The sequence below is a fragment of the Sceloporus occidentalis genome, unplaced genomic scaffold (genome assembly GCF_023333645.1).
Source record: "Sceloporus occidentalis isolate IW3139 unplaced genomic scaffold, rSceOcc1.0.p SCAF_52, whole genome shotgun sequence".
Taxonomy (NCBI): Eukaryota; Metazoa; Chordata; class Lepidosauria; order Squamata; family Phrynosomatidae; genus Sceloporus; species Sceloporus occidentalis.
This window is the reverse complement of record NW_028317032.1, coordinates 4,542,942-4,687,120: the sequence shown is the minus strand read 5'-3', so window position 1 is coordinate 4,687,120 and position 144,179 is coordinate 4,542,942. Positions and strand designations below refer to the sequence as shown.

Here is a 144,179-nt window from a genome sequence, read left to right as displayed (position 1 = left end):
AATGAGGCTGCCTGCACCATGCACCAATTGGATTTGTATTCCTTAAATCAGTCGAACGAGGAGCTGCTGATCAGTCACTGACCAAGAGGACCATTGTAAAAAAAAGTCTTAGGTAAAACGATGTTATATTCTAGATCTGTTCTAACTCCACTTGCCTGCAGACCCTGGAAACTGGGTATGGAGGCGATGGTGTATTTCAGGCTTAGCCACCAATCGCAGTTTCCATGATGTAAAATAGTCCCTTACATGCAGCGGCACTTTCTGCTCCAGGGCCTTTACTTACTTGCTAACAATAGTATACCAGTGTGCTGGCGGGCTTAATGCTGAACCTAAGAAAACAAACTCTGGATCTACACACCGATTGCTAGATTTACAAAAATTATCGATAAGCAAAAGCTTGTCACAAATTTTTGTCCTTGAGGACAGAGACTCACAAAGTCCATGGAAGAACACAAGAGAAAATATAGCCAACGCCGCAGCAGAATATGATTACATTCCTTAATGCTGAACCATGTTGCAAGGGGGAAAGCACCAAGATCACCTGAACCCGCTGGCCGCATGCAAGCAAACAAGCACTGAGTGCACGCAGCCAAACTACCAGGCAGCAATTCCAAAAGAAACACGTTTTTTTCCCCTGTAAAATTGACAGTCGTAATGAAGAGATGATAAATGAACCTTTGTGCTGTTCTTAGCAGCTGTGATATTGTTTGTGTGGTTTCTAGGTGGAACAGGCTATTAACACATCTCATATTCATTGCTGGATAGCGGCGAGGCAGACGCTGACCGAGCTACAGCGGAGATCTTTAACAGTAGGGACAGGGAACGTGACTAGAGGGGCCAAACGGGTCTTGGCCACCATCGAATTCGGTCAGTATGTTTTTCTTGCAGTTCCGCATGTAACCACCAGCGACTGGCAGAACTCACACGGTAGCTTGTGCTTTCCTGTGCTTATTATTTCTTTTATTTATATGGCACCAATAATTTACACGCCGCTTCTTACGGGCTCGGCTCGCACGCTTACTTATATGCACCTTATAGTTTACACGTTTTTCTTTTGGCAGACACCGCGTCATTTATTCAGGTCGCTGAAACTCGAGGTCCTTGCTTAAGATGTCCAGTAAATTTGCACAGCTGTTGGCACTTTTAACATACTAGTTATAAATAAACAAGTCAGCAGTTCCAGGAATGACTTTCACCATGCGCAACGGTTGGTCTTTCTCTGTGTCGGAGACAACTAGTTACCACATGTGCTGGGTGAATATGTCATCTATCCAAATATAACCGAGGGCTCCATTTTTTTTATATATATATATTCCTGTAGTATGACCCATTTATATACACAGCATCTTCAAGATCATAAGGTTCTGCAGACCAATCCTCAAGCTTTAACGCTTTCAGTACTGGGGGGAGGGTTCATATCCTGAAGCCCGGAGATTTTTTCTTTTCTTTGTAATTTTACTGTAAGACGCCTTTATACACAGCGCTGAGCACCAGTCAGGGTTGGAATTGCATAGACCAGACAGGTCCTCCTACACAAATAAAATCGCTCACCTGGCTGTCCTGTGAAGGTGTTATATTTTATTATATAATATATATATTTAAAAGGTGTACATAATGCACAAAATCACAAGAAAGGTCTTTAGGAACCAAATTCACAGGAGCGTGTCGGTGCATCAAGCCAGCTATTTGTAGGGGACGGTTTATATTAAAAATTTTGCGATTTTGAGAAACTATCCACTAACCGAAGCACCAATATACTCTTCTGTACAGCTGGACATTATGCAGATCTAAGGCTTGTAACCACTCTGTAATAAAGATATAGCAGAAGGTCTCTGTTTGATGAGAAACAGGAAACAAAAATGGCATCAATTTATACTTGAATTTGGATAAAATATATGTTTTATTACCAGTAATAGAGACTTTGTGTGAAATTATAATTACATAGAACGTAGTGGAACAGTTGTGAGAAGAAAGGAAACAGATGTTCTTTTTTTAAATTAATTTTAATAGAGATTACAAAAACATACATTTGTACAAAGGCTGTATAAAACAAAACATATCACACGCTCTGTGGTCTCCTTCAGCCAACGATCACAACAAAAACAAGAACTCTATGTATGTTAATAGTGCGTTTTACATCCACTATGTACATTAACCATATAATTGCCAACCAGTGCCTATGTATTCACCGATAAAGAAACTTGGGGTGGAGGGGAGCGTTAATTCCATTATTTCACTCTATATTAAGAGAGGGGCCGCGATGTCCTGTATAATGCAAAGGGTCAATTTGTTGTAGGTTAGTAAATACATCCCAAAGCAATAAGACCCATACGCAAATTACAACACATCGAGCTCAAGTCATTTACTAAGTGTTAGTGACCTTCTGGTCATTAAATTAATTAATATCCAGTGCTGTATAGAGTAGCCCAAGTTACAAAAACCTGGTTTTTCGCTCTTTGGCGAAAAAAAAAAAAAAAAAAAAAAGGCTGGTTATTGACCGGGTGGCTCCTTTCAGCACGCCATCGTCATTTATCCTTTCATGATACACAACAGGCCAAGCAAACCAGTAAGAGAAACTAACAGAACCCAAGAAAGCATTCACAGAAGGCTGATGAGGTCCAAAAATACTCCAAATGAAAGCCCGCCGCGTGATTCCCTCAAAGCTGTGCGTCATTCAGCGCACGCAGACATCTATAGACTATTTTACATATATACACAATGCTATTCATGATCAGCTTCACAATTGGGATTCATACCTTCCCAGCAGACAGCAAATTAGATTTCTGCCCATATATACATAACTAAATGTGCATACCATATTAAAATCCAGAGCAACCGACTTATATTAACAGTAATATAGGGCCCGTAGTGCAGTCTTCTGGGTTAACGGGCACCGGACAGAATGGCTGGGAGAGCAAGTAGGTTGATCATCAAAAAAATAGAAGAACCAAAAACTCACAACATGATCAACAGATGAAAACCAATGAATTACTGAGTTCAAGCAGGTTAAGCAGCTTAAAAAAAAAAAAATTGTCCGGTGTTAATAAAAAAAATAAAACACAAAACAAAAACCAAAATGTATCCTGCAACTGGAAAGAAAGTTAGGAGAGTGATAAGCCCGTGGAAACTGTTGGGGAACGCAACATGTCGGAACGGGACCTTAAATTGTTGTGCCACAGGTAACGCCGCTAAAGCCACGTTGCCCAGTTGTCCGCAGCCTCAGCCCGACTTTGTAGCCAATATGCCAAACGTTGTGTCTATACATAGATTGAAGTTTGATGTAAAGTTCTCTTTTCTTGCCTTGATTAGGGACAATAAACTAAGGGGCGCTCTGCATTCTTAAAAAAACAAACACAAAGCTCAGAGGTATTTGGCTGCAATGAATGAAACCAGGAAAGCCCTTCAAGATGTCTTCTGTAACAAGCAGTTCTGTTCCTCCGTCACCCTGCAGAATAAAGGACACGTCTCAGTAACGATATTAATAGTCCGTAATAGAAAAGACATTCTATCCAAACTGCTTATGGAGACTTTTTTTTAGGAAAAATTTCCTTTCACTATAAAAAGTCTGACTTTTTTTTTTTTTTTTTTTATCCATGGGACTTGGCATTAAAAAAAAAAGTTAAAAAAAATATAAAACTCAGTACACAGTAATGTTGGTAGTCACCGACCAAAACCTGGTTTCATCTAAGTTTGTCTCGATAAACTTATTTTATCTGCAGACCTCCGTTGTTGTCAGTCATGTGATATTTTGGGTGCCTTTCCCTCCTCAACCCCACACTGAGCTGATGCTTTAAAGTCCACTCCTCCATAGACTTTTATTAGGCCGAGTAACTAAGACTGATTTATTATTTTATTTACCACAGGTCATACAATAAGGAGTCAGTGTTTGTTATTGAAATATATTAACTGTTTTACAGTTTGGGAACCAGTTTGAATATCGGGCCAACAAGAGGAAAAGATGCAGAGGACATTTTTCGGAGGTCTCTTCAGTTGCCCCATACTCCCGCAGCTTGCGTTCACACGTTTTAAAAATACTACCGTATCCCAGATTCGGGTTACATTGGCCAGCAATAAAAGGATTGTTGGTATCAGACAAATAAACCTATTAAAAGTTACTTACTATTTATTGGTATTTGATCTGTCTATGCCGTGACAGTATTGCTCAGGGGTTCAAAAGATTGCTCCTCGGCGCTTTCCTGCTCCACCTCACACAAATACACGTCTATGGGTCCTTTTGTGCTCTTTATGTGAATTTGTATGCAATTCTATAAAACAAAAGTTTATTCAGATATTTATCCCCAGTGAGCGCTCGTACAGCGCACACCTTTCAACATCTACCAACCTCCTTCCCTCCCGAACCTTGCAATGTCTAAAGGTGAGCCTGTTCTCGCATACAATAGCATCATGTAGGTTATGCGGTCAACTTTTTACGAGACTTGAGGAGTTGGCTATCTGGTTGTAATACATTACAAAAGACAGAAGCCTCGGAACAATCACTGAATGACAGTCAGGCTATGAAGTTAGCTTCAGTCTCATTATCCAAGAGCATGCTTGCAGAATCTTCTCAGATGAGGCCCGGTGGATCAATCTGATGAGCAATTGAATAAAAGCTAGGAAGCGGTGCTATAAAAGGAGTGACAGCCAGGGGCGTAACTAGATGCCTCAGGGCCCGGGTGCGAGAATCTGTTAAGGGCCTAGGTTCCAGCACTTACACATCCATCCAGTAAATGCTGGAACCTAGGCATTATGGGACTGTGATTGCTGTTAGCAATCACACTCCTATCATGCCAAGTCAGCCAGTACATGCTGGTACAGGGTGGCTGTAAGTGCAGACCCCATACTGCTGGCATTATCACTACACAAGGGGGGCAGCTGGCCAGGTTTCAGCATGTACTGGCTGACTTGGCATGATAGGAGTGTGATTGCTAACAGCAATCACAGTCCCATCATGCCTAGGTTCCAGCACTTACACATCCATGCTATCACACACACACACACACACACACACACATTTATTCATATAATCATTAATTCACAGATTCATTCCCTCAATCACACAAACTCATTCAAACACCCTCCCCACCCCCTTACCTGTACTGCAGCTCCCTCGATGCCGCTCACAGACTTCAGCAGGGGGCGCGGCCTCCCTCTGCTAAAGCACAGAGGAAGTAGGAAGTCACGTGAACTCCGCTTCCTCTGTGCTGTCCAGAAGACCCTCCCACAAGTAAGTAGCAGGGCTTGAGGTGCGGCTCGTGTAAGATCGGTTGCCCTGGCTGCCGATCTTACGCGGGCCGCACCTCGAGGTCTCGCGGGCCGCATTTGGCCCACGGGCCGCATGTTGGACGCCCCTGCCTTATTTAAAAAAAAAAAAAAAAAAAAAACGTAAAAAAGATTTCGGGCGGCCCCTTGGCTTGGGCCCCCCTGCCGCCGGGGCCCGGTCGCAGTCGCGACCCCTGCGACCCCGGTAGATCCGCCACTGGTGACAGCGGTAGCCTTCTAGCCCACAATGAGCCCCACACCCGCTAAGTGACTACACGGCCAGGTCAGCCCCAGAACGGTACCTACTTCGTTAGGAGCTGGGACTTCCAACTTGGTTTCTTCTGGAGCTTTGACAGCAATGACAATCTGTTCGTGGTATGCGTCGATGCTGCGAATATCTTTATAAGTCACATAAGCAAACGTTAGCCAATTAAGGAGCGTAAGAAAGCCAGTGGTATACGTTTGTTTAGAGGTATACGATATAGTAACCCACTTTTAGAGAACATGTGATCGGTTACATACTTTAGCTGCACAATAATGTATTTCCTTGAGTTAAAAATAAGCCCTAACGCTGTATTAGTAAAGCTTGATGAATGCTTTCTGAATATAGGACTGGAAACTTCTCGTGTGTTTGAACCATCTGCTAACCGTGAACGGATGGCCAGAAGGTGACCCTTGGAGGTATTTACTAAAGTCTTGGAGTTTGCAGAAGAGTTAAGCCCCCATGCATTCCTTAACCCTCTGAGTGCCAGGAATTCGGACACAATCCCATTGGGAGCCCAGCAGATTTTTTCATATATACATATGAAACCTATGTATGCATGTACAGTATGTACACACACAAATCCAAGTTTAAGGGCAAATTGTAGATTAAATGCATGATATAAAAAACCTTCAAATGAAAAAAGTTAAAATAATTCTACAAACATTCCCACCCTTATTTAATATACACTATATGGACATCTAACCATTACAACAGGGACTTTTATGACATTGCATTCTAACCGCAAGGCTTGCCACAAGATTTTGGAGAGTTTCTGTGGGAATTTTTGCCCATTTATCCAGCAGAGCATTTGGGAGGTCAGGCAATGATATTTGGGAGCCGGGCGTCTCGTCCATTTCCGGTCCAGGTTATCCCAAAGTTCTTCAATGGGGTTGAGGAAAGGGCTCTGTGCGGCCGGTGAAATTCTTCCACACCAAAATCATCCAACCTTGTCTTTATGTACCTTGCTTTATGCGCCGGGGCACAGTGATGCTGGAAGCATCGCATCGTCCAGAATGTCTTAAGATTTATTTTCACTGGAAGGGGCCCAACGAGTTGCTGCTGTTCCTAAACGCCTCTACTTTCTAATAACAACCTTTACAGACGGCCGTGGAATATCTATCAAGGATGAAATTTCACGAACTGACTTATTGCAAAGGTGGCGTCCTATCTCAGTACCTCGAGTGAATACAATGAGCTCTTCGGCACGACATGCAGACGGCACGACATGCAGACGGCACGACATGCAGACGGCACGACATGGTGCCAGATTTATACACCTGTGGCAATGGGTCTGATTGAAACACCTAAATTCAATATTTTGTCCATATAGTGCATACATGCAGATGTAAGTGAACGTACACAACATATTGCAGCATCGCCCACATAAATAGTTAAATATCATAATTACACTAAAGAAACACCATTTATGTGTAGAATACCTTCACAAGTATGGTACTATTTCTGTGCCGCCAGCATTGTTTTTTTTAGGTTGGATGATTTTTTGTCCCCTCACAATGCATAGTGTAAAATTATCTTCCTCGTGACTGCAAGCTCATCATTTAGTGAATAACCTGAGTTGGATCAATAAATCTGTAACTGGAACAGCTACGTATAAATTATGTACACTCATCCGCAAAGTTTTAAAAGGTCCGAACAATAAAGTAAGCTCTGCGCTGGTAACATACCCGACAGGGCGTGATAACAATATTCAACACCCTAATCCCAAAGGATATTTCTTGTTGGACTTGTCTTCTGTTAGGGTAAATAGCTGGTGCGCACAGTCTTTTATCAAGTTGTCCAGCGCTTCCTCCATGGCCGTAAGATCACTTATATCGTTTCGAAGCCGCTGCTGCTGCGGGATCTCTGTGCCCGTATGATTCAGGTCAGTCCCTCTGCAAATGAGCGCATGTTACAGTCTCCATACATACGGAGAAGAAATACTAGGTCGTAGAACCATTTATGAGGCTGAACCCAAACAGAAACAATGGGGCGATCGGCTTGGAAATGCAGCGAATGCGTTCTTCAATGGAACACAGAAATCAAGTTAGGTATGGTGGTGGGGGGGGGGGTGATGGAAAACCCCACCGTTAAGAATTAGGCAATAGCGGGCATTATTAAACACTCGTCAACAGCCACCACACAAGCCACAGAGATCTTGCTGTGCTACCAATGCAAGGGATTCTGGGTAGGTACAGGCAAACGCGGTTAACAATGATCAGATGAGTGTTTAATAATTCCTGCTATAACTTCATTGAATGGAACACAGAATTTAGATAAGAACCATTTGCCAAATCTAGTTTGCTCATTATCCCCGATGTAATGAATCAGACCTTAATTACTCCTTGGTCTTGTCTTCGATGCAGGATAACTGTCTATCCCGTGCACGTTAAAAGTATCTGACTGTGTTAGCCTCGATCGCTTCAGCAGTAAAGTAAAGCTATTCATTCACATTCATTCACTATGAACATGTGACACAGTGCATGGTTTGTATTACTTATTTGAGTGAATTTAACATGGGAGACAAAATATGCTAAGTTGCAGAAACGATCTACAGTTCTGCACTATGCAGCGGCACAAAAAAAATCTGCTTAAAACAGCAGCAATACAAACTACCAGATTGGGAATAAACAGACATTTCAAAACATAACAAACAATGAAAACTCGGTGTAAGAAAGTTGTAAAGGTAAAAAACTGCAATTGATGTATTATTCACTACAGCAGAAACACGATCACATCCTTTACAAGCGGCACGATAGATTATAATATATACACACACACACATTATATATATATATATATATATATATTATATATATATATATATATATATTTTGCAATGCACAATACTTTACACAGAAAGAGTGCATTATATGCAGGAAAGTATACTTACACCCACTGGACTAAATTCTTGGACCTCTTCTGGATGAGCTGGATGCCGTCCAGGACGTTGGTGATATCATAAACCCGTCTCTTCCTCACCCCTAGAAGTTTGGCCACATCATTTAGATCCACAATCCCATCTGGGGCGGCTTTGATGACGTCCATGAACTTGCGGGTCAGGTAGAATAAAGACACGTCGAAGCGAGGCTTTGGCAACCTCATCGACTCTGCAAAATGGAATAGCATACGTTTAATCAAACAGATGGCATGTTATCATAAAATATAAGCATTAAATACACCCAGTTACCACTTTCTACAAGCGAAGACGTTACCGTCCATTTATCTTCCCCCTTGTAGGAGACAAACAAATACATTTTACCGAACAAGTTACGCTTTATTGGGGAACGCGACACAAATCCTACTGTGACCTTCTTGGCCAGAGATGGTGGTCAAGTAACCCCCTCAAACTCTCCGAGTGCAGAAACATATTGTACCCTGCCATTAAAACTTGGCCTGGGGACACGTGCTACATGTTAAAAATTAAACAAAATAGTATACAGACATTAGAACCCCCCTCCATCCCCAATTAACGCCAGTATAGTAAATCTACATCTCTAGCACGTCCGCCATGTACGCAGGACTTACTTCTCATGGTCTTCTGGAATTCATCAGGGATAGCCTTCTTTGGCTGAAAATGGAATATGACATCAGCATAAATAAAGTTAAAAAATGACTCGTAAAACATCATGATGCGATTAAATAAATAAAAACGTGAGCTAACATCCCCCCCCCCCACTGTGATGAAAACGCACCCCTGATAACATAGTACGCTTTGGGGCAAAAACATCTGAGGAGTAATAAACATATAAAGAAAACATGCAAACCCCCAAAAGTATTTGATGAAATTCACTATATGATAGTTGAGCTAGGAACAGAATACACACTCGCTACATCATCACTAACACGCCACTGCTCGGTCCACACGCTTCATACAACCGCCGTCACGGGGAACTAAAAAAACAGCTTTCATGACATCACAATTCCTAAAAGTAATAAAGTAACCCAAAAATGCAAACACTGCCGGTCTGTTATTCCAATATAAAATAGAAGATGCTCCACGCACTCCAGTAATCAGATGATTAACGCCACCCGTATTTACTATGAAGCTCCCCAGATGGAACGTGCCAACCATTCAGGGCTACGCGTCCCTTTAACAACATGCCTGCTTCCAGCTTTCCGTCCCATTCCGTTTGCATATTCACGTTTTACGTATTTTAATATTTTAAGTTAGACCGCTAGTGATGGGAAGTTCGGATCATTAAAGTGAATCGGATCATTTCGATTCGTTCACTGAAATGATCCGATTCATGATCCGGATCTTCGGATCACTCAGTGTGCCTGCACGGAGTTACTGTTGTCCAGTAACTCCGTGCAGGCACACTAACGATTGGCCCCGCCCCTTTCATTATGAATCCTCCCCCCTGCCTCCAGTGATGTCAATGAAGGCAGAGAGTCGTTCAAAGATTCGGATCTTACAGGGATCCGAATCTTACAGTGATCCGGATCACTGTAAGATCCGGATCATTGTAAGATCCGGATCTTTGAACGACTCTCTGCCTTCATTGGCATTCTAATCATTCAGAGAATATCACCATACTGTTATAAATAATACATTAATAATCACTGCCCCCAGGATTTACATTCCCCTTTACCTGCAACTGCACCTTAAGCTAACTTTATTAAATTAATTAAATTAACCCTCACCATTAAATGAACCCTAAACACCCCATCAACCATGACTGCCCCCAAAAATTAACCCTTAACACCCCATCAACCATGACTGCCCCTAAAATTAACCCTTAACACCCCATCAACCATGACTGCCCCAAAAAATTAACCCTTAACACCCCATCAACCATGACTGCCCCTAAAATTAACCCTTAACACCCCATTAACCATAACTGCCCCCAAATTAACCCTAAACACCCCGTTAAGCATAACTGCCCCAAATGAACCCTAAACACCCCATTAAGCATAACTGCCCCCAAATTAACCCTAAACACCCCATTAAGCATAACTGCCCCCAAATTAACCCTAAACACCTCATTAAGCATAAATGCCCCTAAATTAACACTAAAGACCCCATTAAGCATAACTGCCCCAAATTAACCCTAAACACCTCATTAAGCATAACTGCCCCTAAATTAACCCTAAACACCTCATTAAGCATAACTACCCCCAAATTAACCCTAAACACCTCATTAAGCATAACTGCCCCTAAATTAACAATAAAGACCCCATTAAGCATAACTGCCCCTAAATTATCCCTAAACACCCCATTAAGCATAACTGCCCCTAAATTAACACTAAAGACCCCATCAACCATACCAATTTATTAGGTAATTTATCTGGAGTACATGCAATTAATTTAGGGGCAGTTATGGTTAATGAGTATTTAGGGTTAATTTCAGGGGCCGTTATGGTTAATGGGGTCTTTAGGGTTAATTTCAGGGGCCGTTATGGTTGATGGGGTATAAGGGTTAATTTTATGCTGATGACTGAGGGTTAATTTAATTAATTTAATAACTGTAGGTGCAGTTATAGGTAAAGGGGGGCAAACTCAGGGGAATCTAAATCCTGGGGACAGTGTGAACATTATTAATGTATTTATTTATAAAAGTATGGTATCAGTAATATTCTCTGAATGATTCGAATCTCTGTAAGATCCGGATCCCTGTTAAGATTCGGATCATTCGACTCTTCGGATCATTCGACTCTTCGGATCATTCGACTCTTCGGATCATTCGACTCTTCGGATCATTCGACTCTTCGGATCATTCGACTCTTCGGATCATTCGACTCTTCGGATCATTCGACTCTTCGGATCATTCGACTCTTCGGATCATTCGACTCTTCGGATCATTCGACTCTTCGGATCATTCGACTCTTCGGATCATTCGACTCTTCGGATCATTCGACTCTTCGGATCATTCGACTCTTCGGATCATTCGACTCTTCGAACGACTCTCTGACTCTATGAGTCATCGTTCCTGTGTGAATTAATGAGCTGTAACCTGACCCCAGGGTCTGTGTCTGAGTGCTCTGCAGATGACTCACAGCTCTAGGATCAGGTTACAGCTGCATGATTCACAGACTGAACCGCTACAAATGAATCGTTCAGTCTAGTGAACCGATTCATCCGGATCACTAAAAAGAACCGGATCAAATGAACGATTCGTTCATGATCCGGACATCACTATAGACCGCGAGACATCCTTAGTAACGGAGAATCCGCCTTCCGTAATGCAAGTGACATAATAATGCATAATACATGCCCCCGCTGCCAGCCAAACGTGCCCCGGCTAAACGTGGGCCCCCGCTGCCAGCCAAACCTGCCCTGAAGCCAATACTTTTTGCCCCTCTCCCGGAAGGCTGTATACAGCCCTAACCCGCAGCGTAACCCAGAGAGCCGAGCCCCGATGGATCCTCCCCCAGCGTGCGCATCCAAACAAGGCCCCGTGATTCCTTTCAGCCCCGCACCTACCAGGCTCACCAAACGCGCCCCATCATCGCCATCGCGCAGCGTGTACACAACATGGGCATACGACTCCGGATACGACATGTTTCCTGCACGGCCTGGAGGCCCACCAAGAAACCTAGCGGGGAAAAAACACAGGGTCGCGGACACTTCCGGTCCCGCTGCAGGGCCTCTGGCGTCAGCAGGTCACGTGACTCGCGGTCACGTGATACAAAGAGCTGCAGAAATCAGCGGGCGCTTTCACTACTTTCTGAATCCATTACGATTAGTTCAGATCAGGGCACTGGAGACTTATATATAATATATATATAAAATATATAAAATTAATGTAATAAACACATTTGTATATACACATATATACAAATATATAATAAAGATATATGACAGGGGTGGGGGTTATTCGGGAAAATATCACTTCCTTCTAGAATGCAGGTTTCTTTACCATATAGCTGGATAACCGGGGAAGTGGTATTCGGTATTTAGTGTCATAATTCCATTTACGTTCATTTTAACCATCAGATCGCTGAGAGGTGGGCTGTGTACTTACTCATTTGGCACTTAAATGGTTAACATTGCATTAGCTTTATCGCTGATTGGTTTTTATCCAATTACATGATTTTTAGCATTAAAATAGTGCCCGGTTTGGGAAATCTGCTCAGCTTAATACCCGTATGTTTTACACAAGAGTTTCCTAAACAGCTTTTTTCTGTGAGATGTAAATAATAAGTAAATTACTCCACACAGAGGCAGGTGGGATGAATGTATGTGTTTGTATGTATGTATGTATGTGTGTGAGCATGGATGCGTAAGTGGGTGAGATGGAGTGCGTGTTGCAATTAATTTATATATGTGTTTTTAGTGAGTATTAGTAAGTGTGTAATTTTGTGTGTTTACATACGTGTGTACGAGAGTGTATGTTGGAAGGGGGGCAAAGAAGGCACAGACAAGTTGTTTGGGGACAATGATGGCACAGACCAGCTATAAAGTTGGTGGGGCCTCAGGGCAATTTTCGCACCAGGGCCCTGTGGTTTCTAGTTACGCTCCTGATGTAATATACATAGTTACATAGTTCATAAGGTTGAAAAAAGACCTAAGTCCATCAAGTTCAACCCTTCTACCTAACCTTTCTATTCTTGATAGGCAAAAGAAGGCAAAAAAACCCCTAATTAAGCTACTTCGAATTCTGCCATCAGGGGAAAAAATTCCTTCTTGACTCCAAGAGGCAATCGGATTTCTCCTTGGATCAAGAAGCTCTAAAATATTAATGTTATTCTATTTATATCCCTGTATGTCGTGCCTTTCTAAGAAAATATCGAGGCCCCTTTTGAAGGCATCTAATGTATATATATAACGAAGAATAATAAAGTTCTCACGGAGGGTGTGATCCACGGTGAATGTGGGCACATTTTTCTCTTTTTTTGCCCCGGGTATTTTGGGAAAGCAAACAAAATTCAATTTTAAGCAAATTCAGCCAGTAGCGATGTACATGATCACTAAACGTGTTGTGTCCTGATTACTTTATAACATACAGTAATTAGAATTCGTATACATTGAGTGTATAGGACGTAGACTTCACAGATTCTACAGGTACCTCTCCTTAGCCCCCATACTCTATAAATTACAGTTAAAGAGAAAGCGAGAAAGAGACAACATAGGTGAAAAAGGCCACTTCAGAGAACGTTCCCTCCTGATTCCTCCCCGGTACAGGAGCGTCCTCTATCTAAAATGTGACCTTATGAAATGTGGCAGTGTATACCGTATGCCTCACCAGTACACCAATGTCAGTTAACCTTCCCAGGACCCTGGAATCACATTGGGCTTCCTACATTTTCAGCCTTGAGGTCAGAAGATCGTGTGTTTCCATCTCTCATAATTACTACACCCGATCTTACCCAAAATCCTGAGAAGCGATAACACGGCGAAGAGGCAAGTGGAGCACTCGTAGTTGGAGACCTCAGTGGTCAGGATGCTGCGACGCTCTCCTATCCGTCATAATCGCTTATGGTGAAAGCGCTCCAGGCAGAGATTGGGGGGTGTAGAAAGGGCACTGCTGAAGGCAATGTGTCTCCCTAAACCCCTCCAGAACGAGATTCAGACAAGATTCTTCTCTTTTCTGTTATTACCTCTTCCCACTCGCATATTCAGGATCTTACACCTGCTGTACCCCTTCTACCGGTTTCTGTCAGACCCTCTACTACTTACTCTAATTTCAAACACTCATTAAAAACCCACCTATTCCGAGAAGCTCAGAACCTTCCCTCCTAATACTCTTAACCAGCATCCTAAAAAAGCCCCCCACTCTAGCATGTACTGTGGTCAGATGAGAAGATTACTTCATTGCCCCATCCTCTTGGGCAGAATCAACTCAGCCTCACCCAAGCCGTCCTCTCCTACTATCTCACTTCCCCTCATCCACCTAATAGATTGCAAGCTCATAGGAGCAAGGCCCTCTTCTCCTCCTGTACCAGTATGTTTTAACATTGGTGAATGATGTCTACAGTAAATTGTCTTGATTTTCAACGTCCTCTATTGTAACAGCGCTATGGAATCTGCTGGTGCTATATAAGTAAAAGTTATATGTAATGAGGCACGGATGGGGACAGGACTTTATCGAGAGTAAGGCATTTAGTAATATTTTATTTCAAAGGCTAATTTCTAAGCACTCTTTCTACACACATTAGGGTTTTAGAACGCTGCGATAACCTCATACCCAGCAAACATTCTGAGCTCCTAGAGAAGAGGGACTTCACGGAGGAAAGTGGCACAGAGGGATTTGGGTCTTTCACATACCTAACTGTCGCATAGCAAATAGCAATGAGTAGAACTGGGGAAGGGGGCAATTGCCCCCCCAGGCTGGTCCAAAATTCTTCAAACAGGGCCTGCCCAAGCTCACTCACAGAGGCAGGAATGCAGCGGGTCACGCAACTGCGGCTACTCACATGGTTTGTGAGAAGCTAAAAAGAGGGTCTCTGGGCAAGGTAAGGCTGTTTCGTGAAAAGTGTGAGGGAGAGGGGGTGAGAGGTGTGCAGGATGTGTGAGTGTGTATGTGTAAATCTGTGATTGTGTTATCGTGAGTGTGTATGTGTGCTAGTGTGTAAGTTTGTGGGTGTGTTAGCGTGAGTGTCTGAGTGAATATGTATTTCTAAGTGTGGTAGCATGAGAGCGAGTGAGTGTGTTCTAGTGCATATATTAGTTACAGGGGAGGCACTCAGCTTTACCGGCCCCTGGGCCCAGGGCCGGCCCGACAATGGAGCCGAGTGGGGCAACCGCTCCAGGCGGCACTTTTGAAGGGGCGGCACTTCGCCGCCCCAAGCCCTTTTTTTTTTTTTTAAAACGAAAGAGAGAGAAAGGGGTGCCGAGTGGTTTTCGCTTACCAAGCTGTCAGTACCCGCTCAGCGCCCCTCTCTCTCTCCTCTGCGGTGAGTCTTCCTGTTCGGTCTCGGTGCCGGCTTGTAATGCTGAGTGCCGGAAGATTTCCGACAGGGAGACTCGCCGCAGGACTGCTGAAAGGTAAGTACGAGGGGGGGGCGGCAGGGAGAGGAAGGGTAGATAAGGGGGGGGCGGCATTTTAAAATTCGCCCCAGGTGGCATTTTGCCTTGGGCCGGCCCTGCCTGGGCCAAAAGGTGCCAGCCCTCCCCTGGGTAAAACAATGTAACATTCTGCTAAAGGTGTGGATTGTGATCACCTGTTATATGACATTTCACATGTTTACCAGCAGATGGCGCTGCTGCGACTCTCCATACCCAGTCAGGGTTTTGAGTAAGTGGGGTTTTTATTTCTTGTATCTGTTCCTTATTTTCAAGAACCATAGAAGAAAGAAAATGCTTTTCCTTTAATATTTTAAATATAAATCATATATTTTTCACATACAAAAATTTTTGCTAAATTTATTATTATTGATTTATGTAGCACCATCATATTCTGCAGCGCTGTACAATGGGTAAACAGCAACATAACACATAATACTTTGGGCTTACAGAAACAAAAGGTAACGAGGGTGCCTACACGCAACTTTCCTACAGGTTATCAAATTACTGTTATTCTCATCATTTCCATATTCTTACATTATCATATTCTCTATACAAAAAACTTTAATACATTTTGCTGCTTTCAGTAAGGAGACATATAATATTCTTGCATTCACTACTCCTGGATTTTTTTGTTATCGTTTGTTAATTAATATGGGTTTTGTCTGTGGGTGATGAGAGTGATGCTGCTATGCATAATACAACCTTGCAACCTGAAACTGCAACTTTCCTGAAAATTCAGACTTTAGTGAATAAAATCATCATCTAAGTCACGTAGACATCAGTGTAAAATGATTGCCTCCATGGTACAAACACAATGTGTGTTTCTGTTATGTAGATAGATTTTTTAATCCGTGAACACCATTACACGTGTTTATTTATTGTATAGAAGGGTAAAATATAACAAGATTTGTAGAAGTCTGTAAAAGTCCACAGGGATTTATTCAGGGATTAAAAATGTCCCTGTAACTTTAGGGCCAGTGGTCATTATTGGAGACAAGCTGCCACAAACTAATTAGCCAGCACCCGCACACTAATAGGATCTGCTGCATGAGTGGCAGTGAAGGTACGTGTGAGGTGCCATTGTGCACTGGCCCACGGGGCATATGCCTGGTTTACCCGATGGCTAGTCTGGGGTACACTATTGCCCATGCAATGTTATCCAGATGAAATCTGATGAAAGAACAAATTGGCCACTTGGACTATCTTTACCATCAGGCCACCATCATCAGTGTACCCCATCCAGCGATAGACTAGATGTCTCAGATAACGCTCCGCATCTCTTATGAACCTTTAGAACCTGGTCACACAGTTGGGGGCTACATAAAGCAACCATGATCCAGATGAAAAATTGGTCTTATCACTATGGCGGCCAACGAAATGGGCATGGGACCCATCACCGGTGAATGAATTCAGATTTCTGCTCCTTTTACTGAGAATGATATGTCAGCTGTCTAGAATCCATGCATTGGGCTGTCTGTTCTCAGGCCACTTCAGGACGCAGACCCTGGAGTGCTGACCTCGTCCCCTTTCCATGTGAAGCCAGGTGGTCACTTTATACATATCCTCTTTTTTAATGACACCCTCTTGTTGGAGGCCTTTTCCCCCTCCAGCTTTCTAATGGTGGGAATAGCTGTGGTGTCTGGCATTATCCTCTGAGTGCTATTGTCACACAGTGGGATCTGTCAGAGCCTCTGTGACCCCTGCCTGCCAGGTCCCAGCCTGCCCCTGGGGGCCGCCCTGTCCTGGCCTCTTGCTTTATCCCTTTTTACACCTTTCCACCACCAGCCCCCACCCTCCCCTCCTCTCCCCTTGAGAACTACTGAATCTAAAAGCAAACAGGGCTGGTAATTGGGGAAGGGGGGTAGATCCTGAACAGGAGGGGGTGTCTGACAAGGAGCAGTGGGGCAGGGGGAGGGGAAGCAGGCAGCAGGAGCACTGGAGGCAGGCAGGCAGCAGCCAGCATCCAGTTTAGCAGCAGCTCTCATCACATCTGTATGCCAGTTTGGGATACAGACATCTAAAGTTCTCCAGAAGGGATCAGACCAGCTAGGATCACCCAGAGGTAAGTGTCCCCACCATTCATTGATATTATTGATAAATAAACATTAGAAGAGAAGTAGTAATTGCAATAAGGCACTTGGTCAGTAAATGTCTGCCTGCCTCAGCCCCTGTGCTGGAGGCAGCATGTGTTTCCCTTGTGTTTAGTTAAGTGTCACAATGTAGGCACATCCTGCACATGGTGTCTACACACAACTTTCCTACAGGTTATCAAATTACTGTTATTCTCATCATTTCCATATTCTTACATTATTCATATCCTCTATACAAAAAACTTTAATACATTTCACTGATTTCAGCATTTTTTTTGGGGGGGGGGGGGTTGTACTGTTGACTGCAAGCTCTTCTGTCCAGTCCATATTTGACATTAGATAATTAGAGTATTTCAATTATTTTCTCTCTCACCCCCCCAATCAGTCTTATGAATTAACCGCACAGCTTAATAAACTTTTGATGACCCCCCCAAAAAAACAAATCAAAATTCAATTAAAAAAAATACCAACAATTAACAGGAAAATAATTAAATGAACATGTTTTCTTTTCTGTGCAATGCTTAGATTAATTCTCAGGCTCTGTAAAGGATAGATGGAGCACCATGAACACACAAAGGGTTAAATTCCAAAACCTAGAAACTGTAATTTATTCAGACTTTCACATACTGGTGTATTTTGTCTATTGTCACCCAGATAAGGGGAATTTAAACCCAGAGTTATGACCTTCCATAAAGCAGCTTCCCAAAGGCTGTCTGATTGCTGCTCCTTTCTCCCACACGCTAGAAGTCATTCTATTCAAACAGGCAAGAAAACTCTTTTTAAGCTTCAAGGGGTTAATCTTTTTTTTTTTTTTTTTTTATTCAAAACTAATTTTTCTCTTTAGAATATGGCCAGTCCTGAGCACTGGCAAAATATTTAACAATTATCAAATAATGTTACAGATTTGATATTTTGTAACAGAAAACATTGTAACAATATTTTTTGTCACCATTAGAGGAATCGATTGTTATTAGTAAACAAGTTTGGAAAATGCCATTTTTTGATTTCCAACATTCCAAAATGAATTTCCCAGGACTATTTGCTGATCACATCACTACATGACGACTAGATGTTCTAAGCATTGGGCGTTATGTTTCTAGTCCTATCTTCCTTTTTTTTATATCACTTTTTCACTGTATAAATTAGACGAGAATTTCGGAAATATTGTGAAATCACCCGTTCATTGTTCATAAATCAAATGTGCAATTTGGGAACAAAAGTGATTTTGGGGGTTTGCACAGGATTACCTTAAAGCTAATAATCCCCATCATTTTTTCTGCAATGGACTGCCTGGACAGTCCTGATAAGTCAGGGGCTGTTGGCATGTGTGATATCAAGAAAGTAACTTTTAAGTTACAGGGAGGATGCAGATATCAAAATTCTGTTTAGGAACCATGGCTGGATCAGCACCAGACATAATCCTGGGTATTTAATACATACCAGCCCAAAACCGATAGCATGATTTATACAACAGAAAAAAAGTCTAACGCCAGCAGTCCTTCTTAGCCTTTTGTGTCCTATGGCCGGTTCAAGCATGTGGCAAATATTTAGTGAAAAGAAAGACATTATATATATATATTTATATATATATATATATAGCGCCTGCAGATTCTGTAGCGCTGGGCACAGGTAACTGAGTACTGCTGGCTGCCCAGACCTCATACCATCAAACTATTTGCATATTCGTTATAAGCTTATGATTTAACTTTTTTTATATTAATCTGTGAAATCATATAACATCATTCTAGCCCTTCATGGTCATCAAATGTGGCATTAGAATAGAAACATTGCTATTGTATTTTATATAAGATATATATTTTATATTATATTTAATATTTTTTACGCTTTTAGTTTATATAATATGTTTTTTAGTCTCCTATCACACGGGTACAGACCCCTTACACATCTCCCTAGCTAAGCATTCAGAGAGGTGCGTGGTTTATTATGTACCTTCCAGTGGAATTATTCTAAACTTATTGGGCTTACAAAAGGTTTCTCATAAAATAGTGAATGTAAAGTGATCTATTTGCCCTTTTCTGAACTAAATGTGATATCCAGTGATTCACCGCATGTTTTTATTCATGGCTATTAATAATAGTACATTAATAATATTTTTATTCCTGGGAAAACACATGATTTATTTTTTTTTTTAAATGTCAGAGTATCATTTTATTCCTTATTTCTATTCCTATGATGAGTCCTGTGTCGTTTCCACTAACGCCGGCACAATGTCCCTTTAATGTTATGGGTTTTTTTTGCTGGAAAGAAGTTTTTCTAGTATAATATAATTGTGGTGATTATATATTTCAGTTTTTTTTTAAAATATTTAATACTTTTGTCCTGAGAGAAAATGAATATCAAAATAAAAGAGAAATTTGCAGGGAATTTTGGGTGTAAATTAGAATGTCTAATTTTCTCTTTAAATGGACTTTTATTCAGTGATATATTTTTTATCTTTTGTTCCTCATTTTGATTCTGATAACATGATATCAATGAACTATAGGAGTATTAATAGAAGAGCTGAGAGTGATGACATTTAGACCCCCAGCAGCTGAAAAATACAAAGAAGATCGCCAGCTCTCTCCCTCACCATCGATGAACGCTGTTCCACCAGCCACTTTCACTTGTCCAAATAAATCCAGGACCCATGACTTACCGCTTAATTCCAGGATATATGGTATAAGTAGTTGACATTTTGCTCAGAAACAGTTAAACACAATGGAAAATTGTATTAGTCCAGTGGAAAAATGTTTAAAAAAACATATGTATTGGAGCCTTTAATTGGGCTTCCAATTGGGCCACCGCTCAGTGGGCCAGTTGTCTCCCTTGTAACCAGCCCATATGCCCCGCTTCTCCAGCACAGCTCTCTGTCATATATTTTCCTTGTTTTGCATGAACATTTATGAGAGGGCGCTGCAGAGTGTAAGTGTGTAAGCATGTGAGCCGGGCCCTCTATATAATAATAATAATAAATAATTAATTATTTTTTTTTTTTACTATTCTTCTACTTCTTCTTCTTATTATTTTGCCTAGCAGGAATGGACTACAAAGCCAGCGGCTAATAATTCACGGACCTCTACTTGTCTCCCCCAGCTCTGCCTATAGGAAGACTAAGCAGGGCATGGGGAGGCTGGGAGACCTCCTTTATAAATAAAATAAAAGGAAATGGTTAAAACATACATTTTTTTTTTATTACAAAAGCTCAAAATTGTGAAAAAAAAATGAGAAGCTCCCACGTCTTTCTATGCGATGCGTCTTGAGACTGGACCCCGAGTCTAGTGTTGCATCACTAGTTTGACAGCTTCCTGTGGAATGTTGTGTTGCTTCCTGTGGAATGTTGTGTTACGTCCTGTGTGTAGCCTGGGCTGTTCTGGAGCGACACACAGCAGCAGGATTGCCAAGATTACCTTAGGATAATGAGGGATGTTGGTTATGGGAGCTGGTTGCCTTGGTTATAGTGCAGTAGATTACTTGTTCGTTTGGAGAGCCAGAGCAAATAACATTAATTATTACTGTGTATTGTCAGCGATTGTTTAGTGAATGAGTCACTGAGTGATATTTGTTTCATATTCTGCTTCAGAAAGAGAGATTCTAAATGTCTGATCACAGAATTTGACGGCAGATAAGAACCATTGGGCCCATCTAGTCTGCCCATTTTTTTTAAATCAACCGCTATCACTTCTGCTGGGTAGCTGTTCCACTTTTCTACCACCCTCTTAGCCTCTCTAAGCTGCTGACCCTATAGTTCCAGTTGCCCACATCGCTAACATGCCAACATGGCAATTCGGTGGGTACACAAACTATACTTCCACCCAAATATTGTTATAAATAATAATCTTTACTGATTTACCTAGCGCTAGAACGTAACAAATAGTGCGTCATATTACAATCTGCACTCTTACTATCGGAATGACTATTATTTATAAAGCGCCAACGCGGTCCACAATATAGAAGGGGCAGGCGAAAGCGCATGTGCAGACTCTGATGCCCATTTAACCTCTGGACAGAGCTGCTGAGCGCACTTTATCTGTATCGTCACTTAAGGGGGTTCTGTTTTTGTTTGGGCCCCGGTTACCCTTTTTTCCTACATATTGATGGTAAAGAGACAGCTCATTGTTCGTCGCTGCTTTTTAATAAAGTTTCAAATAATAGCTAAATACCGTATTTGCTCGATTATAAGACGAGGTTTTTTCCAGAGCAAATGCTCTGTAAAATACCCCTCGTCTTATAATCAGGGTCGTCTTATAATCAGACCTCAAATAGGTCTGATTATGAGACTAAGATCCAGATCCCCCGCAGCGATGCAGGGGACCTGGATCCTCCTGTGTTATGCCCCCCCTCCAACTTCTGAGTCCCCGGTGCTTAGTCCAGGTAGCGTGTAGAGCTCTACGCGATTCGCGTGGAGCTCTACATGCTGCCCGGACTAAGCACCGTGGACTCAGATGCAGGTGACCTGGATCCTCCTGTGTTATGCGCCCCCCCCTCAGAAGCATTTAAGTTTGGAGGAGGGGGGGGGGAGTGTTAAATGGGAGGTGTAAGGCATTTCTGCAGGCAGAGTGCTCTGTGAAATGCCTTTTAACCCCTTTAATGCCACTCTGCCTCCTGAAATGCCTTTTACCTCCCTATATGCCACTCTGCCCCATAATATGCCTTTTAACCTCCTAAATGCCAGAGTGGCATATAGGGGTATAAGGCATTTCTGGAGGCAGAGTGGCACATAGGGGGTCAAAAGGCATATCATGGGGCACAGTGGCATAAAGAGGGTTAAAAGGCATATCATGGGGCACAGTGGCATTTAGAGGGTTAAAAGGCATATCATGGGGCACAGTGGCATATATGGGGTATAAGGCATTTCTGGGGCAGAGTGGCAAGCCTGGGGGCTGATGTGCATAACTGGGGGGGCAGGTTGAAAAAAAAAAAGGAAATAAAAACAAAATATTTTTCTCAATCATAGCTTTTATTAACAAACAATTGTTCACATAGTTTACATGAATTAACATTTACTGGTAAAACTTTTCCTATAGGGTCGTCTTATATTCAGGCTTTTTCTTTTTTTCATAAGTTAATATTCAGATTTTGGGGGGTCTTCTTATAATCAGGGTCGTCTTATAATCGAGCAAATACGGTAATATAGGAGATCATGTATCCCTCCCAACTGTCAGGGCAGTCCCGATTTTGCCGGGCTCTACCTAGCAGGACAGCTCACAATCCTGCGGCCCTGATTTAACTTTCTTGTGGGACACCGGAGAAGACATCCTGCGGATATACAGAATTGTGCGTGGTAGCGCTGCCCGTTCGAGTGACGCTCTATCTCCTACACTCCGCCTCTGTGGAAGTTGGGAGGAATGATCACGCGAGACGGTGATCTCTGTAAATACGGCACCAGAAGTAACGCTGTCAATGTGCTGCTCCTCCTACTTCCTGATAATTACAAGTAGTACTCAATGAGTATTAAAGTACCTTTGTTACGTGAGGGTTGAGCAATACAACGTGTCACCGTCTCTACAGGTGCCAAGATACGTCGGCTGTCTTTAAAATAAATCATATCGGTGATGCGTGTTGCGTTAATATGTTTATTGCAAGCAAATGCATAGATCAAAGAAAATACGCAAAAGACATAGACAATGAGCTCCATTAATACACCCTTTGGATAATATTCTTATTTAAACGTGCGCGTGATACCAGCTCCGCTACACGGACACAACAATGTCACCACATACGCTCTTTAAACATAGAAACATAGAATCTGACGGCAAATAACCCCTGGGCCATCTAGTCTGCCCATTTCTCCTGATGTAGAGTCTCAGACCTTAATGGTCTTGTCTTGGATTCAGGACTGCTTTATGCCCATCCCATGCATGTTTACATTCTCTCACTGTATGAGCCCCTACCATGTCTGATGGGAGGCTGTGCCACTGATCTACCACCCTCCCAGTAAAGTAATTATTTTATATAGAAGAGGAGGGTTAAAGAAATAAAACACAGTTAAACTCTGTTACAAGAAATAACACTCATATCTAAACCTGTGACCCTCTTGTTTTAGACTATGACCTCTTGTATCTCCTCTGAAATAATAGTACGTTTGACTGTTATATATATTTTTTATTTTATTTGTAATATTTGTAGGCATGCCAGCTGAGATTCCCGGACCTAGCTTAAATGTGTTGCATTTTTTAACGCAAATGAACATGTATGCTTTTTGAGGGTTACCAAGACCTATCTACTTCTTCACCGGCCAGACCGCTTCTGACTTTTGACATGTTTGGTTCTCACCCCGGGCTGGGGCTTTGTCTAAGAGGTTGGAGGTCACGCTATAGAAAACTCAGAATTTCAGATGATTCAGAGAAGAATTATTGCATTTTCCCAACAGATCCATTGTTTTCATCGTCTCTTTTCAAATGCTACGGACATCAAAGTAATGTCCAAGCAGCGCTATCTAAGCATGTCCTTTGCTCTTTGTCATGGAGTAGGCATCTTGGTAGCCAAACCAGGAGGGGGCTATAAAGAAATCAATATCATTAGCATTAAAACTTACACGCTCTATAAGCCTCATTATGCTGATCCTGCCAGTCATATCAGCCATTTTTTCTAGGACAATTCTGATTTATACATGTTGCTGCCCACCACCTATAGTGCTATTCTGCAGTATGTGAGATTCATAAACTCACTGCTAGAAATCAGTTAACCTTTTTTCTACCTAATTATTATTATTAGTATTATTATCATCAGATTCTGTAGCATTATTACAATAGGGAAAATACAAAAGTAACATCGTTAGTAATAATAACATCAGCTCTGACATAAAACATCGTGGTGTAGAAGGAGTAGAGAGCTCCTGCCATTTCACTATGCGGAGGATGAGGAGGAATAAGACAGAAGGTTAGGGACTGCTTGGGTGTGATTAGTGTGAATGTTGGGAAAGTAAAAACTCACGACGGGAAGGCAGTTGGGTTGATGATCGAGCGAGAACTGAGGAATCGTGTTTATATTACGTTACATGATATAACATTACATTCTGTTACATTTCATGTTTATGTTACATTCCAACACATTCTCTGTAGGTCAACAGCATGTACAAAGCAGCCACGTCCTGAAAAAATTACCAGTAGAGCAACCAGCAGCATCTGGGAAGTTGCTATATTAGGTAATGCTTGGGATATTATGATGTCATCAGGTAGGATGATGCCATCAGAAAGTTCCGACATACAACCATATAATCAATAAGACCTATTGTCACTGCTGAATCACATTTTAAATAAATGTATAATTACCTTTTATCTAACAGACATTATTCTTCAGGAAGAGTTCAGGGGCTCATTTAGAACATTAACTATGGCATTTTGTAACCATTACCTATGCATTATGCAGGGCCAACTCCGTTCTTCTTGCAGGAGAAGCTCAGTGTGGTTGAATGAGTAGGTGCTACAGCGTCTTTAAGCACAAAACATACTATTGGTCTACGGTTGGCTGGCGTGGATACATATAAGAGCGTGGCTGTTCCTTTACACGTGTTAATAGAACACGTTTACGGTGTCTGTACTGTATTGATTAATGTGTTTTTAGGTAACAGATCCTAATTGATGTCCATTTTCTGGGAGAAGAGCCGGCGGATGGCTTTTCTTGTGCTCCTCTCGCTAATTAATTGATGGATCAGAGGGCAGTCTGTTAGATGCTATTAGCAGATCGAATCTCCAGGGTATTGTGACATTAGAACATCTAGAGGGTGAGTTGTTTTAATTGTCATGTTAATGATTTTTTTCAGTTTGTTTGCGCTGAAGGCAACAGACCCCTAAGATCACATTTCATTTGGAAGGGATCTATCAGTTAGTTCCCACGTAGCAATTAGAGACCAGCGTCTGCTCCATGTTTCCCAGGGGTCAGGATCAGATTAGGTTAAATCTTTGCCTCCAGGCTCTGTGTTTTCGCAACAAGTGAAGAGACAATGGTCTGTATTTAACATGTTTTGCTATACGAGAGATCGGTCGACCTCCGTGTGTTTTTGTACGTTTGGTGAATTAACATTTATAAAGGGATAGCTGATGAATTGTGGCCATACGTTGGAAAGGCGCAAGGAATTGAAGAAGGTATAAAGCTGCCACAAAGAGTGAATACGGAAATTTAGAAGAAGTGGTTCCGAAAAAGAATGAGACGTCATTTTATATGGACTTAGGACTTCTACCCTTTAGGTATTTACCTCAATGCCCATGAAGAGCTTGACCAGGGCACAGCTATTAATGTCACGGACAGGCACACGGGAAGGGGGTGCAGAGAAGGATGTTGGTGAAACCATAAGGGACCTGGACCAGATAATATCCTCCCTCCAACACAGCAATCCAGATGAAACATACTTGTAGTTTATGCCTTCAGGCGTATCAAGTGGAAACCAATTGCCCCATCTAGTTTGCCCATTTTTTCCCATAGTTGCCAACAGTCCTTTTTTTGGGGGGGTCCTGTGAAATTCTGGTTCTGAGCCTGTGCACTGTACACATGCATCATGAAACTGTCTGAGAGACACACGGCCTAAAAACTGGTAAATGAGTTCCAGACACTCAGTATCTGTAGCCCAATAGGGTGACAGAGCGCTGCTCAACTCCTAATTCAGGCTCCGCTCACTTTTGTCACGGAGCAAATGTTGGCAGGTATGTTTTCCTGACACAGAGACTTAGACCTTAATCAGTCCTTGGTTTTGTGTTGGATTCAGGATAGCATTATGCCTACCCCACACATGGTTAAATTCCCTCACTGTATCAACCTGTGCTGCTTCTACTGCAAGGCTGTTCCATTTATCTACCACCCTTTTTAGAATATGACCTCTTCTTCTAACATTTCTCCTCGAAAAGAAACATTTCCTGTATTAAACCCCTTTAGGTATTTAAATGTTTCTATCACATCTCCCCTCTTTCTTCTTCTCTACAAGCCGTACATATTAAGATCCTTTCATATTTCCTTTTTATCTGGCAAACTATTCACCATATTAGTAGCGTTCCTCTGAATTCTCTCCAATGTGTTAATATCCTTTTGGAGATGGGGTCTCCAGAATTGTACCCCATACTTTAGGTCTAATCGGAGAGATCAGAGATCCAAAAAGTGGCAGAACCTCTCCCCCCTCCCTGCTATTAATACGTCTAGCTTTACAACCCAGCACCCCGCTTGCCTTTTCGGCTTAATTGCTTTGCCTGCTTACCTTTAAGTCATCAGAAACAATTACTCCCAAGTCCCTCTCTTCTCCTGTCACAGACAGAACAGTGTCCCCAATCCTAAACTCTGCCCTGGGATTTCCCAAGAGTTCCCCCTCCAGAAAGTGGTACATCATTTTGTTCATTTTGTTCATTTTTCTCACAAATGCAACTTACTACAAAAATGTCTAACCTGATCAGTACAAACACACGGAATTGTATTTAATATTTTCTTTGCTATGATTTACAAGTTTTCATACTATACACACCGTGGCAGGAAGCACCTATTACTGCTATCCCTGTTGCCAAGTGCGAATGAATTAAGAACCATGCATGTACTTTTATACAAAGCCAGTGCCCATTAAGAAAAAAAATAACAATCTTGTTTGATAGTCCATCAGAATGACATTACTGTAGGGGGTTGACCAAGTGCATCTTGACCTAGCCAAGTACTTCAATGCTTAGCAGACATTAAATCTTCTTATTAAGCAGACGAGGCAGCACATATGCACATTTACACAAAACATTTCTTAAGTTATATTGTGGTGATTGTGTTTTTGTTGTTGTTCTTCTGACTGAATAGAGATAGCTTTGAAAATGTCTCCTGTTCTGCTGAGACGAGAGAACATTTGTGTCATGTCGACCTGGCAGCACAATCTGCTCAACAAGCCGCATTACGTGGTGTAGGCACAGTACCCAGAATAGGAAGCCGAGCAGACGTCCGGCACTAACCATTGGTGCTCACCTATATAGGCGTCACTGATATGTCACTGATTTACAATGGAAACCTTTTTGGTATTATAACATTCTGATTCTATTTATAGTACTAACAGTGTGTGCAGTGCTGTACGCAGTACGGTGAATACAAGGGAGTGTACCAGTCACCAGTCTGAAATTAAGAAAAACATTTATACTTTATATTCTGTGTAACATTTACATTACATTTATTTATACAGCGCCGGCAGATCCCGAAGCCCTGTCACACTAGGGGACAGTGACAATATTTAACAGGCAATCTGAAATGACAATAACATTAACACACAGTAAGACAAACTGGTACCGAAAGAGAAGAGGTTCCTTCTCTTGCGAGATAACAATCTATCAAACTGTAAAGGACATGAATGAAATGGTTTGTCCAATGGGAGCTACAGGGAAGCAGGAGGCAGAATAAAACAGAGTACGAGAGAAGAGTTTTTAAGGGTGATTTTAAGTCTGTGTCTGTATAAACTGATTGTGTCAGTGTATATTATTATTACTATTATTATTATTATATTTTATGTATATAATGCCAATAATGTACGCATAACTTCTTACAGTCCATACATTAAAAAGGTATACTGTTGGAGTGGACAGGAGGGCATTAACCCCTTAATGACAAAGCCCGTACATGTACGGCCTCAAAATGCATTGTTTTCAATGGGTTTAGGGACCTCCCATTGTCCTTAAGGGGTTAAGAGGGCAGCTATAGGAGATGAGAGGTCAATGGAGCAGAAAAATAGAAAATAAAGTAAGACAGGCCAAATAAAACCTGTTCTGGAAAACATACTGGATAGACAGGAGCAAAGGGTTAGAATGACACAGAGTCAGGAAAATACTAATATGCAAAAGGCTAGTAGATGAATATGTAGATCTCCCTGTCCAGTCTGTACACCTGTTTGCAGAGGTGTAGTCGTTGGCTTGGGGTTCGGTTGCCGGGTTTTTTATATAGGGACTGGCTGTTTTTCCGGTTGGTATTACCTTATGGTAAGTTTATTCTGTTAATTAATTATACATCTGTTTATTAGCATTAACGGACTGCATAGAGAAGGTAATTTCAGCAGAAGAATAACACCATGAATGATAAGTGGACGTTAGAGAAGATGATTTTCTAATTGTTATATATTTTAGGAACTTGTTAACTCCAATATATACTAAGTATCTTTTTGGATTTTCACTGTTAACTATTAAACTTGTGCTTGAGTCCCAAATCTATTTGGACACATATTTATGTTTTGTTTTTTGCTCATTAATCCACGGACAACTAATTTTCTTTTCCTGGACTTTTCTTTCAGACGAAACTATTTGTTCCCCAAAAATAGGTCTCATCTCTTGTTCTATGCTCCCTTCCCTCTCCTCCAGTCCTGTCTGTTGCCTTGCACTCTCCCCCTGTCTTGTATCCCCCCCCACCTGCTCACTCATCTCCTCCGTCGTTGTCTCATCTCCTCTGATCTCTCTGTGCAGCTGCAGAGATGATGGTGACTGGAGAGATGGGAAGGGGAGTTGGAGAGAGGAGGGTGTCAGTGTGTGAGAGAGAGAGATAGGAGAGAGGATAAAATGCACAGTGCCTACTAAATTATTATATAATCCTTGCTTGTCTGTAGAGGTAAATTAATGCACAACTTTCCTTATAGGCACTGAAATGGTTAATAGTAATTTACATATTCATTATTCTCTGTTGTAAAAGATGTATTAGTTTCATTACGTTTGTTCCCCTGCCCATAAAGTGTATGTTTAATTCCAATGCCCGGTGCTATGGAAATATGTGTCCACCTAGTGGTAACGTTTCCTTTTTCCTTTATTTGTAGAGAGACATAAAAAGCAAATTCACTGCAGCTAAGGTGGGTTTGATTAAAGGGACACCCACCTTCCCATATAGCCTTTTAAACATATGCAATGATTCAGTGGCATGAGAGTGCTCCCACTGTAATGAGCGGGAGAACTTAATGCGCATGAGGACAGGGGGTCTCATTAGACCCCCGCCAGGACACTCACTGAGCCAGCGCTGGATCTCACTGGCTGTAAGTGTACCATGCATTGGGCCGAACACATTTCCTGCACAGAAATTAGCTAGGGGAGCTAAAAGAAAGAGGCAAAAAAGCATATGAGGGGCTCTGGAGAATCTCACCATGCATTTGCAAGGGGGACATCAAGTAAATTTAAAGGGACCTCTCTGCTATAAGGTGCATATTATGGCCTGAATACATATTTTTTTTATCTTTAGTCGAACAAAAAACTTTAAAGTTAAATTACTGATGAACCTCACTTATTTAAAATAATATTATTTTATATTATTATTATATTATTATTATACCTATTATTTTAAATATATATTATATCTATTATTTTAAATACTGTTAGTCCAATAAAAAAGGTATTACAAGATTCAGGTTTTTTTTGCATTTTTATAATGTCTTTAACACTACAACATTGATAGAGGCTGTTAGAAGATATAACCCCCCCTCTCCCGCGTAATCTGGCTCCCATGACAAAAATATTAGTGTTGGTATCACCTACCTGCATTTATTTGAGATGTCTCAACTTTAATATATTTCCCTATACATGCGTAATATGTCCCGTTTAAAGTCATAATAAAACCTGAATGAGCTTATGAGACTTAACTCTGGTGTATACTAAATATTAATGGTTTGAACTCAATAAAATATTCAACAAAATAAACAATATATATATATATTATTATTATTATTCATTGTTTTATATAGCACCATCATATTCCGTAGTGCTGTACAATGGGGTATATATGTATATTTATATATCATGGTGGAATTGTTATACATGCATGGAGTAGACTTCCGGCAGACGAGATAAGAGTAATCCTATCCCTACTTACATCAAAACATAGTATTATTTTAATAAAAACTAGATCAGATTTCCGATGCTTTTCTATAAGTTTTTAGCTGGAGATGTCTTCATGCAGCCAGCTGCCTTAAGTCCATGTAACTGTTATCCGTCGAGAGATTTATGTTACTTTAGCTGTGTTATCTGATGGTCTGCTGTGATCTAGAGCCATTAAGGTAAATATCTACCTCCCAGGCAGCGTCTCTGATTCATGGTTGACCTGCGTTACTCATTTAAGGAATGTCCTTCAGACAGCCATCGGTGGCATTTGACAAACTATCTGCCTAGTAAAAAAGTCTGTATATCTGCCCGGTGTCCACCAAGGGCTCCATTGGCCCCTATGAGCAGCTACGTCTTGGTGGAAGTTCCCCTTCAGGATTTAAATTCTCGTTATGTATCTGGCTTCGGCGTTTCTCTCTTAGATAGTTAATTTTAGAAGGACCGCGATGGGGAAAATGACAGTGATGAATCCCCAGCACAGTTATTATCTCTGTATCAAGTGTGTTTGGCTACTGTAGACATAATAGTTGTTATTTCGTTTCCCTCCAGAACATATTCAGACATAAATGAAACAAACTGAGTGTTCTTCATCTGGTAAAAATAGTACAGTACATTCTACTGCCTGACGTCCCTATGGAGATCCAACTCCTGCTCAGTGAATGCCAGGTCTAACAGACCAAGAAGAGAATCAGACCAATGTGTTCCTTCTCAGAGGGGTCCACATCTGGGGCCGGGTGATTAGGACTACCAGGTGTCGGGTACTGAACCGGCTAAAATGATGGTCCCGCTGCACGTCACTGGGGTTTGGGTTTAAATGATATTTGGCTTCACAGATTGTCATTCAGAGGAAAAAAGTGTTTAACTAATGAGTAACTCGTACATCCCATGGTACAGCGCTGCAGAATATGATGGCGATATATATATACATATATATATATATATAGAGAGAGAGAGAGGGAGAGCAATAAATTAATCACAGGTTAAGTGGGTGACTGGCGGCTGACCCTGTCCTCCCAAGGGGCTAGAAATTGGGAGTCACAAAATCTTTTTCACCATCCATATTCCTCGACATCAAAGTACAAAGACACACGTGGTATATCTGTTATGTGTTAAAATAACTTTTATTTAAAAATATTTCCCAAATCTAATACACTATAAAAAATAAACTAAAAACCCAAATATTTCTATGTGACTTTACTAAGATAAAATTCTTCCAGTTTACTAATTTATCTTATTTTATATATATTCATATATTATATACACAACATATTAATTGTGTGTTTTTTTCTTTTCATTCACAAATTGTATGTCATTTTTAATAATGGAGTAAATTGTGGTTTCATTACAGAATAGCTTCTCTATAATCTTTCAGTTGGCTCTGCTTTCTAAACCTTGTGGCGGTCAAAGTTGAAATTTGCGAAATATAGGATAGTCCTTTTGCGTATGAGTTTGAAGATTAATTGCTCTTTTCGGTCGATTCTATGGAGACATTTTACAAAAAAGAGCGAAAGGAGAAAAAAATTGCTGTTTTTCAAGCAGCACACTATGTCCAGCCAACGATGATTGCACTCTCTGTGAATTATTTTGGTTCAATCACATTGGGTACGTCGATCCATAGTGAGTTAGAGCAGCCATGCAAGTCTTTCCATGCTCAATGTTTGTTCCTTGTTTTCAAAGCACAAACAGAACGGGCTTCCAGACGGAATGTATTGTACTTGGAAACCATAGGGGTCTTGGGACATCACAGACCTGCTAACATCCTTTATAAGGTGACAGACTGAGGTCTCTCTTGTCTGCTAGTGGAATTGTTTCCTGCAATATACCAGCAGCAGGGACAGATCACACGTTAAAGGAGGAGGAACATTCTGCTTCATTGAAGGCTTTCGGTTTAGTGTTCTCCCTGAGCCTCAAAGCTTTTCAGAACCTCGGCGTCTCCGTAGGTCTAGGACATACGGGTGATCTTAAGAATATTGAACAATGTTTGGGGCACAAATCCTTCTTTTGTTCTTTAAATGGAACCAGTAAGATCGTTTTTTACTTTCTAATGGAAATCTATTTTTTTTGTTTAAGTCCTATGGAAAATGGGAAATTCTTACGCTGGCCAACTGAAGACAACCCGTTTTGAAGAAGTCCTCCACAATTCTATCGAAGCATCTCTGAGATCTAACACCCTCATCCCCAGACCCATCTTCTCCCAGCTTTACTTAGAAGCAGAACAGCAGCTGTCCTCTCTGGATGGTAAGGGCTCTTTGGAATGATTTAGATTTTGAGTTGGAAAGAATTACTAGCAGTGAGATGGATTGGATTTTGTTAAACGCTAGAAAGAGGAAACTGTATTTTTTTCACAGATATTTACAATGGAAATGTTGTTTTATACACTACCTGCTCTGATGTCTCTGTAGTTTCTTATATCATATATCCATATTAGCTCTTAATTAGCACAGGATTCCAGAACATTGTAAAATATGTCCATCTGCTTAAATTACAGAGAGGGTGATAGATAAGTGGAACAGCCTCCCAGCAGAAGTGGCAGAGCCTAATACAGTAAGGGAATTAAAACATGTATGGGATAGGCATAGAGCTGTCCTGAACCTAAGATAAGACTTTACATCCGGAAAAACAAGTAAAGTAACTTTAGCCAAAAATCTGACCATTTGTCTTCGCTTGTCAGGATTATTAGATTTTAAATCTAGAAATGTATGAAAATCTAAATATCTCCAGATAATAAGATGAATGTCTTGAAAGCCCTAATAACATATTTTGTGACTTGGGTGAAAATCATTGCGGTCGTTGTACAGATAACCTAAACCTGTCTTTCTGAAATGATTAAACTGATATTTATTTAAATAAATGACATTACATATATTTACGTAGCGCCGGCAGATTCCGTAGCGCTGTATAGTTTGTAATCAAAATAGGATTTGTAGTGATGATTGTTCCTCTGCTGCTTCATTTAAAACTCAGTTTAATGTCAACTTATTTTGTCAAAATGACATATATATATATACATATATATATACATATATATATATATAGTATTTATTATAATTATATATAATAATATATTTATTATATTATTATATATAATAATATATTATATATCATTATATATGCATGTATAATGTAAATAAAAGATTATATACATAGTAAAGAGGCATTGACAAAATGCATCAAAATAAAAAAGGAATTATTGATGTTTTTATCCCATTTTTGTAATCTGTTAATTAAATATATACCAAATGATGAATGATTAAATCATATATAATAATCTAAATCTCATATCATCATAATAATATAAAATCATATTTATAACATATAAAGTTTGATTTCCCATGTACTCTCCCAGTTTCTTGGAGCTGCTAGCATGGCCAGTAATTCTTTGTGCCCTTAAAACACATGGAGAAGCCTTCATTCTTTCACAAAAAGTGTGTAACAGTTGAGGTTGGATTAGCGTTCCTTTTCACAGCCCGGAGCTTACACAGCGAGAGCTGCTGATGTCATCACGATACTCATTTCAGCCGCTTCCCTTCATTCAGCACATTTCTACAAAGCGCTTTCTGCTAGAGCCCGTAAAACCAGGACTCCTGCAGGCGGAAAGAGAAAAGGAAATGTGAGCGCCGGCAACAAACTGTGTTCTTTCACAAGTGTAGGAGGGCAATTTCACGGGGTGAGTGGAGTTTACTGCCAGGGGTCTGGCATTCATTGACAAACCAGGGAGCCCAACAGAGCGTGATCATTTATTGTGATCATACAGAGATAATACGTCCACCTGCATTGCTACTTTATTGAGGGGGGTGGTCAATAAGTGGAACTGCCACCCAGCAGAAGTGGTAGAGGTGAATACAGTGAGGGAATTTAAACACACATGGGATAGACATAAAACTATCCTGAATCTAAGACAAGATCAAGGCCTGGTTAACGGTTGAGTTTTTAAGTCAGGAATAATGGGGAAATTCTATGTTTCCGTGTTAACTGGTGTTAGTCTGGGTTTTGGTACATAAATAAAGGAAAAGAGGCTGCAGAAAGCAAGAGGCATTAAGAAAAATTGGCGTTATGTATCTGATGTCTCAGAAGCAAACTCGTTAAAGTGACAGATCCCATTCTTTGTGTGTATTGGAACCTGCACACATGACTCCGCTTCCGTGTAACGGAGAGTCATGCTGTGTAAACTGTTATGTCTGGAGGGCCACTCTTTTTGTTTTTAGAGTTAACTTTAAGGGGTGGCTAATAGGGTTTATTAGGGGCAACCTGGAGTCAAAGATCAGCACACTCCGGTAACTTTCTAAATGAGCTGACCCTTCGCCTCTTGAAATATTAACCCTTTAATAGCCCTTCATGAAGATTCTATGTAGTAACTCTCCAAAAGTGTTTACATAATGGATCTAATACTTTGACTTGTCATTACTTAAAGAAACACTTAATTAAGTCACCTGCATTCAAGCAGGGATATTGACCATAACATACTGGCAGCACAGGCACTTGCTTGTCTTATATATGATCACAGCCGTGTAAAATAGGAAGGAGTCAGCTCCAGACGGTGGACCCCGAGAATCTGCCCCTTCACCCTGAGATTGGGGCAAAAACCCTGAGACTCAAGTCTAACCCTGAGAGTCCCCAGGTTTGGAGATCAACGTCAAAGGATACTACCAGACAGAGAAGAATCAGGCTGGATCTGCCCTGCGCACAGCATGTACAAAATGTGATTCTGATCCAAAGTTTGAAGAGTGGCATTGTCAGGGCAGGGTATAGAATTGTGTATTTGCATTAAGAGTTATTAAGTTGTATTGAACGATGGGCAGAAACCCATGGATGGTTCTAGCAGCCGATCTATGTTTTAATGTTTATTATAAATATTATGATTTACTAATACATAACGCTAAGAGCCTAAATACCAATATTATGACTGTTCTATCATTTACTTGATAATTACTTTGGGAATGTTATCATATTTAGAAAGATCCATCCTACACGATGACAAAACTTAAACATACATGGGACGGGCGTAAAGCTACCCTGACTCTAAGACGAGACCAAAGACTGATTAAGGTCCGAGTCAGGAGCAGGCTCAACGGCCAAAGGGTTCTTAGCTGCCGTCAAATTCTTTGTTTAGATTTAGTGTTTTCAGCTTATATACGGTAATATTTTGATGTCCCCCACTACCCAGCGAGACGGGTTACTAACACCAGCTTCCTTGCATCTGCTTGAACACAGAACATACTCGGCTATATGAAGGCCTCGCTGCTGTCGCCTTATCTTTCATTTAACATTTTCCAATAACGTATAGATTGCGTACATATAATGTCAGATTGATGGCTTTATGGTTTTTGTTTGTGTCTGCAGTTGATCCTTCATGTGGTATGCTCTTCTGCAGGTGGCCGAGTGGACAATGATGATGACGAGGATGATGATGATGGCTCCGGGTCGAATAGCCCACCACTATCATACCAGAATAAGCCTCCTCCAGAAGGTTGTTGTACAACTGATGGTGAGAACTTTTATGTTAGTGGATCTGTAACTCGTCTAAAAATTTTTGTAGTCTACAATATTTATTGGAAAAAAAACAAAACAAAAAAAAAGAAATTGATTGGCTCAATGCTTTGTGGTTTTGATGTTATTCTAACATTTAATGCAAAATCCCTTCAGTTGAAATATTAAAGGGAAATATTTTTCATATCTTTATATCACAAAGCACTAAACGTGGGCAGCCATTTTTTCCTTCTACTCTTCATTTCCTGTTACATATCTTAGCAGTTTTGCTACGCAGGAAGTGAGAAATGTGGAGAAGTATTCCACATTCTTCAATGCTTTGTAGAACGCGGAATACTTTGTTGTTAAGGGGTTAAAAATAGTTTAGGCCAGACTCTTTAATACATGCATTTGAGAATTCTCTTTTTTTTTTTTTTTATATATTCATTTTTAAATAAGATTTCTACTGTGTATCTCAAATGAAAATACAAATAAAATATTTTTACAAAAAACATTTTAAGTAACTTTGCCGTATTCTGTTTTTTGTGTTTAAGGTTTTTGCCAGGCTGGTAAAGATTTGAGACTTTCCTCGATGCCGTCAGATCACTTTGAATTGCCTCCCGGGTTCTTATTGGTCGGCGCGAAGTCTCCCAGCTTACCGGATCAAATTTTAGTTTGTGCCGTCGATAAAAGATTTTTGCCGGACGATAACGGGCGCAATGCACTTTTAGGTAAGTCTGTACTTGGAATCCTGTCTTGTGATGGAAATGTGATCTGGCAGATAGATTACTGCAGGCATGAAGAATCCAATACATTGGTGAGCGATAGGATGGAGAGGTTTTTGACAGTCAGGTAGGCAATTTGGAAGAGATGGAGCTGGTCTCCATTTAGAGTAGAAGGCCCGTAGGTAATTTAGAGCAGGTGAGAAAGCGATTGCAATAACAATGACGTTCAAAGTATTTAATTAATTTATGTTAAGAAGGTATACCTTATAGTACACACAATATATATAAAATATGTTAGATTGTAAGCTTATGAGCCGGGCCCTCTTTACCTAATGTATTGGTTTGTCTCAGTTTGTTAATTCTAGTTTTGTCAGACCCAAACAATGTACAGACTGTAAGAAGCGCCACGTAAATAAGAATATAGATAAATAAAATATAATAATAATTACTAACTGGTTCAGCCTTCGAGGCTTACCTTTTAGGATCAGCTGGGATTTATAACATACTTAAAGCCACCATTTCTTTGTTTAGGCTGTGCCGACATGCGAGGGCTTTAAACTGGGGCATTTAAACTGAGGACTTGTTTTCTTTGTATTATCCACCACTTTATCTTTTGTTAATATTTGCTCTGGCTTTCATTCCACGCCTTAATTCATACGCATTAATTCATACGCAATGTAACTATGTAACTATGCAATGCTTAGACAGGTACGTCCTAATATTGGTCTTTCAGCAGTCAGGGGTTCTGCGCTATATTTACATTATATAAGTTTGGGTAGGCATGTACTTTTAAACACCATTGAGAACCCAAAATAATTATTGATTGTCTTAGTTTATAAAAGTTGGGCTTAAGAGATCAGTAATGTTAGGATCTATATTATTATTATTTTTATATTAGATCAAGTTATGGAGTTATACAGGAGATAATGGTGAAGGGATTTGTGTACTACCAATAGGATAAGTAGAAGGTCAACACGAGCAGGAAATATATAATTTGGGGTTTTTAGGTATGGAATGGGTAGATGTATTGACCTCATTGGGTCTTCTCTTGTCATGTTCCTGTCTCCTGCTGGATTCTTGACATCAAAGGGAGTAAAATGTTACACATTGTATAGTAAAGTGGCCCCAAACTAAATTCTAATCTGAAAAGGGCTAAAACCCAACCATTGGCGGAGGACTTGGGTATTTGTAAAGGGAATTGCCCCGTCTTATTAGACATAACCTTACAGAGAGGAGAGCTGCTTCTTCCTACAGACGGACAGCACATTCCAAGGCTGGTTTCAGACTTGAAAGAACAAACAATTAGTGCAGAGGAAGTGTTTGGGATTAATTGCACTCCGGACAAAAGCACAAAAGAGCCATAAATCATAGTTGGTGGAAAGGGGTTTGTATTACATGGAGTTTTATCCCATCTCTGCTTCCTGCAATAAACCTGCTTTCCTTTGAGCAGACAATACCGGCTAATGGTTAAACAATGCTGTGTGATAAGCGGGTATCTGGAAGCTCTGGCCCCCAAACATCCACGTGTTTGGTTATTCTTCCAGATTTTAATTCCTTAAAAAATGTTTTGCTTTATAATTTACCTAACGACTCATTTATAGCGCACCATCAAGTCACGTTTTCACAAATCCTACCATTTAAATGAACCCACATAATGGTATTTCCAGATTAAATGAAACAATAATTGCATATTAAAACTGACCCTGCTTGGGGAAAGGTATGTCAGCTTTATCTTCTTAGGATCTGCATGATTATTCCTCCCCATTAGGCTATCTCTCCCCTGACTTTTGCTGGTGGCAAGATGCATATCGCCCCTTGTTTCAGTTTGTGTGTTACGATCAGCTTGGAAAGACCACCTTATTGATATTGGACACATTATGGATGCGGCTCATTGGCTTTTACTTTTATATATAGTATATATGGCTGGTAAAAGGATTCTTTATGCGGGGGGGGGGCTTTTTAATGGCAGACTAGACGGGCCGAATGGTTCTTATCTGACTTCAGATTCTAGATTTCTCCGCTTCCTTTATCTTTTTACAAAAAACAAAATACTGTCTGCGCTTCTCACCCTAATAAAGTTGGCAACAAATATATAAACATAATATAAATGAGAGGTTTTGGTTATATGAATTGGCCAAAGCATAATTAAGCTCACCCGCCACGTCAAGGCACACTCTCAATAGGGTGAGAACCTACTCTCACCTCCTACATAGTGGGCACACAAAGCAGTTTATACTGCTACCAAAACCAAATTAATGTGTTGGGGGAGGTGCAATTAAACCTCCTCCCATTTAACCCCTGGACAGCAAGCTGCAACCAGACTAATGAGGAGCCAACAACCTCAAATATGTGCAAACAGGGAAAAGAAAAAATGTCGGTGCGCTAAGCTAGTCTCAGGCTCAAATAATACAAATGTATAATATGAGGCCTACCAAACAGTGTGAGCATGCTGCAAATACAGTGTGTTGGCTGTACAATGTATACAAAAAACAAAATACTGTCTGCGCTTCTCACCCTAATAAAGTTGGCAACAAATATATAAACATAATATAAATCTTTTTAGACTGAATTATTCGTTACTAGGGGTCTAATTCATACAGTTACTAATAGATTGCAAGCTCTTCTCCATCTCTACCACTATGTCCTCTTGTGTGTTGTTGTCAGTTCCGTATATATTGTCAGTTTTGACGTCATTTTTAAATATTTCGTTATGTATGTAACCCTATAGGTACAGCATACTCTGCTCTCCTCCCTGGTACTCGTAGGGTTACGGGACGAGGCTGCTATTTAATGTCACTGTTTTTTCTCTTTCATGCTTTTTTATGACGCGGGATTTTCTTTTAAATCATGCAATCAAAGCCTCTTGTGTTGCTGCCGAATTTCATGGACGTTAAGCAGATGTCTGACAAATACCTTGATTACGAACGTGTTTTGTTCATGCAGCCAAGTTGTCTTGACCTCAAAAGTCACAGCGACCTTTAGCAACCTGTATGCCAGAGCCTGTGATGTAATAGACTACCTCCTGCCTTGGCCAGTTCATAAGAAGATTCCCCGTACCCATAGAAACCAGACAGGCTGCCGGATGAATGAAATCTTATTAAAATACCGTGAAAACGGGAAAGGGCACCCTGTGTTATTTTTTAAACCTCCCTACTATATATATATATATATATATATATATATATACATACTGTATAAATATTAATGTTTTATATATATATAAATATATATATCTTTAATATAAGCCTTTTAAATAAAAATATACCGTATTGGCTCGGATATAGGCCGCACCCGCATATAGGCCGCACCCTAAAAGTTTTTTAATGAAAAAAGTTTCTGCCCCCCCAGATATGCTGCCACTCTGTCCCGAAGATGTACCCCCCCGAGATATGCTGCCACTCTACCCCCCGAGATATGCTGCCACTCTAACCCCCCCCGAGATATGCTGCCACTCTGTCCCCAAGATGTCTCCCCCCACACCAGACTTACCGGTGCAGACTCCACGGGGTCTTGCGGGGCCGGCGGGGGACATCTACACTTATTCAACTTCCGGTGCCGGCACTTCCGCCGTGGGAAGTACCGGCAAGGAAGATTGTTCACGCAGACGTTCACCGGCAGCGGCGATGCGAGCAGAAACAACCTCCGCTGCCAGCAAAGCAAGATGTGCTTTAAAAATCTCCCATGCCGGGACTCCCCCCATGGGAATTCCCGGCAAGGCAGATTGTTAAAGCACATCGTGCAGACGTGCCAGCAGCGGAAGCTGTTTACGCGCATCGTCGCTGCCGGTGAACGTCTGCGCGATGCGCTTGGACAATCTCCGGTGCCGGCACTCCCCCTGTGGAAAGTGCCGGCAGGGGAGGCTGTCTGAGCACATCAGAGAGTAGGATGCAGGGGGATCTGTATCCTAACCCCGCTGCCTGCCCGGCGCCCGGGACTGTATATCCCGGGCGTCGGGCGCTAGACCCCGAATATAGGCCGCACCCCCACTTTAAAGACTTAAAGTGGGGGGAAAAAGTGCGGCCTATATTCGAGCCAATACGGTATTATATAATAGTAGATAAGTGGAACAGCCTCTCATTGAAACATGTATGGGATAAGTATATGATGATCCTGAATCTAAGACAAGACCATGATTTGGTTTGAAAAAATGGGCAGACTAGACAGGCCGGACGGTTGTTGTCTGCCATGAAATTCTGTTTCAATGTCCCTTTACAATAGCTGGCAGTAATACTGCATTGATGATGATGATTGACTTACGTTGCAATAACCTGATCATATAAGGTGAGGTTAAACTAAAAATCACATAAGTATTATTTGTTCTTTGTCGGAAGGTTTCTCTGGTAACTGTGTTGGATGCGGAGAGAAAGGCTTCCGATACTTCACGGAATTTTCCAATCACATTAATCTCAAGTTGACGACCCAGCCAAAGAAGCAGAAGCACCTGAAGTATTACCTTGTGAGGAACACACAGGGGTGTCTGGCGAAAGGAGCCCCCATCTCCTGGAAGGGCACAGGTGAGAAGATGCTGATCAGAACACTAGTGTTAGCGTGTAAAGCAGTTCCAACCATCAGCTGTTAGCTTCCCTATCCAGTGGGCAGTTGGGAATGGAGGCGCCTGTCCCATCTGCCTAGTGTTGCCCACACATGGGAACATGATCTGGGGTAATTGGCTTATTTGGGCTGTTTTGTAAAGTCATCTTCTTCGTAGAAGCCCCGGCGGAAGTGCCGGCAGCAGCGGAAGTTGTCTGTGTGCATCGCGCAGACCTTCCCCGGCTGCCAGAGAGGAGGATACTGGCCCCCTGCAGGGGGATCCTCATCTCTGGCAGCCAGGGGAAGTCTGTGCGCTCAGACAACCTCCACTGCTGCTGGGGCTTCTACGGTGGAACACCAGAAGGTCATGTAACACCGGCGCTCCTTCATAGAAGGCCCGGCGGAAGGCTACCGGAGAGGAGGATCCAGGTCTCTGTTTGCCCACAGCACGGCTAAATAAAAATATATGGCCTATATATGGCCACGGACCGGTGGTTGGAGACCCCTGATCTAGAGTTGAATCCTAACCCAGAATAAAGGAATTCTAAGCAGTAATAATTGTTGCAGTATGAGATGACATGATTCGGCTGGCTAGTTAAAGTATCGTACACATATCGCTTCTCCGCCTTTTGGCTAAGATCAAGTGTAATATCTGTTCTCATCAGTTTAATATCTGATACGTCTGGGGACCATATGTTAAATGGATTTTTAGAACAGGGAGATGGAAGAAGAGCTTGCTCTGTCCACTCCACGCATTGACCTGGTATTGCAGTACCTCCAGGACCGGTGCACAAAAAAAAAGTTACGCACACAATAATGGAGCACAAATCGTGTTATAGGTGAGTAACAAGTTGTGTTTCCTTTAAGAGATGAGAAGCCGGCACTCATCCTCCAGCTTGTGCTCCAGTACTGGGCTCAGCACTCACGATGTAACGGCCAAGGCGATGGATCCGATCACTGAAGCAAATCCGCAAGCGTTTGGTGGAAATCCGCTTACAGGTAAGAGAAAAGATTCTACGGCCCTGCAAATAATCAGTGATAACAAATGGTGACGCAGACTGGAGGAAAGTGAAAACAGAGACTGTATACACGGCATGAAACTCCACTTATATTTAGATGCGCATCATGTTAAGAAAGAGATTTCTGCTGGTTTCATTATGTTTTTATTATTTTTACTATTATTTTTAATGCTTTTTATCCCTGTAGTCTGTACTCATTTTACGGTGCATCATCTGCCTTTTACTAAAAGGGTTAAATATAGGATGAACAATAAAAACACATCGTCTAGAGATTAAATATATTCTGCATGATAAGAGTGATATGATATGTAAATGTCAGTTATCTCACCTAAATAACATCTTATATTTTTTTTTACTGAACAGATAATGCATTTTTACCAACTCTGACCCAGAATATTAACGGATCCCTCTGCTCCCAATCAGTGAAGGGGAATCCACCTGCACCACCCAGATCTTCAGTTTTAGGTTGGTGATGGTTCGCTCGTTACTGTCAATAATACCGTATTTGCTCAATTATAAGACGACCCTGATTATAAGACGACCCCCCCCCCCCAAATCTGAATATTAATTTAGGAAAAAAAGAAAAAACCTGAATATAAGACGACCCTATAGGAAAAAAGTTTTACCAGTAAATGTTAATTCATCTAAACTATTTTTTTTTTAATAAAAGCTATGATTGAGAAAAATATTTTGGTTTTATTTCCTTCTATTTTCCAACCTGCCCCCCAGTTATGCACATCTGCCCCAGAAATGCCTTATACCCCCTATATGCCACTGTGCCCCATGATATGCCTTTTAACCCTCTAAATGCCACTGTGCCCCATGATATGCCTTTTAACCCTATATGCCACTGTGCCCCATGATATGCCTTTTGACCCCCTATGTGCCACTCTGCCTCCAGAAATGCCTTATACCCCTATATGCCACTCTGGCATTTAGAGGGTTAAAAGGCATATAGGGAGGTTTAAGGCATTCAGGAGGCAGAGTGGCGTATAGAGGGTTAAAAAGGCATTTCTGGAGGCAGAGTGGCATTAAAGGGGTTAAAAGGCATTTCACAGAGCACTCTGCCTCCAGAAATGCCTTACGCCCCCTATTTAACACTCCCCCCCCAAACCTCGTCTTATAATCGAGCAAATACGGTACTCTAATTAATATGGGGAGGAAATAATAGTGCCTGCATACAGTGATGGGGCATTCGCTGGCTTTAGTAATGTCTGCTTACAGGTCAAACACATTATGCATATCTGCTGCCACCTAGTGGAGATTATGGTATAGACAGATAGTGTGCGCTCTGCTTGCCTTCATTGAATTATATATATACTATATGTCAATTCTACTGAAAGGCGTCCATCTCCTTCTATTCTATAAAGTTTAAACTTTTATTTCTCAAAACTAGAGGGTACCTCTGATGTCATGGTGACATCACTGGGGATTGCCTTTAGGTATTTATTTCACATGTGTTCATTACCATATATATATATATAAAGTATACATATTTTTAGATATATTTTTGTGGCCCCCATTGTCAAACTGCCTCTTGTTGTAAGTAATGAATGATCCAGCTAGAATCTGGTTTTATGATTTGCTGACTTGTTGCGCCCCACATCCAATTGCTGTTTAACCCTGCAACGCCTGAACGATTTGTTTTTAAAGTAGATTTCTCAAATCTGATTAAATTAGTGTTCCCATTGTAAGGAAAGACTGAGCGTGTAGACTTTATTGTCATATTTTGTTTTTCAGGCAATTTAACAAATTCTGGCCCTCCCAAAAAGCGCCTCAAAGGCTGGTCCCCAGAATCTCCATCTTCAACAGACACCAGCTATCAGCAAAACAGCCTGCTTAACGCCAGCGGCTTTGGAAAAGACTGTGAGTTCACGCGTATGCATTCGATTACGAGTATCTGCTACAAAACCTGTAACAAAACACATAAATGTAATAGATGCACTACATTGATGCTCATTTTCTATTCAGTTTTATTTCTCCCCACACAGATTTTTTGAAATGATTACTAATCCTGGACAATATCGGTGCCAAAGGAATTTTTTTTTAAAAAATTGGTCATATAGTAGTCGTATAATTGAAGCAAATGATCCTCCTTGTATGCAAATAATCTCTATTTGCATATGAGGTTAGGATTATGAATTTAAAATTATTATTAGTTATTGCGTAACTTTCAATTTTGTACGTAACAAAGTTTCATTTTCTGCCCCAGTCCTTTAGTTATAATTAGAGTGCAGATTTATTCATTTTCACACTATTTGGGCTTCCACGACATTTAGTATGTGTAGAAATTGCTATATTTCACACTAGATGAAATTAAAAGGCAATAATCCAGATCCGTGCATTAGATCGCAGTCGGCTGTGCAGTGTGTGGATCGTTGAGCAACAGACTTACTTAATTATTTAGTAAAGTATTTAATAAAAAGTTTGTATACCATGGGGGGGGGAATATAATCTTCATGTTCATTATTCCTTTACTTTAATTTATATCTGCTCTTTTGTTTAAGTCACTGATCATTGATTCAGGCAAGCAAACTGCTGGACAGGACATTGATTAGATAATACTGATTCTGCCACAGGCTGCCACCAGTCTGAACGTCCCTAAAGCAAACTTTTCCATATCTCTATTCTAATTGACAAACAAAAAGCACACATTATGGGCCGGTTTCATTCAATGATGGTAAAAGCTGCAAAGGCAACAGATTCTCTTTTTAGAAACTTGCCAAACCCATTAAAATAAGACAAGTTAATATGAGATCCCAGCGGAAGGTCTGCAAATCCCAGGCTATAAGCCACCAGCAGATGCCCAGAAACCCTAATTAATTACAAATGAATTCCCATGTTATTTTTACACTAATGGAGGAATATTTGGAAATAAAATGTTTTATTATACTGATAGTTTGTTTTTTCCCCCCTCTGATGCAGATAGTCCAGGTCAGGCCTATGCTCCACAGCCCACCCCAGGGTCTGGACTCCCGTCATCTACCATGGTGGCCACAGGGGAACCTGTATCGGTGCCAGAAAACCTGCTGAAAACATGCATGACTAAGCCAGTCATCTTTAAAGGTACGTCAAACACCATACGATTTCGTGAATACTGGGTCTGTAACCCAAACCGTATATAAAAGCCTTTAAGAGTATTCTTCACCAAGTGCTCAACATTCTCCGTATGACCACAGGACTCACTCACACGTCTATCTTCTGCCCCTCTCCTTGCTTTTAGTGCTAATTATTTATCTCATTCCCCGCAGGTCATGGAAACTTCCCTTACCTCTGCGGTAATGTCAACGATGTCACCGTCAGCCACCTCTTACACAATTGTTACAGAAACTCTCAGTCTATGCCCAAAGCGTACGGACAGTACGGACCGAGCTCCATACAGCCCATTTCAGAAGAAATGCAGCTCTTGCTTACCGTGTACTACCTGGTACAGCTGGGTGAGTGGACGCTGTCCTCTTTGTCTTCCTTAAAGACCAGGGCTTGATCTTATTTGAAGGATTTGCTCCAGAAGAACTTGTACTAAGAGGTCTATGGGTGTTTATCTAGTACTGACGTACGTGGCCCAAATGACTCCCTTTTTCCATGGAAAAAGGGGCAATTCTAGCTGTTCTGCGGGGCAGAATAAGCTACTAAATGGCAGGGAACTTGAGTTCTCTTGTATTTTCTGCTATTGATTTAAAGCTATTTTAGTAAATTTGGAGGTAGAACATTTAGTTAGTTAAGTTTACATAATAGCTTATTTTTTAGAACTTGAAAAAAAACGAGTAACAAGTTATTTACAAAAATCAGCGAAACTAGAGTAAAAAAACATCCATCATTTGATGGAATTACCCGTGTCAGGGTTCTCTCAGTAGTTTTTTTCTTCACTCTTTTTATTTCATTGTGATAAATAAAAGTTTTTTCTTGTGCCGGGTTGGGATTAAGGGTATGGTTCACATATTTGTTTTATGTTTTTTGTATTGTATTTCTTTCTGAGGGTTTGTTGTCCTGAAACAGATACATACACAGGGCCCTCCTTCACGTAAGGAGTGTGCTGGTAACTCAAGGTCTACTCATTAGTAGCCCCCAGTAGCCCCCGCGCTACCTTCTGGAGAACTTGTGATCCAGAGAACCTGCTTTGATCCCACACCCAACATTTTCCTAATCTCTTCTGTTGTGTGAACGATTGCTTCTTGCTATCTTCCGTTGTGTGTTTTGGGTAGATGGTATATCGCTGGTCTCCCTGTCTCATCCTTCTTTCTTTTTTTCAGCTCCAGGCCAGGTGCCTTTAATAGAGGATTTAGAGCAGATATTCATGCGTTCGTGGAGGGAGACGCACCTCGCGGAGATTCGCCAGTATCAGCACAGCGTGTCCCAGTCATTCCCTCACTTCCCGAGCCCCATAACCCCGGTGACGGCCGCTCAGCTCCCGTGGCTGGCTGGCCTCGCCGCCAGTTCTTGCAACGAAAGCGTCAGGATCATGGAATGCGGCTACTCGTTAGCCGAGGGGCTCTCTGAAATGTTTAAGCTGCTGGTGGAGGGGAAGCTGTCTCAGACAAACTACGTGGTCGTTATCTGCACTTCAAGACACACCGACATTGACTCCTGCGTGGTAGTAACAGGTAACCACGTGGTCATTGCTATGGAGTTCTGTGGAAACATTAGTAGAACCTCTTCCCATTCCATTTAGAAGGGGAAAAGGTTTCGTGAAGTAGTACAAAACTACAAACCCTTTCTTTTACCTGTTAATGGGGCTCTAGAACATATGGGATAAAAGACTTTGATGGCTTTGGGGTGGTTTTTCAAAGGTAGACGCTAGGAGATGAGTGGAAAATGATGTCCCTCCAACTGGGACGATAAAACCCCAATATGGCCACTGTCTTGAAAGAAGCTGAGGTAAAAATGGTGAACACAACCTTAGGTTTGAATGACTCAACTTCAAAAGATGAAGACCCCCCTCCAGTATGTGATCATTTTGTATATTGTTAATTTTAATGTTATTGTTAATTTTGCATCTTCCCTCATCTGCTGGCGCACTATAATTAACCCCTTAATGACAAAGCCTGTACATGTAAGGGCAAAATGCATTGTTTTCAATGGGTTTAGGGACCGCCCATTGTCCTTAAGGGGTTAATATGTAATAATAAAAATGATAATAATAATAATAAGTACTTTGTGACCCTATTTGTTAAATGACTAGCCATTTTGCCATAATTGTTATTTTTACCTTTTAGGGAAGTTCCAAGCACGGATTTTAGCAGAAAACATATTTTCACCAGCTGATTGCCTGAAAGAAGTTAACCGTGAATTAGTTAGTGGAAAGGTGGAGGCGTTGGGGGCATATTTCACCGCTTTGTGTTCAGGTATATATTCTTTTTTTTTTGTATTTTTGGAGAATAGGCAGAGATTTAAACTTGCAGTAGCGGTAATCACTTGGGTATTGGAACGATAACGGATTTGTCTTTGTAGATGACGATATAGATGTTCTACTGGATAATTTCCACCAAGAGCGCCAACGAGCAATTTCTTCATCGACTACAGAGACCAAGCCTTCAACTTGTTCCAGTAAGTGAAAGTGGAGGGTTCCACACACAATGTCCAGGTATATCTTGTAGGAATCACCTCCTATTTGAGACCCCCTCAATCTGTTTAGGTTTTCGCTATCCCTTCCATTCACCCCCAAGCAGTACAATCACGTAGACTTCCAGATATGGGGCAATTCAAGAGTAACCCTGGCATTTGTAAAGATATCCTGGAGCTTTTCTGTGTAGAATAGGTAAAGCTCATTGGATTATTTCTAATAGGCGGCAGAGGCTGATACAGAGAGGGAATTTAAACATCCATAGGGTAGGCATATGGCTATCCTGGATCTAAGACGAGACCAACGACTGATTAACGTCTGAGTCTTTATATCAGGATCAAATATTAGTTTTATTTTCAGATGAGTAATATATATATATATATATATATATATATATATTGTATTTGCTCGATTATAAGACAAGTTTTTTTCCAGAGCAAATGCTCTGAAAAATACCCCTCGTCTTATAATCGGGGCCGTCTTATAATCAGACCTCAAATAGGTCTGACTATGAGACTAAGATCCAGATCCCTGGATCCTCCTGTGTTATGCCCCCCCCAACTTACCGGTGCTTCTGAGTCCCCCGGTAAGCACCGTTTGGAGTTTTGAGGAGGGAGGGAGTGTTAAATGGGGGCAGAGTGCTCTGTGAAATGCCTTTTAACCCCCATTAATGCCACTCTGCCGCCAGAAATGCCTTTTAACCCTCTATATGCCACTCTGCCTCCTGCAATGCCCTATACCTCCCTATATGCCACTCTACCCCATAATATGCCTTTTAACCCCCTAAATGCCAGAGTTGCATATAGGGGTATAAGGCATTTCTGGAGGCAGAGTGACACATAGGGGGTCAAAAGGCATATCATGGGGCACAGTGGCATATAGAGGGTTAAAAGGTGTATCATGGGGCACAGTGGCATTTAGAGGGTTAAAAGGCATATCATGGGGCACAGTGGCATATATGGGGTATAACGCATTTCTGTGGCAGAGTGGCAAGCCTGGGGGGGCAGGTTGAAAAAAAAGGAAATAAAAACAAAATATTTTTCTCAGTCGTAGCTTTTATTAACAAACAATTGTTCACATAGTTTACATGAATTAACATTTACTGGTAAAACTTTTCCTATAGGGTCGTCTTATATTCAGGCTTTTTCTTTTTTTCATAAATTAATATTCAGATTTTGGGGGGTCGTCTTATAATCGAGCAAATACGGTGTATATATATATATGAGAAGGTCCATCTTTGGTTCTATCTGTCATAATTTCCATTATTTTATCTGATCTTTTTAATCTGATTAATAGGGTGGAGTGCAGCAGAGAGAGAGCGGTTTCAATATATGAATCTAATTAGCTTTGCCAATACTTGCCACAGCCTCGGTTGTACTGAGTTAAAATAGCCCCTTATTTTTAAAGGAATATTTCACCCCGGAGAAGCACAAGCCGTAGGTAATTTTAATCCGCTTAATGATGCTTAAAGCTGTGCCGGAATCCGTTCCATTTTAAAGTTGAAGTGTCGCCATCGCAGGTCCTATTCAAACTACCTGGAACATGTGATTTGTTTTTGTCAATTACGGTAATTGCAATTTAGTGTAAAAGTTAATCTCAAGAAGTCTCAGATCTCTGTCTGAATGTGCTAAAACTAGCATTACGTTATTAACTTCCCGCCCTGAAGTGATTTAACTTCCTAATCTGGTTATCCTTTTCCCGGGATGTGTTGTTTTGTGTCCCATCTCGTCGTTTTTTACTCACAAAGGCCCATTTAAGGGAACTGAGCATGTAGAGCTGCTGCCTGTGACAACAATAGAAACATCTGCTAGGGCATGAGGCAAATTCAGGACTGTTGGCAGCTATGAGACACTGTGACCTTTTGTGGGTAAAAACCTGTGAATGTTTCCACTTTAACTAGAACCGAGGGGAATGTTCCCAATGCTTTACATTTCATATTTAGTAATAACTCATAGTTTTGGTAAAGCCCCAAATCCCAGCATTTATGTGCTATCAACAGCCATGTAACCCTCCCACCTGCATACTCTTCTGTTACCAGGAGGTGGCGCCAACACACCGGCAAGCTTTGTGTTCAATGAACCCGTTTCTTAGAATATACCTGTTTACTCAGCGCTGACATATTCCCTGGCGCTGCAGGTTGGAATTTTGTTTATCATTGATTTTTGATATCTGGTAGGCAACTTGTGAAATAGTCAAAGTATAATTTACTGCTGTGCTGTGATCCTTAGATCGCCCTGCACCCTCCGATCTTGGCATTTATAGAGCAATTGCGTAGAGTAAACGTAGAGTTAAACGGCAGCTGCCGTCAGAATTATCCATCACATGTTTATGTTAAGGCACATATTTCAAGGGATACTGTTGTGTTCTGCCACTCCAAAATCCAGACTTTTGTGAAGGTACCGCAAATGTAGGATAGGGACAATATGTAAGATCATGCTTGTGCCTCCTATATGTATAAGCAGAATTATCAGCCTTTATACTGTCTGTATAATATTAATTTTACACCTGATACCATTAAGTATCATGGTGTGATCATTTCCCTTTAAATTAACAGATTAAGACCTCTCGCTAGCTTTGTTTTGACCCCGTTTATATCTCGTCTTTTTCCGTTTCAGGCTATAGCGTGGAGTGGCACCAGATCCGTCCATCGCAGCTGGCGGTGGCTCAGAAGCTATTATCTCATGTGTGCTCCATCGCGGACTCCAGCACTCAGAACCTGGATCTGGGATCCTTTGAGAAAGTAGATTTTCTTATCTGTGTCCCTCCATCAGAGGTTACATATCAGCAAACCCTGTCCTATCTCTGGAACTCAGGTACGGGTTAAGTGTATCTAATATTTAAAGCACCTGTTCTATATTCTAACTACTTTAAAGCAGGTTGTCACATTCTTTTACAAATAGATACGGATATGCATTTGATTTGTGGTTTTTTGTTTTGTACGATCATGTTGTTAAAGAGGAGACATTCATTGAACCAATTTATTTAAAAAGTTTAAAATACAGAAACATTAATATATATATTTTTTTAACATTCAGGTGTCCTACTAGAAGTCGGTCTTGAAAAAGATCAACTCACAAAGCAATGTTTGGAACAGTACATCATGAAACTGGACGTTGATTCATCGGGCAAATTCAAGACGTTCATTCAAAGAGCCATCCAGAACCCCCACACCTTGTGTGTCCTCATTAATGACCATGCCCACTGGGATCTCACCAGGTATTTGGCGTTTTCTTTTTTTTTTTGCCACAGAGGATAACTTTAAACAAAGCTTAGGGGCCCAAGTAATACACTGCCCCAAGCCAACTTAGTGATGTGAAATGCAAAGTCTGTGTGGTCTCGGGTCAGTTTAACAGATACCGCTAGTGATGAGACCATAGGGTAAGGGCTGGATTTCCAATTAGGCGCACAAGGCCTATAGCACCATGTATCAAGGGGTGGCTCAGAGGTGGAGGTGCGTAGTGGTTGCTAGAAGCTACCTGTGTTCTGTCCTCCTATATAATACTAATTTCACCTTAGATGCCCCACCATTACCAATTGTCTTCTAATACCAATGTTTCTAAACACGAGAGTTCCAGTGGAGTTTTGCGCCTTGTAGATAAGTCCAGCCTCACGCAGAATGATTCGTGACATAGATGTTATCAGGGCCGGCACCACCTATGTTTTCAAAATAAATTAGGAGCCATGCATTTTTCTTCCCGAAATCAAAATCCGTGACTCTGTAAACATATTGCGTATTTTATTTCTGTGGCCAGAGCCGCGTATCCGTCCGTCTGTAATTCTGCAGGAAGACATCAAAAAGTTGGATAGCACTCGAGTACAACGCATCCTAACATAATCAAACATGGCAATTACATAAAATCACATGAAATGCATACAAGCGAGATTTTATGCCGGTCTCAATTAGACACAACACAAAGGAGCGTGGAATACACAAGATTCCATTAAATACGCCACGTTAAAAAGACAGAAGTCACAATATCTGAGAGCGCCAGTCCCACGTATTAATGCAGAGACACAAACAGCGACATTGCAACGAAAAGCCGACTCAATTATATGAGAGGCACTTCACCGCCGGTGCTCACGGCCAACCTTTAACCAGCTCGTGGGGGCCAGTGGCACGTCGAACCTCGGGCTCAATTTACAGGGATTTAGTTAAAATGCCGTGCTATGCGTCCTCTGTCTTTTTTTTATATTGAATATTCGTGGATTTAAAGTTATATTTTTATGATTCTCTCGGCAGCTCGCTTTGCAGCCCTTATCCCCCGAGTGACTCCCCCGCGGGGCTTGTGGACAGAATGCTGAACTGCAGAGAGGTTACGGACGCCCCGAACATTTTGGTTTTGCACGTGACGTCCTTCCCGTACGCCCTGCAAACACAAAACACCCGCGTCAGCCCTTATAATGAAATACACTGGCCTTCGTCGCACAGCCATGTATGTATCGGATACTTCAACAAGAAATATTTAGCCATTATTCCTGCTATTTAAAAAATTGGGCCAAATTGGACTAAAGGAAAAATGATTACAATTATATATATGTAACTAAATGGGATTAATGCAGATTTGTGTAACAATGTTGCAAATTTAATAACATTTGAACGCTTGCTGTGTTAAGAATTCTTATCTCTACAGCTTTTCCCAATAATTCCTTATCTACAATAACTTTATTGTGATCGAGAAGAATAGGAGAGAGATACACATCCAGTGCCTTATTATATTCTGACTCTCAGGAAATAACCCACAGACACTGTGTTCATTTTATGAGTGGGGAGAGGAGATGTCGTCCTTTTTTTTTCTGCCTTTAGTGATCTTTAATGCACAAACGGCAATATTTTGTCCCCTTTGGGTCTTCGTCAAGCCTTAAATATACCTGGGCTTGAGTTTAGAAGCTAAACTCAAGCTAAATTTTTTAAATACCAAAAAAATGCATAAAATGTAACTTTGGTTTAGAAAAAAGTAAGAAAAGTAAGTTTTCATAACTGATTTTTTCTTTTTATAAGGGTCATGATGAAAAGTAGAAAATATATAATAATAATAATAATAAAATAATAATAATATCATTATTATTACATTTTGAAATGAGAAATTAGAGGTGTAAATGCATATAAATGTATGTATATAAAAGGGAAAGTAATTTGAATTTAGATTTCTTTTAATTAATAATATATTAATTATGTATTTAATGTTTGTTTTTAGAAACCCTCATCTCCATTAACACATCTTTGCTTCTTGACGTGTATAATGTATGTGTAAGCGTGTGTACATGTTCATGTGTATGCGCTGCCATGAACAAGAAAACCGTTTGGTGCATAATTAGAATGTATTACTTTGTCAGTTGCATATAGATGATGATTTTTATCTTATTCATGTTATAGGGAATGGAATTGTATTATGAAAATAGGAAGTACTTTGGCTTGTCTGAGTTTGTCGAGTCCACGGTCTCCGGACACAGCCTCCCATTGCTACGCCACGACAGCTCCTTTGAAGCCATTGTGCTGGCTTTAGGAAAAAGGTACAATACGTGTGTGTAATCAAGCATATTATTCCCATTTAATTGAAAAAGGGTAGCTGGAAATAACATTTCATTTGTCACTGTGTATAAAGTCTACTGTATTTTCTTGGGAGAAGAAACATACTCTGAAATTATAATCGTTACCCACTCACATCTGTATATAATATATTGTGTGGAGAGTCGGTATCCTTTACTATGGTCGGTGGGATCTAGCCAACTGACCAGGTTTTTGAGATCCCATCAAGTTCCTGGGAAACCTTGTGTGTCACGTGATCCATATGCCCCTGACTTTTCAGTTATAATGTGGCCCGTTGCCTATCTAATGGGCTAATTTCATTCTTAATTAACCTCTCCTTTAGTATAATTAGGGCTGACTTTTCCCTAAACTTGATGGTTCTTCAATTATCTAGCGATGCTGCTCCAACGATAGATAATGTAATAGATAACCCTTTGAACAGTCCACTCATTTTATAATTTTTTTTGTATCACGTTAGGTTTTCCAAGATTCACAGCGCAGTCATCCGGACGTTTCTTCTCATCCAGCATTACTCAGCCGCCATGATGGCCGTATGCGGCTTATCACAGATGAAGAATCACACATCGGTCGAGACTTTGGAAATCATACAGAACCTTCTCAACTCTCCAAAGCAATGTCCGAGCGGCCATGGAATTATGGTTCTGTTACGGATCCCGTTTATTCCGCTGGCCACATTGGCGTTTGAGCGCCTGTGCCATGTCAGGGAACGGCTTGGTCTGCAGCATTGTTTCGAAATTATACTGGGAAACGCCAGCTCTGCGGTCACAATTGGAAAGCATTTTGTTGATCAGTTGAAGGTAAATTAAATATTACAGATTTTTTTTAGCAATCCCTTGTAGATGTAGCCATTTGAGAAATGGTAACTCTTCTGAATTGATGGCAGAACAGTAATTCTCATGGTCATTGTTTGACAGGTCTGGCAAAAGAGGGACGTCGAAGACTGGCAGCCAAAGACCTTCATGGAACTGGAAGGCCTCCCGTGTATACTGATATATAGTGGCATGGAACCACTCGGGGAGTCTTTTCCAAGGTAGCCCTGAAATCAGAGTACATAGAAGAACCAAAAACCAAGTGCATAAGATCAGTTTACCCCATGTGATTCCCCTTATAAGATGACAAGTCTTACTTGGTCCTTATATCCAGATGGTCCTGGGTTGCATTCTTTGTAGTCATTTAAAAGGCCTGTGATATATTTGAGATTTTTGCAGTTTTAGGGAGTCACTCAGTGTAATCTAAGGTTCCCTGCTTGCGCACTGATGCCCCAATCTTGCTGAGGTCTGATGCATGCAGGTGCAAGTATGACTCCTTGGATGGGCCATACCAACTTTACTACTTACACTGATTTTGATTTCCTGGTTCTTTCATGGCCAACATAAAAGCCACAATGCATTGCGTGTTGCATATGTCTATTTTATATTTATTACATACACATACATGCTGTATCTTCATAAAAGGGTTTTATCCGTGTTTTTTTTTTTTTTTTAAATAGGCTAAATTGTTTGCATTCTGTATCTAGATCACTGAGGTACTGCGACCTTCGCTTGCTACAGTTTTCCACGTGGGAAAGAACAATGATTGAACAAGAGCTTGGACTAGCCTCCTGCTTTATCAATACAACCATATCGTTGGATAAAGGTATAGGCAGGGGCGTCCATGACGCCGATCCAGAAAAACTAAGCAGCACCGACATCGAAGATGAGGAGGTGGTGACTGATGGTATGAACTCGCATCCAGACTTCTTCAGAGCACCTCGTTTTCCAGGCTCATAGATTTAGTTTTAGGAATCAGGGACCAGAGAAATTATGATAAATGACAGTATTGGTCATGTCAGCCGCGGTCTAACAACTGAAGATCTAAATGTTAAGTTATTGTTATTGGTGGATAAGGCTCGCTCTCCACGAGAAGGGTAGGAAATCAGAGAGGGCTCAAGAATGAAGAGGCCAAGGTATTGTCATATTGGTACCCTACCTAGTGCCCAAGTGGACTCTTTAATCCAGTCCTAGCCCTGCGTCATAACTGATTACTCAGAAGCCTCAAATCCAGGCTGCTTTATCTCCTGCTAGGGGTGCGAGACCATGTCCCTCCCAACTTTGTGCCCCTGACTACCAAATCAATTACGAATGTTTTGGTGCTGTGGTGATAAATGGACAGCAGTGTGCTTAGCGTTATATGACCTACACAGTGTGCGCTATAGATGTTCTTTTCTTATTGAATAGGTTCGAATTATGAAAAAACAAGCATCGATAAAAGACAGCGATCTCACTCGCACGACTCCGCTTCTTCTTCTCTGTGTTCTAAAGCTTCAGGTAAGAGTCCGCCTTGACAGCCACAAAACACAGCGGGATTATACAGTTTACTTGTCAAGTTATATTTTCCCCTACATAGAAATAGTTTAATTTTAGCGTATCCCCAAGTTAATGTCACCTTTATTATCAAAGGGTAGCGTGTGAGTCATGAAAGACGTTTTGATTTTTTAATATCAAATAAAATAAAAAATTTACTTGGTTAACCCTGTGCCATGATTAAATTTAACTTTTAAATAGTTGTTAATGGTAAGGCCATTTTACCTAAAAATATAATAATGTAAAATAAAAAAACAGAAGTAATTGTCCAATTAGACTCGATCTATCAATATAATAGATGCCTATTAAATTAATATTGACAGCCGGAGACGCTTGCCTAGAAAAAATTAAATATATTCTGTTTGCTAATTCAGGAATTATACTAGAGTAATTCAGTCTCATGGGATTGAGGAAACGATCTGTATTACAAAATCGAAATGTGTGCAAATAACGCTGTGTAATGCTTCGCTATTTCTGAAGTGTCTCGGATACTACATTCAAATGAATAAACAGCTAAAATGTACAATATATCTACTGATCTATATTTTTAAGGAGTAAACATTTATCCTCAACAGACCCATGAAGCTACTTATTCAGCAATCCAGAGATCGATCGTGAATAGATGATAAATCGTGAATTATGATAATTGCAATTTACAAATAAATACAACTAAAACCTGGCCACATGTTAAAAATACAAAAAATACTTAACATATCTATAGATAGTAGCAACATAATTTCCCATTGGCAGCCATATGTTCCTCCTGTTAGAAGATGTTAGTGGGCAGGATTGATTTGTCTTATTGGCATATAAATCTCTAGGATCGATGCATGTTTGCTGGGATTCCCAAGGAATGCATATAGCACAGGTAGAGAAAGTCTGTTTTGTCTTAAAGCAATTCTAGTTTTTTTTGCATAATTTAGTGTTTCCAGACAGCTCACTTCCATGCGCACACGTCTTTCTCCTCCGATCCCCTCTAGTCATCATGGCTTTACTGTTTATTCGGGCAGAATTCTCCCTACACCCTCCTATGTCATCAGGTTGAAGAGTCACAAGGAGCCCCAATCTGATCCATATAGTTATGGTACTAATGTTTTATAGATATAAGAATAATTTATTGCATTAATCCCCTGAAATATTTATACATTCCCATCCAGGCTCGGCTCTCTGTAGCGAGGGGTCATTTTCAGCAATGTCTGAAGACACAGCAGAGGCGTCACAACAGTCTGTGTTCTCTAACCCCGAAGACAGCGCGACCAGTTTGGAGAGTCAGAAACTCACGGCAGATAAAAGCACAAGAAAACCTTTCCCATCAACGTGTGAACATCTAGACGGCAACAGCTTCAATCAGACGGCAAAGAACCTACCCAGCTCCATTTCGGTGTCGTCATCGTCTTCATCGACGTGCCTTCCCAACGGACCTGCCCCCCAGATATCCCAGTGCTCCATGGCCAAGAGCTGCAAACAGCCACCGGTGGTATTTCTTCCTAAGCTGGTGTATGACATTATTACCTCTACAGACAGCAGTGGACTGTCTAAGTCATCCTCATTCCTGCCCCACTGCGATGTCGCCTGGGCCAGCTCTTTCAGGCCGTTATTGAGTAAGATGATGACTAGTACAGAGCAGTCTTTATATTACCGTCAATGGACGGTACCCAAAGAAAGCCACATGGACTACAGCAATGTCAATGAAGGAAGAATGGATACCTTCCATCCAAGGCGACTTCTGCTGAGTGGAGCACCACAGGTGAGTAATCACTCCTTTCCTGTGTCTCCGACTGTGTATTTTTTCAGTGAAGTTCTAGGTATGAACCTGTCATATTTCTATACTGATAATATAAGAAACATACATATTAAAAAAACACACTAATTATTTCTATCATTTGCAACATTAATAGTCAAATGATCTTCTACAGGTAGGAAAAACCGGAGCGTATCTGCAGTTCCTCAGCATCTTGTCCAGAATGCTGATCAGACTGACGGAGGTGGACGTCTACGATGAGCAGGAGATAAATATCAGTAAGTCTTTTATTTCTCACAAATAATTGTGTTTGTGCACTTGATGTAAAGACGTGATGGGTAAAAAAATATTACACTGTATAATGCAGGTGCCTATGTAATATTTTAACTTACACAGACCCAGGGGTTTAATATCATGTAGAGGGAAACTTTATTCTGCTAGATCCATAGACCAATGCCAACCATCCCAGGTACTCCAGAGATAAGACCCCAAGGTCCTCTTTTTCCATGGATGTCTTCATTCCAGGATGACGCAAAAGCACTCCCCACAGCACTACGTTCATAGGGTTCCCATTTTTCGGTTCAATTTCAAGAAAATAATACTGCTTTGATGATGGTGAGCACACCTCTTCCTAGCACATGAACAGTGCGGCTGATGGACTATTATTTATCTGTCTGAGACATGAAGTCATGCCGGGCAGATATAGATAAAGCTAGGGGATGTTCTGTGTTTGGCAATTTACTGTACCAGCCAAGTTTAGAACCTTGCTACACGACAAAGAGAAAATAGTGAATTATTTAATCTTTGTTGCCATGGGAAGCTAAAACACAAAGCTAGAACTTTATGATACACCTAATAAAAATGAATATTTTGTATGCATGTCTTGTAGACTTCAGAGACCAGTCTGATCTTGGCTTCCATCAGACTTTGGATAAATGGCCTAATGTGGAGACTATGAGAAAAATGGATTTTGATTACACTCTACACGATCCAAAGTATGAAGACGCAAGTGTCATTTGTTCAAACGTTCAGAATGTCAGCAATGAAAGTAAGGATTATTTATTGTGAATCCCTCAATTCTTTATATATATACAGTTAATGAGTACAAGAAATGTACTGATGCCTTAATAATAAATACAATCATGATATTCCAGCAGGTGTAAACCATTCAACGACACAACTAGTAGGATGGAGGGAATATATTGAGTTCTGTGAAAGTGACCATAATGCAAAGCCTAGCTAAGAATACTAGAAATGATGTGTCTTTATATTGGAAATGGAAATGTCTTGGTGGGTCGCTAAAAAGAACTACAACTTCTAACTTAAGTTCATAAATTATTTGAATACTTATATATTTTTGACATGATATGTGAGTACCCATGTTTTGTCCAGGCTGGTCATATGTTTGTACCCAGATTTTATTATTATTAGCTTTTATTTATATAGTGCCAACAGTTTACGCAGCGCTAAATACAATCCATATATTCAAGGGGTCTGACAAGATGAGAATTGACAGACTAAGACAAACTGATACATTAGGCGGAGAGGTTCGGCTCACAAGTTTACAATCTAGAGGGAATGGGGTGAGATTTCTTAGAAAATAACAGTCCAGTATGGCCAGTATTGGGGGGAACTGTTTCCCACCCAAGTATTTTGTGAGAAAATTAGAACATGGAATGTGGAAAATAAAATGTCTTTTTATAGTTTGGTAGCCTAAAATCCTCTCAGATTAAGGGTACTTTAGCTGACCACAACTTCAAACAAAAGAGCAACGAAGAGGACATTTTCAGGACTGTGCCAGAAAATATTATGCTTTAAGCTGAAGAAGTAAAAATCCTTTAAACTGCTGTTATTTTGTAAAAAAAAAAAAAAAAAAAGGTCTTTGTGCACAATATTTTTGTTTCATTTTTTTTGCAAACCATACTCAATGATGTATATTAATAAATAGTTACAACAAAATAAAAGAACATTTTATATTAATAATAATATTTTAATAGATAAACCAACAAACAGCAAAAAAGAAGAAATATATGTTCGGCGGCCAACAACGCGAATGAGATTGTCCAAGTATGCCTCATACAACACGTACCATCATTGCGAACAGTGCCACCAATACATGGGTTACAATCCCCGGTTTCAGGTAGGACTAATACATACCCGATAAATTTTTTTATTTATTCCAGTGAAGCAGGCTACCTAAAAAAAATATCTTTGAAATGTATGTATTTATACCTTTGATAAATGGTAAGGCCAATGAGCAATTTCACATCTTTGGTTGAATATGGTGGACTCTACAATGATAATGGCTCTGGACATTTCTCCAGTGGAATTTTTCCCAATACCGTTAGCATTTTTCTGAGGTTAATGTGTTTTTTCTTTAGATGTATGAGTCAACTCTACACGCTTTTGCGTTTTCATACTCTATGCTGGGGGAGGAAATCCAGCTACACTTCATTATACCAAAGTCCAAAGAACATAATTTTGTGTTCAGTCAACCAGGAGGCCAGCTGGAGAGCATGAGGTTGCCACTTGTCTCAGACACGGTAAACTGCAATATTTAATGACAATTTTTTAATGAGAAAACAGATAAAGAAAGAAGAACTAGTAGTCATTTGGTTGACTTGAGAAAAAGTTGAAGGTTAACATTACGTGTCTGAGAGGACATTGTGTACAGAATAGATAGAAATATTTCTTGGTGAATAGGCTTACAGCCTATGTAATATGTTATCCAAATCCTCCTTGTCTCGTTTTGGCTGCTTAGAACCTGAATGAAATATGTTCTGGACTGAATAGAATGTGCTACATTTGTAATGTTCTGAACATTCTTCTTGCTCCTAGAGTGCAGATTGCGTGAAAAGTCCCATCTTTACCCCTACCACAGGCCGTCACGAGCATGGCCTTTTTAATCTCTACCATGCTATGGATGGAAGCAGTCATTTACATATTTTAGTTGTCAAAGAATACGAGATGGCGATCTATAAAAAGTACTGGCCGAACCACATCATGTTGGTCCTTCCGAGTATCTTCAACAATGCCGGAGTAGGTGAGTTTTAAACATGAACAATGGAGTCGCGTCATTTCACGCGTACAGACTTTATTGTATACCCTACTTCTGTGGACATTTACAAGCTTATTTCATTATTATGTTTATAGTGTGTAAAATGAGGCCTGTGAGTACTTGTGGACTAATTAAAACAATTGTCATATCCAAGGGTATTATAGGGATGACCTTCTTACCCAGTGGTATTCATTAAGAAGTTGGAATGTAAAGGCCAGCTAATTATAAAGACTTATTATGTGTGCTGTCTGTGCCTTTAGAGCTTCAAAGCACTACTGCTCGGCTTATGAGTTGGCTTTTAAGTATATACACTGTATAATGTATATATATATATGCTTGTTCTGCAGTTGATAAAATCAGCAAATATATTTTTTTCAATTAAACAGGTTATTGTTTCTTAATGTTGTTTGCCGCGGTGTAGTGTTGTCTTACAGCACGATAACAGTTTGTTGTCCTGTTCGTTATAATCCCAGGGGCTGCCCATTTCTTAATTAAAGAGTTGTCGTATCACAATTTGGAGTTGGAGCGCAACAGACAAGGAGAACTGGGAGTCAGGCCCCAAGACATCTGGCCTTTCGTAGTCATTTGCGACGACTCCTGTGTAATGTGGAACGCAGTGGATGCTCATGGGTCAGGCGATCAATCCAGGTAGGATGGCATTTCCAAACGTGATGATGCTTTTCTGACCTTAAACAAATGTCAGGTTTTCCCTAGTGTTTGTCCCTTTTTGATTTGTGTAGTTTCAAGTTTTTGTGTTCCTGCCGTCATTGTCCGTACCACAAACAAGCACAGATTGTGTCTTCTGTCTTGTCCATTAATGGAATGAACGCAGAAGCCTCTCCTCTGAAGGCATTAAGACGAGACAGTTACAGATAGTGCATTATTTAAATGCCTAGTTACCCGGGAATGTTACAGTAATACCGCTCTGGATATTCCATCCTCTTTGTCTTTATGAGGGTTGGATGGGGGTAGACAAGCTGGGGGGTCTAAAGATAGCGAACCAAGTGTTTCTGAGACTTCCATCACCAGACACCTGAGGCTCCTGTCTGACCACAGGATGGTCAACATGGTCAACAGCACCAGCTATCCTGATAACCACCTTGAAAATCCAGAATTGTCCTCTAGGACCCTAGTTCATCAGTGTACTTGGCTTTTGAAAAGGAATAGTTTCGCTGTTATTAGTAGTAGATCAGACTGACTGTGCAAGTTTGATTAAAGCTCAAAGCTTTTGGAATTATTTGGTCATAAAAGTATTTCCCCACTTTTTTTTTCTTTCACGTACATAGAGAATATTCATGGACTGAACGGAACGTTTCTTTAAAGTACATCCTCCAACATATAGAAGCGTCACAGGACGTTACGCAGTATGCTTTGATCGGCATGCGCAAATGGACAAGTAAAGCGAAAAGCGTACACCAGAAAGAGCCTTTCTCCCGCTGTCACCTTCATGACTTCATCCTACTCAACGTGGACCTGACCCACGATGTACAGTACAACCAAAACAGGTCAGTGAACCAAAACGCGCCAAACTATAAGATTCCAAAATGTTCTGCAAAGGGAACGTCTTCTAATGTCACATTGTCTGAGAAAGTCTGTACTTGTGCTCCTGCGCTAATATTGCTTCTTGGTTTTACCACTTGTTTAGGCCTAGAAAATGCTCAAATTGCTTTTTGAGAATTGTCCGCTGAGAAGCTCATGGGTAAAATATGACCAGATGACCCCATGAATGCAGACATGTGGGTTATATGTCATGAAGTTGAGAGGACCCTTACATTCCAATATGAATGATATACAGCACCTCCCTAGAACATGCGAGTGACAGAGTTCTAGAATGTTTATCAGCCACGAATAAAAGAGATTACGTATGATAGAATTGGAAAAATAACGATGTTTGGATCTCCCAGTGCCTGGAAACTCAATGATCTTTTCCATTTTTTAGGTTCACGTGTGATGATGTTGACTTTAATCTTCGTGTGAATAGCTCAGGGCTGCTGATTTGTCGGTTCAACAGATTTAGTGTAATGAAGAAGCAAATTGCAGTGGGCGGCCATAAATCATTGCACATAAAATCAAAGGTCAGCAAGAAACATGATGCAGAATATCTATCTATCTATCTATCTATCTATCTATCTATCTATCTATCCCCGTCTCTGAATGTTTCTTGCCAGTTTAACCCTTGTTTTCACTGGCAGGTACTGGACTCCTCTGTATCTATTTCGACGGCTCACTACATATGCGCTCCAGATAGCAAACACACAATCCTGGCTGCCCCAGCGCAGCTCCTGCTGGAGAAGTTCCTCCAGTTCCACAGCCACCGGTTTTTCCCTCTATCACTGAACAGCAGCCCCCATCCGGTGCTCATTGTGGATTGCTACCTGAATCTAGGACCCCAGGTGAGAAGACTAGGTGCTATTGCTTTATTTCCAGCTCCAACCACTGATCCTACACAAAATGTTAAAGCAACAACATTACCTGTGGAAGCGATGCCCGTCACTAATATGAGGCAGAGTCATGGTCAGGCTCAGGGGATGGGGGCTGTTAAATATTGTTATATTTCTAATTTTGGAGCGGTACGTCTGTATGAATAATTCCTATGTCTTTCTTCCTCAGATAAGAGTGTGCTATGTGAGTTCACGTCCTCACTCGGTCAACGTTAACTGCTCCGAGGTTATATTCAGCGGGCTTCTTCTGCATCTGTGTGACTCCTTTGTCTCCGCCAGCTTTCTGAAAAAATTCCAGTTCCTTAAAGGTAAGCCAGCTTCTACCATAATGCTTCTTTCATAAAGGAAAATAAGGGTCTCAAAAGGTTCTTACAGTCCTCGCTGCCTTATGAAATGCCGCAATCAGACGTCAAGTCTTACAATAGTAATAATAGTTTATTTCGTTTATGTAGCTCTAAACCACGCTTAGATGATTTAATACAAAGTACAGCCATGTCCACCTTTGTCTTACCTGATTCAGTGCCCTGGGCCTTGGTAGATATACCTGGTGAAATAGTCAAAACTCTCTGAACTGTTAATATTCTTACCGGTTAGTTTATTGTCACACCATGCCCAGGCCCCACATCATTTTAATCACAATCTTGCTCCATTCCCACTCTAGAGGCCACTAAAAATATTAAATATATAACTAGTAGACGTGACTAGGAGGCACTTACAGCGTTAAGAATTTAAGATCTTCTATGGAGGCTCTACTGTGAGACTGCCGATGATCCATTATCTGAGAAGATGCAGCAAAGCTGTCATTGCATTATCAATTCATACCATCAGTCATCGTCCATTTTCTACATAGTATAAGCAGGGGGGTAGAATATACGCTATGTGTCCCTTTATCACTGAATATTCAGTTGCTCTTTTGTCTGTAAATGTTAACGATTCTTTGAATGTGTTATCATATTTGAATTAAGATGTCTAGTGAAAATTGCAAACATCTTCATCTCTTGCTTAGATGCTACTTTGTGCGTAACGTGCCAAGATCGGAACTCGCTCCGCCAAACGGTTGTCCGTCTCGAGCTAGAGGACGAATGGCAATTTCGGCTGCGAGATGAGTTTCAAACAGCCAATGCCAAGGAAGACAAACCGCTCTTTATCTTGACCGGACGTCACGTGTAAAGAGAAAAATTCAAGCAAATGACAGTTTTGGACAGAGCGATAATAGTTTCTCTTCATATACATTCCGTACAAATTTTGGTGGCGAATGAGAACAATTCTTTCTGCGCTGGATTCCAATGGTACTATTACCAAAGATGGGAACCTCTTTATCTGCCCATTTGTTACATGGCGATACTTGACAGTGGATGTATGGACCAAACGTTTACCTATTTTACCTATTTCTAGTTCGTCTTTTATTTAATATATTTGTATATAATTTTGAGCACTAAGAAATAATCAGTTTTTGTATTTTTTTTAAATGTAAACATTTATCTTATTCTTACAGTGCATTTCAAAATGTTACCATGCATTTATATCATCTTCATAATATTCATCTTTTTTTTTTATTGTTTTATTTGCCATTTATCAAACATACTTTTGAGTTTTATGTATACTTTTCACATTGTTCCCTATTTTAGGAAACTTGATACATGCCCTATTTTCCCTAGGGCTTTGTGTCTAGATTGTGTGTGTTACAGATCTAGTTATACCACAGATGTAAGGCATTAGTATATGTGTGTGAATTAGAAAGCTGCTTGAACACAGGTTGCGGTATACACAGTGACTTCAGTACATTTAGAGTCTGTCTACTCTGGGTGATGTAGCGTACAACAAAAGTTTGTATTAATTTGAAGTAAAGAATCTGTTATAGAGGTTTCATTTATATTTAAAAATATACCAAAAATAGATCAGGTTTTGCTAAGGCTGGAAAAGCAATAATGGAGCGGCTCTGGCGCTTTAAGGCCAGCGGCTGCCTGGTGTAAGTGTAAGGGCGTTCGCGACCACACGCTACGTCATTACTCTCATGCAGTGTGCAGTGGGGAGTATGTGCCTGTGATGCTAGATAGCCAGGGGGCTCATTTTTTCCTAGCCTTGTTGGCTGGTCTTGAGTAATGCACCAACTTGGAGATTATAGATTGATTATCAGTACAATCTAAAGATGGCTCCACTAACACCCATCAAGCTCCTGCAATTCAAATACACCCTCCCTTCTCCCCGTTTACTACTAATGCCCCACTCATTTAAGACGAGCCCCATACAATGATTTGGGGATCTCCATTGGCTTTGCACCGACACCCTTGGGTGTAAATATGGCCCTGTGTCAACCCACTAATAAATGAGATGACCTTCTTCCTGAGAAGTATTTTGTACGTGAATCTTTAGCCTTTACCTATAGGGACTCTTGTTTGTTGAAGAATAAAGAAAGGGTTAAGCCCACAGGTATTGTTGAACAATCCAAGCTTATATCCAGATGTACATTCATGTGTTTGGTTGTCGTTATACATTTGTGCATGCAGACCATTATGTCGGTGGAGCCTGGGCCGGCCCTACCATATAGGCAAGCTGGGCGGCTGCATAGGGAACTGAGCTGGTAGGGGGCACCACCGCCATATTTCCTCCTAACAAGCAGTGGTTATGGAGTAGGAGGCCTGGAGGTTACTAGAAGCTCTGGTGGTGGCCCTGGAAAAAGTTTCGTATCACTGGAGCCGACAGCCTTGGTAGATACACCTGCCGAGACGGTCAAAATGTTGTGACTGGGTGAGACAGACCGATTTCTGGGTGAGAAACTCTCTATTTCCTTTATTTACATGGAAAGTACTATGCTGGACAGAAACATTACATTTTAGAACATAGAATGTAGACTATTGTGTAATAACACAATACTTTCCACATCTCTACAAGTTGTCACCCAATAAAACATTACACGTCGAATCTCATTTTGTGTAAGATAATAAAGTATGTTTATTCATAAATTAGAAATATTATTTTTAACTGTAGCAGTTATCCAATCTTGGCCCGATATCCTTTACCACACTATGTGTAAAATGATTGTTCTTTTTAATACAATAATAAGAATTGTTTTGTTTTGAAAAACAACTTTATGTATTTTAGGTTTCCGATTTTGAAATGTATTATATTGTCTTGTAAATAGAGGAGGTGGGGTGTGTGTGGAATTTTTATGTCATGTCTAATTTAAACTTTTTTTTAAATAAACGTTCATGTAAAAACAATTTAAGGCCTTGTGTGTTAATTAAAAAAAAAATCCACCTTATGAATGTTCCATGGAAAAAAGTATATATATATATATATATATATATATATATATATATATATATATATATATATATATATATATAGCGCTACACACATACATGATGCTAAACTATCCCTGTTAACATTAGAGGGCGGCATGTGTAAAAAGTATTTCTTGACAGGGAAGACCGTGATTAGAGGGAACGGTCTTCCAGCAGAAGTGGTACAGATTGACACTGTGAGGAATTTACATATACAAAGAGAAAATGTTTTCTCCATTACAGACATAGCATACCTGACAACAGTGTGTGGAAGTGAGTATAAAAAAGGGTTTTATTATGTAATTATATGTCCATAACCCTGACCTTTAAGTGCTTTTCCGTTTGAAGGATATTGGAAAGGTTACCTGGTAGGAAAAGGCAAACATCGGAATGAGTAACGCTCCTATTCCTATAGAAACCATTCTCTCATTCTCATTCTCTCCCACTATATATATATATATATATATATGGCTTAGTTTATGAATAACATTTATATGAATTAATTTTTAAAGCACTGCACCTTTTTTCAGTTTTTGTATTTATGTTTTACGGTTTTATTACAAATTCAGATAAAACATCATGCACCTGCAGCCTGGATCTGTTGCATTCTTGATAGAAATAGGGGGAGATTTATTTTCAATTCTGTGACCCCCTCACGCTCACTCAGAGAGACGTCTCGGCAGTGAATTATTGGCTTTTTATTACCTATACACTTTTCTTATATCAATAGCTTCATGTACAATACCGGTATTTACAAAATGGAGAAGAAAATCCTACGTGTCCGGAAGGGCAATTATTTAGCCGTAGTGATAACTGACCGGAGATTCGGCATCTACTAACCTCCCCTAATGTATAAGTCTTACAACCAAATTACCAGTAACATTACCTAACAAGAAAAAGGAAATGTTACTCTGGGCCGGGATGACTACATATAACCCCCCAGCCCTTCATTGGCACCTCGTCTCCTACTTTTCCTCCCTTTACTCTTTGGCCAGTTATCATGTCCTCCTCTCCTCTCTTACTTCTCTCTCCTCTCACATGTTCCTCGTGTCGCGTTTTCCCCATTCTCTTCTGTAATAGCATTTTTCTCTCCACTACCGGGGCTCCTTTGATACTTTACGTCCGCTTTCAATAAAATTTCAAAGAAAACATAACAAGAGAGCCTCCATAGTGTAAAAAAGTTAGAAGATTAGTGTGTTTACAGGCCACGCTCTTCTGCTGTCCCGACGAGGTCTACCTCTGTCCGCGTTTTAGGAAGAACTTGGTGGGACAGCGGGATTCGGGACCGAAGTTACATTTATCTGTCCTGTCCCCCCAAAATAACTCTGCCCTAGTTTGACCATTTCAAATGTTGGGAGTTGTGCTTCTTTTAGTCAAGGTTTCCAGTCCATTTTATCTCCATCCTTATATTCATCAATATTGAGTCCACGTGGCTGCGCTTCTGGATAGCGTTATTATGCTAAACAAAAAGCCTTCTAGGTCAGTTGACGCAGGGAAAGACAACCAGGGGTGAATTACTGCCTTTTCATCAATCAGTATAATAATGATACGCAAGTTTTATGAACGTTATTGTCTATGGCATGCAGTACTGAAAACCCCACGTAATCATGATCTGAACCCGACGTTGGTCGCTCAGCGATTAGTTACCGCAGGCGTTAGTCTTCAGGCTGTGGGTAGTGTGCTTTACGGAAAGGGCTATATTATGTTTGTTGCACGAGAAGTCTAAAGTCTCTAGAAAGAGCTGTCTAAAGGAAGATGAAACCACGTTGTAAAGGATTGGATTGACAGCAGAGCTCACGTAGAACAGTGTGTTAGTCAGCATGTAGAAATAATGGTAGAAATTATAGAGGAATCTGCAAGAAAGAAAAGGCCATTTTGTGAGAAGTTATGTCAAAGTACTAAACGCTACACAAGATTCCGTACTGAAGGCCACAAACCTTTAGATACTGTAAAGAAGCCCAATTTATCTATAAGTTCCCCTCACAAGTTAGTTCCCTGATAGACCTGCTCTGTCTACACGGAGAAAGCAATCAAGGCCGGCTCCTGCTGCAAGATACTTTAATCCTAGATCGAAAGAGATCTTAGATCTTAATATATATCAGGATTTTTCACGTTGATCTTAACTTTTTTTTTTCACAGACACGATATCTTATCCCGCCTGTGTTATAAAGGCTTCATTAAAGGGACACTCCGGTGCCCCCATACAGCAACACCCACAAAGAGTACACAAGAAAGTACTATGTAAGTTCTTTAAAATGCATGTTTTGCAGAACGAGAAAAACAAATTAAAAAAGTGCATTTAGCAGTGTCCTATTATCGTGCCAGTTTGGCCTGCTTGAAACAGCCAATCAGTGGCAGGAAAGCACTCTCATTGAATAAATAGGATCAGGCCCTAGACCTCCCATCTGGCACTATGGGCTGGTGGCAGACAATGGGGCCGGTGGCAGACAGCACCGCACAATCATTGGAGTGACAGATCGGGTGCTGTAGCGTGTGGCCAGTAGCTGGATATGCCTGCAGCCGCGCACAGTCTTCGACCACGAGTACGGCTGCTGGCCTTAAAGTGCCAGGGCCGCCCTTAATAGGAGCACATTTACTCCGGGGGGCAAGCCATCTATGGGTAAATCTTTAGAAGTTAAAAACTGTGCCAAAACCGTGTCCATGATGAACTGAATTTAGAGTGCTGGATGAATCTGGTGAGATGGGAATGGGTAATGTAGCGTGAGTCAGACAAGCTGATTTATTTTATGAGAGGCATTACACTTTCTAATTAAGTAATTTGTTTTTTTCCCCTGAGCTTTTAAATGACAGCTGATTTATTTACTTACAGGGCAAGTTTATACTTTTAGAAATACAGATAAAGAGGTTATCTGGTCATCACTTCATGGTTAGATTTCTATTAATGTGCTTAACAAGCATTTCAATTGCTTAATTGCTTAAAAAGATAAAATATTTAAAAGGAAATAAAGGTGCATAAATTATAACTGTGATGACTTCTATTTTATTTTTTGCTATGCACTTCTGATAATGCCGGACACACGATACTAAAGTATTAGAGGTAGTGCGCTACAATGAGCACACAATATGGCAATAAAATGTTATTGTGTTTCTGCAGCCTTACCAAAGTGTATCAGAGAAAATGTAAGATTCTTACGGCCAAATTTCTAGAGCTGAGCCTATTCTTCATACTTTTATTTAATCAAGTTTTGCCATCCCAGCTGGGTTTTCTCACTGTATATCACAGTTAAATGTGCTGCTTGAATACAGGTAACTTTATTAGACTGTACTTACCTCCTAACAATATTACATATGTCACAAAAATGGCACCTAAACAATCAGCATGCAAATGTTCCATCTGAGGTGAACAGAACCCATTAATAAAAGAAATATCTAGTAATCTGGCTTTTGCCATAAGAATTCAAGGGACTACCATTCCACCATCCTAGGTTAACACAGGGGTGGATAAAGAGCCTGATCATGGGGGTGGGGGGTGTCACACTAACACACACACTAACACAGTCAAACATGCAACATTTGTACACAGACACGCCCACTAACTACATATATATACACTAATTTTTCCAAATTAACACACATGCACACTGACACACACATCTAAACAATCATACTAACAACCAGCCAGACTCACATTAACACAACCTAGCACTCAACACTAACATGCACACTGACACACACAGTCAGATACCCGCACCAACACACACTAACATACCCAGACACACACACTGACACACTACTATATGCAGATACACAGACATGCACACACCAGCATACTCAGACACACACACATGCACACACCAGCATACTCAGGCAGTCACGCTAACACTCAAATACACAAACATTGTTAACTGTAACATGGCGTCACAGCTCACAGGCCAGCAGTCTTGGGATCGTCCTTCTACACCTCGTGGAAAGAGGCAATTTGTTAATCGGCAATCTGCAATTCTGCACTGCTGATCTGTTCTTTACTATGGACATGGCTTAAACATATGCACGCACACACATACAGTCACACATATTAACATATCCAGATGAACAGACATACCCAGAAACAAAAACAAACTTACACAGACACACACACTAACATTCTCAGACACACAGTCACACACACTAACATACTCAAACATACACTAACATACCCAGACACACACACACTAACAAACTCAGACACACACTAACATACTCAAACATACACTAACATACTCAGACACACACTAACATACTCAGACACACATTATCATACCTGAATACACACACATATGCACATACACACAGTCACTGACAATCAAAGACATTAACATACCTTGACTCACACACAACTGGTGAAGCACCTGTCGTTAATGTAGCTGGCACACAATGCGATATTACATGACCCTGCTAAACTCTACCTCCAAATTAAGGGAATAAAGAGGTAAATCCTGACTTAATCAGGACCCCTTTATGCCCACAACCAGAGCATGTTTCCATCGATCTGGGTGGGGTAATTGCTATGCTGCCTCCTGGATCTGTCCATGGGTTAACATGGGTCCATGGGTTAACATAACCTAGGTCATGTTGGTTAGGTAGGTTCAGAGAATTTAACAATAATTTATTCAAGGTATCTTTAAAAATACTTTTTTTTATATAAAATGTACACTAATAAATACTTACGTAGACCATTTGTCATCTGGAACATAGCAGAACATCAATCTTCTTGCGTGGTATGGTAACCAGCACACAACGTATGCAATCACAATGGCCCCTATGTGAATTACAAAGTATTATTGTTAGAACATATTCATGATCCTTACATACAACTAAAATGACACACGCCAAAACAGTTTCCCACATCACCCCTGAAGAAGTCGCTCATTAGAGATTTATCTGCTTTCAGGTTACTGCGGTCTTGGCTTATCTAGCAGTAGCCAACAACATGTCTGATATCTGAACCCTGAAGATTGTAAGCTTGCGAGCAGGGCTCTCTCCACCTAATGTATCGGTTTATCTTAGTCTGTCAATTCTCGTCTTGTCAGACTCCTTGAATATATGTATTGTATTAAGTGCTGCGTAAATAGTTGGCGCTATATAAATAAAATATAATAATAATGTCTTACTAGCAAAGCTGGCAAATCAGATTCCATTCATTTCAATGTAAGTGCTACTGAGCATGTGCAGACGCCATACTTCCTGGTTTTAGTAGAGGCAGCCGGGGGGGGGGGGTGTTCAGTTAAATTAGAAAAGCGTCATTTTTCTAGCTTTTGTATAACTTTTGTAAAAAGTATACATTTTTGGTATCTATGAGACGTCACCACTCATTCTGAATGTGTCCAAAAACATAGCGAACAGCCTCCCTGCTTTATATATCCCACCTTGTATATCCCACCATGTATATCCCACCTTGTATGGCATCATAAAATACACACGTTTGACACGTACATTAATCAGTGTAATATTTAGGCATTATGAAGGGATTAAAGAGTTTGTAAATAAGGTTCTCAATTCTGACTAACAGCCTTTTCGCTTGTTTGCATGGACATTAAAACGACATTATTTTCTTTACGTTTTCCCTCCATTTACAGGGGGAGAGGACTTGGGGAGGTTTATGATGGAATTGGTTTCCGTAGTAACTGTATTGCAGTACGGTGACTGTGGCATCCAGAAACTGTCAATTAAGTTAAGGTAAGTTGCCATTTTGGATTCATCTCCAGATGGCTGTCAGAGTCAGAGGTGCATATGATAATTTTAATCAGAAAACTGCATCTAACCTGCACTAGGGTGCTCCATAATTGATCGAGTCGAGTCACTTGAACATCAACTCAAGTGCAGTCCACTTCAATTGAGTTGCTATATTTTTCATAGACATTGAGCTCAGTTGAGTCCATGAGAGTCAATTTAACAACTCACAAACATTTTGGGTCCTGGCAGTCATGTTCAGTTTGATGAATTTATGAGTTGGACCATTTTGTACGCAGGGAGGACATCATAGACGTTCCTCCTGCCTCACGATGGCGTTATGGAGTCCGCAGATCAACATGTTCATCATTATATTCAAGGGAATACATATTTTAAAGTACAGGTTACATATTTCTATTTTCAGTTCTTGCTGAATAATTCAGATTTAGAAATGCCCTTTTCAGCATGTAAGTTGAAATATAAAAAGCCATTGTTATAGCCGTCAGTGAATTTTGAACCGGCTGATTCCATATGGAATTATAAATATTTATAAGCAATATATTCTGCACAACGAATGATCATGTCAAGGCACATTTGTGAATGTGATACACAAAAGGAACATAAAGCCCTTAAACTATATTTTTGAAGGTCTGTGATTTAGTTAAACATTTTTTTTTCTATAAAACAAAATTACATTAGCTATATAATCACCGTAATTTACAATGGATAAACTAAAATGTTTTACGTAATGTCATAAAAATATCGAAGTCCCATGAATATTTCATCTTCTGAAATCCCCTGCAGTTGTCTATTACCATTTGCAATCTTTATCTCTTTTTTCTATTTACCAATAAATAGTGCTATAAAAGTAACTAATAATAGAATAATAATAATAATAATAATAATAATAAAATGTCAGATGTGTTTCAACATCAGAAAATGTAAAATTATGCATTAAAGTAAGAAAAACGAGCTACATATTGTTAAAAACCTCTACAGAGAGGTAGTACTTGTCAATCATGGATCTTTCAGCAGTGGTCAATAACCCAGGAATCAGAACAATGGATGATCTCAGCTATGGCTACAGACTTTTCAAATTGGGTCTGCTTACCCAAAGTAAGCCCACGTGGGGATATAATTACCAGATACACGTATGTTTAAGGGCAATATAAAAAGCCTGTCTGGGGACCTGTTCATACATCCATAGTATTTTACGAACATGAAGGCAATTGCTAAGGTGATATGATAAGATAGGGAAGGAAGGGGTAAAGTTTTTTTCTTTTTTACAGTCAGCACAGTTAAGATGTTGAATCCACTGCCAAGTGAGGTGGTTCAGTTTAAAAAGGTTGAATGCCTTAATGTTGCCTTGAGTAACTATTCAGTAAAGATGATGATGCTATTAGTGGTTCCTTGCGATTGCATTTTGCCAAGAATTTGTGCCATCAGATTCAGAAACATGTATCAATATCTTCATAATTGTGAAAAAAAGCACTGAATATAGATTTGAGCTCCTAGTCTGTAGCAAGAACCTTTGTGAAATTCAATTAAACCTAAAATAATATGTAAACATGGGAGAAAAAACACAAATTGTTCCTTTTATAATTCCCGGCTTTGTAGACCACGGAGAACTGGAGTTATTTGTGCTATTTGTAGAAATAGCTTATTCCAAGAATAAAACACCAAAGCGGGGAGATCAATGATAGCTTACAAAGTCAATATCTCTGTGGTTTCTGTATTGTGTGCTGGAATTAGGTCCATCAGACAGTGATTATGGGGAAAGACCTGCATGATTATGGAACAATTATTGTTTTTCCCTTTTTCAGGCAGAAATAGTTATTGATGGACTTTTTCCCACCCTGAGTGATTATATAACTATATGAAATTTGGGAAATTTATGAACAAGTGGGGCATGATAGAGACAAGACAATGTGTGGGGTTTAAAGCAAGGGGTAGATGAAAAGAAAAGGACAAGAAATGAGAAGAAAATGAAAAGAAATAAGAAATAAAACAGAAAGAGAAGAAAAAGAAAGAAAGAAACACAATTGTACAATATAAAACGAGACAAGAAAGAGAGAAAGGCTAGAAGAAAATGGGCCGAAAGGGAGGGAAGAAGGTGTTATTTCTCACTGATGGTACGTTTCAGTTTTGATGGTTTGTTGCAACCAGAGCGGAATGTAAAGGTGCTGTTCCAGTTAGAAAATACAATAACTGAGGTTTCCGGCACATTAGGCAAATTAACCTTAGCAGTTTCTTTCCTTCAAGGGTTTGATTAAATAAAAACAAAACAGAAGCTTTTAAAATGCTTTTCAGTTTCTCTGACAACAGCCTTTCGCTGCTTGCCTTCTGCCACATGACAAGCATTCCGTGAAGAATTCTTAAAAGTTTACAACAATTGTTTCTAGGAATGGCTTAGACATCCAGCCGCATTAGGAATGCTCTAACAAAAGCTGCATTTAGTTATAAAAGAGTTACGTACACTTCAGTAGTTGGAACAGAACCTGCACGTTATGATGATAGGCAAAGACAGCCTTTAAATTTCACTGAAAGCCGGTGCCACCGGACACCACTTCCCAGTATAATTCTGTGTTTGAGCGTGCGCTCGCTGAGAACTATACCATAAGTACCAAAGGTTACTCTGCTGAGAACATTTCAATGACTCAACGATGGAAATATAAAGTAATAATCCGTGATTCCAGATCTGTGGTTTGTGGATTATTGGTGTAGAGTTTGTGTCGGTAAAGCCAACAGGATTCCAAGTGCCCTCAAATAGGGGCGATGTTTTCACTATTACCGTATCATTGAATGCATTCTATCTATCTATCTGTCTATCTATCGTGAAGTAGGCAGAGGTAAGGTAGAATAAGGGAGGTATTTAAGTCCCAGTGCATTGCTGGGTCCCTTCCCTTTTTCCTGACTATTTAACTCAGGTGGTGCCGTTATAATGGAAGGAAGGCAATCAGCTGGGGTAGTTGTTGTTTTCCCTGAGGATTCAGTGAGGGCAGAAGCCCGAGAAGGCTTGAACACAGGTGCATTGTGTGGATGTTACAGGGCAAGTGAAATACCCGATAAACCGTTTAGTGGTTCAGCACTACTCTGGTGAGTTAGTGCTCCAGAGTGGAATTAGATATTATTTTGTGTATTATTTTGCCATTTGCCCTGTAACAATAAAACTGTTGGCTCCACCTACTTCCAGGTGAGTCCATCCCACTTCAGAAACTTTAGAGATTTGAATACAGGACATTTTTGGGAGCATACAATGTTATATGTTTCAGAGGAGTATTTTATGTTTGCAGTGTAATCACAAGTTTTATTTTTCTCCCTTGGGTTCGTCCTTGGTATTCTGTGTGCAAGATGAACGGAGCAATATGTACGATTGACACAAATGTCACTTAAAGGAGGACAAATTCCCTTTATATGTCACTGTAACGATGGCGCCTGTCACTTCCAGTCCGCAGTAGCAGCCCAATAATGCTTGATTGCAACATGTTCATTGAGTTTAGAGAAATTAGCCAGCCGCGCCATACGTAAGGCCAAGTCACAAAGCCCCTGTAAATAGAACCCATCTGTGAAAATCCCATATGTTCTACAGTACAGAAAAAGCTATTACCTTTTTTTTCTTATTAACCCCACTATATAATTCCCCTAAAAATGTAAGTTTTTCTATTTAATTCAAATGCTTGCTAAACTATAATTTCTTGTTTCATGTACAGTGTTTCTATACGCATTATATCATTTTATATGTATAGCCCATTATTTAGTCTGAATAATAGATTTAAAAATATAAAGAACAAAGCTAAAGAAAAACATTTGTGCAATTTTATGTAGTCAAACATCCTTGAGTGCAGCAAAATGCTTACACATATACTAAACTGTTTTTCCATAATTTTAAAACTTTTTAGTTGTAGCCAGAAAAGTATTTTTTTTTTTAATATATTTTTATTGGGAGAGGTACAAAGTGTTTGGGCATCTTCTTTTTACAAATTTAAGTTTTTTAACTTTTCAAACATTGTTTTTTCAAATAGCAAGCCATTAGCGTTTTTGTATACTTCATTGATCATTAACATAGCCAGTCAGTACCCCTTATGATGTCATGGGGACATCCCTGGTGTCTGTATTCATTTTTTGTTATTTTATAGTAATTTTTTTAATTACTTACTATTTGTTTCTTGATCCCCATTGCAGCTGATCACACACTGATCGGGAAACAAGGCAGTACAGCCCTGCATTCCTGATTGAAGTATCTGAGAGTATCTTGTAGGAGGTCAGCTCAGAACCAATGATGCTGGCTCCCGCTGATGTAATAGATGCAAAAAAGCAGGACAGTACTATGTCCTAGTAATTGTTTTGGTCACTTCACATAGGACATTATAGTATATTCTAACTTGTCAGCATGTTAAACAAATGCTTTATGACATAAGTACTTGCCCCTCTAAACCTAATAACTGGTTGTGCCATCCGTGGCAGCAACAACTGCAATCAAATAATAATCGGCAACTAGTCTTTTACAACGCTGTGGAGGAATTTTGGCCGTTCTTCTTGGCAGAACTGTTTTAATTCAGCTACCTTGGGGGCTTGAACTGTTTTTTTAAGCTCACGTCGCAGCATCTCAATTGGATTCAAGTCAGGACTTTGACTAGACCGCTCTGACATTTTCTTTTTCTTTTGAGCCATTCAGAAGTGGATTTGGTTGTGCGCTTCAGATCATCAAAACCCAACAGCGCATTAGCCTTAGGGGACAAACTGATGGCTGGACATTCTCCTTCAGGATTTTCTGGTAGAGAGCAGATTTCATGGTTTTATCAACTATGGCAAGTTGCCCAGGTCCTGAAGCAGCCCCAATCCGTAACACTGCCACCTCTGTGTTTAAGTGTTGCTATGATATTCTTCTTGTGGAATGCTGTGATATCTTGATGTGACAACACTTTTAAAAGTTCCACTTTTGACTCATCAGTCCACAGAATATTATCCATCAACATCTTGGGGGTCATCCAATGTTTTTTGGAAAATGTGAGACAAGCCTTTTTTTTCTTTTTGTGAGACAGCAGAGGTGTTTGCCTTGCAACTCTCCCATGGATGCCATTTTTGCAATCTCTTTCTTATTGTGGAATCGTGAACACTGAGGCAACCGAGGCCTGCGGTTCTTTACATGTTAGTTTTCGTTCTTTTGTGAAATCCCGGATGAGTCCTTAATGCGCTCTTGGAGGAATTTTGGTCGTTCTGACCCGTTCCCGCTCACCATTGTTCCAAGCTTTCTCCATTTGTAGACAATGGGTCTCATGGGAGTTCACTGGAGTCACAGAGCCTTAGAAATGGCTTTGTAACCCTTACCGGACTGATAGATTTCAAAGACTTATTACTTTGACTGATATTCATGTGTTCTTGAATTTCTTTAGATGGTGTCATTGTGTGCTGCTTTTTATACCTTTTAATCTACTTCACTTTGCAAGACAGGTTCTATTTAATTGATGTTTAGATTCAGCAGGGCTGGCAGTAATCATGCCCAGGTTAAATTGGGTGATTTAGTAACCAAGGGGGCAATTACTTTTTCACATAGGGCCAGGTAGGGTTGGATAGCTTTTTTCCTTCTATACATGAAATTATTATTTTAATACTACACTTTGAGTTTTCTCTGATTGTCCTATATTAAAATTAGTTTGATTATCTAAAACATTTAAATGTGACAAATAATTGCAATACATCACAGTGAGGGATTATTAATTTAAGACGATGACGCATATCAGTGGTTCCTTGAATTTTGCCTAGAATTAGCACCATCAAAATCAGAAACATTGATCGACACCTTCATAATTGTGGAAAATAGAAGCGCTGAATATTTTTGAGCTGCTAGTCTGTAGCATGAAATTCAACTATACCTTAAATAATATGTAAACAAGGATGACAAAAAAACATACACACATTATTCCTGTACTATTTCCCTGCTTTCTACACCATGGAGAGCTGGAGTTATTAGTAGTCTTGGTAGGAAAAGCTAATTTGTAACAATAGAACACCACAGCAATGTGTCACAGAGACCCATCAGTCAACATCTCTGAGGTTTTTCTGTTGTGCGCTGGAATTATTTTTATCAGACTATGGAGAAACATCTGCATTATTAAGGAACAAGAAACCCAAAAGTAATGGATTTACTGCTTGACTTTGTTAGAACTTTCGAAAAATTCCTGATCCTTCAGGATCCTAGAGTTTAAATGTAATTGTTAAGCTATCTTTGCAATCAAGACAGATAGATTGATGTCAATAGTTCTGTACACAGACATCCTTACAAAGACACCCTCACATATCTCCTCTGCTCTCAATGTTTACTTGCAAATACCCCTGATAACCAAATTCCAGATATTTGGATAATCCTAAATCTATTTCTGCAGCAATCTACAAAAAGCTTTAGTGTTCCACATAGATGAACATAGGTCAACCTCTCATCTGCTACCGAAATGGTTAAACATAGTAAGGATTGGACTGGGACGTTAAATGGTCCCTGTGGTGGGATAAATATACAATGTGGGGCTGGCTGGGGGCATAAATACACAATGGGGAGCTATCTGGAGTGTACAAATACACGTGGGGGCTGGCGGCATCAATACACAAGAGGGCCACCTGCGGCCATAACATAAATCAATACCAAAGGGAAACTGTGGAAACCCTCCGGATGTGGTTGTCAGTGTGGAAGAGCCTGTCCTGGTGTTTGGGTGCCAGTGTGGCAGAGCCTGTCCTGTTGTGTGTGTGTGTGTGTGTGTGTGTGTGTGGGTGTCGGTGTGGCAGGGCCTGTCCTGGTGTGTGTGTGTTTGGCTGTCAGTGAGGCAGAGCCTGTCCTTGTGTGTGTTTGGGTGTCAGTGTGGCAGAGTCTGTCCTTGTGTGTGTGTCTGGGTGGAATAAAATTGAACTGTAGGAATAAATTGAACTATTTATATTTTACTTATCCAAAGATAAAACGCCCTTCTGAATTTGTAGTCACTTCAGAGGACAAAACATTCTAGGCCCAGAAATCAGTGAGAGCAAAAGTAAAGGTATTGTGTTATTTACTCTATTTCAACCTGCGTATCTTATTAAAAAGGATTAGTGTCACTAAATTGTGGCTTTAGGGGTCCCGTGTATGATGACATTTTTTTTGTGTACTGATGTACTCCCACTCCCATCACAAAAGATTCTATCTTCTACTACCTGCCGAGCACTGATGTTCTCTTTATCCAGTACACATGGATGTCGAGGAGTTAAGATTCTGTCCATTCTGCCTATTTTATTTATTTCCAAAAAAGGCCCACCAAAATCCTCAGCACCAGGCCCATGATGTCCTGTTAAAGGGTCTTTTGGTTTGACTTTGTCCCCTTGGCTGGAAATTGCCAACCTGCTCATGCAAACAAAGCACAATAATCCCCCCCCCCGCCCCACAGCAAACACAAAATAGACTGATAATCTCTTAACTGAGCATGTAAATGCTGTGCTGAAGTGAATGTATTCGGTTAGGCTCGCTGGACACAGTGAGACTGCTCTTCCATGTTGCTCCTCGGACTGAATCAATTTTACAACTAGCAGAATTAGAGACGACCGCCTGGGAGTCATGAATCTCCTGTGACGTCTGAGGACCCATACAAGATGAACGCAAAAATAGACAGGAACGGGAGCGCAGCGACTCCAGCTGACTCACAGTGACGCAGTTCATACAGGCAATCAGTGTCACTGGAAGCAGGAAGGATACCAGTACATTTACCTGTAACGATAAGCACACAAACAGTAACAATTTTGTACAATAAAAATGGGTATCGGGTGCTGAGAACGTGGTGTGAGTCTGTGCTAGCTTTTGGGAAACCAACATTCATAGAATCAGATATTAGAGTCACATAAGCTTTGAAGACCTGAGATTCTTCAGATGTATAAAATAGGACTTCTTTACACTATGCAATAACAACAAAAACATTAAGACATTGTCTTATTTCTTTTTACATAACTGCAAAAGGGTTTTTTGATGATCAATTAGCCTTTTCATTTTAAACTTGGATTAGCGAACACAACATGCCATTGGGACACAGGAGTGATGGGAGTGATAAAGGACCTCTGTATGGCTATAAAGATATTCCATTAAAAATCAGCCGTTTCCAGCTACAACAGTCATTTGCAAATTAACCCCGTCTGTGCTGTATTTCTGATCCATTTCATGATATTTTAATAGCCAGAATTTGATTTTCTTTCAAGAACAAGGACATTTGTGGGACTATTTCTACGAAAATGAGCAACGGTGTGTAGCAAAAGAAATGTTGAGAATTTGATTCATTTTCTTTTTGTGTCTTAAAAACAAGTAATAATAATGGTAATTACTAGACTTGTGCATTCGTATTCGGGCGAACATGAAAACGAACACGAAGGGTGAGCTTTCGTTGTTCAGCCCGAATACCGAACAAACGAACATGGCGGCAGCAAAACGTATATGAAGACGAAGACAAACAACACGAAGAATACAAAAAACAATATATAAACATAACATAAATGAGAGGTTTTGGTTATGTGAATTGGCCAAAGCATAATTAAGCTCACCCGACACGTCAAGGTTCACTCTCAATAGGGTGAGAACCTACTCTCACCTCCTACATAGTGGGCACACAAAGACTTATTACTTTGACTGATATTCATGTGTTCTTGAATTTCTTTAGATGGTGGCATTGTGTGCTGCTTCTTATACCTTTTAATCTCCTTCAATTTGCAAAACAGGTTCTGTTTAATTGATGTTTAGATTGAGCAGGGCTGGCAGTAATCATGCCCATGTTAAATTAATTGATTTAGTAACCAAGGGGGCAATTACATATGTATTCGGGCAAACATGAAAACGAACATGAAGGGTGTGTTTTCGTTGTTCAGCCTGAATACCGAACAAACAAACATGGCGGCAGCAAAACATATCTAAAGACGAAGACAAACAACATGAAGAATACAAAAAACAAAAACTGTCTGCGCTTCTCACCCTAATAAAGTTGGCAACAAATATATAAACATAACATAATACTGCTACCAAAACCTTATTAATATGTTGGGGGAGGTGCAATTAAACCTCCTCCCATTTAACCCCTGGACAGCAAGCTACAACCAGATTGACTGATGAGGAGCCAACAACAGTGGCGGAACTACCGGGGTCGCGACTGTGACCGGGCCCTGGAGTTCTGCCAGTCAGGGGGGCCGAAGGGGTGCTGAGCAGCCGTTTTCAGCAATCGCTCAGTGCCCCCTTCTGTCTCCTCTGCTCCCTGCCGGCGCCTGCCTCAGCGCTGCCCCGACTGCAGTGGTGGGAGCGTGAGGCCTCTATCTCGGGTGCCCGCGCTCAGCAGTAAAGCTGTGCGCACCGTGGCAGAGCAGCGAGACAGGGGGCTCGCGCCCCCACCACTGCACGGTAAGTGACCTAAATAGTAGATAGTGAGGGGGGGGGTAGGGAGAGGGTAGATAGTGAGAAGGGGGGGTAGGGAGAGGGTAGATGGTGAGAAGGGGGGTAGGGAGAAGGTAGATAGTGAGAGGGGGGTAAGGAGAGAGTAGATAGTGAGAAGGGGGGTAGGGAGAGAGTAGATAGTGAGAAGGGGGGGAGAGGGGGTAGATAGCCTGAGAAGGGGGTAGATGGGTGGGGGGGGTCCTTAACAGATTCTCGCACCGGAGCCCTGAGGCTTCTAGTTACGCCCCTGGCCAACAACCTCACCTATGTGCAAACAGGGAAAAGAAAAAATGTCGGTGCGCTAAGCTAGTCTCAGGCTCAAATCAAATGTGTAATACGAGGCCTACCAAACAGGCATGAGCACGCTGCAAATACAGTGTGTTGGCTGTACAATGTATACAAAAACAAAAACTGTCTGCGCTTCTCATCCTAATAAAGTATAACAAATATATAAACATAATATAAATGAGAGGTTTTGGTTATATGAATTGGACAAAGCATAATTAAGCTCACCCGCCACGTCAAGGCACACTCTCAATAGGGTGACACGAAGACAACACGAAGAATCTTCGTTTTCGTCTTCATGTACTAATCTCCCTGATCCCTTCCCCATCTAGCCTACCTTATCTACGCAGAATCGCAGGGGTAAATGGGAGTTGAAATCCGTAGGTTCGCCGTCAGGAGTTAAAGGGCCGTGCGAGCGACTCTATTGGTCGCCTGCAGGTGCCTCCTCTGGCATCAGCCAATGAAGTGCAACTAAACTTCATTGGTTGATGGCAGAGGAAGCCCCTGCCAGCGACCAATAGAGTTGCTCTTACAGACCTTTAAAATCCTGGCTCCAAAGCTGCTGCATACTGCGTTAACCCCGTATTAACCCCCTTCTACAAAAAAAGAAGAAAAAAAAACGAACACAAAGAATGTACACGAATATTCGCCTGAACCAAACACAGGAACGGGCGAATATTCGTGGGATACGAAGATTTTGCCGGCGTCCAAGTCTAGTAATTACAAAGTAAAAACACAAGTCAACAAATTACTTTGTACCTGATCATGCAAATCCTAGCACCAGCTCAGACAACATATACCACAGTAATAAATATATAGTAGGTTCAACGGCTGGTTTTAAAGGAGAAAAAGCGATATACAGTAAGTATTGCAAAGGTTTAACCAGTTATGTATGTAGCTCATGTGTTTGGAATCTGATTATATCTAATGTCCAATAAGCTTTGCCAACAATGCAGCAGTGTCTTAATAAATTTAACTTAAATCTTATTTGCTGTTTAGTAAATCAAGTAAATCTGTGATAATGAACAGCCCATGGGATTTATTCACGTCTGTAAATTGACAAACATTTATTGGATAAAATGGGCCTCTGCTATTTAAATATAACAGCTTCCCGATAGAACTCTTCTAAAGAGCTGTGGGTCTCAGTTTTGTATCTATGGTAACTAAAGATTATATATATATATATATATATATATATATATATATATATATATATACACACACACACAGTATCTCACAAAAGTGGGTTTTTTTGCAAATATTTTATTATATCTTTTCATGTAACAACACTGAAGAAATGACACTCTGCTACAATGTACAGTAGTGAGTGTACAGCCTGTATAACAGTGTAAATTTGGTTTTCCCATCAAAATAACTCAACACACAGCCATTAATGTCTAAACCTTGGCAACAAAAGTGAGTACACCCCTGAGTGGAAATGCCCAAATTGGGCCCAATTAGCCATTTCCCCTCCCCGGTGTCTTGTGACTTGTTAGTGTTACAAGGTCTCAGGTGTGAATGAGGAGCAAGTGTATTGAATTTGGTGTTATCGCTCTCACTGGTCACTGGAAGTTCAGCATGGCACCTCATGGCAAAGAACTCTCTGAGGATCTGAAAAAACTGAGCTGCAGCACAGTGGGCAAGACCATACAGCGGTTTCACAGGACAGGTTCCACTCAGAACAGGCCTCACCATGGTCAAGTTGAGCGCATGTGCTCAGCGTCATATCCAGAGGTTGTCTTTGGGAAATAGACGTATGAGTGCTGCCAGCATTGCTGAGGTTGAAGGGGTGGGGGGTCAGCCTGTAAGTGCTCAGACCATACGCTGCACACTGCATCAAATCGTCCCAGAAGGAAGCCTCTTCTAGAGATGATGCACAAGAAAGCCCACAAACAGTTTGCTGAAGACAAGCAGACTAAGGACATGGATTACTGGAACCAAGATAAGAGACCAAGATAAACTTATTTGGTTCAGATGGTGTCAAGCGAGTGTGGCAGCAACCAGGTGAGGAGAACAAAGACAAGTGTGCCTTGCCTACAGTCAAGCACGGTGGTGGGAGTGTCATGGTCTGGGCCTGCATGAGTGCTGCCGGCACTGGGGAGCTACAGTTCATTGAGGGAACCATGAATGCCAACATGTACTGTGACTGAAGAAGAGCATGATCCTCTCCTTTCGGAGACTGGGCCGCAGGGCAGTAATCCAATATGATAATGACCCCAAACACACCTCCAAGACGACCACTGCCTTGCTAAAGAAGTTGAGGGTAAAGTTGATGGCCTGGCCAAAGCATGTCTCCAGAACTAAACCCTATCGAGCATCTGTGGAGCATCCTCAAACGGAAGGTGGGGGAGCACAAGGTCTATAACATCCACCAGCTCCATGATGTTGTCATGAAGGAGTGGAAGAGGACTCCTGTGGCAACCAGTGAAGCTCTGGTGAACTCAATGCCCAAGAGGGTACTTAGGGGTGTACTCACTTTTGTTGCCAATGTTTAGACATTAATGGTTGTGTGTTGAGTTATTTTGAGGGGACAGCAAATTTACACTGCTATACAGGTTGTATACTTACTACTTTACATTTTAGCAGAGTGTCATTTCTTCAGTGTTGTCACATGAAAATATATAATAAAATATTTACAAAAATGTGAGGGGTGTACTCACTTTTGTGAGATACTGTATATAAGACAGCTACTAGCATTCTCAGTAGGAGTGAGAGTGTACCCCAACATTTAAAATGTGGCAAGTGCTTTTAAAGGGTGGGATTAGAGTGATGTCTAGGAGTATTACAAGACCCTTTATGTGGCTTTGTGGCAGATTGGTATGTATTTAATTATCTGGGTAAGGGATTTAGAATATTTTTTATTCAGAGCTACTAGGAAAGAGGGCCAACGAGAGAAAATGGACATGTAGGATTTGTGCCCTACAGAGGGACTGTCCCTCTCGGGGCTGGACTGGGGGTGACAAGGCAGGTCTGGCAGTTTAAGAATATATGCACTGCCGCCCGTCACGTAAATCATGAAATTGTTTCCAGTTATTCATTTTAAAGTGGAAGGGTCTAGGAGTAACAACAGCTAAGCCACGAAGCAGTAGACCACACTCACTCACAGAGCTGCGCTGTTGAGTGCTGAAGAACGTAAAAATCGCCCTTCCTCTCTAGTACAAAGTTCAAAACTGCTTTTGGAGGCAACATCAGCACAAGCGCCGTGCATCAAAAGCTTCATGAAATGGGTTTCCATGACCAAGCAGCTGCACACAAGCCGAAGATCAGTATGTGGAATGCCAAGCGTTGGCTGGAGTGATGTAAACCACACTGCCACTGGATTATGGAGCAGTGTAAATGTGTCCTCTGGAATGATGAATCACACTTCACTATATGGAAGTCTGATGGATGAATCTGGGGTTGGCGAATGCCAGGAGAACACTACCTACCAGAATGCAAAGTGTCTACTGCAAAGTTTAGTGGAGGAGGGGTAATGGTTTTGGGCTGTTTTTCAGGGTTTGCCCCTCAGTCCCAGTGAAGAGTAATGTTAATGCTACATCATACATTTTAGACAATTGTTTGCTTCCAACTTTGTGGCACCAGTTTGGGAAAGGCTCTTTCCTGTTTTTGCATGGCTGTGCCCCTGTGTACAACGCAAGGTCATTAAACACATATTTTGTGGAGGAATGCGAACCAACCTTTACTCCATTAAAGACCTTTTGGATTAATTGGAATGCCAATTGTGAGCCAGACCTCCACATCCAACATCATCTCACAAATGCTCCTTTGGCTGCATGGGCACAAATTCCCACAGAAACGCTCCAAAATCTTGTGGAAAAAATGGTCTTTCCAGGAGGGTGAAGGCTGTTATATATTATTGCCCATGGTTTTGGAATGGGATGCCAGATAGGTGTGATGGTCAGGTGTCCACATACCTTTGGTAATACAGCAGATGTATCTATTGATCAGTGGACAATGTGAGTGGCTGCTTAGGACACCTAAAAGGTAGTACCACCAATGAAGTGCAAATATGAAGCCTAATAAGGTCCATATTATAGGCACACAGAGGAATAAACTACACTTAAATGCATGATATTAGGGCTATTTTCTCCTGCTTGTTGGTTTTCGTCTTTATCCCATAAGTCACAAAATTACAAATTACAAAACCGCCTGCTATAGAAAAACTGCCCTACATTGTACATTATGTACAGATCTAATGATTGCCTTTCTGAATCCATCAGTTATTAAGTTAAAATGGCAAATGTATTATTTTAAAAATAATAAGAAAATTATGTTTCTAATATTATAAACTGTAAAGTATTTCACCATCCTGATATATAACACATTCTCATTCTTGTGACTGAATATAAGCAATGACATGTGAGAGAGTGTTGAGAGAGGGAGAGAGAGAGAGAGATCATTTAATGACCAAGAAGAGAAAACAGGGTGGAAAAAACAGGTAGTGAGTATTAAGAGGTTAAAAAAGAGAATTTATATGAGTATTTGAGAGAGAGAGAGAGAGAGAGAGAGGAGAAAGAGAGATAGAAAGGAAAGAGAGAGACAGAGACACTGTTGGGGTTTAACTCTTTATGTGCCAGTTATCAAACACATTGATATGATGAGTGAACCTTCTGATACATTTTAGGTTTGTTTTAGAGAACATTGAGTTAGAGGGAGATATATAGAGTGTGGGGTTAAGAGAGACAGGGGGTGATCAAACCCCTTAACGGCATTACCTGTATGAAGACTTTCAGGGTGGCAGTAGATACCAAACTGGTGCAGACTAAAGAGGAAGGATCTGGTTTTCCCTCTGAAGATCTGCTCTTATAGTTCACCCCCATGATAAAAGCCATAGGCATGGCAAACACTATAGAAGAGATCCAGATAGCAGACAGGATCTTCTTCGTCCTCATGCGGGACATGATTCTCTTAGCAGTCATGGGGTGGCAGATGGCCAGATACCTCTCACAGCTCAGGCTGGTGATGTTCAAAACAGTGGCGTAAGAGCAAATATCCCTGAGAAAGTAATAACTTCTGCAAACTACATCTCCAAACACCCAAGGGTAGTGGACCCAGATGAAGTTGTAGAGTTCTATGGGAATGCTGATGAGAAGTATTAGAATGTCAGAGAGCGCAAGGCTCACCAGGTGATAGTGTACAGTGCTCTGCACGCTGCGGGCGCTGTGCTTCTTCAGCACCAGTCCAATGGTCACCACATTCCCAATAGTGCCCACCAAGAAGATGAGGATGTAGATCACAGTGATCAGCACCTTGGAAGAGAAGTGGGTGTCCACATCCAGCTCGTGGGACAGGTCGCTGCTGGTGGAGTTTGGCACAGCTGTGGTGGAACTGAAGTTCAGCAGTGGATCCATATCTCCCTCTAGAGAGGAGAGCAGTTCTACCTGTTAATTCGTCACTGAAAGATTGGAAGCTCTGTGCTGGGGGATGTATCTTCATCAGGTAGGTCAACACGTCAATGTGATGATCTGCTTTTACAAAAGGGGAGGCATGTGCAGGAGGTGGCTGGAGAAATCTCATTAAACCTAGAACCAAGGCTCCCTCCGGAGATTACTTACAATACTGTTAACCATGTGAGGACCACAGGGAGGGGTATCTGTACCACTACACCTATGCAGTGTCTACACCTCTGCCTCTCTTTGCTTCTCTAGATGCAATTCTTCGGTATATGTTTACAGGCACTGGTTAAGCTTTTTGGGGATCCCAAGCAAAATGATTATATAGAGTTCCCATCTTTAACACAATTCATATAAAGAACAGTTATGCTTAAAATAAGTAATGTGATATTTAAGTTTTATTAGAAGTCTATGTATAGATCTCTCTTCACAGTCCAATGCACACCTGTAGGAGCCCTAAGCAGCTGCTTAATCTGTTGATAGTGCCACCCCTTTAGGCTTCAATACAAAAATATATAAAAAAAAATCTATAAATAAATCTTCTCAATTCACCTGCCTGGAAACATAATGGTTAATCCTTATTGCAGCTGGTAGTTTATGCCAGTCTAGAACATAAAGAGACTGTGCTCCTGGTATCAGTCTCTTCATCACACTGCCTGTGTGGAGCATGTCTGAAAGTGCTGGGGGGGGGGCTATTCCCTTTTCTAGGACCACTAATAAGCAGATAAACACAGGGTAGCAAGAAACACTTACTGGACAAAGATTTATCCCTTTATAAATGGCTTTTTCAAAGCAGCTGATTGCTTGCTAGGTTGAGATCCCAACTGAAATACAAGGATAATATCTCTACCAGTTACAGCAGCCAAGATGCACTTCACTAGTTGAATTCCAACTCTTGTAGTCCACAGCCATAATGACTTCAGCCAATAACTGGGGTAGAACCTGATGAATTTACATTGTGGGGAATGCAAGAAAAATACTCATATGATGGAAAATGTGTAGAAAAAGTGTAGTTCCCAGTAATATGTGAAACTACTGTGCACTGATTGTTAAGTGTCCCCCCCCCCATTTTGGTAAATAAACACTGCAAAGAATAACATAGTAACTAAGTGGGGCTCTGGGAATAGTAATGTACATTGCACTGTAATTAATTTTATTAAATTTTAACGCATTTCCAAGGCAAGACTGGCTCCCGCAACTAGGAGAACTACAGATCACTTTGGGTATTCTGTACATATTATACGTATATGAAAGCACTTACCGTCTATTATACGGTAAAGTGCATAAATAAAAAATTGTACATGTATTGTGTATATATATGTATACACACAAACATTACACCCATACATTTAGCTAGTTCCCATTTTGTTAGACAGTGACAGCACGTGTAAGCTGCAAGAGAGTGCAACAGTCACATACACTGCCTGTCTGACGAGTCTGAGGCTCTTAGCGCAGTGCTGTGACAGCTTGGGGGCTGTGCTCCCTACCAGTACTCATTGCATAGGCAGGGCATGGGCAGATACTCGTGGGTCTGCTTACTAACCCATCCGTTTTCCTGGAGATTTGAACCTATCACCTCCCTAATATCACAATGCATTATGAAGGGTCAGCCCCAGTGAGCAAAGTTGGACCTGTGCAATGCATGGCTAACAGGAAGAAGTTGAGTTGTGTACATTTTTAGCACATGTACCACAGACAAGCATTGGCTGTGTCCATGTCCTAACAATTAGACGTCTATTATTATTATTATCTTTTATTTATATAGTGCCAACAATTTACTCAGCGCTATGAAAGGTTAAACTTTTATTTGCCACAGCAGAAGCTCATTGCAACCAATGTGGTATAGCTGCTAGTGTGATTTATTTTGCTTTTGCAGCTAAAATAATTTAGAAACTGACACAGTTAAGTATTAACTATATATATATATATATATATATATATATTAGTATAAACTAGTGGCTTGATTTTTATGTGTCATAATCATAAAAGAAAATCTTAGCTCCCATTGGAGTCCTCTCTGACTATACTTTGCTGACAGACCAGCCTAACTACTTACTTCACTTCCCTGCCAGACCCAGCTATGTCAGGCTCTGGATCCCCCCTAGACAGTACAGACAGATCAACAGTATGCAATGTCAACAGGAACGCTGCAATTAAATCACAAACCACGCATTTTCAACAACTAACTTGAAATAAGTTTTATGTGGGGTAATAAGCTGTGCCCCTGTGCTTCTAAGACCAGAGATTCAATCCTTCGTTGACAGCAGCGTCTTTCCAACCTTTCACTGATCTTATTTTCTGTATCCTCTCATCCTCCTTAACGCAAAAAATATTGTTCCTGACTTGGGTATTTAATTGTCTATTTAGAAGGAAATTTCTGGTCAGGAAAGACAATTTATGGGATCCCTAATGCTTGACAAGATTGCATTCCCAATATATAGTTATTTTACATTGATAAGTAATCAAGTTGCCTTGCAGCATAAGTTATGATTGGGAAATTATTGAATGCTACCCCGCTGTTTCACTCAACAAACCTTACTGCTTATTGTATTTTAGAAGCAATTCGCATTCAGTAGAATGCAATCAGTGAAAAAAAAAACCTGGCGTTTCAAACATGTAAAATTCATTCCACCCTCTGTGAATAGCTTTCATTATAAAATGTAACCCTTCATTTGCCCAAATTGCATGTTCTGATCAATCGGTTAAATAGCAATTCATTATTTAATTTACAATATTTGGATACTTCAATCTGCTGCTCAGCTCTAGCACCAAAGGGGTTAAAATGAAATTAGTGGCGGTATTAATCAAATTTTATTAAAGCACCATCTCATGGGGATGTAGTGCAAATTAATGAAGTGATAAGTGATAATTAAATCAATAGCAGCAGGCCTGTTATGTGTCATGATAAGGTTTTTGCTTTGCAGATAATCAGATATCTGGGGATTCTGTCTATTGTGGATTGAAATGAATTGCTGTTAAGAAGGAGATTGCTCTGTTTAGTTAGTATAAACGCTGCGTGAAACAGACGCCTTGACTAAACCCACAGCCTTTGAATCCGTAATCTCCTCTTGGTTAATTATAGTTTTGCATTTAATCATCATGCCCCTAGGGACCCGCAGGTTTTTTTTTGTCTATAACTCATCCCCATGAACTAACCAGTGCCAGCAAGAATCATGAGCTATTAGTTTGATATACAGTACACAGGAGGCTGGACAGTTTCACAGTTTTGCTGTAGTCACAATTGGGTAACAGCCTCGTAAACAGCTTACTGTTTCTGTATATAGATATATATATGTATATACACAGTACTGTGAAAAATGCTTACGATGGTGTATTTTTACCATTTAACAAAATGCAAGGTGAGTGATCTAAATCAAAGCAATATATCAATTCTTCTAGGAATGCTCACACAAAAGAAACTCAGCAGTTAGACTGTTTCAAACATCTTGATACAGTTTTGTGGATTTAGGCAGCCTCGGTTGCCCATTTCTTTGTGCTTCTTTAAAAAAGCTTGGACAGAACATCTGGAAACCCCTGTCTGCCTTGAAATTACAGCCTGGGAGAGACCTTGCTGATGCGGTATAACTACCTTGTGTATTGTTGCTGTGCTGAGTCTTGCCATGGTATAGTTTGGCTGTTCCTCACCCAGTTTTATTCCCCATACACAGCTGTTTCTATTTCACTTAATGATTGTCTTTCAACCTAGAACTGTTGATGCGGTTTTGTAGGCAAAGGGTGGTCACACCAAATATTTATTTGATTTATATTTTTCACTCTGCTGTGAAGAGCTCACTTTCATGATGATACCAGGACAGGACTCCTCACTGTGCAAATGCTTTGGATGGGATAGTTAAAGGTTGCCACAGGAGGTAAAGTTTAGCTCCTAAGCCTTACCGACCTCCATCTATTTTCTGACATTCTTATTGTCTGGCCCCATTTAAGCCTATGCTCCTTCTTCAAAGGACCTGTGTCCATCATTTCTAAGGAAAGATCCAACTGTGATTGTCTATGTATCTGAATGTTTGGAGATTGTGTGATTCTATATTGATATGGATATTATATAAAATATCCATATATAATACATAGTTATACAAAAAATGCACAAATCATGTGAAGCCTTTTGTAAGAAAACTACAAGCGTGTTAAATAGATAATAGTAATAAAAATGCTTCATCATTCACTCAAGACATCCCTACAATTGTTTCTAACAACTAAAAGAAACATTTAAAGTTTTTAAAGTATTTTTGGAGATCTGACAAAAAAGGGTTTAAACTGGAATGAAAATGTATTTTTAATGTGGGTCAAACATGGATCAATGGCACAATATTAAGAAAAATATTCACAACACCCAACAAGAAAAAATATTTTTTAAAGGAAATTGTAAGACATCAATCTCCAGCCACATCTTCAGTACCATGTGCCGCCAAGGAACCATAATAATACCGTACAATAAATAGCATTGGGTAGAGTATAAAGGGCCAGGATATTGCAAGGGCAAGAATGTAATCAGACATGAGAATGGAAGGCATAAATATGAGGGGGAAAAACAGGTACTGGATACTAGACATGGGCAGGTATGCGAATGGAAAAATGTTGGACAAGAACTAAAAAATAGCTTAGGGTTAATGTACGGTTATTTTTAAGATTATTAGCAGTGCACTGGTTTGGTTAAAGATGTATTATGTCTAAATAATAATTTAATTTTAATTTTAATGGGTTTATTGAATTTTATTTTAAAGTTATATTTATTATTATTTACTTTATTATATTTATTTAATGTTGTAGTGCTACCCTACCCAGCTATACCTATCTGCACTAGCATACCTAGTTTAACTAAATTTGATGGGACAGGAAAAAAGCAGGACTGTCCCTGAAAAAGTTGGGTCTGTTGGCAGCTATGTGGATGGAAAAATGTTATAGGGTGAAGTGTCAGTTACAGCGTTAATGTAATGCTATTAGTGAGTGTAGAAGTGAAGGCCAGGGCAAATAACAGGAGGAAAGGTCCTTGTGATTTGTGAATTGTACATGTGTGTGTTATATGTGTTATGTGTTATGTCACTGAGTTATATGTGTTATGTGTTATGTCACTGTGTTATGTGTGTTATTGTGTGTGTTATGTTTGGTAGGTTGTGTATCAGACGGAAAAAAATGAAATGGAAATGGAAAAGGAAATGGAAAAGGCGAATGAGTGGGCAATTGGCGACCCACTCACCTGTTTCACCCCAGGGCAAAGCATCCAAACAACTGTCAGTCCTAGACGTTTGGCAGCGGACTTCCAGAGCTCAGACACAAGCCCCTAGCGTAAGCTGGCCACTCCGGCGGAGGTAGCAGGCGTTGCCACACCGCAAACAGACGCAGCCAGGGGGGAGAAACTGCCCTTACGATTAGTGACATTTGAGGCATGACACTAGCCAGGAAGGGAACTAGCATTGAAGAGACCCTGGCCCCACCACCAGCAGCAGCAGCATTGGGAAAGGCGAATGAGTGGGTAATTGGCAACCCGCTCACCTGTTTCACCCAAGGGCAAAGCATCAAAGTCTGTCAGTCCATGGCGTTTGGGAGCGGACTTCCAGAACTCAGACACTAGGCCCTATCGTAAATTGGCTACACCGGAGGAGGTAGCAGACGTTGCCACACCACAAACATGTGCAACCAGGGGGAGAAACTACCTTAAACATTAGAGAAAAAAAAAATGTACTTTCCAAGCTAAGAGCTGGGTAACCCATCTTGGGCAGATTGAATTTAAGAAAGGCAATCTGCTCCATCAGATGAGGTGCCATGCGTGAGCGCTGTGGACTCAGTATGTTTCCAGTCATAGAAAACACGCGCTCACTTTGAACAGTGGTTGGCGGACATGATAGACGCTGCTGCGCAACCCATGAGAGTGCAGGCCACACACTCTTCTTTTCATCCCAGTAGCTAAGAGGATCAACATTAGGTGCAGAAGGAACTTCACAGAGGTAAAGTTTGACCATTTCAGCAGCACTACTCTCCTTTCTGCTGCTAGCTCTGTCAGATGGTCCAACTATACTCCCAAGTGCCTCTTCCCAAAACGCACCACTCAGCTGTATTGTGCTGCTTGTGGCACTGCTGCTGATGCTGCTGCTAGGAGTAGCAGACCACATCCTCTCTTCCTCCTCCTGCACCTCTCCCTCCTCGGACAGCATTCCCATTTTACGCTGCCAGTCACGCACCTTGTTGACCAATTGCTCCCGGTAGCTACTGAGAACATTGAATTTCAAAGCTAGATTTCCCTTAATTCTTGGATCGCAAAGGCACGCTAGCATCATTTCGGGACTCTCTTCCATGCGTTTGCGAAGGTGTACTTTTAGCAGATCCTTCAGCTTCCTGACTATGGCTGCTACGTCAGGATGTAGAGTGCCACCTTGAACAGCCTCACGGTTTTCTAGGAACACATCCATCTTGCTGCCTAGATGGGAGAACACTGGGATTACCTGGGCCAGACTGGCAGTGTTTGAGCTTAAATTTTCAGTGGCATCTCTGAATGGTTTAAGGACTGCCACTAGCTGGGCGATCACTGTCCAATCCTCCCTATTCAATGGAGAGGTAATCCCAATATTATGCTCTGAGGCAAGATTATGGATTGCCCTCTGCTGCTCCAAAATCCTCTCCAGCATGTCTAACGTGGAGTTCCACCGTGTACTGACATCCTGACGTAGGCAGTGTACGGGAAGACCTGACCTCTCTTGCTCTTCCCTCAAAAGTTGGCTAGCCTTAACACTATGGTGAAAGTGCCCAGCGATCTTTCTGCAGCGGGACAGAACTACTGCTGCCACATTAGTTCCTTCTGACATTGCTGCCTTCACTACAAGATGGATGATGTGGGCTGCACAGCGCACACCAACAATATGACCATCTCGCAGCGCTTTCACCATATTGGCACCTCCATCAGTTACCACAAAACCAACTTCAACATTGGTGCCTGCCTCTGCTCCCACCCAAAGACTAAACATTTTCCTCATCGCATGCAGAATATTTTGGGAAGTGTGCTTTTCATCCATCACTTCTGCATGGAGAAGGAAAGATCGGTAGCCTGCTGCAGCAGCTTCCTTGGGCACACCGGGCTGCCACCAGTGTGCTGTCAAAGAAAGAAAGGCATGCTGGCCACTAGGTGCACTCCACAAATCTGTTGTGAAATGAACAGACTGACCAGCAGCCTTGGAAAGCTCCTCTTTCACTGCTGAAACACAGGACCGATACAATGAGGGGACAATGTTCCTGCTGAAAGTGGAACGTGACGGAACTGTATATTGTGGAGCCACAGCCGCCATCAATTGTTTGAAAGTCTCCCCTTCAATCATAGAGAAGGATGCCCCACCAACAGCAATGAACTGACCAATCAGTCGCGTTACTTTATTGGCCTGCTGTTTGGGCATTGACCTTTTGGATTGGAATGCCACAAATTGTTCCAGGGTGGGCTGGACATGCAGTGCTCCAACCTGCCTTGGTCTCTGGCTGCCAGCACTAGCTGCTGCTGCTATTGGCTCAGAAGCAGCTGTTGGGGTTCTTCCACGGCCACCAGCTATGCTGCCTGCACTACGTTTTACTTCTGCATCTTTCCCCAATAGCACAGCGTTGTGTTGAGTGCTGAGGTGATGCTTCATGCTAGCACTGGTAAAATGGCCAGACACTTTCCCTCTGCTTATTAGCTTCCAACAATGTTTGCACTTTCCATAGCGCTCCTTCTTAAACATTTTCAAAGTGCTCCCAAATTGGGGCGCGCATAGCCTTGGAGTGTGCCTTGGGTGCTGCTCCTACTGCTCGGGGTGGATGAACAGAGGCAGAACTAGTGGTGGTGGGACTGGTGTTAACAGTACTGGCCATAGTGGGACTGCTAATTGCTTTAACTCTAGATTTGGTAGGTTTTGCTGCTGCTGGTGGTGGTGATGATCGTAGCGGAGAACGTGGAGGCTCAGGGGAAAATTGTGCACTAGTCATTTGGACACTGCTCCCTGAGGAATCTGATTCCTGACCACTCATCTCCTCTACTTCCTCTGGCTCATAGTCTAGTTCTTCATTAGCCAGATCGAATGGAATTCCTGCTAGGCTGGAGCTAAGACTGATATCGTCGTGAGACTCGTGACTAGTAGTAGTGCGAGCAGGAAGAACAGACTCAGCACTTGGCCTCTCAGTCTCAGGCTCCTCTGCTACCTCGCTAGGTGGAGTTCCACTATGTGTAGTCCTCTCTCTAACTGTCTTTACAAAAATATTGTAAGGACTTGGTGGCTTGCTAGAGGTACTAGGAGGACATGGCGTGGCGGTACCGGTGGGAACAGTAGGCGCAGCACTAGTGGTGGTAGAGGCGGGAGTGGTGGTGGTGGTGGCTTTCCCTACGAAGGAATGAGATCACTTTGGTTTGGGACCCCTCTGAGTCTTGCTGCTAATTTGGCTCTGCTTGGTACCTTGCATGCTGCTTGTGGATGGGGAAGATGCTGCTTGGGGCAAAAGGCACTTCTTTTTACTCACTGGGCTAGTAGAAGTACTAGTTGTGCTACCCTTTAACTTTGAACGTGCTTCTGGTGCTTTAGGCTTTCCGTAAAAAACCATAGAGCTTGTGGGCCTAGCCGCACTACTACTGCCTGCTTTTGGTGCCTTTCCTTTACTTGATGATCCTTCAAGCAATGCTTCCCCAAATGATAAGCGAGAGCTTGGCCTACTTGGCCGACTAGACTGACGCAAAGGCTGCATCTTAGAACTGGTGGTGGTACTGGTGGTGGTGGTAGATGGAGCTTGTCCCTCCTTAGTCCCAAAAGGAGCATCCATTTCAAATTTTGTGCTGTGTGTGTAGTGTAGTGTTTAAAAAAACTTACTCCTGTTTGAAATTTTGTCTTCGTGGTTGTGAGTCTTCATCTTCTCCTACGTTTTGCCGGCACTGTATTCTCTTTGGCGCGTCTTTGGAACGAACAAAAAAACGGCCTCTTCGTGCTCGTTTACATGTTCGCCCGAAGACGAATGCGCAAGTCTACTGGATACCTACTACTGCGCACCCCTATGTATACTGGACTCCCTCTCACAGCACCAGACACCCCGAGGGTCCTGACACTTATATTATTATGCTATAGATGTGAGTAGTTGTAGAAGGCTCTATGGAGTTTGAGTCTTATATACGAGCAGTCCATCTATTTCCCGTAAGCTCTTTTTAATAGAATTTTTTAGTAGGCTCAATTGACAGAAATACAATACAGTTGTAACTGTGTTCTACAAGAATGAAAAAATATAAAAACAGGGTACTTAGCTTTTTAACCCTCTATTCATTCCTCGGAACACATATGTGGTAGCTTCCCCAAGGACTCTTCCTTCAAAAAGCCCCTTATAACAGGTATATGGATAAAACAGAACAAATTCTGGGGATACAGCTTTAAAAATACTCTGTAAAAAGAATAAAAACCACAAATGGTGCAATAATGTTTAAAAGGTTTAATAAAGGTTTATATTTTGTTAGCTTATGTTTCTTGATCCATTATAACTAGTCCCTGATGAAGTCAACATATGACGAAACGCTTTGGACTTAGTTTCTTAAAACATTAAGCATTTTTAATGGGCTATTTTAAATAAAGAGCTTTTGGAAGATACCCTCCCTGCCTATCATTCGTTTGTATCCAGCAGATTGGTTTTTAAAACTTTGAGGTGGTTTTAAAAGTTCCAGTAAATCTTCAGGATTCCTAAGATACAGGCTATCTCAAAGGCGCAGTTCCTACTACAATCTTGTGAGTGTGGCACAACTAGTGGGGGCTGTTTTAAACCTTTTAAACATTATTGCACCATTTGTGGTTTTTATTCTTTTTACAGAGTATTTTTAAAGCTGTATCCCCAGAATTTGTTCTGTTTTATCAATTGACAGAAACTTTGTAAATTATATATTTATATAATTATATATTTATTTAGCTATTGGGTGGAAGAAAAGTCATTTTTCTCACACGACACATGGAGAGTGGGGCTTTGGTTGTCTCACAACGAGATATTTACATAATGATGAATGTTGAGCAATGTATTCGTCTAAATCAGAATATTCCTTTCTTGTTTTCAGCTCAATTTTGTTTTTGCAATTGTTTTTTTGCAATATTGGAACTAAATGTTCAAAAATGAGAACACCAACACCTGTGGTTCCTGTGTGTCTAAAGGGAAGTACTTTAATGCAACACACTTCTTTCTGACAGATTTAATGGGTAACTAAAGTGTTTATTATGGTTCCACGTTAGGCCTTATTTATAATGAACCATAGAAATTACTTGTGACAGTTTTTTTTAATCCATTACGAGTCTAAAGAAAATTACTAGTTGTGTTGTATGGTATTTTAAGGTATTTTGTTTAAAAAAAAAATATTAATATTATATCTAGACTTAACTAGCTGTCAGTCCAAAGGCTCACTACACGGAAAGGTTTGACAGCTCTGCCGAAGATAATTGGTTCCTGTTGAGATAATGCTATCTAATTCAATACTCTTCCTCGCAGATGCTTCGTTCATTCAGCACACCAGGGCCTGAAAAAATATCTGTTTTTAAGCCTTTGGTGATTTATTTTTGATCACCAAAATAAGACCTTTTTACATTTTATTTCTGATGCTGAATTTTACATTTTATTTTAATTTTAATTTACATTTTAGCAATATATTTTGACAGGTCCTAGGTTTATTTCAATGTCATATGGATGCCTATTTTTTTCTCCTGAAATTGATTTTTTTTATGTGAACCGGGTATTTATGATTTTAGAGGTTAACTGATATTTTTGTTTTAACCATTTATTTCAGTAGTTGAAAAATCAAATGATATTCCACTGACCCGGGTATGTTTTCCTTTCTAAAAAACAAAAATCACACATTCGCATTGCATCCAATGGAGACCAGATTTCTAAATCACTTAGCCGTATGCATTTTTCTAAAACACAAGGAAAACATGACAATGACTGTGCTCCGTATAGGGCCACAGAGTACACCAGGTCCCCAGTCTTGCTTTTCTGTGTCTACACTCCCCCAAGGGTACATTTAGCCCCTTCCTTCCCTCCCTGGTAGAACCAAGGGAGGGCTGAATCTCTGTGGTTGCAAGGAAAGGGACCGCTAAAGTCTTCAAGAGGATTCCGGAGCCAAAAAGTCACCCCACATTCACCACAAAGTATTCTGGAGACCCTGCTCTACAGTAACTCCATCCCCTGGGTGGAGTCTTTCTGGCTCCAGCAACCTGGATGTGGGTAGCATGTCACACTGACGTCAGCAGGACCGCCGACCAACATCAGAGGGACTGCCTAAGTCGTCGAGTGAAGCGTGTTGCAATGCCGCACCTGTGACCTGGAGTTTCCCCGTAGTGACCCAGAACAGTGCTTCACCTGGAGTCTCCGGGCGAAACCTGTAGCATTCCCAGGTATGGACATTTCCAGTGAGTGGACCATATGAAAATGATCTAGAAGCAGTGGGCACTCTCTGCCCAGCTATGGCTAAAGGGGCAGTGGGTTGTGAGACAGAATGAGGAGCCTGTATAGAGCTGCTCGTACGGACCTTTAACTCCTGACTTGGCCTGGGGAGACCATTGATCTTCCGGCTCCAGGAGTTAAAGGTCCGTACGAGTGACTCTATTGGTCGCTGGCAGGGGCCTCCTCTGGCATCAACCAATTAATTGGCTCAGACCTTAATGAGTCCTTGGTCTTGACTTTGATTCAGGATAGCTTAATGCCTATCTCATGCATGTTTCAACATCCTTCCACATGGACTGGCTGGCTTGGTATTTACTAAAAAGTAAATACTTTTTTTTTTTGGTAAAAAAAGTTAAAATGGCATTGTATAAGACCATTGTAACTGTAGATTATAATTATACTCTGTATCTGTTGTCCAACTGATGCTTTCCAGTTTTTGTTGCACCGCGACCCTGCCAGCATGCTATAGAATGCATTTTATTCTTCACTCACATGGACAATTTCTGATTATTGTTCTTTTGGATAATAAAGAAATCAATATCTGCCAAAACCCTGTTTCCACTCTGTAGCATACATGAATATTTTACTAACTAGAGCATAAGGCTGTGTATACAAAGCCAAATTCCTGTTTTTATTCTAAAGCCGTTTCTCAATAAAAAAAAGCGTGAGTCCCTTACTCTACATTCTTCTTACAGTACGTGAGCATAGCTCCTTTTATTCATAGAACTTGTGCTCTATTTTTATAGGGGCATCGGTCTGTTTATTCTTACTTATCTTTGTAAGTGGTTGGCTTCATGGCTCTTGAGAAGCTCCTACGCTACCAGCATATAGATCGCCCCTTGACAACCCCTCCCCACCAATTAATTATGGCAAGAGTGGTTCATACATTAAAAGTTTGTAGCTGCATTTGACTAAGAATTCTCATTATAAAGCATAAGTAATTGCAAGGCGGTGCATGGATACAATAACAAGGTAGTTAGGAGGTGAAACCAATTGTGTGTCGCCACGGTGATAACACTGCATAATGAAAAATATGATATAGGGGAGTAGAAGTTAAAATGAAATCTGATTTATTGTACCGTCTGCACAGGGCTAAGGTTAACTCCATTATTATGAATATGACAGTAATTTTCCCCAGCAAAGGCAATATTAATACACCATCAATTGGAGAGAGGTCCTAGGTGATGTTTAACAGGACTTACTGAATATGCAAGCTGTTTGAAATGGAGAGGGATGTACTTTTATTGTGTAATAACTAAAGAAAGCACACACTGCACTAGTTGCTTTGTACAGTATCAATGAGGTGTTGATGTTTTAATGATACAGAGCTTAAAAAGACAAATGTTACAAGTTTACTATTTCTTCTCTCAGATTTCTGTGACTGCCCACAATACAATTCATGTTATGAGACCCATACTTGTTAATATTCTTATTAGTGATATTACAAAAGGTCTTAACTGTAATTTTTTAGCAGATAATACAAAGGTCTACAACAAATTAGACATTCCTGGAGGAACAAGAAAAATGGCAATTGATTAGAGGAATGGTCCAACCGGAGCTGCACCCAGAGTCTCCAGTCGAAAGACAGAGACTTCCTAGGTATATTTATGGCTTTGCATACGCAAGCTTGCCATACTTTATATATCTTTACTGTTTATCAGAAATAACTGGTCCTCCCCCCACTTGTGGTGACTTCACTTAAGACAATTACTGAGACGTACGGAAGCAAAATGAGCTAAATGGAATGGTCTCTTGAGAGTACTTAAATGCTTTTATGCCCTGTGATTAGGGGTGGACACTGACATTATTAACCCCTTCAATCCCAGGGGTTTTGGTACCTCAAAGCCCGGAGCAATTTTGCCATTTTTGGGGTATGTCGGTTTAGCGATTATTCTCCTTTCCTGTGAATAGTGTATCCATGTAAACTATATATTGTTTTTTCAAGGAGAGATAGAGCTTTCATTTCATACCACAGTTGGATGATTAGCTGAAAATTTTGAATGAGAAATTTAGTAAAAACTAGCAAAGATTAGAAAAAAAACACTATTTTTTTTTACATTTTCCCTCTGAATCCTCACAAAATTAGGTAAAGTGATGGAAAATCCCCTCCAAGTTTATCAATTCAGGTGTCCTGATTTCAGAAATACCTAATTTATATAGATTTTCCAGACTTTCCCAGCACCAGGGAGCATACTATAAGGTGTACAATTTTTAATGCCGTTTTATGCCTATGGCTTAATGGGTTTGGGGGTTGTGAACGGGGGCAGGAGGGTTATACTTGCTAGATGTTATGCTAGGGCAATGGGAAGTAAGGTTTTTTAATATTTTTTTTATTATCTTTTTTTATATACCGTATAGGCCCCTGGGAATCAGCGTAGCTAAATGGACAGGGAGCATGTATGTGTGTGGGTTAGTGCATGCTCAGGGCATGTCCGTGTTTTGATTGGGGTATGTTAATTGAGGGGTGGGAGACCCTAGGTGATATAAGGTGCCCTCTGGGTGACCCCGGTCACTGTCCTTTTTTACAGACACGGCCAACAGTCTTACCTGCTTCCCACCCTCCCTCCCTATTTCTTGTGTACTAACTTTCTTTCTTTTGTCACAGCTGGCGGTTTGTGTGTCCTTGCCGGTCTGGTTTTGGTAAGTGATGGAGTTTGGATGCTGGTGTAATGGAAGGCTCAATCCTCCCCTAACCTCTGGTGTTTTATTGGACGTGCCCACCGAGCTTGTTGGACGGCTGGTGGTTAGCATTGGTGGTGGGACAGCGAAAGGTAGCTGTCAATTTTGTTTGGACGAGGGGGGAGGTGAGTACCTGTGGTCTGGATTGTGCAGTGTGAGAGGCCGGCAAGGACGGGGTTAATTCGGTTCCTGTGTTGGTTATGTTTTGAATATGTTACGGTAATGTGTTATGTATATTTGTATATTTGTATTTATTATTTATCGGTTATTGTATATTATTCTTATTGGTTTATGGTGTTTTGGGCCAACACAGTGTTTTATGGTTTTATAATAAAATTGTGCTGTGGCCTGCTTTATCCAATTTCGGTCTCCGTGTCGTTATTTGGTGGGTTAAACTGGTATTGGGTTTACAATGCACGATACACACTACCTACATACATGGCTCGGATATAGGCCGTCCCCGTATATAGGCCGCACCCTAAAAGTTTGGTGCTTTTTTAAAGAAAACGTTTTTTTCTTTAAAAAAGCCCCCAAAAAACATGCTGCCACTCTGTCTCCCCCCCCAGAGAAAATGCTGCCACTCTGTCTCTCCCCCCCGAGATATGCTGCCACTGTCCTCCCCCCGAGATATGCTGCCACTGTCGTCCTCCCCCCCGAGATATGCTGCCACTGTCGTCCTCCCCCCGAGATACGCTGCCACTGTCCCCCCCCCGACTTACCAGAGGAGACTTCTACGCAATACGCGTATACAACTTCTAGAACACCGGAAGTTGTATACGTGTATTGCGTAGATGTCCCCCGCCGGCCCCGCAAGACACCCGGGAGTCTGCTCTGGTAAGTCTTGGGGGCAGAGGTAAAACGCATCGTGCGGACGGTCACCGGCTGTGGCGATGCGGGTAAACAACCTCCGCAGCCGGTGACCATCCGCACGATGCGCTTAGACAACCTCCCGTGCCGGCACCCCCCCGTGGAAAGTGCTGGCAGAGGAGGCTGTCTAAGCGTATCGGGGAGTAGGATGCAGGTCCCCTGCACCGCTGCGGGGGATCTGTATCCTAACCCTGCTGCCTGCCCGGCCGCTAGACCCCGAATATAGGCCGCACCCCCAGTTTACAGTGTAACAGCTTACCGGCTTTCATGCCGGAAGCTGTTACAGGAGATTGGACAGCAGAAAGCCGGCAATGCCGGCTTCTGCTGTCAGTTGGGGGTCCAGGCTGTCAAATGACAGCCTGGTCTCCCGTGCAGCGGCAGGGATGTGTCCACGAAGGGCTGGATGTACCGGGACGTCCATAGGGGTTTCTTAATAGGCATTTTTTGGACGTCCCGGTACGTCTATAGGGGAATGAAGGGGTTAAAAAGGAAGTATGACCTTTATTCCCTTCTTTATAGTAGTAGACGATATGTATTTTCAGTAAGCCAGGTTACTCTGTACAACTTCTCGGAGGAATGGGGATTTGATTCCCTATGGCAAAAAACAGCTGCCCTTCATTGGTTGATGCCAGAGGAGCCCACTGCCGGCGACCTATACGCTCTTACGAACTTTTAAAATCCTGGCACCAAAGCTGCTGCTAACTGTTACAGTGTTAACCCCGTACTAACCCCTACTAGAAAACTGTCAGAAAACGACAAAAAAGGAACACGAATATTTGCCCAAAACGAACACGGGAACGGGCAAATATTCGTGGAGTACGAGGGTTTTTCCCCAAAGAAGCACACGAAGATGAACACAAAGACTCGTCCAGCGCCCAAGTCTAATTTTCAGAAGTAATTTTCTAGCAATGCGTTCTAAGCCGTTTTCTATGAAAAGAAAAGTTACCTACTTACTGTGTTGCAAGGGTGTCCTTCACTTTCTGATTTTTCTGACTTAGAACTTAGCTTTAGACGGGTCCATTTTGGCACTAACGCAAAATTGGACATTAAAGAGGTTACACTGCTGTCATCTGAGCTCCAGATTAAAAATTGTGTGGCCAGTTTACAGCAGTGCCCACATATAAGGAATGGGTCCACTGTCATGATAATGCCATTGTAATTACAAAACCCTTGAAATGAGGGAGGAGTTATTTATTTAATCCCAGGAGAAGTGAATCCTATTTAGGGTGGGTTCAATAGAACCATAGAACATTATAAAACGAAGTACATACATTTAAAAGTAATGGTAAAAAATGTATGAAATCTAGTCTGACATCTTTGTATATTACATGTTTCCGAGATGAAAGTTAACATTTTTTTTAAATTATATTTTTTTATGTATTTGATGCAAAATGATTTATGTTTTTTTTTCTAAGTGACATCTCCAGTTCACTTACAGCTTCCTAGAAAGCAACTATTAAATTCTTAAACCGGGGCTGAAATATCCATGAAAATGACATTATTGCACAAGGATGATGATTGCGTATAGCATGAAATATGATGTGCCTGTAGGGGGGCTAATAATAACGATGCTGTGTTTACTTCCTTGGAACAATTTAATATACAAATCCTCTGGGATGATTCTATATCTTGGCACAGTAAGAAATATCTGTAATTTATCTAGAAATAAATCATCTGTAAAAAAAATCAAACCCCTAGATTGTCCAATAAGCAAAAGTAAGACACAAGTGTGTAGGAAGCCCATTATTACTTTGCCTGGAAGCAGCTGGGGAAGCAAATTTGACATCAGGGACTAATTACTGGCAAGCAGTGATGAGAATTGTACGCTACAGGATATGCACTGCTTTTGACAGTGCCAATGGCATCCCGAGTCTATGAAATGAAATACATGTTTATTGGTGTTTAGGTCAAGCATACTGGTGTCCAGTAGTTAATTGTGAATGCCATGCCATTGTGAAGCAGTCTGGCAGTCTGCAGGATATAGAACGCATGTATGGAATTATTCATGATTGTAATTTAAAGCAGCTCTGTCAAGAGAATGGTGACATTAATCAATAGAATGTAAAAATTACCGATGCATTGTATAAGATTTTCATTGCTGTTAAGATTTTGTCTCTCTTACCCTTCCTGACTGGCTGTTCATTTAAAAAGCCCAAGTCTTCTCAGTCTTTCTGTTCTATGTAGAGTATTCAGAACTGGTCGGCTTCACTCATTCAATGAGAATAACATCCTGATAGTGCTGTTTGGTCTAGGGTGACCAGGTCGGCCATGTTTCCCCATTGACAAAGTGCTGCCCTGCGTATGGGTGATGTAAAGACTCATGGAAGGGAACCAATTAGTCACATACCCTCCATACTGCAGGGCAGCATTTTATCTGGGCTGGTCAGGAATATGTAAAAATTATATGTGTCCTGGAAAACATGGCCGATGTGGTCACCTTAGTTGGGTCCAGTTGTGGACTGTACATGTTCAGAAAGATGTTCCTCTCCTACAGACTGCCCAGTCGATGAAGCAAACTACCGTATTTGCTCGATTATAAGACGAGGTTTTTTTCAGAAAAATACCCCTCGTCTTATAATTGAGGTCGTCTTCTAATCAGACCTCAAAATGTCCGCTGGGGCCATGCTGCTTACCAGGCTTTGGTCGCGAGCACCAGGAGAACAGGAAGCTAGAAGTGTCACATAACTCTGCCTCCCCCCTCCTTCCTCTGGGGGCGGGGCCAGAGAAGTTGCTCGCACAGCCAGGCCCCTGCAGAAGTCTTCGAGTGAGAAATCTGCAGTTCAGGTAAGGGGGTGGGGGAGGTTTTTTTTAGTATGGATGTGTAAGGGGGGTGGTGGTGGTAGCATGGCATAGGGAGGCTGTACTCAGACTCCTATCATCCCCAGGTTCCAGCATGTACTGGCTGCCTTGGCTTGATAGGAGTGTGATTGCTGTTAGCAGTTATATATATATATATATACCTCCAGAAATGCCTTTTAACCCCCTATATACCACTCTGCCCCATGATATGCCTTCAAAGACATATCATGGGGCAGAGTGGCAAATAGGGGGTATAAGGCATTTCTGGGGGCAGAGTGGCAACCCTGGGGGCAGATGTGCATAACTGGGGGGGCAGGTTGGCAAATAAAAGGAAATAAAAAAATATATTTTTCTCAATCATAGCTTTTATTAAATATGAAAATATTGTTTACATGCATTAATATTTACTAGTAAAACTTTTTTTCCTATAGGGTAGTCTTATATTCAGGCTTTTTGTTTTTTTCCTAAATTAATATTTAGATTTTGGGGGGTCGTCTTATAATCAGGGTCGTCTTATAATCGAGCAAATACGGTATGTATAATGGCTTTTTTAGAACATTTAATTTTTAGGATGAGAAGTGATGAGATGTATCCTGGCTTCCCACTGGTACAAAATTGGGGGCATTCAAGCCCCCTGGACAAAAAGGGACTACCAGTGAAACAAACAAAACAGGGCGCATCAAATTTGCATTTGTATTTCATAGTTTTTTTACTCTCATGCTCCCTCTCAATGTCGCCCTACCTTCTCTGCCAACTACTTCCATGTACCCGTGTCCCTTTCTCCAGCTCTGCTTTTTGTCTTGCCTTTTCTTGGTCTTGAAAATACTCAGGGTTTACACCGGTATGAGGTGGTCTCCAGTGGACTGTTAAGCTGAAGAACAAATAGCATACTATAGCATTTTGTACCGGGCACTGCACATCATTTTCAGCGCATGACATCACACCGCAGAGCTCATCAGAGAGGATGATGGACACAGGGGTAGATACCGGGGATCTGTCCTTTCTCAGACCTAGGGCAGTGCCCCACAAAAATGTGTTTAAGTACATAAAAAACCCAATGAGATGCAGGTGAGTTGTAGTATGAGCCTGTTATGCCAGAAGACTACAAAAGGAGCAGCAGAAAGAAAGAACACCTGGTGAGCAGCAATGAGAATGACATATTAGTGCATTTTTTTTTCAATAGCAGTTGTACGACTGTATCTTGCACCTTGATGCAGCCACCTCTAATAATATCTAGAACACTGGACACCTCACTCATCTAATGGATTTGATTTAAATCATCCGTTGCTAATGGAAATTTCCAGCCCCGTTGATACCATACTTATTTATAGACCCTGGAATGCCAGCATCAAAAAGGGAAATGTCACAAGAGGAGTTTCAATATTCTTTATCATTAAGACACAAGTGGATTTTGTGCAGAACTTTCTATTGTGAATCAATTTTTTTCTAAAGCCAACAGTCTTTAAGGTAGAAGAATATTAGTGGATGTGCTTATAAACACTGCTGTAATCTTCCATTATATTTAAGACTACTAATTGGTCATAACCTCTTAGCAGATGCTTAGAATAAATCCGTGGTTCCTTGCTAGCACCTGGCTGAAATATTGCTGACAATGCTTATCAGAAACCTAGTGAAAAGTTAAGAGTAACCATCAGCTTCAGACTGGGAATGACGAGGCAGCCCTGGCACTTTAAGGCCGGTGGCTGGCAAATTACCTAAGCGGGGCCAAGAGTGTTCCTTTAGCAGGCCATGAGCGAGTGGAATATTTTACTGGATGCAACATGACAAAATTGGAAGAACATTAAGTCAGTGCTATAAAAGCCAATCGATGTCCCCGTCTAAGTGCCAAGAGTGTGACAGCATGAGAGTTCAAACAACTTAAACAAGTGTTAGACAGACATGCATCCGAAAAATAAAGGATCAATTAAATGACAATTTGTCTTTAAACACGCTATAAGTATGCTTGATATACACGGTTATCAGATCTGTATACACAGGTGACGGCATTGGATAACAGTTGTCAAGTAGCAGTAGCCGGTATTTGAACGGCTTCACTGCTGGTTGGATACCCTGACCAGATCTGGAGTGAGAGAGATATTTTTCTTGCATGGAGAAGGCTGTATTTTGACAGGCTGGTCTCCTCTCTGACAGCAGGAGCTGGACAGATACCATGGACCAGATTTAACGAGCCACCTAATTCTTAATTGGTGTTAATGGTGGTGAAAAAAGCGTGGTTTGTGATTCAGAGTCTTGGCTAAACTCGCAATTGAGACAACCTCACCTAAGCAACTCAGTGAGGTGTCTTAACTTGATACTGATACTTTTTAGTCAAATTAGTAGTAGTTCTAAAACTATGTGTACAGTTCTACACTAATTTAATGCACAATTAAAAGGTAAAATAAAGAAAACATGGCAGTCTATGCAAAACAGTTCTGACATAAATGTAAAGTTTCTCTCAAGGGGATCTAGACAATGTAATTGTTCGATTACTTTGCTCTTGCTTGGCTGTCCGGAGGTTTGCTTTGATCTGCTTAGAGAAACAGTAATCTTAAATTGATAGAGATATAAAAGATCTCAAAGTCTAATAGACATCTCCCCCCTGCCCCCAATTCATCTAAGGATAGATAGTTCCTTTATCTGGGTTGCTTATAGCAAACAAGTCACAATGGGCAAAATTATTTTAAAGCAGCCTTGTGGTATACACTATAAACGTGTGTGTAAGTATATGTATATGTATAGACGTTATAAAGAGGATGAAAAAGTAAAAGGAAGACAAATAAGATAAGAAAAAAAGAGGGAGGAAAGAATAAAAGAGAAGGGAATTCTTTCCCCCCAATAAATGTGGTTGTACATACATCTAGACTGCCCATGAAATAAATGACGATGCACAACATATCACAGAGTAGGCACATAGAAGATGCCGTATTTTATATTAAACACACTCAATTTACGTAACAAGATTTGCACACTTTTTGTCCGGTGGTCCTTAAGGACCGGGCTGTTTTGTTTTTTTGTACCCTTTGTGACTGAGGATTTTTAACAGTTTTGCAGTGCTCGTGTTTAGCTGTAGTTTTATTAGAGTACCGTTACATTCGATCTGACAGCTCGGGCCCACAAATTTTGGCCCCGGCTGTCAGGGAAGACTAGGTTGTCAGATTTGACAGCTTGATCATGGTCCACCAGCGGGGATTTAACACTGCCGGTGCCAAAACCTCATAATTTAGGATTATTTTTTTGTGATGTATCCCCTACTTCACGGGTCCTTAAGGATTTCACAGGAGCTTAATGAGATTTTAAATCCAGGTGCAAGCAATATTGCCTAAGCCTCTCTCCAGTTTGTACAATAGCCTTTTATATCACATTCATCGAAACCCTGATCTATATCCCTGGTCATCTCTTCATACCTTCATAATACTGTTTTGACTTTTTGGTATTGTTCAGCAAAATGTATTTCCAAATATCCCCATCTCAGGTGTCAATCCCACAGGTCTGAGACTTTCATTGAATATTACCAAGGTTAACGACAAAAGATACAAACCCTCTGCAGATCACCATCTGAAACCAAGAGAGGCCCTAGCAAGAATCAAAAGGGTATTTAACCACATTTGGACCGCCAAATCAGCATACCTGGGAACTCTCCGAGTTTGACCCAGAGACTGCCGGGTGAGCGCTGCTCCTCTGGTTCTCCGGGTCGCGGAAGCGGGGTCTTGACACGCCCCGCTCCCTGCCCATTTTTTCCTTTAAATGGGGGTGTTTCCCGATGACATCAGCGGGAATGCCCCCGACGTCAGCGGTAACTCCTCCGGCATCAGTGGGAATGCCGTCGGCGCCAGCGGGAGCTCCTCCGGCCTCAGTGGGAACGCCGCCAACATCAGCGGGAACTCCCCCTCTGGCCTCCTACAGCCATAAACTCGTCCATTTTTCTAGCCAAAACTCTCTTATTCCTCTCTCCCTCTTTCCCCTCTTGTAGCCTTTCTGTAACATCCCAAGCTGTGTGTTAGCCACCTTCTGACACCAAGCACTAACCCACCCACCTCTCATTTTATTTATACATCCTCTTCTGCATCCTAAAACCACTTACTCCTAATTACTGCTACAAGAGAGCTAATTCTCCCTCTTGTCATCCCTCCTTTCCTTTCAATTACCCATACTATTCCTTTAGATTGGAAGCTCTCGAGCGAGGCCCTCAAAAGCTCTCCATTCCTTCCTGGAACTTTGTATAAAAGTATTATAAGGCTAGATGGCGGCTCACGGGCAGGGTTCTCAACACCAGATGTATTCAGGTATATTTGTTATGTATGTATTAACTGCCCTATTTAATTTGTAGAGCGCTGGGTAATATGTTGGCACTTTATAAATAAAAAGGTAATAATAATAAAGTTACTGTAAAATAACTTGTTAAAATTACCGTATGTACCCAGACAGAGCGTGAGGCTGCTATAATGGGTGATGAAGACCCTACACAGTATCCTCCCATATAAATTAATTAAAAATTTATTTAATTTCAAGAAAGTGTTGAATTCTATATCACTGCAATAAATGAATGATTTTGTAAACTTTTAGTGAAATCTGCTATTTTGCCACTTTATAGTATTTCTTGCTTTTTGTACAAAAATAATACAGTTTTTTTTATGTTTTCACCAAGGATTTAGAGAGTAGTTTAACAGATGCGTTTTATAGACCTTCTGAACCCTTTTTAATATTTTTTAAGTTCGATTGGATCCGAGAACAGATGTGTCCACCTTCTGGTACTATTTTCTAACTGATTCAGGTAAATATGTTGAATCTGTGCCAGATTACTGCTACTGGAATGTTAATACATTATTTAACCAAAGGAAATACTGTGATCTGTTATCTTAGAACTTAACCCTGTCACCAGAAAGGGACACAGGAGCAGGCTGGCAACTTTTAACCCTGGGGACAAAACCAGTCAAATAGTCCAGTAATATATTGACCATGGACAACCATTAGGTGAAGCCGTTAGCGTACAATATAGGGCCATGTTCAGTGTACGCTCATCAAAATAAATGCGTTAGAAAGTTCAGAAAGGATTTATTTATGTTCTTAATGCAAAATTATTCCACTTTTCCTGGTGGTTGGAAGTGGAACTGCAAGAGAAATACAAAAAAAGAAGAAAAAGAAAAAAAAAAGCTTTTAGGACTGGTGCAAAAATGTAACTTTGGAATAGCATAGACAGGCCCGGACTGGCCATCGGGCACACCGGGCATTTTCCCGGTGGGCCAGGCGGCCCAGGGCCGGATTGACGTAGGGGCTGATGGAGCTGCAGCTCCAGGCACCTACCTTAAAATAGGCTCAGTCAGGACCGGACTGACTGGGCCTATGCGGCCGCATTAAGGCAGGGCATAAGGGGCACGTGCCCCTTAAGCCGGCAGCAACTGCGACCGTGTCCGCCTCTCTAAGAGGCCAGGCAACCCCCACCAGGGCCGGCCTTAGAGGTGCGCGGCCGCACACGGCTTAAATTAAAACATCGGGGGGTTTTTTTGTTTACTTTATTTAACATCCTTCATGTTAAATAAAGTTTGTTTAACTTTATTTAACATGGAGGATGTTAAATAAAGTAAAAAAAAACAAAAACCCGATGTTTTAATTTAAGCCCTGTGCGGCCGCGCACCCCTAAGGCCGGCCCTGGTGGGGGCTGCCCGGCCTCCTAGAGAGGCGGACACGGTCGCAGTTGCAGCTTACTCCGGCAACTAGGTAAGTAGGGTAAGGGAGGGGGGTGCAGTGAGAGGGGGAGAGGGGTTAGATAGAAAGGGGGGGATAGAGGGGGTACATATTGAGAAATGGGGAAGGGGGTACATAGTGATAAGGGGGAACATAGTTAGAAGGGGCAGATAAGAAGGGGATGGGGAGAGGGGGTAGTGTGAATGCGTACAAGAATGAATGAATAAATGTGTGGATGAATTGTGTGAATGCGTATGAGAATTAATGAATTCATGTGTGGATAAATTGCTTGAATGATTTGTGAGACTGCATTAATGAATATGTGTTATTGATTTGTGTGAATGAGTGAGTAAGTGTTTGTGTCTATCATGAATGTTTAAGTGATTTGGGGAAATGCAAAGATGGTACATGAAGGGTGGGCTTTAAAAAGAAATAAATAAATAAAAATGGGCTGCTCAGTCTTAAATGCCCGGGCCTATTTTTTGTCCCAGTCCGGGCCTGAGCATAGAGGGGGCAATTGCTCGGCTTGCTTTACTTGGCTAGTAGTATCTTTTTAAGAGGGTGGGCATTGTGTATGAACCGAAGCCAGTTTCTGAACCGGAATACTTGAGGAGTCAGTTGTAAGCAAAGAGTATGCTTGTTGTCTGTCTCATGTTTCTGCATTAGCTGCCATTCCAAGAACTTGTGCAGGTAAAATTAGATACAAACATGATCAGCGTAAATAGGTTTTCCCTGGGTCTTCATTGTCGAAAGCAATTTTCATCAAGACGGAATGATTCTCTACAGTGAGAAATCAAGGCGATTTTAACCCACTCATATCACTTGACCTTTGGTAATGGACGTAAACAGTACAGAAAATCCCACGGGAGATATTTTGGAAGAAGGGAAAGAGGAAACAGTTTCAGAAGATCAAGCGGAAGAGAGGAGGCTGACATTAGCAGGAATACATTTGGGTTTGGAGTACTGGTCCTGGGTAAAGTTTATGCGAATTACATATATATATAGTATACATATTTATAACATTCTACATATAAATCATAAAAGTAGTATATCATAACTTGGAATTCTGAATATTGTTCTTGAAATTCGAACCTCAAATGCTTGTTCTGATAATGTTTTCATGTACTGTATTTGTTGTAACATTGGATTTTGAAGCAGTGGCGTTATTGAGTGATTAAACTCAATGGTGTAAAGCTACACATTGGGCCAGTTCCAAGGGAAGTTTCTGCCCCCCCCCCCTCCCAGCTGGTCCATTCACTATGGAGGAACCTATAGAAATATTTAGATACATAAAATGATTTAATGAAATACAGGAGGGAAGTTTATTTTGACATAATCTAAAACTAGAGAGAGGCTTAAACGTAATAAATGGAAGTTTTGGGTGTTAGATAAGTGGAATAGCTTCCCAGCAGAAGAGGTTATGGCAGTGAGGGAATTTAAACATGCATGGGACAGACATACAGCTAAACAATTAAGGTTTGAGTCCTTATAGCCAAAATGGTTCTTAATTGCCATCAGATCCTATGTTCTTTAGCATGCTGTTCCCAGTGGTGCATGTCCTTAAGATGCTGAGCGTTGGGATATGACATTATATTCGGGGGTGAGCCCTGGGGAGTGCCCAAGGTACCCATACACCCTCTAGAGTGTAAGCTTGCGAGCAGAGCCCCTCTTTACCTAATATATTGATTTGTCGCAGTCTGTCATTTCTAGTTTTGAAAGACCCTTTGAATGCATGAACTGTAAGTGCTGCGTAAATTGTTGGTGCCGGATATATAAAAGATGCCTCCGAGTCTCCCAGACTAGTGTTTTTCAGTCTGTGGTGTTTATACTCACGTTGGATAGTCTGATAGGGCTAGGGGGCATTTCTGTAAAGGTCAATGGTAACGTAAAGGTGCAGTTCCACTTAGACAAAACATTCATCGCCCACTCGAGTATGTTAAGCAAATAAACCTTAACAAAGTTGGAAGTTTTACTTTACAGAGAGGGTGGCAGAGAAGTGAAACAGCCTCCCAGCAGAGGTGGTAAAAACTGATATAGCGTGGCAATTTAAACATGCATAGGATAAAAAATCCTGAAGCTAAAATAAAACCTAGGATTATTTGAGGTCTGAGTCTCTGTGTCAGAAAGAAATTAGCAGACTAGACAGTTTGAACAGTTCTAATCTATGTGAAATGTTATGGGTTTTTTTGTCATCTTATTCTTTCTACTGAATATTGAATCACAATCTTGCTTTTGTTTCACGTGCCAAAAAAAGGAGACAAAATTTTGACATGGTGAGGGTTTTGGGGAAGGGTTGGGCAATCAATAATATTAGGAATGGTGTTTTATTGCTGGATTTAGATAAAAAATTTTGAATTCAGCAGAGTAGGTGGAACAGAGGCATTAACAGTTATTGGTGCTGGATAAAAAAATGAAGTGGCAGTTGGCTTCGTGCTACTAAAACGACTCAGATTTTAAAAAAGTGGAGATTCTCTTTTTATTTTATTTTTTAAAAACTCCTTTTTATTATATAGGGCTTTTATATAAAAAGTCCCTTTTCAGGGGAAAACATCTCTCCTAATTGTTAACACTTAATAAATCTTATCCTATAGAAGGTACATGCCCTTTCGTCTATGATGCCATCGTTTACATTGATAGAATCACCATTAGGAACATGTACGATGAGCAGAACACATGCAGTGCATGTTAATAAGCATGGCTGGCTACAGCATGGTGTATTCTCTAAATAGAATCAAGAACACACGTATTTTCCACTCATTATGTTCAATTACTAGTGTATTAGCGCTAAATGTAAACCAGTAAAAATGAATTAAATGTTTATATCCGTAATCCCTAAAACGCTAGTTTTTTTCTCCATACATTTTCTGTGCCTCATTCATTATCCTCCATTGTCCAGGCCTGGTCATTGTGACTTTACACAAAAAGTACAAAAAGGGAATTAATCGTCAAAACAAACATTTGCTTAGTTCCACCTTCCAAGAAAAAATATAGTAAACATTAAATATAAATAAGATAAATATAAAATAAATAAAATGTATTGATAGCCCAGTGATGTCACCAGGGCATCACTGGCATCTAAAATGGAAACAAAAGGAACGGGGGGGGGGGCTGGGGGGTAAATAATAAATAAATGTATAATAAATTAAATTAAAAATATCCAATATCCCCCAGCCCTACCACTCCACAGACAAAAATCACTACATTCAAACCATAAAAGCCAGTACTATTAATAAATGTATAATATAGGGCAACATGAAACCACTGAAACATAAATTGGGTCTAGGCAAAACCGATAACAGGACATTTTGTCAATTTCATGAATCTGAATGAGGGTTTCCGTGTTTCCGTGACAGATACTGGTATTTGCTTGTAAATTCTATATACTATTTTTCCTTATTAAAACAATTATAGATTGACTGCTTCTGTAATCACCCTTATCTAGCCAGTGGCTAAAGAAACAATTTACATGAATTATAGTATTTATTAATGCAGGCGCCTGGGGGGCCAAATACAAAATAGAAGGAATGAGGTTTCACTATGGTCATTAAAGATCCGTGTATGTTCCCAGTACCTGTGCGGCTACCGGGCGAGCAAAAAAGCATCTTTTCTCACATCACCCCCCCCTGTTTATATATTCTATATTTAAAGGGCAACTGCTCTTCATTGGTTGATGCCAGACGAGCCCCCTGCCGGCGACCAATAGAGTTGCTCTTACAGACATTTAAATCCTGGCGCGATCCTACGGATTCGGGTATTAACCCCTGCTATACCACGGAAGACTTAAGATAGAGGCAGTGACTTGTATGAGGGGAAGGGACCAATGACATTACCTAGGAGATATTTAGGGATTTTGTCTTAACTAATAGGCTGGCCAAGTATACATACGAACACGAAGAAACGAAGGTTCTTCACGTTGTGCGTCATCGCGTACGTTTATCCGCCACCATAATCGTTTCTTTATTATTCGGTTTAAACTATGAAAATGCAACATTTGTGTTCATGTTGTCGTGAATATGAATGTACAAGTCTAGTTTAAATGCATATGTATAAATCCCAATTCCAAATAATACAGACAGAGAACAGAGGGCCTAAAAAGAGACATTAGAATTCTATTAATTAAATGCATTGTTGGTGGGATTCATTTTAGTAACGGTCCCTGTCGGGCCGGACTGATGATGACGAGGCACTTTAAGGCCCCTGTGATTCTACCCGGAATGAACAACAGAATGCCCCTTCAATCAGTGTCAGGACCTGGCCCTGTCCAGACCTCGGGGCCTATCATTGATTCTTGAATATAAATTCATCCCCAAGAGTCCATGGATGTTTCTGATTCTAAGGTTTTAAATTACCGTATATATAATGAACAAATGTATTATGTGATGTCGTGACTTTGCATTTTGAGGAACAATTTTAAAATACACTGGGGAGTGTTAGTGGAAAAGGTAACATATTGTCAGTGCCATTGTTCCTATGCATTTATTTTTAATTGTATTAATTCATATTTTGTATTCTTGTTCTTTCTTAATTAGCTGAGTGGAAGAAATGTTTCATCACTAATAATAAGAAGCGTGGATGTTGCTGGGTCTGTTTTTTATGGATATAAATATAATGAAGAACAACTGATGCATAACAACCCTTAACAACAGCATACAGTCTCTGTGGCCATAGCAACCGACGAAATGGTCCAGTCACAAGAAACATTCCACCTTTTGGTCTGGGGAGAGAATTTTGCAATTCCACATCTAGCCACCAGGGTATCTAGAGTAGCGAACCCATAAAGGCACAGTATAATGTCCTAATCAGCCTCATTATCAGTATTTTAATATGCAGCCCCCTCTTCCTCTGTAGTCTGACAATTGACTCCACTGATTGGCTGCTTGATGTAGCCAATCAGTAGCTGAAAAGCATTCTTTTTGAAAAGGGAGCAGTTTCCATATGTAAGTGTGTGAGGGGGGGTGTCATGTTACATACCCCCCATGAATTTTCCAGAGCACACAAAGCAGCAAGTGGGTGGAGAAATGGGCAAATGTATATGGGATATTCTGCAGAAGCTATTATGTGTGTTAAAGTGTATAGTGGGTAGATGGGTAAAGTGTCATTTTTGGTGTGTTGCACAGTACCGCAATGTGCTCTAAGCGTGTTGGTCAATGTTTAGGTCAACGGATCTGCCATTTGGACAAACTAATCCAGGGGCTGAATGTTGACAGCCTTCCCTGTGCTATAGTGATAATGTACCTGATTCACTGCCTGCACAAATGGAATACGCAGGGAGGGCATCGTATCATAAAGTTTGTCTGTCTGTCAATTCTAGATTTGTCGTACATCGTGGATGTATGTACTGTAAGAAGTGCTGTGTAAATAGTTGCTACTATATAAATTTCTAAAATATTTATGTAATTATTATTATTATTATTACTTGGAGTAGTAGAAGTATCACTCCATCCCATGTTTTTCTCCTTTTTACGGAAAACATAAACCCCTTTACATCACCATGAATTAAGATTTTTTACTATAAAACAAAAAATATATAATATTGGTCATTGAGTGAGTGCTGAGTACTTTAGACATACCCTACTGAAGTGCATTTGCACTTTTTGGACCTCTAGTTTAAGATGAGTCAAGCAAATATTTTCTGTACAGAAGCCCTTATTACCCAATATCTTGAATAATTTCAAGATATGTCAAGTCCCCCAAAATAAAAGAAACAATTTATCACTTTTTAATATCTATTATTAAATAAGATTGAAAACTTGTTTATCTGTGTTTTCTTGTGACTTTCTTGTGACTTATATATATATATTTTTTTAAAATATTTTTCTTTTTTTTTTTAATATTTTTTTTTATATTTCCTTAGTAACAGTTTTTACCTCTTGCCTAAAGCAACAGTGACATCTAGTGGTCACAACAGGTTCCAGCTCAACAATTTAAATGGGTGAGTTTATGATAAGTAAAATACATTAGCCTTTTTTTTTATAAATCATTCTGAATTGTCTTCATGAAGTACATCTTACATAAACTCTTATGATCTGCAGCTGGTCCATGGTCTTAGTCAAGCCATGATCAACCACTTCTAGCACAGCTGGTTACATGGATGTTGTATAGAAGGTTAAGGTGAAATGTAAATGGCTATAACCCCAATATATTTTCTGCATAGAAGACAGCAGTCGTAGAGATAAGTACTGGGGGCAGCTAGGCGAGCCCTATGGGAATGCTTATCCAAAATATGCCACTGCTTTAGACTCTCATTCGCAGATGATGGAGATGATGAATGTACCAGCCACCAGAGTGATGGCCAACCTACTATGTAGGTAAATTCAGAGGTTATCTAGACAGCTTAGCGGACAGAGGGTGCCCATCATGTTTTTTTTCCTGTGTTAGCAAGCAAATGCATGCCTAGCTAGCTAGTGTCCTTAGGGCAAGTTCTGACTACAGTGTTAAATGTAATACTTCTTCTATTTGGGCTTCCCAAGTTTATTTATTATTTCATTTTTAGGTTTTAACACACAGATAGGTTCTAAAATACTTGGTTTGCAGTATAGGAACTTACTTATTATGTTGTTCCTGATAAGAGGTTCAAAAGGGAGTCATTAAAAATGGAGCTGTTTACCCATGTGAGATAAACATCTCCCGTTCCGTCTATTCCAAGGGGTCGTATGCTTGTGGTTTCAAATTTACCCTCATTGCCGCTATGAATTATTCTATGAGCCTGTTGGAATTCCGTAAAAAGAAGTCTGTTTTTTATAATAATACTACAAACACATGCTGGCTTCTTTCCAGTACATGCTTGTCTTCTGAAGAACCAATTCAATTATTTTTTGTATAAATTTTCCCCTTAGCTCCTCGGCACATTTCCTACCCACATAAACATCTCAGATAAAATTTTTTTTGCTGTAACACTCTCTTTAAGAGGGTGGCAGGTCCGCTCCCGGGGTAAATGTTCTGGCATTCTTGGGTTTCAGTTTGAATGACGTAGAATTCTTGCAGTGGTGCCAGCTTCCCAAGCCCTGGCAGCAAGCGATGTGCTAGGCGTCACATGCATTCGGTGCGTTCTGTGCTGGATGGGCTCATGTTTCCACAACTATTTATTGTCCCGTTCAGTCCTTACATGTAGGATGTTAAGCTACACCGAGCTGTTCTGTAACTTGGATTTCAGTTACAGGACATATTTGTGGATAGTCATGCGTCATATGCCCTCGCTGGCACGTAAAGCCTCTTGTTACATTTCCTGTGGTCGAGATTGTGCCCAGCTCTATAGTCTTCAAATCGAACTCAGCTATGCTGTGTGGTTATCTTTATTGGAGCACATAATAAAGATTAAAATGAATTCATAGTACACTAAAAAAAACAAGTAGTCAATCAAATAATAAATTAAATACGCTAGAAATCCATCCATGTTTATACGTTAACCTTAACATGCTAACTTCCTGTTCGCGTGATCTGCGTGATTATTCTTCCCAGTTAAGTTACAACTCTCCTGCTAAGTTGCTGGTTGTTGTTGATTGGTTCAGGCAGCCTTTGTAAGGATAGGGTAATAAGAAGGGAGAGAACTCCAGGGCAGGAAACTGATGGAATAGGCTAGTTTTGTCATGTTTTCCACTAATCTCCCCTTAGATGAGGTAATCATACTAACTAGAAAGCATACCTCTCAACATTTCAGGAGGGACATTTTGGTTTTATGGGTTGTGATTGACCATTAGTTTTAGTAAAAAAAACCCTGGTCCTTGAGGATCAAAGACGTATCCTGTACGCCATAGGGTTTGTCAGAAAATCCTGAAGGAGAGTGTCCGGCCATCAGTTTGTGACCCAAGGCTAATGCACTATTAGGTTATGCAGCGGGACAATGATCCAAAGCACACACCGCGGCCATCTCTGAACAAAGACAACATCAGAACAACAAAATGCAGCCTTTAAATGATCATTTCACTTATTGAAGGTAATGATGAACAAACCCTATGTGTGATATAGGGTTTGATCATCATTACCTGCAATAAGTGAAATGATCATTTAAAGGCTGCATTTTGTTGTTCTGATGTTGTCTTTGTCTTATATAAAAATTAGGTGATCTGAAACATTTTAATGTGGCAAATAAGCGAAAATAGAAGAAATCAGGTTGTTCTGATGAGCTAAAAAAATAACAACACTTATTTCTCTGCATGAAGGCAGTTCAAAATTCTTTTTTTTTTTTTTTTTTTTTCTAAAATATGTTTATAATGAAATTCCATTTAGTTGGCACAATGTGTTATTCCCACAGGAAATCCAGGCTTCTATTCAAGTGATTTGTTACAATAGGTCAGAGGTCACCCAGTCATGTGATGTTTACATACATGCAGCGACTCTTGAAGTATTTGGATTGGACGACAAGGGCCGCCACCTCTGCCTTACTGTAGTAACATACGTGTAGCCAAACCGCCCCCTGCTAAGGAATCTGTTGTTATGCTGCAGGGAATTGTGTGTTTTTCTTCTATGGTACATAACTAAGAACATCTAAAAAAAAAGAAAGAAAAGGAAATTGTGTTACTATACATCTGTCTACAAACAAACAGTTTATACAGGTGCAGCAATGCTTTTTAGAGATATTTTTGTAACTCTTTCCAGCTTTATGCAAGGCAACAATTCTTAATCTCTTTTGTTCGAGTCGTTGTTCAAATCAGACATTGCTTCTTGTGAATAACCAACCCAAACTTCCCAAGTGTTTTGTATAAGGCAGCCCGGACCAATACCTTCAATTTTGTCTCATTGATTGGACTCTAGGTTAGCTGACTTCTGACTCCAATTAGCGTATGGAGAAGTCATTAGCCTAGGGGTTCACATTTTTTCACTCTGCCCTATGTTGTGTTCAATTCAGACATTAAAACAAGACTTATGGATTCGGATTCATACACACTTTATTTTTATTGAATTTAGCTTACTTTGTGCATTCACAAGTACCTTCAAAAAAGAGAAGAGACCCCAACAAAACAAATGAAAACCAAACATGAAATATTCGTTATCCATTAGTTTATTCATTTTTTTTCTTCATCTGACCCTTTCTCGCCTTAACGTTATCGCTTGGAACTTGGCCTATATTTTCTGGGATGTCATCCAACAGTCAATAATGCTTGTTACATTGAATTGGGGTCATACTCCGTTCCAGATGCCCTCACTCTACAGAACAGAGGCAGATACACAGCCGTCTCAGAACATCTTAAATAAGATACCGCCATAAGATGCTGCTGCTTGAAATAAATTGTGTTGGCAAGTCCAGAAGGTGGCAGGGATGTCCCCCACTGAGAATACTGCACTAAATTTAATTATGAAATGATAAAAGTTTTATCATAAGTGAAAGGACAGGAAACAATAATTACGGTCTGAAAATGAATACACCAAAAACAAATGGCTGTGAATTAATTGAAGATCAGGCCAAATTTAATGACCGATTTAGGCAGAATTCCAAAAGGTTCACATACTTTTTCCTACAACTGTATCTGTAGGATGTGACTTTAGAGGAAATTGCATTTTATAGAAAACACAAAAGTGCAATATGTGTTTCTTTTAGATGAGTACTTTGTTTGTTTCTTTGTCTCTGCATTAGAAACTAAAATATTTCATTTTTTGTGGATTAATCATCTGATTGAATATGTAAACCTAATTATTCCTAGCGAATCTGGACTACACAAAATAAAATGAAATATTTACGTAACAGGCCCATTGAACGTTGACGCCATACCCGTTGAGGAGGTATCATTCCTGTGAAAAGGATCTGGTCCCTAATTTGGCGTTATGAGCCTCCTTAGTGTTTTATCTCAATCAAATTATCTCAATTCACAAATTACTGTTAATTCACGCTGAATATACTTTTTCCTATCATAATTCATCGGAAACAGCCTATGTATAATCGCCACTTTTTTCTTGGAAGGAACATTCAGTAGTAATGCATGAAGGTAGATCATGTTTTAACTATGAGATTATTTAAATTACTCCTGTGTTCATAGCAAAGAATTGCAGTACAGCCAATGTAATGAGGAGGTGTTTTCGTCTGTACATCCACTGTGCTAAATTCTTTTTAGATTGGGAATCGACAGGGGGATGAAAATGAAATGTGCTACGCTAGAGGCTTAGGGTTTCAAAGAAGTAGAAATGCTAGACACGAATCATAATTTTAACGGAATGCTTTGCTTAACATAGTAGACACCTCAATCAATGTTTTGTCTAAGTGGAACATCACCTTTAAAAGAAGACAGTGTTTTATAAGTGGTCTTATCACGATAGCAATCTTTATTCTGATTGGACCATTAGTTAATATAATAGGACAATGTTTAGGATGTAGGATTTGGAAAAAGTAACTAATTTGGGTTTCCATCTTATAAGATTTGGGTGCATTTAGGGAGAGGGGAGCTGGGGAATTTGTTTTTGACCATAAGATAATAAAATGCAAAATTAGAATGAATGGAATGTAGAAGAGGGTTTTAAGAAAGTAGAAACACATGTCTAGCCCTAAACATCATCACGTAAATTATACCGATGCTTCAGTACCATCTGGTAACAGGAATTTTATAGATGAGCTTTGTATTTTTACTTTGAAGAACTACCCTGCCAAAGCACACAAAATGTTTACATGGCCATTGTTGCTCATCTAGTTGAAAGCGAACGCATTATCTGTTGGAAATAATAGGCAGGTTTAGACCTACGGCTAACAGTGATGAATTTGCTATTTTGAAGAGAAAAGTCCCATTGAACAGAACCTTTCTGGAAAACTATTGAAAAGGCAAACAATGTTTGGAGTTTTCTGCTTTTAATTCCATGCAAATAATACAATAGTCTAGGAACACGTGAATAGTGTTAGGTGCTAATAGTTTATCTACACCTTACTCTGGGGTAAGGGAATGTAACGTATTCGCAGTTAATTAGTGCATAATGTAATTTATTAGCAGCTAATTAGTGCTATAGAATAAAATAATGGCTACATAATTCTCCTGTTTCAATATAATAGACTTAAAAAGCCCACCTGCCTGTTAGAAGTAACCCCTGCTATGCTGTGGGCTACAACTCCCACTACTCTTAGACCATAGACTAGAATAGAGAAGGTTTACATATTTGTAAACAGATATTGTATAACCAATTACACTTAAATTCCTAAAGTAGCTGCCTTGGACCTTCATTAAACTATGACATTTATACCTAAAACTTTGGGGCTTCAAGGTTACTTTTCTAGATATTTAGTACCGTAATTTGGTATACACGAATGGAAGCTGCAAAGTTGGCAAAAATTGCACTGGGGCCCCAAAATTCATCAAGCAACATGTCCCACCTTTGCTCCAGATTGTTAGTGCCCCCATACACCTTATCTGTGCCATCTTTGCCCCTTGCCCCACCACCAACATACAATCTGACACACATATGTAAACAGTCTTATACAAATTTACACATTCTAACACACATGCACACTCATTCTAGCACACACTCCCTCTCACACCACTCATACTAACACAATCTTTATCTCACACCAGTTACAGATACATGCTCACACAAACAAATCTACATCCATGCTCACACACAGTTAAGCATAGACACCCATACTCACACACACTTAAACATAGACACCCATACTCACACACACACTTAAACTTAGAAATCCTTATACATAGACATTCATGATCACATACACTTATACATAGATATCCATGATCAGATACAATTATACAATTATTCTAGTTCTAATGTCGAATAATTGGAATTTTAATAAACACAGGAGGCGAATATTTGCATAACTTCCTTTACTGTCACCATAGCAGCAAAGATAAAAATAGTACAGATCATAACCAATCAGAAAAAAGATTGACATAATATAACTAATAGTAGTCCCTGTATCTTCCTCTTTCTGCTGCACGCGAACCAGAAGAATAAAACTTGACTCGCTGAAGGAAACTTGAACCAGAAGAAGAATAAAACTTGACTCGCTGAAGGAAACTTGAATCTTAAACGGTCAACCGAATCATGAGGCTGGAACCGAAGAATAGACCCCAAAAGGAGTTACACTGAAAGAAAAAAGAGATATATAACAGCAAAGTGCATATATAAAAAATTCAAGATAATACTACTCCATAATATTTAAATAATAAAACATATATAATATGCAAATAATAATAGCAATATATAATAATAATAATAACCCCCTAGAATAAACAAAGGGATGGGAGGGAGGGAAATATTCGCCTCCTGTCTTTATTAAAATTCCAATTATTCGACATTAGAACTAGAATAATTGTATAATTTTAAGGCAAGACAGGAGGCTTCATATTTGCAATTTCAACACTTATCCAATAAAGATAAAACTGCTGAAGATAATGGGCGAAAATAAAATGCGCGAAAAGCGGAAGCTCTAAACCAGTCAGCGGCCTTGAGAGTATCTGAAAGGGAACCGCCTGCTGAAAAGGCTCCTGAAGCTGCAGCCCCTCGGACAGAATGTGCACCAAAATGTTGGTCAACACCTGCCAAGGTAAGTAACCATCGTATCCAATGGGCCAGAGTAGGAGAAGAAACTGGATGAAAGGGTTTAGCGTAAGAGATAAGTAGCTGAGAAGCCGAAATGGGACGAATAGAAGAAGTGGAAGAGATATATGTATTAAGACACCTAGCAACGCAAAGCTTAGGGTCGTCAGAAAGATAAGGATAAGATATGGAACTAGAAAACGTTTTAGTTCGTTTACGAACCGAAAAAAACCACACCTTCCGGAGAAAAAGAAAAGGCTCCGACTTCAAGAGCACGAACATCCGAGACTCTACGAAAAGAAAGTAAACAAAGCAACAACGTAAGCTTTGCTGATAACTGACGAAGAGTCAGCAAATCATTATCGGGCCAATTCCAAATGAAATTAAGGATCAAAGATACATCCCAAAAGGAGTCATATCGTGGAGCTGGAGGTCTACGTAAACGAATATCCCGAAGTAAACGGCAAACTAACGGATCTTGGCCAATAGGCCCGTTCTTGGATCCAACATGACTGCTGGAAATAGCCGATCGAAAAACATTAATAGAGCGGTATGATTTTCCTGAAGAAAATAACTCCGCCAAGAAATTTAAAAGAAACGTTATAGAGCGTCCTGAGATATGTCAAGGCCAGAGTGAGATCCCCCGAAATCATCCATGCAACTAAAGAGAGACGGCCGTCGAGAATGAGGGGATGGAAATGACCTTCCGGGTTCGGAAGAAGAGATGGGAAGATTGGGAGAGCCAAAGGATCCTGAATAGAAAGTTCCAGAAGTGCTGGGAACCAAGGTTGGGAGGGCCATAATGGAGTGATCAGGAGTAAGGTCACCTGAGCCCTGAGAATATGGTGAATGACCCTGGGAATAAGAGTGAAGGGTGGAAAAGCATAAGCTCCCGTCATTGGCCAATGTTGTAGAAAGGCATCCGTTGCTAGAGCCTCCGGATCCGGTAACCAACTGAAAAATTGTGGAACTTGGTAGTTCTTACGGGATGCAAAAAGATCCAAAGTGAAGGGACCCCTGTGAAAATTGAGATCCTGGAAAACTCCCTTGTGGAGCCTCCAATCGCTGGCATCTCTCCAATGTCTGGAGAACCAGTCGGCCCTCTGATTCTCCACTCCGGGAACGTACTCCGCCAGGAGAGAAATGTTGCGATTGAAACAAAACTAGTAAATCTGTTTTGTTACTTCCATCAAATGTTTGTACCTGGTCCCCCCCAAGCGGTTGATGTAACGAACCGCTGAAAAATTGTCCATCCTCAAAAGGAGACAACAATCCGAACGATCTTTTGCAAGGCTGCGGATTGCAAAAGAGCCTGCAATGAGTTCTAAACAATTTATGTGAAGATTGCGTTCTTCTGACGACCAACGACCTCCGGTGGCTTCCGTGAGAGACGCCGCTCCCCATCCGATCATGCTTGCGTCGGATTCCAGCACGAGATCCGGGCATGATCCGAATATGGCGCGGCCGTTCCAAGCTTGCATGTGTCGGAGCCACAACTGTAGTTCTTGTCTCACCTCGTCTGTGAGTTGAACTGGCTGATCGTAGGATGGATTCTGTCTTAGATGAGTTGCCTTGAGTTGTTGAATAGCGCGATAATAAAGGGGACCTGGGAAAATCGCCTGTATGGATGAAGAGAGAAGACCCACCATCCGAGAGAGTCTTCTGAGAGGGCAATATTCCTTGCGCAGCAGAGCTCGAATATCTTTCTCGATAGCAGCGATTTTGGAGGTTGGTAATTGAAGAAGAGCTGTTACCGAATCTATTTTGAAACCTAAAAATCGAATCTTCTGAGTTGGTGATAATTCCGATTTCGGAAAATTGATCACGAAGCCGAGTTGTTGTAAAGTTTTCACTACAAAAGAAGTCTGGGCGAGAAGGACATCCTTGTCTTGAGAAAAAAGAAGAATGTCGTCTAGGTAAATGATTGACCTGACACCCCTGGATTTGAAGAAAGCCATTACTGTTTGAGCAGCTTGGTAAAGCACCAAGGGGCGGAACTTAGGCCGAATGGAAGGCATTTGAATTGCCAAAGATGGTGATTCCATGTAAACTGGAGAAAACAACGATGGTCCGGATGAATGGGGACCGCTAAATAAGCGTCCTTGAGATCCAGTCTGGTAAACCAGTCCCTGGGCTTCATGAGATCTCTTAGAAGATGGATTCCTTCCATCTTGAAATGTTGATATGTTACAAACGCGTTGAGAGCGTGAAGATTGATGACCGGACGTAAATCTCAAATTTTTTTCTTTACAAGAAAAATGGAACAGACGAAAACTGGTTGACCGTGGACCCTCTCTATCGCTCCTTTTTGCCTTAACAAAATCAACTCCTTGTCTATAAGTTCTTGGGCTGCCATGGCCCTGAAAACTTGTGGAGGGAACCGAGACTGATGAGGAGGGGAAATGAAGTCTATGAGATAACCCTGGACCGTATGGAGGATCCAAGGGTCGGACGTAATTTTTTCCCAAGCATGGAAAAAAAGAGATATCCGTCCTGCCGCAGATGGAGGGGTAGAAGGGGATAAAAGAAAAGGACTTACCGTTGTTGGGACGTCCCCTGGAGAATCCTGCAGAGCCTCTGCCTCTATAACCTCCTCTGGATGTAGCGGACCGAGCCCGGAAGGATCCTCGGAATGAATATGGAGTTTGGCTTTGGTATTGTCTGGAGCCTGGTTGGTAAAAACGGCTGGAGACCCGGCCCCTCGGTCGTCCAGCCTTAGCGGAGAAACTATTATCTTGGGGAAACACCTCATTGATGTTTTGGCCTTATTCCATGAGGTCATAACTGACACATGGCGGTTTAATTCCTTTACAAAGGAATCGCCAAAGAGGAGACCATTGGCAGACACCCCTAGCTCTTTAGAGCCCAATTCAACCAATCTAGGGTCCATACGTAAAAGAGCCGCTTCCCTGCGCTCCGTAGAAATAGCAACATTAGCATTGCCTAAAAGGCAAATGGTCCTGAGAGCCCAATCCCGAACAATTTTAGGGTCTAGGGATGAATCCTGAAGCAAGGAACGGTGGGCCAAGGATAATATTTGAGTAACCGGACCAATAATATCCAATAATTTGTCTTGGGCTGATTTAAGGCCCTGTTCTAGACCTTTATTAGGGTCAAACTCCGGGGTGGCAACAACTTTACCCGGAATTACCGGGACGAGGGCATTCAGCCCGCAATTTATTTCGGACCTCCCTATCAAGAGAGTGTCTGATCCATTTTTGGATATAAAGGCTTAAATGAAGGGGAAGAGCCCATTCAGTGGACCTGGGGTGTCTCATATTAGTTGGTTCGAATAGAACCGTACCAGTTGGGTCTACCACTGGAGTATCCGCAGGAGAAGGTTGAGAATTTGCAGGAGCATTATGGACCGAATGATGGGGCTCACCCACAAAATTCTCATGTACGAATTGTGATTCGTGGTGTCTGGACGAAGCCAGAAATTCATCCTGGTGCAAACCATCCGAAGATGCCGCATGCCATTCATCCAATAATTGGAGAATATTTTCAGAATTAGCCTCCTTAGCCTCCTGAACTGATGGGGTAGCCACATCATGCCTAGGGCGTTTAGCAGGGCCTTTCCCCTTACCAGCCGAAACACTACTCCCTTTCCAGGGACGTTTAGAAGTCTTGGAACACTCAGATTTATCTGAGTCATAATCAGAAGTGTCTTTCTGAACCTGGGAAGCATCAGAAACAATTACAGTAGGCCCAGGCTGGTTAATGGTTTGAGCCATCTTATTCATAAAAGTCTCCATGGAAGAGGAACCAGGACAGGATGAAATCCTGAGAGGAGTTGGGATCTCCTGCCATAATGACCAATACATTTGGCAAAAGGGGGGATCACCCTTAACAATAGGAATAAATGAGGCTGAAAATAAAGAACTTATGGTATTATATATTTTTTTTATTTTTTTTTGTATAAAAAAAGGCTCTCAGGACACAAATAATAATAAGTGAACAGGGGCTCGCCTTGTCAATTAAGCAATAAAATCAAAATCAGATAATTAGGAAAAAAAGTAAACTTTCCGAAAATAAAACTTGCCACAAGGACACAAGTACCAAATAAAGTACCGGATAATAAACTAGAAACAGGGGCTCATCCTGTATATAAACGCCGATAAATCGCAAGGAAAACACTGACTATCAAGAGACAGCACGCGTCAGTATCAGAATCCAACTGCACAGTAATGTTACTGTGTAGTTACGAGGTATAATAAACAAGATGGCTGTGAAATCTCGCAATCGCGAGATTTCGGCCGGACCAAAATGGCCGCCGCACTAAGAATCAAGAGACGGCGATCACGAAGAGAGAAATCGTGGCGAACAAAGAGAGGAAAGACCGGGCAAAGAGCCCTCCGGGAGAAAAGAGGTAAGGGGCATAAGACAATAAAAACCATATATAAAACCATACGAGAAGAAACTCAGTAGAGGTATAGGAAAAAATGGAAATAAGATAAAACAAACAAATGAAATAATATGGAAAATAATGCTGAACCCGGAGGGATAAATGCACCAAAAAAACTATATATATAAATAAAGAAATACCAAGAATATACTAAAGTATAAAAAAGAATGGTATAATCCTGAAAATTGATAGATATATCAATATAAATCAGATCTGACCTTTCTGCAATGGTGAGCAGCAAAGAAAGAGGAAGATACAGGGACTACTATTAGTTATATTATGTCAATCTTTTTTCTGATTGGTTATGATCTGTACTATTTTTATCTTTGCTGCTATGGTGACAGTAAAGGAAGTTATGCAAATATGAAGCCTCCTGTCTTGCCTTAAAATTATATATCCCCTCCATAGTCCTGTTTATGCACATTTTAAGGCTGCTTGAAGCAGCCAATCAGTGGCAGGAAAGTTCTCTTATTGAAATCTATGGAAGCGCTTTCTCCGCATGAGCAAAGTATACTTCTCCAGCAAGCCTATGTAGTGGGAAAAGAGGCAAACGCATATGGCAGGGTTCTGCAGAGTCACTCCTTGCATTTCCAACAGGGACACAAATGAAAATGTAATGGGGACACTCAGCATTAAAGCGCATACAATGGCTGGAGTATCCATTTCATTATTATAGCCATGGTTGCTGGCTTATATATTTCACTGGGCTGCTTTCCAATACAAAACTGGTCCATAGGGAATATGCTGGAATGAGAGCTGTGTTTACTACCTTACAATGGCTCTAACATGTTTATTGCATGTTAAAAAGAAGCATTTTTATGTTAAGCTCGATGTACAGAACGTGATGTCTCAGATTACTCTAGAAGAGCTCCCTTCTTTTGTTTACCGGCTAAAAACACAAACAACCTTTGCAATGACTTTTTTCAAACAATTACATGAATGACGTTTATTTTTCTAGGGTGTGTGAGCGTAACGGCCAATCTGAGTGTGTTTAAAGTGTTGGCAAGGTTCCCAGAACACCATGTGAGCGGCACGCCAGTAGTAAGCGCATAGTGTCACGCGTTTGTTACATTGTACAATTTAGTTTACAATCATACCAGATTATTTTATTCTTATCTCCGAGGCTATAATGTGAGCAAAGGAAACCTCCGGCGCTCCCTTCTGTTGAGGTCACAATAGCTGCAGATTTAAAGAGATGGTAATGGAATATAGAAGAGAACTTGGTGGCCATTCGGCCCATCTAATCTGCCCAGTTTTCCTTTGGTCTCGTGTTAGATTCAGGACAGCTTTATGTCTGTCCCATGCGTGTTTAAATTCCTTCGTTGTAGTAACCTCTACCACTTCTGCTGGGAGACTGTTCCACTTATCTACCAGTGTCCCAGTAAATTAAAACGTCCTTACATTACCTCTAAGATCAGCTTAAATGAAGATCACACACATATATATATATATATATATATATATATATATATACATATACATATGCAAATTTCACTGGGCTTGGGTATAGATTATTGTTATTGGGGGGTTTTGCTCATTTTATTCTCATGCAGAGATTTGCTTAGTAAAATATGCAAACGTAGATTGAAATCACCAAATATTTTTTGAAAAACAAAAAAGAGAAACAATGTTCAAATATAAGCGTAACTACAAAATGTGGAAAATGTGCGCAGTCCCGTATTGGCTCAAGCCGGTTCCAAACTCCAAGAAGCCGATGGAAATTCAATTATGATTTGAACTAAAGGTTATGTTAATCATTATATAAATTGCACGTCTCTTATATGTTACATTTTGAGTCTTGCAGGAATACATGACAATAATAATATACATGGGTTTTATTCTGCGCAGGAACAAGGTTTTTTTAGTAGATTTCTCCAATCATAGACGCGTAGGATCAGAAAGTTGTTTGGGTTCAAATGCATGACTTAATCTCCATAGCCCAGGGCAAAAACATTGACCTTGATTCATGAAGTTACTCTCAAAACCGGTTCCAGACTTGATCAGGCAAGAAGGGCTCTACCCAGCACTCCATGACGCGAGTCAGGTGACAGATCTCCATTCTCAAATAAATAACATGACTTGGTAGCCTGACCCTAGCCTGCTCCTTCTCGTCCAATCAGATTATCAGATTCCCCACCCACTGTGTTAGGGATCTGGATACATTTTTGCTCAAATACTAATATATAGTAATCATTCTACAAGGATCCATAGGTATAGACAAGTAGATGAGAATGGGAACCGGTAGATTGAAGCGACAAAGGGATGGGAGGCGGAAGAAAGGGAAAGATGGGACCTGCTTTGGAGGGGGGTGTAGTAAGTGGAGATGGGACAAAATTTATTTTGGAATTTGGTATAAGAGAACTAAATTTACAGTGTGTTTACTCAGTTTCTAGCAGCAATCAGCGGGATAGAGTGTGCGGCGTGCATCATTATTCCGGCCGCGAGAATGAATTGATTGTGCCAATGTTGGTGACAGTCCATGTTAAGAGTCCGATGGTTGTCAGTTTCTTTCTGGACATTGTCTTATTGGTCCCAGTAGTCCAAAACATTTTTTGTCACACCTTCTACAGGGACAGGGTTTTAGAGGAAGGTGTAGAGGCAGAGAAGCTTTTAAAACCTCAGATCTCCCTTCTCTGGATGTAAACTGAAGAAGGGACCTCTGAGGTCTTGAAACCATATCTAACTTTACTTCTTACTTAATGAACACTGACCATCTGATATAAAGACATCACTAGGCAGATGCCAATGTCACTGAATTGGAAATGAGCCCCTTGACTATATTTCTCTACGGGCCATGTTGAGTATTTTAGCTACAGTATGTAGTGCAATCAGTGCTTTGTTTTTCTCACCTGACTATTCTAACCTGTTTTCCTCCTCTAATTTACTTATTAACAACATCACAATAAAAGTAATTACATCAGGATTTCCTTATTCCATTATTGTTCAACATCTATTTAACTGAGCCTGTTTTTCTAGAAATGTCACATCCGTTATACCTGTGTCATCACTTCACACTGCTGATTCCTGCAAGTTCTAATCATAAGTTTGTATATATATATAAAAGGGGTAGTAGAAGTACCGTATTTGCTCGATTATAAGACGAGGTTTTTTTCAGAGCAAATGCTCTGAAAAATACCCCTCGTCTTGTAATCGGGGTCGTCTTCTAATCAGACCTCAAATGAGGTCTGACTATTAGACTAAGATCCAGATCCTCCGCATCACTGCAGGGGACCTGGATCCTCCTGTATGGTAACCTCAGCTGCTGCCGGCGTCTATCACCGAGCGCCGGCGAAAGTGCCGGCAGCAGCCGAGGTTGCATACGCGCGTACCTTCCTACTCCCGGGATAGCCTGCCCACTGCGGGGAAGCAGAGCCGGTTGGGGAGATTCCTCCAGAAGCAGGACCGGTACCCGGCGGCACTGTGCCGTCCCAGACCGGTCCCGTAGACCTCTTCAATTTTCTGGAGGAGGCGGGGCCTAGCGGGGTCACACAGAGTCATGCCGTAATCCCGTGGGAGCTGCAGCAAGTGCCTGCTGAGGCATCGTGGTGAGTGAAGTGCTTGAGTGGGTATATTAGTGTCTGGGTATCTAAGTGTCTGGGTGGGTAGGTAAGTGCCTGGGTGGGTATATTAGTGTCTGGGTATGTAAGTGTCCCCCTATATGCCACTCTGCCCATTATATACCTTTTAACCCCCTATATGCCGGAGTGGCATATAGGGGGTTAAAAGGCATAACATGGGGCAGAGTGGCATATAGGAGGGTATAAGGCATGCCTGGGGCAGGTGTACATAACTGGGGGCAGATGAGCATAACTGGGGGCAGGTTGGTAAATAAAAGGAAATTAAAAACAAAAAATTGTTTACATGAATTAATATTTACTAGTAAAACTTTTTTCATATAGGGTCGTCTTATAATCAGGCTTTTCCTTTTTTTTCCTAAATTAATATTCAGATTTTGAGGGGTCATCTTATAATCGAGCAAATACGGTATTATTAAACACTCATCCACATCTACCAGACAAGCCAGAAGGCTTGGTTTTTCCCCAGAAATCCCATGGTGCTCTCTCTCTCTTTCTCTCTCTCTCTCTCTATATATATATACATATATACATACATATATATATACCATAAATATATATATATATACATATATAAATATATACTGTATAAATATATACTATATATATATATACCATAAATATATATAAATATATACTGTATGAATATATACTATATATATATATATATATATATATACCATAAACATATAAATAAATATATACTGTATGAATATATACTATATATATATATACACACCATAAATATATATACTGTATGAATATATACAATATATTTGAAAACAAGTCCCACGAGTGCCGGCAACTACCCTTGGAATTTATATACATCATTGCTACAGTAACCAGGCACCGGGTGGAGTAATTAAGGTTGGTGTGCAATTGTATAATTTGGATTTTATATATATATATATATATATATATACTCACATATATACACAATGTATATGGGGACTGGATGGGGATTGTAATTCAGAGGGGGTCATTTCCCACTTTAACACTTTAGATCTCCAGGGGTGAGGTCAGTAAAGGTGCTTTAAGTCATCATGGTCAGTAGCTTCCTGACAAAAAAACTAAGTTTGTAATCCAAATCCTAAGAAACACAATTCTTGGTTTTTTTTGAGACATGGAGAAAATGGAAAGAAGAACAGGAAAACCACAAAACCTGTGTTAAGAAAATCCTTCTTTTGTGATGGGTAATATTGCCGTATACTTGGAATTTTAAAGCCCTTAGTTCCTCATTTGGGTCGCCCTGGCCGTTACTTTGAAAGCCGCTGCAGTAATGTTTTGAGGAATAAATTTGTGAAATGCATCAATTAATGGATTAATTTCTGTGTTTCCTCGTACCTTACACTTCCCTTACACTTAAAAATAGCGTAGACTGTTTTATTGAGCAATCCAAAAATGTGATTTCTTGTCACAAGAAGATAACCTGAATATCTGGTTTTGGGCAAACCGAGGACCCTTAGTTACATTTAATAAAGATTTTTATCTTATCCACCATTAAATTCTATAATTATGGTCCTGGAGTTGCAGTCATAAATGAACTGGTGGGGGTTGGGGCATAGTAATTTAATCTTACTAAAGCCAGCTTTGGTGTTATATTTTAATGTTTTCTCACAGTGTACACAAAAAAAAACCCATGTGCAGGGGGTGACTGCTGCGTCGTTAACAGGCAGCACACATATACTGGAAAATACCACTCAAACGCGGAACAAAGAGCCCTCTGTTCATCAGAATACACTACAGCTGGCAGGGGTAACGCAGCAGGGGCAGCACGGTGCATGGGGTCCTGCAGCCATGGGATGAACGAGGAGCCTGCCATGCCTTCTCTCAACCCATCGATCCATTTGCACCTGCACACGCTGCAGCATGGGGCGAGTCAAACAAATCTTACATTCTCTCAAGTGCAGCAGCTTCCTGTCCAACACAGAAGTCAAAAAGACTACGGTTTGTAGCTTCCTTAATGGCGATGTGGAATTTTTGCAATTACTTTGTAAGATTTAAAGTCTTAGTTTACTGAGAAGGTGGTAGATAGGTGGAAGAGCCTCCCAGAAGAAGTGGTAGAGGCTAAAACAGTAAGGAAATGTAAACATGCATGAGGCATATGGCTATCCTGAATCTAAGACCAACGAGTGATTGGGATCCTTTATATCAGAGAAAAATGGGCAGACTAGATGGGCTGAATGGTTCTTATCGGTCGTCAAGTTCTGCGTCATTAGTGAATTTTGAATAAGGTCACGGTTTGCTTCATTGATGGTCGCCCAGAGCAGACGACCTTTGACATTTTGTTCTTTAGTAGTTGCCAGTGTGTAAGTCCATTGGAATATGTTGGAGCATTCTAATGTTACATAAATGGTAACTATTTACTTGTCCATAGATAATAACCATGTTTTCAGCTTAGGGTTCATGCCTTTAGTAGCTAAAGATTTGTATTTGATTTGCTGTTATATAGATGATGATCTTTGTTGTCTTAACCCCTTCATGACAAAGTCCGTACATGTTCGGGCTCACAATGCATTGTTTTTAAAGGGTTGTCCTTAAAGGGTTAAAGTGGATAATAACTTAAACTTAAAATAATAACAAATTTCAACTGTATTTTCTTAATTAGTGAACCCACACACATCATATATTGCTTTCTCAGGACAAGAAGAGGTTTCTTTTGAAACCATATTCATATGTAAAAAATAATGGGGGGAAAAACCTTGATTTTGTCTGTCATGGGGCAAATATTACAGGTGGACTTTTCAGTTTTAGGCATGGTGGGTCTCTAACTTCAGTGGTGGTCAGAGAGCTTTAAACTACCCCATTAAATATATAATACTAAAAGGAAGAACATTTTGACACATTTCAGGCATCATTTCATCATCAATTTCATGCAAAATTTGTGGTGACCTTTTTTTTGTGGTTTTTCACCCATTGCAATGCTGCCTCGAATTCCTAGAATATGTGCAACGCGCCAGTTTGCATTCAGCAATACCCCGCCGGGTACGGTGATGCCCCGTATAAATCCATTCTGCATGTTTTGGGGTGCAAAATTGGAATGTGCGCATTTCAGTTTTCAAATGTGGAGTTTTCAGAGAATGATGTCCCAGAAGCCCCCCTATAAAATAACACCCTAAAAAGTATTTGTTTGTAACCCAGGGTATTTATCTAGGGTAATTTTTTCACTTTTCATGCAGCCGTTAATTTAGCAGTCCCCGCCAAACATTGTGGCAACGTTGTTTTTTGTTTTTTTTTTCATGCATAAATTGTTACTAGATTTTATATTTAGCGATATCCAGTGGCTCTGCACTAGGCCTAACCTGCCGGCCCCCTTGCTGTCCTTACTTCTAGGCATTGGGATATGACATCATATCCCGGCACTCCACTTGTAAAGGAGCTGAAGGAAGCAATGGAGGACCCTGTATAGTATTAATGGGCCAGTTGGGGTGACCAGTTAGCTCCGTCCCATTACATGGAACCCGATCGGCCAATTACGGTATATGGCAAAGGTGCAGCTGCCCCCTGGACCTGCCGCTGGCAAGATCACTGCGTTACAGGAAAGCCCCCCAAATACAGCTTTGGCATCTTTTGGGGGAGTTACAGATCCCAAACGTCACCACATGCATTACTCGGGCAGACCCGTTCCAATGTATTATTAATATGTGGGGGCCACAGTCTGCCTGCTTGACCCTAATATACTTGTTATTGGCCCCCAGTGATAGTTTATATTCTTTCAGCTTAGATCATCTGTCCTGTGAATGGGTAACGAACATTTACCCCCAACAGGAAACCCCTCTCCTGACCCAACAAAGGTAGACACTGGGGATGAGGTAAGGAGGTATTGGGGTGGGATCACACTCACCTGTCAAGCACTTGGCCCCACCATTCCTAGCACACGGATCTACTGGGCTAAGACTGAAGGGTCACATTATGTTAGTATCACACACCCTGACCATGTTATCAGTTAAAGCCACTAAGAGCTCTGGGGCCCCTAGGCACCTGCTTAGTATGCCTAATGGGTTATCAGGCAATGTCTTCTGTACGTTGCCCTATGTCCCTCCTTTAAGGGGAAAACTGCGCGCCTTTCCCTGGCAATCTGTGCTGTCGCTGAGCCCCAGGTATTGGCAAAACAACTAGCAGACATGAAAACTATTTTGATTTAAACAAACATTACTGTCCAATCAGCAAGATGATGATGTCATTTAATAAATTAAAGTCGTGTGCTGTTGTGCTGAATAGGGATTAACACCGCCCCGGGGCCACGGCACACTCACACACTCACTCACTCACTCAGTTCCTTAAAGTGAGTCTTAAGCAGCTGATCCATTGGGCTGAGCTGAGGCAGCCTCCTGATTGGCTGCCGGGATCACCTCAGCCTCCTCCCCGCTGCTAAGTCACAAATAAGATCCAGCATGGGCGCTCACATTTCCTTACAACGAGGGGCCCCTGCGAGGGAAACACGTCCACGCAATACACAAACAAGCCGTCATTTGTGTATAGCCTGTAGTGCTGCTGGCTCAGATTGATAGCAGTTATCACCAGGAGAGCTAAAGGCTTTTCAGTGCAGTCCTAGCCGGACTGGTGGTAGGGAAGTGACCGTCGTCTCCCGGGGTACCACCGACATCCCCCCTTATTGCTGATTCTGTCTGTGTGCGATCTGTGGGGCCGCATCGATCACATAATAGATAGTCGGGGCTTCCGGGGACCCCGCTAACCGGATCGCTTACCTGGGCGCTGGTACCGGCCCATCAGGCGTAAGTAGCACGGCGTAGCCTTTCATTTGCTTTGTCTAGGTGGGCTTGTTGATCAGAACAAGGGGCCCTGCTACCCTTTTGGGGGCTTTAAACAGGATGTTGTTAATATGGATTGACGCGTTATTAACATCTGTGCTGTCATTCTGACGTGGAACGTAATACAGAATAAAATAATAAAAATATGATAATCAGTAACATTATTATTCGGGGTTACTTATCAGTATAAGGCGGTGTATCAGTGTATGATGAATGGAGACATTATTTATTATTATTTATTTATAGTTTGGATGCCCATGGTTGGCATAAGGTATTGGCAGAAGAAGTATCAATGTGTGTATCAATATGTGTGTGATTGTGTCAATGTATAGGTTTGCATGATCTATCCCTTTCTATAGGTTACTTTGTGTATATGTGGCATTAATGTAGCATTGCTTGGGCTCTATACATCACACAGTGCTGGCAGTGTACAGGGGGAGCTGTTCTGTACACTATGGGTATGTGTAGCTCCCGGCACTAGGACCCAGCTGCCTGTTCTTGCTGGGGCAGGAGGCGTATCCGGCTGGTTTTGCCCCCTGTGTGTTTATTCCCCATGCTGGGGTGGAATTGGGGTATCCGCGCAGACGCTGCTATCGGTGATCACTGGCAGCTCTCACCCCGGCAGGTGACTTTGGGTTCAGCGACAGCTGGGTGGCAGGGGACACCTTGTCAGCCTCCATTGTCCGCTCTGGGAAGCCTCCTCAGCTCCATCTTCCTTTCATCCTTTGCTTTGCTATGTAAGTGGGGTGATGGCACTGCTTCCACCGCTTAATCCCTTCTGAACAGGTGTGATGGGGCGAGATGGTAGAAACTGTAGGTGAATGTCATGTCGCGTCGCATCAGAGATACTTATGTTTTTAAATGAAATGAAACATTGTTTGTGTCTGTATACAGATCGGCTTTTATTTTGGGAACGTAAAAATAATCAAAGGAAACCTTTTTGCCTTTACATCCCCATCCCGGCAGAAAGGCCTTCTTCTATATATTGCAAGCCGACAATAATGTGGACCGGCCGGGACTCCAAATTCTAGTCTAGTGCAGCCTTACGCGACCTCTGGTAGTCCAGCTGTGTCACGGAAGAAGTAGTCCACAGATGGAGGGGAGTCACAGATGTATTATTCATATCAGTATGAGTAGTCTATACATAGAAGAAAGTAAAGCAGATGTTACAAAAACCCTGTCTTACATGAGCATGATAGGAGTTGTTGTATGCCAGGGCTTGGCTATTCCTGGTATACAGTACTGTGCGTTATGGCTGCCGTTCGCTCGGAATCGGCCACTTCTCATTGCTGCGTTTCGTTAAGTTTTGTCTTTGTTTTAGGATTGCTGTGTTTTGTGGCTTGTCTGTTATGGAAGACGTGTGAAAGAAAAGAGAAACTAAAGCATAGGCCTGGGCATGTTATCTATATGTTATGTTTTTATCTTAACACATTCATGGTGTGTGTGTGTGTGTATATATATATAATGTGTGTGTAATGTTGTCGCTTCCTCTGATTTACCCTTTCAGTGCACTTCAGCGGGCTGTAACTGCAACTCCCATCATTACAGGACAATTGGCTATTATTTAAGAAGGGTTTTATGTTTACTTTTATGTGAGTCAGTGTGTTGGTGGATATCTGGTTTTATGGGCAGGTGTCAGCGACAGGGTGGCAGTTTCCAGCCAGGCCAAATCTTTAAACGGGGCCGAAGTGAGAGAGAGTGTATTAGCGCGTGGGAAGGGCTTTGCTTGCCCCCCTGGACCATAATTTGCCAGCCCCCCTTATGACATTATATAAATATGTATGGCAAGTCCTATGTAATGTGGGACTATCTAACTTGTCACGTGGTTGTCCAAGGGGGATGCCGGCTCGGATCCCGGAGGGGGTATTGTGCAGGAACGTGAAACGCTGCACAAAAAACTGTATTGATCTACACGACAGGGGTCAAAAAGGACACCTTGTGTGTTTGTGCCTAGCATTAATTAATCAGACAATTTAAAGACACACCGGTGACCCGAGCAGCCCTGCCGACAAAGAATGTATATTAAAATACTTTGTGAGTATCCATACAGAAGGAAAGTGATTACATACCCGTAGGCTCCACTTTCACCCCACTTTCGATGTCAAATAGCCTGTAGCCCTCGCATAGCCCTGCGGGAGGTCTCATCAGACCCCCTGGAAGACCGGAGTAAGCCAGCGCAGGAGGTGAGTATCGAGTGCATGTACTTTAGTGAGTGGGCACTATGTTCAGACAATTGCATCTCCTACAAGCTTAGAAGAGACGAGTAAAGAGGCAAACGTATAGAGGGATCGCTCCGCTCATTAGAAAAAGGGGACCAAATGCAAATTTAAATGGACCGCTTGGCTATCATATGCATTAAAGTGCATACAAAGTCTGGAGTGTCCCTTAAATTAATATACGTCCCTCCTTTTATATACTCTCGCCCGTTAAAAACAATGACAGATGAGTACCGATAACTGCATTTAGATTTTGGAATGCATATAAGACGCGGTGAATGACGACTGCATTTCTCGTTTTTCATGACGGATATGCAAACCACACTGTAAATGTGCTTTAATGTATGTCTGTTGTTGTGTGCTGTCCCCTTTAAGGGGCTTCACGTTGGTTTTTAATGGACGAGAGTATTTAAATGAGATGTGTGTGTGTGTTTTAAACTGTCTATGATCAAGCAACACTAGGAGGGAAATGCTAAAGATGTCCTTTTAATATGCATTCTGCAGATCTAACCCCCCACACTTATCTCAGGTAGAAGCTGCAGCCCAGCAGCTGAAGTAATCATTCTCCTCTCCTCTGGTCTGTCAATGCTTTCCAGTGACTGGCTGGCTAAATCGCCAGTCAGTGGCAAGAAAATGGCGCCATGCAAGTCAATGGAAGTGCTTTAAGCTCGTGTCCATTGGGGTCTGAACAGCGCCGGAGCTGACTGGAGGGGAGTCTATCGTCAGCCGGAGGATAGTGGGAAGCCACAAATGCGTTTACAAAGGGACACCACGCATTAAAGTGCGTATACTGTCTAACTCCCCCCCTATTGTGAAAGATGGGCAATTCCACATTTGTGTACTCCAGCACCCATCACCCTTAGCCAGCCTCTGGTTACATAGAAAAGACTATCTGCAGGATAGATCACATCTGGATCACTAGCAGCCAATGTTCCGCAGCTACCATTATGGTTGGTGTAAGAATGGCTGGGAGCCTGTTTGGGAGGTAATTTGGCTGGCTGAAAATGATAGGAGTTGGAGCCAACAGTGACTCTGTATATGTAATGTCCTGCAGAACTCATTATACCGTATGTTCTCAGTTGCAATGTGTTTATCTTTTGTGTTTTAGATATATCCCGCTATTTGCGCGAAGCCATGAAGCCTGACTGTTAAACATGCATTTAGGGAAAGAGAGTAATATATATATATATATATATATATATATATATATATATATATATATATTACACTCTTTCCCTAAATGCATGTTTAACAGTCAGGCTTCATGGCTTATATATATTTTTAATAACACAGCAGCTAATAATTTATTTGTATCACAAATTGTGATCTGGTTCTATTTCAGAAGCAGATTGTCTGTAGGTTTTTACCCTTGACGGGTGGGTTCTCGGAGGAGCTGTGCCAAAATCCTGTTTACGTGGCTCCGTGCCATCATGGAAACCGTCTCCCGGAATGCCACTTCTCCCTACGCCATCAGCAATCAATGTACCCTCTGTTATTAAAAAGCATATGGTGCCCCGTACAATGCATAATAGAAACATTGAAATATACAAAGTACAGGAGAAAGGGAAGTTCATTTCCAAGGAGGAGAAATTTTAGAACAAGATGTCATTATCTAAAAAAAAAACAAACCCCAAAACTGTATTGTTACAATCCAAAAAGAGCAATTGATATTTCATAAAGCATTGAGACGTGTTGAACTGGCCCTGCATAATGTATAATTCAATGTTTTGAATAATTTGAAGACCTTTCACTGATATAACGAGCTGGCCAAGCTCTAAGTGCAGCAGAAGCTGTCTGGGTCTCCTATCTACTAAAGTCAATGAGCTGAAACGCATCGCTCTGGTTAACTCTCCCTTTAGTGAATAGACCTCTGTCATTTTTTTTTTTTGGGGGGGGGGGAGTATTTAAAGTTTCAGCTGTCTGACTTCACTCAGCATTATGAACGACTAGCCCCTTCTACTGCAAGAAGATATTCTGTATTATGTTTTGAAGTGGAAGGGTTTTCCATCACCTTTACCCACCATAACTTCTGTAAGTAGAAGACATTCTGCACAGAGGGATCTCTTAAGTCATCTCGCTATGTACTTTTCATTTTAGAAGTCACTGGGGGTCGGCCTTTAATAAACATAACAAAACTGATGACCTAATATAGCCTCTCGCCTTCAAACCCCCGCTTTAGTAAATAAACCCCATCGTGCCTTTATGTATTAACAGTAAATTACATCGGCTACTGGCTTTCATGGACTAGTAGAGCTGGAGGAGGAATAAAAAGTGCTAGAAGTGGGCAAACTGATTAGCCTGTCCACTTGATCCTGAAATGCTGTTCCCCTTTTAGTAGGACTGTGTATTAACCCTTTCATGACCCAGGGATTTGGTACCCTAAGGAATGAAGCTTTTTTTTTTTTGACATTTTCAAATTTTCAGTGTGTTCGACCGCAATCCTCTTCTTCTTGATTATGATATTACCTTGCGTGTCATCAGTTTAATATTAAACATTTGTGTCGGAGATTATGGGATGAAAACACCATTATCGTAGAATGTCCTTTGCTGTAGCTGCTTACCGCCTGCAATCTGCTGTCCTGCTGCCAGAATTCCAGACATAGTAGATTGGCAAGTATCCAAGAACAATAGCCTAGTTACAAGTAGTATAGACCGTTCCAACTACTAACACACAGCTATATGTGCTTACCGGTAAAAATAGGGTGTGCAAACCCAGGCCGTTTAATTAAAGAATAAATGCACTTTGGTACATCATAAAACCATATACTTTTATTTACAAAGGGAGATTACACAGATGTCACAAGACTGCATACTTTCCATACAGACCAGCCATCATATGGACTTCAATGCACATGATGGCTGGATGCCCCCTTTCATGGTGTCCCCGTGGCAAATGCATTTGCCCCTTTCCATGCCCCCCCCCACATTAGTTGGCATGCAGGAGATGCCAGAGGTAAGGGTATGGTTTAAGGAGACCCTTGTGCAGATGCATTGAAAGCGCTCCTATTGAGTTCAATGGGAACTGTTTCCTGACACTAATTGGCTGTTTTAAAGCATGATTCGTCAGACTACGGATGAGGTATTCTTCTGTTAAGTGATATGACTATTTTTGAAATGCATTTATTTTGAAGAGGCATAACACTGATCGTTGTTGCATCTGATCCATGAGCATGGCTGTAAAGCTTTGCATTTCTAATCGCTGTACCTGTGATCAGCCAGCAGGGGGTTACCATCGTAGATCCCAAGTGGATAGATCTGCATAGACCTTTTATAAGTATCTGATGTCCTGTGTACCAGGTACAGAATACTTAAGATTGTCCTAAGGGTCGCTTGGGCCACTTCACGTAATAGTACATCCTGAGGGCGTAGTGGAGTTTTAATCTCTAAGGAAGTGATGGATTGAGTAAAGCGCTTTTGCTCCACATCTTGAAAGCTGCATTTAATTTTGAAATGGCTTATGGTGATAAGTCAGTGTGAGGACACATTTTATTTAGAGCCAAATATTCTCTCTTTAAATTCTAAATTTCCTTTGGCAAATGAATGCAGGTAAAGGGCGATTAAACTTTATACCACGTATAGCAAGAATGGAGCCTCCTGCAAAATTGTGTTCACTTTTGGGGCTTTTTTTACGAGATCCATGCCTTAACCCCATTCTGCCAGTTTAACTGATTTAAAGCAAAACTGTGTATCAAAACTTGTGTAGTTTTCATGTTTTTTGGGTACTAATGATATGCATACTACGCAATACACAGCTGCGTGCCACAAAATGCACATTCAATGAGCAACTTTCAACGTCCAAGCATTTGAAACATTCCCATTAGCTGCACATACATGTTCGGTTATTTCAGTATGAAGCTTGGATTTGACGTGCTCACACGTTGCGTGTAAATGTAAATCGAACCTGTAGCTACACATTTTCCTGCTGTTAAGACTCTGACCTTAATCAGTCCTTTGTTTTATCTTAGACATACGGCTACCGTGAACCTATCTCATAAAAAGAACAAAAAAACCACGTGTCGCGTATTTCTGCTTTAAAAAAAACCCAAAAAACCATATAAAACACACAACTTAGTAATTTGTTACGTTGGAGACATTAGTTGGCGACATTGTCTGTCATGCACAGATATTTATCACATGATAAAATAACACGACAGTAATGCTGGCGGATATCCACCGCTTGTTTTTGTTTTCAGAACGTCGGCCATTTTTGCAATGGTGTTCGGTAATAAAAGCAGTGAAGTGTGGTGGCTACTCGCACGTTCTGATCCTACACCTAGTTTATGCTGAGTGAGGGAATCTTGTTTTGCTTGTTCTACTGTAACAGACAATGAGAAGTTTTGATAAATAAGTAAATGCTGGCCAAGCGCATCAACACGGTGATTTAATTTGTTTGCAGAGAACGAGTGCCCTTATGAAACCGGTGCTCACATGATCCACACTCAAACTAAATAAACAATGTGGTCTGTTCGTATCCAGAATACGTCTGTATCGCTCAGCCAGCGGAGGGTCTGTGCACAAATAATACATTGAATTCAAACTTGGCAGTCTGTGGGCCGTAGTTCTAAAGAGCCGTTCTGGAACAAAGGTCTTCAAGAGGAGCGGTCAACGTGGAAACTGGTGGCACCTATATTGCCCTAGACATTTATTTTTATAGCTTTGGTCATTTTACTGGGTTTATTATCAGAACCTGCTAATAAAAGCACGTTAATGAAAAATGTTCTCAAACCAAATTGGTGCCGTTAAGAGTAATTTTTTTTTTGCCGTGAAATGGCAGATAAGAACCATTTGACCCATCTGGTCTGCCGTTTTTCCTGATGTAAAGTCCTTGGATTTAGGCATAAAGCTGTCCTGAATCTATCCCTTGCGTGTTTAAATTCTCACCTTGTTAGATGAGAGGCTGTTCCATTTATCTACCACCCTCCCGTTTAAAATAAAACTTCCTTACTTCAACCTTCTCCAGGTGCCCTCTTAGTTCCTACAGAATGGCAATAGAGTTAACTCCGCTCTATTATTAAGAGGCTTGTCTACAATTCAAATACTCAATGCAAATATTATGTTTACCTCGGGCAATCTCTTCACCTGTTGCCTGGGTTTTTGTTCTTTTAAACTGGGAAGCAGCTTCCGTGTTCCCCGTAACGTTTACTTGACTACAGTATATTGGCGGCTCAAGGCAATAACCATCGTCTGCATTTCACGCCTTTTTATGTTTTTGTGATCTTTTATAATGAAGATTTGGGTTATCTGCTGTTGGATAATAAATAACTATCACGTCGGATATTTCAGCTATACCCCAGAAAAAGACACTGTAATAACTACCAGGCGTTCTGGCAAATCCATGAAGAATAAGAAGAATGAATTATGTTAATATAAACTGGATACGGTGATGGTGGTGCCTCTGTTATGACATGGCAGTGCGCCCTGGCACCAGACACGCTCCGTAAAAATCAGTTTATCATGTAGTCTTTTCTTCAGCTGATTTATGGAACTCCCTCCAGTAAACCATTTAGCGTCTATGACCCCCCCCCCCCACGCATTTCACAGTGTGGTATATGCTCACGTTTTCGGTTGAGAATGATGGATACTTGGTCCATGTCCATGCTGGGGCTGGTTGAGGTTGAAAGGAACACACAACTCCATAGACTTAGTATTATACTAAATAATTGTTTTCTATAGTTATTGTTCATGGATTTCCCATAACGCCTGGCGGTTATTTCATTGTTTTTTGGGGATAGCTGGAATATCTGATCTGATAGCTATTTATTATCTAACCCATATCTTCATTATAAAAGTTACCAAGCACAAAAACATAAAATGTGTAAAACGCAGATAATGGTAATTGCCTTGAGCCGCTAATAATATAAGTCCACGGGAGCAATTGTGTTGCCTCTACTTTTTCAAAGGACGTGCCAGTCCTGTTTAACAGGTCGTCCGAAGAGCATAAATCCCGTTACAAATGCAAAGATTGGCCAGGAATAGCCCAGGCATCGAACATTTAGAACTGGTCTTCGTATCGGGTTAGCCTTTAAAGCAGCGAGTAAATTCCCAGTGTCCCGGAATGTCTTTAATGACATTCTTTTTGTAATAAGGATATCCTTGTGTCAGCACATAATATATATATATAATATATAATCTTCTATACCCGGCCCGGGGCTGGGTGAACTGTTCTGCGGAGTAACAGTATTTCTTGTGAAACTACTTTCTACAAAAACTAGCTTCTTGGTCATTAACGTCGGTAGATCTGCGACGTCCTTGATGCACTTCTACTGCTTTAGTGCAATGTAATATTTTCCTTTGAATTTACTATATATATATATATATATATATATATATATATATATATATATATATATTTACATATATATGTCTTTTGTTTCTGAACCCCGGCTAATGATAGTGGTGGAGGGGTAAATGACCTTTAGATTGGAAGCTTCTTTGATCAGGTATGTTACATACTA

General features: G+C 40.8%; 3 protein-coding genes and 1 non-coding gene across 4 annotated transcripts; 2 read left to right on the top strand and 2 right to left on the bottom strand.

Annotated features, from left to right (window-relative positions):
- Positions 1 to 4,142: 4,142 nt before the first annotated feature.
- Positions 4,143 to 8,626, bottom strand: LOC149288354 (transcription factor E2F6-like). The gene is made up of 4 exons (XM_089491884.1): positions 8,415 to 8,626; positions 7,258 to 7,416; positions 5,566 to 5,680; positions 4,143 to 4,265 (listed from the first exon to the last, which is right to left on the bottom strand). Exons 1-4 carry the CDS (start codon positions 8,624 to 8,626, stop codon positions 4,143 to 4,145), a joined length of 609 nt encoding a protein of 202 aa, XP_089348010.1.
- A 23,809-nt stretch (positions 8,627 to 32,435) lies between these two features.
- Positions 32,436 to 63,954, top strand: LOC149288352 (protein GREB1-like). Its single transcript, XM_089491883.1, has 31 exons — positions 32,436 to 32,592; positions 35,726 to 35,839; positions 36,375 to 36,551; positions 40,877 to 41,053; positions 41,943 to 42,074; positions 43,835 to 43,960; positions 45,020 to 45,160; positions 45,346 to 45,531; positions 46,345 to 46,695; positions 47,308 to 47,436; positions 47,543 to 47,638; positions 50,270 to 50,467; positions 50,690 to 50,870; positions 51,895 to 52,087; positions 53,029 to 53,165; positions 53,660 to 53,999; positions 54,117 to 54,232; positions 54,719 to 54,918; positions 55,419 to 55,508; positions 56,702 to 57,291; positions 57,461 to 57,563; positions 58,175 to 58,333; positions 59,283 to 59,425; positions 59,667 to 59,828; positions 60,124 to 60,328; positions 60,817 to 60,991; positions 61,630 to 61,848; positions 62,283 to 62,418; positions 62,536 to 62,736; positions 62,954 to 63,092; positions 63,791 to 63,954. Exons 1-31 carry the CDS (start codon positions 32,436 to 32,438, stop codon positions 63,952 to 63,954), a joined length of 5,637 nt encoding a protein of 1,878 aa, XP_089348009.1.
- On the top strand, positions 41,689 to 41,872 carry LOC149288353 (U2 spliceosomal RNA). Its single transcript, XR_016277416.1, has one exon. It is a non-coding gene; the product is annotated as a U2 spliceosomal RNA (small nuclear RNA).
- A 3,753-nt stretch (positions 63,955 to 67,707) lies between the features above and the next one.
- Positions 67,708 to 86,795, bottom strand: LOC149288351 (neurotensin receptor type 1-like). The gene is made up of 4 exons (XM_089491882.1): positions 86,160 to 86,795; positions 79,176 to 79,461; positions 70,737 to 70,827; positions 67,708 to 67,921 (listed from the first exon to the last, which is right to left on the bottom strand). Exons 1-4 carry the CDS (start codon positions 86,793 to 86,795, stop codon positions 67,708 to 67,710), a joined length of 1,227 nt encoding a protein of 408 aa, XP_089348008.1.
- Between the last annotated feature and the right edge of the window lie 57,384 nt (positions 86,796 to 144,179).

Excerpts from the sequence above, each read along its gene's own strand:
- LOC149288352 (XM_089491883.1), top strand. The coding sequence starts at position 32,436 with ATGGGAAATTCTTACGCTGGCCAACTGAAGACAACCCGTTTTGAAGAA. Across the intron at positions 43,961-45,019 it reads CAGCGGCTTTGGAAAAGACT|ATAGTCCAGGTCAGGCCTAT; the intron begins GTGAGTTCACGC and ends CCTCTGATGCAG. Across the intron at positions 45,161-45,345 it reads TAAGCCAGTCATCTTTAAAG|GTCATGGAAACTTCCCTTAC; the intron begins GTACGTCAAACA and ends CATTCCCCGCAG.
- LOC149288351 (XM_089491882.1), bottom strand. The coding sequence starts at position 86,795 with ATGGATCCACTGCTGAACTTCAGTTCCACCACAGCTGTGCCAAACTCC. Across the intron at positions 79,462-86,159 it reads CCCTGAAAGTCTTCATACAG|GTAAATGTACTGGTATCCTT; the intron begins GTAATGCCGTTA and ends TTATCGTTACAG. Across the intron at positions 67,922-70,736 it reads CCAGATGACAAATGGTCTAC|ATTCCTCTATAATTTCTACC; the intron begins GTAAGTATTTAT and ends TCTTTCTTGCAG.
- LOC149288354 (XM_089491884.1), bottom strand. The coding sequence starts at position 8,626 with ATGAGGTTGCCAAAGCCTCGCTTCGACGTGTCTTTATTCTACCTGACC. Across the intron at positions 7,417-8,414 it reads AAGAATTTAGTCCAGTGGGT|AGGGACTGACCTGAATCATA; the intron begins GTAAGTATACTT and ends GCTCATTTGCAG. Across the intron at positions 4,266-5,565 it reads AAGTCCCAGCTCCTAACGAA|AATTGCATACAAATTCACAT; the intron begins GTAGGTACCGTT and ends TTTGTTTTATAG.